This window comes from Adiantum capillus-veneris, chromosome 2 (genome assembly GCF_014529385.1).
Source record: "Adiantum capillus-veneris isolate H3 chromosome 2, ASM1452938v2, whole genome shotgun sequence".
Classification (NCBI taxonomy): domain Eukaryota; kingdom Viridiplantae; phylum Streptophyta; class Polypodiopsida; order Polypodiales; family Pteridaceae; genus Adiantum; species Adiantum capillus-veneris.
In genome coordinates this window covers 133,552,682-133,696,860 of record NC_140932.1, presented here as the reverse complement: position 1 = coordinate 133,696,860, position 144,179 = coordinate 133,552,682, and the positions used below count along the sequence as shown (strand labels likewise).

Below are 144,179 nucleotides of genomic sequence, written 5' to 3'. Positions count from 1 at the left end.
GTCAAAGAGGCAATCGCCAAACTCAATGACATTCTTCAACCTGTCAACATCGAGCCTGAAACCATTTCCTGGATCAATGACACACACAAGCATGTGCCACCCAAGCATTATATTCTCACCTTCAAGGACAAAGAAGAACGAAAAAGCTACTACGCCAATCTCGTCTCCTCAAGGGATTAACGTTTTGGATCACCAAAGAATTAACCACAAACCAACTCAAAGCCAAAGCAAGTGAGCTCAAGAAGGTACATGAAGCCCACAAACAAGGTAAATGGGCAGTTTACCAAGGTGGTAAAGCCATCATCCAAGAATTTCAAACCCTAAATTAGCTCTCTCCACAGCTGACCCTCCCTAGTCCCCCCTCCCCCCCATTTCCCTTTCTTTTTACCCTCCCAATGGACCCTCAGTCCTTAACTGATATGTATCATCATCGTCATCTTCTGCTTAATCAAAATTGTTGTAATGTTTATTTTTGGTCCCATGGGTCATATCTGACCTCTGTGGACAATAATACAATCTCTCTCTCTCTCTCTCTCTCTCTCTCTCTCTCTCTCTCTCTCTCTCTCTCTCTCTCTCTCTCTCTCTCTCTCTCTCTCTAGCAAGGCCCTTCATAACCTCTCCATTTTTTTCTCCTTGTCTCTCACTCTTCAACTCATTTTTCATCAACCTGCAAGCCGTAGTTATGGTACGTTGGTGTCTTTTTGAATGTCTCTAAAACTCCCCCGTGCACCGTAGGGACAATGGAATATGATGCAATTAGTCTCCTCTCTCTCTCTCTCTCTCTCTCTCTCTCTCTCTCTCTCTCTCTCTCTCTCTCTCTCTCTCTCTCTCTACATATATTTCTCTCTCTCACTTTCCCTCTTTCTTTAGTAGGACCCTAGATATACAAAGATCTAGCATGTACAATAAACATATATATATTTTACTGTGAATGACTAAATAGATATATCTTCTTAAAATAGATGTTGTGGTCCTTGTTTCTTGAATTTTTTATGAAGTCTCATGTGCTATTTTAACCTATGTATGTAAGAAACACTCTCTCCTAAAGTACATGGTTGGAAAATGGCACATAGTGCACATGGACACTAGAACCTAGGTGACAATACTTATTCCATAGATATCTAGTTTATCTAGATATCCTTGGATGGGGGGATGCCACACAACCATTATAAATCTATTTAGGTTGGTTTAAGGATGGATTCCCTTCCAAATTTACTTAACCTTATAATTGATGGCTTTAGATGGACTTGGTATCTGTTGGGACTTGACCTCTCAACCCAACCCCTCTCACCTGCCTCCCTTCTTGTGATTAAAATGATCTCTAAAATTGAGGCAATGCTACTTTTGAATGATAGCTCAAAAGTCATGGAGAATTCCTCACATGACTCTATCACACACTTACTCTCTTTTAATGATTGGGTCTTGGTGCTGGACAACCTTGATGCAAATGAGAAGGAAGGTCTCAAATACCTACAAAGCAGAATTGACAACCTGGCAGCCACGGGACAAGGGCACAAAGATGACTTGGTACAACTCTCTTCATTAGGGACTAAGGTTTCCAACTACCTCAAGAAGCTATGCGGGCTTACTACAGTGTTTGCCCCCTCTCAAACCCCCGTATCAGATAAAACCCCCAAAGGATTGTTCTTTTGCAATTGAGCAAAAGCTGTAGAAGTAGTCAAAGGCTTTCAAGATGGACTTTGCTCTATAAGCAAAGAATCTCTGATGGATTTTCCCCTTTTTGCCCTCAATACAAATTGAAATAGAAGGCAGGGCACATCAAAACCAATTGTGGGAACATTATAGAAACTTGGATTTACCTTGCAGGACTCCCAGCATCCACCAGTGAAAATTACAAGCTAGGTACTATCAAAGGAGAGCAATACTTAGATAAAGGTGAATTGATCAAAGCTCCTTTTAGTATGAATTTTTTGAACTCTAAAAGATGTGCAGTTTTGGTGGGCATTTATGCTCATACAAAAGTAGCTATCAAAGCATCCACCAGTGAAAATTACAAGCTAGGTACTATCAAAGGAGAGCAATACTTAGATAAAGGTGAATTGATCAAAGATCCTTTTAGTATGAATTTTTTGAACTCTAAAAGATGTGCAGTTTTGGTGTGCATTTATGCTCATACAAAAGGTACCATGACCTTTGACAAACAAAACACTGATTTGTACTCTAGAGCAATTTGGAACATTTACAGGCCATAAATCAGGTGCACTTGCAAGGCACTGGATCCCAAGGCAAACCATGAAAGCAACATTCTCTGGTTTGATCACTCACTATGGTACGTCTTGAACAACCTCCCTGCCCTCTTTCTAACACAGGCAGAAGAATACTTCCTCCCCTTGATCTGGTCTTGGCTGGGTGGACAAGCCTGGGAGATTGTAAAGTCACCGATAGCATATTTACACTTTAGAACTTGTATGTATAACTCCTTAAATGAGCTAAAAAATGATGATCATGGGCTCTTCCTCTCAAATCTCAGCACAACTAAAGGGATAAAACATATTCTTTCACTTATCAATAAACACTCTTTAGACCAAGAAGACTCCCCATCTCTGAAGAAACCACTATTGTCTATTGTAGGGTCTCAATTTGCCACTTCCTTTTTTACTCCCTCTTCTCTTCCTAACTTCTTAGAGGGAAAAGGGAAATCTATAAGCTTTGTAAGAGGGAGAGGAAAAAGCCTCCCACTTCGCCAAATGTTTAACTTCTTATCCTTGGAAATTTTCAGATGATAGCCACACCTACCGGAAAGCGAGTTTTGATAAAAGAGGACAAGAATGTAGCAAGGCTTGTTCACTGCCTTTTTGTTAACAAAATTTTGGATTTCTTTCCTCCCAAATCAATCTTGACACATGTGTTTGAATCTATCTTTGGAAATGATATTTTGTTGCAGAACATCACGATTGGATGGAAATATGATCCACCACTGAAGAAATTTGTCTACTCTACAGAATTCCTCACTTTTGAGCTTACCCCCAAGTGTAAGTGCTTTGAATACAAGCACTTTTCTAAAAACTGAGTGCTTGTATAAGCTCAGTCTGAGTCTGAGTCTGATGTAGACATGACTTCTAGGCTTAACAGCTCTACCTTGCTGTAGTAATACCTCTTTCAGTGTGTTCAAGTGTTTTGATCAGGGAAAATCCTAAACTATGTCCAAAACCGTGAGCGTTTTCTCACAATTCTCTCAAATTGTCGGTTTTAGGCACCCCTGACTTCCGGATGCATTTTGTGGCCTTAAACAACTTTTTTTTCAAAACTGACCAAAATGTATGCTATGGCAACCATTTTGGTCAATTTACTCTAAGATTTGTAGTGCTGCTCTCAAGCTACGTTTTGATAAAAAAAAGTTTTGGAATCGGAGTCCGTATGTGAAAGTTATGACCAAAACAGTGAGATGTAATTTGGAAAGTTGCTCTATCTGATGTTTTTCCAAGTGGTCAATTTGAGCCCAAAATTGGTGTGTGCACTCCTTAGGCAATGATAAACCCAGTGGTATACTTAGTTTCAAAAAATTTCTCAAAATTTTTTCCTCAGTTGTCTATCGCGATAGACTCACCAAGTACCCCTTGCAGATGTCCAAATGTACTCAAACTTTGTGTACAGGGGGTATAATGGGCCTTCTGAACCCAAATATGAAGTCAGATTTGAATTTTGATTTTTCTACAGTGATTTTCTGAGTCTATCGCGATAGACTCACCAGAGTGTTACTGGGATACAGTTTTTCAACTGTTTTCACAGATTTGAGTTCCCCCTTCTCTTGAGATACTACTCACCAAGTTTCAACCAATTTGGAATACTTTTCCTTTGTAACTTGCATCAAACAACAGTCTCTTTTCTGATCTTATGAAGTAATCCTCTTAGATGCACTTACAATACTCCAAATTTACTCAAATTTTAACCATAGGCTCACAACAACATGTAGAACAAGGCCCTAAGGTCAATTTTCAAAAATTTCAATTTTTGTGAAAAAACCCTAGTCTATCGTGATAGACTCAGCAGATTCACAGTTTTGAAAATTTTCCAGATTTCTCTTCACCACTGTGTTCCCTATGCTCTGTACACCTTGCTCACCGATTTTCACTTGTTTTGGATTTTTTCTTAGGTCTCTAACTCCAACTCTAGAATTCTGAGTCTATCTGATCACTAGAAAATAGACTTAGAATGACTTCCCAATGTCCAAAATCCACCAAATTCTGTGTGTAACCTCCTGAGAGACTAAACAAGCTATACTCCAGAGGGTTTTGAAAAATTCAGTTTCTTTGGCCCTGCTTTGAGTCTATCGCGACAGACTCAGCAAGTACCCTTTTTATAGGTCAAACTTGAACTTTGACTATACCACTGTGTTCCAACACCTCTCCTTAGTTCTCCTACCAATTTTCAAGTGGTTTGGACTTTTACTTTGTCAGTTAGACCAGATCTGGTGTTTTCTACAAGCTGAATCCTCTCAAATGTTCTTAGACCCACTTTCTGATGTCCAAATGACTTCAAAATTTTTATGTGTCCTTGATAGCACCTTTCCAAGCTATGGCACACAGTTTTTTTGAAAAATTCAGTTTCTATCACTGGGTTCTTAGTCTATCGCGATAGACTCACCAAGTATGCTAAAATGACTTTTTTTTTCAAATTTTCTCTTCACAGATGTGTTCCTTTCCCTCTGTAGATCATGTATACCAAGTTTCATAAGGTTTGGAAATTTGGTCAAGTCCCTTTACCCAATTTGTCTCTGAACTTAGACTCAAAACACCAGACCTGAGGTTTAGTGGTCAAGCAGGTGTCCAAGTACACTCAATTTTTGGCCAGCAGCCTTATATTGAGGTGTTTTACCTGTGGTATGAGGGATTTTGCCTGATTGTGAGTCTATCTACAATCCACCAGTCTATCGCGATAGACTGAGCAAAGAGCCCCTGGGAAGTGATTTTTTTTTCTGTTTTTGGACAGTTTGGTTCCCAATGCCCTTAGAAGCCTATCCTCAAAGTTTCATTCAATTTGGACTTCTTTTCCTTTGGATTCAAGCATTTCACAGTTCACTTCCTTACACTCATAAAAAGCAAATTCCCACTTAGATGCACAAGCACTGATGCAAATGCTTTGAAATTTCACATACAAGCTTTTTTGAAAATTGCAGATTTGGTTTCAGATTTTTGTTTTTTGGATTTTTAGGGTTTTTTTTTTTTTGGATTGGACCAAATCTGTGTTTTCCCCCTACCTTAAGGTCTCCAATGCTTTTTTACAAGCACTCAAATCAGCTTTCAAACGACCATTTTAGAGCACTTTTACCATAATCAATACAATTCCGCCTTTTGTGTTTTCAAGCACATTTTCATGTCAAAATTGCTCTAGATCAACATCAGATGTCCTACACTACCTAAAGTCCTACTTTCGATGGTTGAATGGTTGTTTTTGCTTTCTGGCAAGCAAACAGCCTCCTGCTTACCTTTTGCGTTTTTCTTTGCGTTTTTTTTTTTTCTTTCAAATTCTTCACAACCAAACACACAAACCATAAAACCTAATCTAAACACACAAAAAAATAATATAACCATACCTCAACCTCATGGTGGACCACCTCGGTGAGATGTAGGCTCCCTGGCTATCCCTCAGTCAAGAGATCAGGTCTCTGACTTCCCACTAAGGAGGCAAATGGTGACAACACTCTAGAAAACTCTAGAAAAACGCTATACTGTCAAAAACGAGAGATGCGGTCTACGCTAGTTTAAGCGCTTCGTCCCCGGTAGTGGCGCCAATGTTAGCGTGTACGCCGCCACGGACGATGGAGCACAGCGAGAACACATACCAACAAACTGTCAATCCGAGGACGTAGCTGACCCGACTAGGGCATGGAGGCAATCTTTGGGTTATCAACCCTGAGCTAGACACGAACAACACTCTACAGTCACTAATCCTACCACAACACTACCATAAAGCAAAGAAACAGACATCGAATCCTACGAAACACTACAAGCTCGAAACAATCTCAAATCATATCGGTATGACTCGAAATCGGAGGGCAAGACTCACAAGGGCATATCCTATATGGCCAAACACCTAAACCCTGAAAACTATAACTATAAGACCTCTAATCGCTATCGCGATAGACTCAAAACAGTAATTTCCAAAGTGTCCGAAACTGATCTACAAAGACATCAACACGAAGAGCTTCTCGCCCTGATTCTAACGACTACCTGATCATTCAGAACGGATGTCGTTTGAGGTACTTACGACCAAATATAGCTTGTAGCAGGCGGGCTCGCGATGTGGTCCTCGGCTTGCATTGCTTGTGTCGACGCGGAGAGCTCCTCGATGCTAACATGCTCCTACTCTCATATCTGCAATGTGATTAGTGTGCGTGATGGTGTGTGTGCGTGAAGCTCACTACTGTGTGCTGCAGAACCCACGACTGTATATTATTTGAGATAACGTAATGTGTTTTTTACAAAGCCTTAGGTTTTAGCTTATATACCAAGCCTTCAAACCTAATGTCCGGCCAAATGACCTAAATTGTCCCTAGGCTTCTACAGAGATTAATTACAAGAAACTGAGTTGGCTTTATTCATTATACAAGAATCTGCGGCCAAAATACAAGTGCCAATTTAAAATATGAGGTTCCCGTAAACATTACAAAAGTGGCCGTAATGGCTCAAAATAATAATAACGGGATATTCGATGACGTCCATGAACTCGTATCTTCATGTTGCAGCATCCATCTTCATATTCATTACTTCATCACCATCTTCATGTGGAATCTTTACAGAATCTTTCAGGAATCTTTATGGAAACGTTGTTGAAAGGGCGTCCTTTCAACACTTGAACTTCCCCTCACTAAACAACTGACTTACTACTAGAGAGAGTTGTTTCTTACCTTAGGACGAACAATCCGGACCATGTTGATGCTATGGGGATGACTGGGACTAAAGATAAAGTTTACAAGGGAGTTGAGAGACCTCTGTTGGAGAATGACCCAAGGGAAATATTTGTGTCTATGAAAGAGCTAGAGTGAACACCGGTAGATGATCCTTGAGTGCGGTTATACAAGTGACCAAAGAAGGGGATAGCTATTACCTGAGGGAGGATGTGAGCCCGTCAGAACTCACTGACATCAAGAAGATGTACATGTATGTCTACCAGCTTGACATAGGGAAATGGCTTATTTTGGTAGAGAGTAAGGGACATGAGTATATGTATGCATAAATGGCAGACATGGAAAAGCTTTCCTGTTGTGGGGAGCCATTTTTTGTTATATATTTGAATCAAACTGCCCGTAATAAATCAATTGAGAAAGAGGTGAGTTTCATGAATCAACTCAACAAAATCCCCCCCCCCCATGTGAAGAGTGTTCATAGGATAGGAACAAAAATTCCAGGTCTATGGATGAGAGGAGGTCGCTTGTCAGAAGTAGAGCACGTTAGAGGTGGTCATATGACCATGACAGGGTCATCCAAACCACACCACACTAAAAGGCCAAGACCAGATTTTCATTTGAGGGAGGAACATAGAGCCACACCTAGAATGACAACCTCCCCTTATGAGGAAGCTTTTGCAAGATCCTCGATAATGATGAGGTATGTTACCGACCCAAGACCCATGCGTCCATCCCAAGTTGAAAAATGCATGGCTTTGAAGTACAATGGATCAGGGGATCCCCATGCTCACTCAACATGTTGAGAGCAAAATACATCACAAATTTCCACATTCAATTTGAAAGTTTCAGATTGACCTTTGAACGCATTGCCCTCACTTGGTTCCAACCCTTCAATCAGGTGTTGAGAGCGAAATACATCACAAATTTCCACATTCAATTTGAAAGTTTCAGATTGACCTTTGAACGCACTGCCGTCACTTGGTTCCAACCCTTGAAAAAGGAAGACTATGGAAATATAGACACGTTGCTTCAGGATTTTGACGAAGAGTTTTCTATGAGAGGAGTCAAGCACAATACTGCATCATAGATTCATTCCTTTAGAAAAAAGAGGGAGAGGGTTCGAGAAGCCAGCTTACAATTCAAGAAATACATTGAGAGGTATCCACCACCTGAGAAACCGCGGGAGGATCATTAACCAGTATTGTTTATAGAAGGGCTCAAGAACAAACACCTCAAGAAGGATTTACATTTGAAAAACTGTATGACTCTATGTGAGGTTACAAAGGAAGCTGTCTACTTAGTGGACAACTGCCAAATATACGGAGAAGCCTTAAGGGATGCAGATGTAGGATCAATGGATTCTAGGGTGGCCGCAGTAAACCAAGCTCAACAAAAACAGCATCGCAACCACAAACACAAACACAAACACAAATGAGCACCGAAGAGCTTGTGGAAGAACTTGCGAGAAGAATGGGGCAAAAGATGGGAATTCCAAACCAGAGAGTCCTGTTCTTGAGGCAATGTTTAACTTGTGGAGGAGATCATCCAACATCATAATGCCCTATGTTGCTTCAACCATATCCTCAGACAAAGTGGCGTGCAATTAAAAATAAGTGAACGAATCATACAACTGAGGGATTCTATTATAATTGGGGGAAATTTAGGGAAAGGCCTCATCAACTTAACCCCCATATTATGAAAATATGCCAGCAAACCCTCGGTATCAACACAATAGGCCAGCACCACTACCACCAAGATATGCCTCAGGACTAGTAAATCCACAATCGAGAGTAGAAAGACCAAGACCATTGTTTAGGCCATCAACCACCACCATCGGGAGATAATCCAGCTGCAGTGAGGTATGTCTATCCAAAACACTGTCTAGAAGAAGACTATTTAGTACCAGTACATATGTTTCATGAGGAGGATCCCTAGGGACATTATCATCATAATGACCCCTACCTATCAATGGCCATGGAAACCTATGACAAGGAAAGTCTCGTCTCATCTTCTACCACCTTAGAGCTGATGAAAAACAATCTAAGTCAAGGCAAAGAATTTACCCTCAGTCAGGGGACTTTGATGTTCATAGCTAACCAAGGTGAAGCTTGATCAAAGCCATACCCTCAAAGATAGTATGCACAACAACCTAAACAATAGAGACCTCTAGGACCTTGTTTAAATGCGACGGTGATCATTGGGCTAAGGATTGTCCAAGGGATCAACCAAATGTTGTAGCCAATTCTCCTCATGGTAAGAAGAGTGAAGGGGGTTATTGTGGAGGATTCAAAATTGAACACTTATATCCAAATTGCCCTCAAAACCCAAAGAAAAAAGGAAAGGTGACAATGAACATTGTGGAAATGTTTCCATCCTTGAGTGGATTGGATTAAAAATGAAAATACCATTGAAGGTAATGATAAGAACGCAGGCAAAATGGAAAATGATAGATGAGAAGGAGGGTAGGGATTCTCACAAATCCATTAGTGCAAAGTCAGTTAGAAAAACCACGCAAGATAGAGTGAGAGCCCAGTGTCATAAGAAGTTAAAGGCTATTACAGCTGAGCTGTCCCAAGCTTGAGAGCAAACACAACAAATCAGTGTTTGAAAATTGAACCTAGTGTTATACTAGAGAAAACACATGAAATGAAACTGAACCCAAAGGAAACCAAACCAAAAGGAATGAGTTCAAGAGGTTTTGTGCTAGTCAACAAATAGTTTGAGCCATTAGAAGCAATTCTAAAAGCTTATGAAGTAAGATTGGACAATATGTAGACTCAGGAACATACATGGATGACATATCCTGATGCAGAGTGGGAGAAGCTATGATTGGCGATGTGCAAAAAGATAATTGAAATGGCTCAAACTCTTATGGAGCCCCCACCAGCAATGCTCATCCAAGAGAGGGTCATTCTCCAACCATTGATAGAGTTGAAAGACCTTGAAAAAATTAGAGAGATAGGTGAGCGAAGAAAAGTCCTCAAAATTTCGATTAAAAAGAAAGACAAAAGGGAAACATTGATGAACGAGTCAAGGAAACAGATCCAAAACACCATCCAAAAGAGGAACAAGCAGACATAGACCAAAAAGGTTTAACAATTCAAGTAGTAGAGAACACTATAGATCACTCTGTCTATGACATTGCATAACATTCCAGAGGTTAGAGACGATTGGCGAGAATAACTCTGGAAGATGGTTAGAGAAGTACAAGACAAAAATCATAATGAAAGGACAACGCCCATTGTAGAAGTTGACCTTGACAACCACGAGGGAGAAGAAGAAAATAATGTGTGTGTGTGTGTGTGTGTGTGTGTGTGTGTGTGTGTGTGTGTGTGTGTGTGTGTGTGTGTGTGTGTGTGTGTGTGTGTGTGTGTGTGTGTGTGTGTGTGTGTGTGTGTGTGTGTGTGTGTGATGACTCACTCTTAGAAAAAAAAATTGTACAATATAATAAGAACGAGACATCATTCCCCAATGATCCTATACAAAAAATGATAGATTTGTGGAGGTCATCCAAGTCGAATCAACAGGAATCTTCAAAGTCAAACAGCAGCAATGCTAAACCTTTTTAAGCCAAGATAGAATTCTCACATGCAACCATATAGTCAAGACAATAGATTTTGTTAGACTTGGCTACATATGGCTATCCATGTCAAACTTGAAAATTATTAGACTAGCTAATGTCCTTAATAGTACTTAAAACAAAAATATTAGCAAATCTCAAGTGATTCCCACTTTTTTCTAAATTAAAGTAACCCTACCAAAATTGCATTCTCAGAGTAGTAACCATATGCTAAATAATTACTTATTAAGCTTTGTTTTGTATATTGTATGGACCAGATTTGAGCCCTTCAAATAGTGGGACAAAAACTACTTAATTGGAGAGAGTATTCCCAAAGTCAACAACTTAGGAGAGCTAATAGAGGAACTATGTCAAACAACTATAACTAAGGAAATCCAAAGCACTCAAAAAGCCACAATACTTCAAACTAAAGTGCTAAAACATAGGTAGACCATATCAGAGTCTTAGAACAAAAAAATCCAAACAAACCTAGTCAAAGGTAGAAAGATGCCATATTACAGAGAAACAATTGACTACAAGTTCCCAGAAGTAAAGTTTCTCAACACATAAAGCTCTTTAAGAGTTAGTGCTATCAAAGAATCACCATAACAAAAGATTTTGAGACCAAAATTAAGTAGATCTGCAAGCTAGTCAAGTACCAAAAATCAGCCAATACAAGCAGATCCAAGCCAGCAAAAGAGAAATACTAAGCCACGAAAATGAGAATGTGCATGCCAAATTAAATTTTTTGTAATTAGAAGGTAGTATTCTATCCTAACATCAAATTGAAGAGACCAAAAATAGTTCAAGGTCAGCCCATGCATATCCAGCCAGTGATCAGCAAGCTCATCAATTGGTTGTTAGATACCCAACAAAAAAAACTATCAAAGCCTAGATGATCTCCATATCCATCAAATTTGGGATGTAAAAGAAACATCCACATTGATTTTAGGATTAGCAAAACCAGCAATAGGCTAGTTCCATTCATGGCAACTCAATCCTCAAGGATCAAAAGAACCAACAATATGCTAGTACCAACTTGTCAAACAATAAGAGGACATGAATCCAAGATGGTAGGGAAGCAGACATCCCCATCTTCTACTGTGCCCAAGATTGCCTACCCCATGAAACATCATATCAAAAAGGCAGCAAAGATCCAAGAATTCAGTAAAACATCACATCAAAAAGGTAGCAAAGATCCAGGAATTGAGCAAAACATAAGATCAAACCCCTTAGAGAGGAAATAGTCAAAAAATAGTTAACAAGGATCACAAAAGCATCAGATTAGTACTCCTTTTGTAAACACTGGTTAGTGAAAGCTCCAAGACAAATCATATTGATCCTCAAATGAACTTATAAGCAATATTATCCTCAGAATGATCAATTATATGCACTTAGTTCAAGCAAAACAGAAGGATCAATCACATGCACACAGTTCCTTGCAAACAAGAAGGATCGGTTAAGGGCACTCAATCCCCCCCCAGAGGGATTAGTCATATGAACTCAATTCCCAGCATAATTGAAGCCATCATAGCCAAGAATAATGAGAGAGAGAGAGAGAGAGAGAGAAAGAGAGAGAATAAAAACAAGTGAGAGGCACAAACCAGAACTAAGCACAGTATAGCAAAATAATCACGATGAAAAATTTCGTGTATCAAAGTAGAGATTACTACCAAAAAAGCAATAAGGAACAAGATCAAGGTGCCAATATTTTTCCAAAAGCAGCATAAAGACTCAGTAAGACACCAATAGAACCAATTAGGAACCAAATATTTATCAAGCTTGAACACCACATAATCCGTGTAGAGAATAGAGTTGTAAAGTTGAATGTCTTCAACACCATTAGAATAAAATATCCATATTTTGAAATTATTCATCTCTCTCTCTCTCTCTCTCTCTCTCTCTCTCTCTCTCTCTCTCTCTCTCTCTCTCTCTCTCTCTCTCTCTCTCTCTCTCTCTCTCTACTGCACCCGTTTTTTGACCTAGTAGACAATAGTTCACTCTTTTCATCATTACTTCTTCATCCAAACTTTGATTTGGGTGATCTATAGCCTCAATCAAAGAGCACGATGCCCTCTATGCATTGATGTAAAGACATAAATTTCAATAGTTATGGAATGCATTTTTGTAGCAGTATTTTTGAAATGAACATGTTTAGGAAAATTGACTCTCATCTCTTATTTTACATACAATGTCTTTCGACACTCGTAAGGGTTATTCTACTTCAACAAGGTCCACAACATTGTAGAAAATGATCCAAAATTGCCTAAGTGTGAGATAGCAACACAACCACTCAACCAACGACATCAGAAACCATGATCATAGAATACTTGGTATCATTGCAATTGACCGTAAACAAACAAGGTGAAGACTTACGGGCACTTGAAATGGAGAATGACATGCTAAGGGTTCTTGTGGTTGAGAATGAGAATCTCAAGACGACACTTGAGATGCAAACAACACGTTTGATGCAACTTGAAGAGGAAGTCAAGGAATGTAAACGCTCTCTTGTGCACTTGAATACTTTGAAGGAACGCATGAGCAAAGTAGAGCATGAACATGTATTGGAAGAGGAGAAATTTGACACCATGAACCGGGGTGTATGCGATATAAAAAATATATGACAAACAAGTCTTGGGTTGATGTATTTGGTAGCAATGTGGTTCCTAATTCCTCCCTCATACAAGCTATGGCTCAAACAAAGAGTGTTGAGCATGTGGATGTGGAGGAGTTGAAGGAACGGGAGAGACGTTCCAAGAACATTGTTATTTGTGGAATTCCTAAAGAGTAGTTAGAGGCGCCTCCTTCTCTTGCCATTGTTATCAAGGATTTCTTCAAAACTCTCTTTGGCATGTCCGAAGTTATGGCATAGAGTGGGTAAGCAAGGAGCTCCTCACTCGGGAGAACGGCCAATTGTATGCACCATGCCGGATGAGACCAAACAAAAGATTATCATTAATAATAGTTGGATCTATTTGAGGGATACAAAATGTTTTGTATGTGAAGATTGTACTATTTAGCAACAAAATATGTATCGGCATATGAGAAAAGGAATAAGAAAAACAAGGAGATCTCTCACGAAGAAAATGTGCCCAAGGAGGAGGCAAGTCCCTTGAGCAAATAGGAATGTCCGACTTATGAGGAAGAGTTATAATTGAAAATATGCTTTCGAATTGCAATGGAACCCATGGAATGCGGGGGTTGGCATTGATGAACTAACAAGCAAATCCAATGTTGTACTTCTTGTTGAAACTTGGGAGCATGATACACAAAGGATTAACATGTTGGAGGATTTCAATGTACATTCATTGATGTGGTCAAAGAATCTTAAGCAATGAAGAGGGCAAGGATGGATAGCATGTATGGTTAAGAAAGGATTCGAAGATTTTGTATCACTTGTGAAAGATGACAAGTACAAATGCTATGTATGGATGAAAATTATGACACCAAAAAGAGCACCCATTTTTGTAGCCGATTGCTACATTCCTCATCATGATTCCCCCTTTTATGGCTGCATGGATAGAGATCAGCCATTTTTTGATTTAGAAGAGGACATTTCTTATTTCAAAGGCGAAGGTGATGTTATTATCTTTGGGGATATGAATGCTCACACAAAAACATTGCAACATGATACTCAACAATTTGATATGCCCATACATTTCAAGGGAGTTTGAGGAAGTTCACTTGTATGATTGTACTTCAATGGATTAGAAATAGTGGATCGCTATGGAAAGTTACTTTTACACATGTGTAATAGCATGGGTATGCTCATTGCCAATGGTGTATCTTTGTGGAGTTGAACCAATGGATTTACATGTGGAAAACATAATGGGGATAGTGTGATTGACTATATGCTACTCTCCAAAGCCATAATGTATTGCATAAAGAGTTTTATGTTTGACCAATGGACCCCGGAATCAAACCACCGGACCTTATGTATTGACCTTGCATGTGGAGAATCAACTAAGCATGATAATCTCATCCAAAGGGAAGAGATGTTATCACTATGTATGGATTTCAAACTGGCACCAATGTACATTGAAATGGTTGAGTAAAAGTTATGGATGACAAAGCTTCAATATGACACATCATTGGAACTAAATGGGAAGCTTTCAAGAAAGTTATTTGTTCTTGTGCCAAAGAATGCTTTGCCATAAAGCATGTCCATGGATCAACAAAGATATACCACGCAAAAGGTGGTTTGATAAAGAACGTCAAGATGCTCAAAAGTCCTTGATAAAGCTTGATACAACAATGGACAAAGACAAATATCAAGGCATTGATTCAAAACAAGAGAAGAAGATGGAAAGTAAAGCAACAAAATTTTCAAGTCCAAGAAAAGACACGCGCATGTGGAAGATTTTGGACAAACTTGAGGGGCAAGCAGGTTGAGAATTTTTTGTAACTTGAGTCTTGTTGATATGTATACACATTGTAGGCAGCTATATATGCAACCAAATGCTAGAAAAATGCCATTTTATGGTTCACTCCCATGTATGCCCTCTTTTTTTACTATTGAGGATGTATGCAGTAAGCTTAAAAAGTTTACTGGATTCACCCTGTTTGGATTCTTTGGTTGCTCCATTCTTACCCATCAGAAGACAACTACATCAACCTCATTGCTTATCCCAACAGTTTTATAAACCTCAACATCACTCACACCCTTCTTCTTGCACACTAATGCCCAATATTGAATGAGGACCTTCCTAACATCTTCTTGCACACTAATGCCCAATATTGAATGAGGACCTTCCTAATGTTAGTTGATTTAGGATAAACATCAATGTCAGATTGGACAACACCTAGCCATATTTGGTAAACTACCTCCAAGATTGTACCCATATGAAGGACCCTTTCTTGACATAAGCCAATGGTGCAAATAAGTTCTTTGGCCTCTAGTTTTGTGGACCATGATAGTGGTCATTGTACTCCTCATGGCCTCACACTCAGAATCCTCTTCCATCTCCAAAGGCTCTATATAATGAGTTCCTTTGGATAGGGGTCAAATTTTTTCATACACGTGTGTATTTAGCATAGGGTTTTTTTATTTCAAAGACAATCTACTTCCAATACTTGATCATGTAATTCATATGTTTTTCATCACTCGACTCAAAACCCTTGATGCCCACCCATTTCTCCCAATACCTTATGTGATCATTTATCCCTTGGAGCACTTGGGTATTTTCTTTGAAAAAATTAGCTAGTTGTAAGAATGTTGGTAACGCTTGTGGAAGCATGACCTTGCCTATATCATCCCTCTTCCATAGCTCTATCTCTCCCTCTTGTTGGCATCCAATCAAACATCTTTGAGTGCAACTTGTATTGCTGACAGATACATCATCTTGCATGAAAAATCTAAATTACAAGGGTTTTGAGTGCCCCACAATAGCATCTGGACCATCACATAGGTATCCTTTGACAAAGCCTTGAAGGCCAACACTTATCTTAGCAAAAATGGAGATGGGGATGACTTCTCACACTGATGGAAACTATCCATAAAATAAGCCAACATGAAGGCACTGTTATTTCTTAAGCTTTCAAAGAACTTTTTTGAAAATGGCATCTATGTCTTAATGTGTGTCCCTCCATTAAGAAACCCAATTGTATAGTCTTGAAGACACCATGACCTACAAGTAAAGAAAGATGCAAACGTATATATATATATTCTTGCTTAAAGATACACAATTATCTAACAATAGCAAGTTCTCAGGTAGTGTTTGAGTACTTGTGCCACCCATCATACAAGTTTTTGTAACATTATAATGATCTTGTCGTGCACTTCTTGGGACTTTGTAAACACCCAATTTTCTTGGGGGGTTTCTATATGTAAAACCTATATTTCATGTGCATTCAAGGACTATTTATAATTCCCTCAGTTGTGTAATTTTCACCAACAAAAGGGACCCTTTTTCTATTCAATTTGTAAAATTATTTTCAAGATCATTTTCTCAACACCCTTCTGTATGTGAAATGTTTGTGCAAATGATTTGGCAAAAGAATCAAGAGTCTTCATAACACAAAGAGGTTTCAACCCTATGAGAAAAAATCTAGATGCTATAACTATGCCACTCCCCATACAAATCATGGAAGATCCATTGAACAATGCCCTAGAAATCCATATATTAGAGCCTATGCTATTGTCACCCCTAAACCTTGCAAGGATGTTAGATACTTTGATTGTGTTTGGACTTGCTCAAGATTTATGGGCTCAAGAAGTGCATACTTTGGCACTATGGTCAACTATATCCTTGCCTCTTCTGGCAATTTGAGCAGTTGCAAGATTATAAGAAGCACAATTACTTGAAGTAGAGGGGCGCAATGAAAAGCCTGATGTTGGATCAAGCAGCCAAAACTGATCCTTGTATTATTCCCCATCTGTTTCATTTCTTCTCTCTACTGGAAATCCATTGTAAAAACCTTTCACTTGCTAATGATCTAATGTATGCATCCTGCCTTTTTTGTATACTCCTCTGTATAGCTGTAGTGAGATCAGAATTGTCTAATAAATATTTAGTCTCTTGTTATCTTATTATGTGTCACACTCGTCTGTAAAACCACTGGAATACTTCAAGCAAGCTATTAGCTTTTTGAGCTCCTCCACCAAGTCTAGTGTGTTTGAAAAACTTGGTTCTTGCCTAATAGTGGGACTTCTCCATACCTTGAGTAGACCAAATTGACAAGCCTCCATATTTCTTTACTAACCAAGGAATGTGATTGAGATAATGTGTTGCACACAGAAAAAAACAAAAACTATTTAGCAACTTATGAAAGTATTGAAGCAAATTAGTAAAGTCAAAATTCATAATTATTACCATTAAGTGTGTGAAGTGCTCTGAGCTCCAAGCACTTGTCATAGCTTTCTTGAATTTGTTCAATTCTTTCTTAAAGTTGGAGAGGTGATTCTTTCCCCAATGACTTTTATCACAGTAAGAAAAGACTGCATCCAGGGATTCCCACACTTTTGCCTTCTCATTTCTTGCTTTGCCATCAACTCCATGGTCCTTCACAGCATTATGCATATCCTTTCATTAGTTGTATTGGACTTCACATTAACCCCTACCCAACTTTACATAAGATCCCAAGAATGTTATGGCCTTCATCCCAACAATAGAAGCCTTCCTAGGGAAATTATTTCCACCAGATGACCTTTTGGGGTCTGACTCAATCACAACATTCCCCCCATGAAGTCCAAAATCAGACAATACCCTCTCAATACTTTTTATTGCAGTTTCTCTGGCTGATAAAGATTTTAGTTTCTATGCAAACCCTATGTAGAGGTGCACAATCTTCCAATGATCTACAAAGTGCATGCAGTGTGCAGAGGTGGACATTTGAAAGGGGAATATCTAAAACAGATTGAAAGTTTGGATCTTTAGAGTGTCTATCTAGGGCTTTGTTCTAGTTAGCAGCATCCAGCTCCTTTGTTGCACCCATGCAGTATATATAGGGGCTTTTGGCATTGGCACCCCTTGACACGTTGTACATAAATTTTAGTGTCTTTAGGTCTCTCCCCACCCCCCATGTGTCATTCCACCTTGTACCTACCAAAGCCCTCAACATCTAGCTTCTCCCCATCCTGTTGAGCTTTGATTATAGCAGGGATACTATTGTGGTGGAAAACCCAATTCAACACGTTGAAATCTTCACTATCAACCTCAAAAGCACCCAACCACCCAAATGTTCTTCTCTAACTGCACACTAAAATTTTTAGGGTTTTTTTTTCCTATGTGGTAAAAAGAGATCTATTCATGAGGGTAATTGATACTCTCACAAGCTTTCTACCCTTCACAATTTTACTCTCATCTAATTTGATGACAAAAATGGATTACCCATTCGCCTTAGTATGTTGAAGATCATAGAGTTTTATCATGGCCCTCGCCAAAGTTCTCAAGTCAAAGAACAGATTGTTGAAAGAGTTAAACTTGATGTCTTTCTTCTTCCCAGGAAATATGTCATTGATGGTAAAAGTCTCTCCAAGTATCTCCATGACCTTGGAATCTATTTTGAGCCTGATATGTTGAACAACTAATGGCTTTGGAAGCAAGGACCCCTTCACTCTTGACTTCTTCAGGTTTCTGTTGATGAGCTTGCATAGCTTTTGGTAACTTTCCCTACTAATTCCAACTTTGTCCAAAGTGCCTTGAACTTTATCTTTGTCCAAAGTAGAAATTTGCAAAAATCCATTGATGCATTTCTGCCTAGCAACCCTAAATCTTCTTTCATTCACTAGGTTGCCAGCAAGAACATGTGGAATCACTTCACAAAATGATTGTGATGCACCTCTCATGTTTCCTTGTGAGCAGTCTGGTTGAACTAAAGACCTGGGTAAACACAAGGAAAGATTATAGCACCCAAAGATACCAACTTTCAAAATAGATATCAATTTGGAAAAAAAAAACAATTTTACCTCACTGCTTTGATACTTCTGTTGTAGCCTCCACCTCCTTGCTTGAGACTCTCAATATTCTTCAACTTCCTTTGTCTTTGTCTAAGTCCAAGCTCTACCCTGTTTCTTCTGACTATGTTCAGCAATGATTGGAGGTTCTTTACCTTCTCCTTGCTTTCTTGAAGCTGATGATTAAGAGAAGCCTTGAACTATAGTAGCACATGGTTGTCTAGCTTAAGAATGTCCCCCTCTGATGCAAGGTTTTGTGTATAGCCCATTCATACCATCTCCTACAAATCTCATCAATGAAGAATAGTTGAAGAATGGTGGGGTGCATTCATAGATCAATGTGCTTCTTTTGTCCTAATCTCAATGATTTTATGGCAGAAGGAGGAGTTTCACAAAGCATGTTTCTTTTTTGGAGAGGGGAATATTCATCTTCCAACTCGACATGGAGATGATAGATACCTCTTTTAGAAGGACTCATGGAGATTATGTGGACAATATGATGATTTGGATATGGTGCAGAGAAAGGTGTAGCGGAAGGACAGAATGGGCAAAGGGAAACTTGAAATTTGGACGAAAAGAGAAAACTAGTGCATTGGGAGGGAGAATTTTGGGGAAAGGGACACATTCCCAAGATATTTGAAAATGACACTACATATGGGGCCCGAAAAAGTAACATCCCGTGCACCAAGTAAAAATATAAAGGTTTCCTCCCAATTTTAAGTTTTAAAATTCCTTGTTCATTTTTTTCAAAAATGAAAAGCATTTTCTCTCTCTCTACCATTTCTTACAGGGAGAATTCGAGACCTCAAACTTCCCCTAATGACATCAACATCTTCAAAGCAAAGCAAGAACAAAAAGAAAAACAATGAAAAATCCGCCCAATAGCTTGTACCAGATTCTTCCAGACCGACCTTGGGAGAGTATAGCAATGGATTTCCATTTTTATCTTTGATAGTCATCGATAGATTCAGCAAGTAGACCTACTTCATACCGAGAAAGGAGATAGTTAAAGCCGACCGCTTGGCCAAATTGTTCATCTCGCAAATTTTCACACTATATGGCATGCCTACATCTATGGTGTCAGATAGAGACCTCAAATACACGAGCTTGTTTTGGAGAGCAATGTGGGAGAATATATGCACTTAGCTTAAATTCTGATTGTTGTTTCATCCACACATAGATGGGCAATCTTTAAATTACTCAAATAAACATTAAATCATGCACCAAGAAATCTTTTTGATTATGCAAAAATAACTTACAAGAATCAACCTTTTATCATTTGAGTATGCTTAATACGTGAGCAAAGTGCACCTATCTCTAATCACTTTGAGGTCCACTTCTTAGGGAAATTGTAGGAGAGAGAACAACCGATTCCAAAACCTTAGAGGATGTTAGGTTTTTAATAGTGGAGAATATCCATGCATAAAACCAAAATGCATGTATATCACCTACGTCATTCCTGCATCTCTTGACCTTCAATGATTGGGTCATTATTCATGTCCTCTTAGCAAAGCATTTCCTCTTCAGAAGGTTTTGACTAAACTAACTTGTAGAAAAACCTTTATGGGCTTAACCTAGTTTTTGCCACTTTCCAATCCACTCCTATTGTCCCTCCCACGGGAGGTATTTTTTGAAAAGAAGTAGCTGTGTTGGAAGCTATTAAATGTTTTCAAAACATTTAAGTGTTTGAAAAGAAGTAGCTGTGTTGGAAGCTATTAAATGTTTTCAAAACAAATTATGTTCTATAAGTACTTCATCACTTGTAGAACTCATTCCCAAGGTTTTTAAAGGTTTTCCTCTATTTTCCAATCAATAGATTGAAGTCAAAGAAGGAAGAGTGAATTTTCAACTATGGAAACTACAAAGCAAAGCTATCTTGGCCCCTACTTTTAAGGAGTTGTGTGTGTATCTAGAAAATTTGACAACTTCTACACAAGAAGACCACCATCTACAGGATTACTCAATTGCAAAAGGGGCTTGTGATTCTAACTAACCAACAGAAATCAAAACATTCCTAAGGCGTCCTTAGGATCACGCACCCAATGCCATCTATTTTAAACCTATCAATATTTGCAATCGATTGGAGCAAGTATTAAGAAGAGAACATATATTAGCATTAATTTATTTAGGTATTCTATCCCCATTAATGGCACCATTGTAGAGGCATCATAGCATAGCGATTGCTACATATATTTTCAATCTAGAAAAGCAAATCCAATTAACACATGGAAGCAAGCCCAGATGGGAGAACGCTCTCTAATCACTCAAGTGATGACCCTTAATCAACCCCTACTCCTCTCTCAATGTTGCCAACATGCGATTTCTACTTCTCTACTCAATCCATCACATCCAATACGTCAAAGTAGAGGCTAGAAATTTGCACCCAATGCTCTTTACACTTAAGCACACAAAGTGTCACTTGCACAACCTAGCATGCAATCATCCCACAAGCTTCAACTACCTGACACTTCAAGCACAAGCATAGCAAGCACTAATTATGAATTGGAATACCGAATCCACACATGATCACAAAAACTAGAAAGTTAATGCTAATTACAAAAAAATTGACTATCCATTATCATTGCAAGCAGAATTAGCATAGCATTATCTTATTATATGAATAGATTAGAGAGTAGATTGTTGCATAGTATGCATACAATGTGTGTAGGCAGAATTAGCATAGCGTTACTCATTATATGAATAGATTAGATAGTATATTGTTGCATAGTATGCATACAAGATAGAGAGCAACAATGGAGATGGAGATGAAGAATTTGAGGGAGAGAGATCTGGAGTGCTTGTATGCAAGCTCTCCCTACAGGCCTCCCAATCAAATGAACAAAAGATAACCCTGATTATTCTCACAAGTCTCCTTATAGAAATTTTTCAAACGTATCCAAAAACCCTACACACCCTAGCTATGCAAATTAGAACTCACGTGATACCATTAAGACTACAAGATTAGTAAATCATGAAGCCCGTTGGTTGCATGACACATACGGCCAACCAACGAGTTTCATACTTGTAGTCTTTTGTGGGCCCGTGTGCGTTCCAATTTGTATAGTTAGGACGTTAGGGTTTTTGGTCACGTTTGGACCAAAGGGTCGCATCATGCAATCAAAGAGCTTCATGATATACTAATCTTCTAAACTTAATGTGGGCTCACACGGGTTCCAATTTGTATAGCTAGGACATGCAGGATTCTTTGCTACATTTGGACTAAAGGGTGTAGTGTGGAAGGATCCATAAATTCTCTATAAAAGAGTCTTGTGAGAAGAATTAGGATTACCTTTTGGACATTTGATTGGGAGGTTCTTAGAGCAAGCTTGCACACAAACTCTCTCTCTCTCTCTCTCTCTCTCTCTCTCTCTCAAGCTCTCCGTCGTTATCTTCGTTCTTGCTCTCCATCTCATATGCATCCTATGCAACAGTCTACCGTCAAATCTATCAATTTCATGAGATAGCGTTATGCTAATTTTCCTTGCGTTTACATTCTTGCCAACAATGATGAAATGGTTTTAATTTTTGTGATTAATGTTAATTTGCTGATTTCTGTGATCATGTGTGGATGCTTGATTCTAATTTGTCTAAGCAAAGATTGCAAGTAAGAATGTTTGTGCTTGAAGTGGCGTGTAGTCAAAGCTTGTGCAATGACTTTTACATGTTAGGTTCGTTGTGCAAGTGGTACTTTGTGCATTGCGTGTGAAGAGCAATTTGATGCATTCATTTATTGAGTATCATGGATTTGGTAAAGAAAGACACCGCATACTACGAGTGGTACTTTGTGCATTTGTGTGTAAACAGAAAATTTGTAGCCTCTTCTTTGATGTATTATCATGTATTCCATAAAGAAATAGACATAGACATCGTGTGCTACAACGCTGAGAGAGGAATATGCACTGATTAAGTTACAGGATTAGTGAGTATTCTCCCACCTGGGATTGCCTCTATGCGCTTATTAAGTTTGCTTTTGCCACAATCCGTGATGGTTGTGAAGCACCCACTATGTTAGGATGCCTCCAAGGTAGGAAATAGCATAGAGCAATGCATACCTGTGTGTGTTGAGAGCTGTAATCTAATCAACATGTATCAAGCCTCATGTTTTTGTTCTACCACCTATACATGCTCATCTAGTCTGTGTTTGAAAAGGATAAGTATCCTACCAAGGCCTTCAGACGTACTTCACCTCAAGGTTCTACATTGTTGAATCCCACTACTACCTCTCCCACTGCTACCTCTCTACTCTAGGGAAGTCTCTCTTTGTGCACTGATGTGACTCTAAGTAAAGCACTGACATGAACCTCCATAACCTCCTCTTGGCATGATATGTATTTCCAACGCGACTCAAAAAGTCCATGGTTACACTTGTGCATATGGTATTGTCTCTAGGATGAATGTTGTGCAGCACAGCTTTGGTGATTGTGGGCATTTGCAAGCTCTGAAATGCAAGCTCTGAACGTCGCTCGCCAATATTCCTCTAGGTGCCCTAGGATGACATGTTAAAGGTTTGGTCATCTTGAAGCCGCAATTTACTGCAATTTATAGATTTGGTGTTGATAGCCGACTAAGCTGAGGCTTTCATTTGTAGCACACATAGCTACTTATTTTCTACCGCTCTTTGCTTAAATACCTGCACCACTTGGGTTTTCCCGTGGGTGTGTTTTACATAATTTTTCTCATCCCACTGTTCACTTACTGGGCCAATTTAATTTACATACTTGTACTTCTGTACATGGGCATGTATGTATGTATGCATGCATGGATGGATATACAAGTACATGTACCTCTAGTGGACATGCATACACGTTTTGTGTGAGTGTGTGAGTGTGTGTTAAGTACAGCCGAGGAAGAATATTTACATCCAGACATAAATATATGTACATCAGCTGCAAGCACATCATTACATACTTTTCGGGTGCACCATGTTATAATGTACACAATCAAAGTCGCACATGTGCATCATTTATACGGTACAATGCATCATATAAAATCAGTGCTTATTGGTCGGAGACAAGGCTAGCAAGACTAGCAGCATCTAGCCCCCCGTCTTTATCTCCATTAATGATCTCAAATGTCGAATTTGCAGCACATTTGCCCTCAATACAAGCCATTACAACAGTTGCCACATCTTCTCTTGTGATAAAACCACTGCCTTTGTCACCTGTAGAAAATGGTACATGCAACGTAAACAAAATGCTCTGACGTGTCCAACATGGGTTGAGAATCAAGATAGAAAAAATAAGATGCCCATGTTTTTAATTACCAAAATACTCCTGAAATTTGCAGAAATCCCCTCAAAACTGTGAAATTTCCTTATTTTAATTTCAGATGGATTGCACCAATTCTTGCATAAGATATTCCATTTGGAGTATTGATCCAGTGAAAATAAGGGCCTTTTTGAACAATTTCAAATTTTGAGAGGGAATTTCTGTAAATTTCAGGGGTATTTTGGTAAAATGACCCCCTTTTTAAAATAGAAAAAAAAAATAGAATCCCTTACCCTGCTCAAATAGTATTTGTTTCTTGCCACCCGTTTTGTTTGTCAAGCCGCCAGGTCGCACTATATTGTAACTCATATTCGGCTGTTGCTTGTATGATTCTCGTAAGCATTTCTCACTCTGCGGACACACGGTAAGAAATGTTGAGAGCTCTCAATGACGTTCGGCTTCTGACAGATCCCACATAAGCATGCCCTTAAGGAGCAGAACTAGGTGTGCATGGGAAGGTGAGAAAGAGGGGTTTTTGGGGGGGGGGGAGGACATGTTAAAAAAGAAGTGAAAAACCTAGAGCCAATAGACTGCTGCCATGTGAATACCACATGGATAGGTTAGATGCACAGCATTTTGAAAACGCTCTGATGCTTCCCATGTAATTAAAAAAGGTTTTATGAGTAGAGAACAGCATTCTGCAAAACGTTTTCCAATGCTATGCGCCACAAAAACGTTGAATTAAAGCAAATATACCTTCATAAGTTCACAATAGTCTGAACTCACGAATTATAAGAGGGGATAAAACACTCACAAAACTACAAAAGCAAGGGACATAAGAAAACAAGAAAAAAAGAAAAACTAAACCCTGTATTTGCTACTAAACAAAACTAGACAAAACAAACCATTATTCACTTAAAAATGTTTTTAGAAAAGGCATAAGCAAAATAAGTTGAAGCAACTTACTTAACTAAAACTTGAAACAAGTACTCAACTTTAAACTAACGAGGATAAGACATCTCAAAGACTTAATCCTAGAAATCAAACTCCACACAACATCTTCTAAAGGAAAATTTTATTAAGTCCTGATGTAAGCTAAATACTAGAAATGAATACTACTACAAACCTACAAAGAAGAGGCTGAAAATAACCAAAGACGTACAAAGATCCAAACTTGACAACACGTAACCTCAACTTCGCTGCTTGTCCAAACAGGAAGAATAAGATTATCACCTTTATCATGCATAGCTTGGACAACAGAAGCAGCCAACTATGACATCCCTACTCACGTCGTCGGCGCTTAAGAGTAGGTGCACGTTTGTATAGAGGTCATTCATGCTTTGGACGTACTCTATAAAACCAACGAACTGAGTTTCTATCACCCTCCGGTGGTGATGGGCATACTCAACCATGATAAAGGCTAATATTTGTCAAGCACGAGTAAAAATACTAGAGGCACTGCAGACCTAAACATTTGTTACAAAGTTAAACAATAAATGGGCTTTTAAGCTCCCCACTTGTATTGAATTTACTACTCATTAACTTGAACATTCCAAAGGAAGAAACATTGAAAATAAACCTACTACGATGCAAAAATGAGCGTACATTTTTCATGATTCTTGTCATTTGATGCACGATAGATTCTTTGCACAGAAATTTTGGCCTTTACACCTTCATATCGCCGGAAAGACAGCTTGAGGTACAAATTTTGAATATCAATGATTTTTTTGTTTTGTTTTGTTTTCGGAGTCGGGTAGGGCACGCCCGGCTGCTCCCCTCATACACCAAAAAAGTATACAAGAAGAACGACCGGGACTATGCTCCCAGAAACTGAAGGCACACGCTTTTGTCACTAGTTTCCTCTAGACTACGAGAATCCAGAATTATCTACACTCTTAGGGCCATGACTAATCCATTGAAAGACCCATTTCGCCAACTTGATTTGGGCGTGACAGCGACCAAGTACCTCTGTTCAGAGGCCCAAGTACTACGGGACTTGCTTCGGTCTTCCCTTTGGAGTTGCCTCCTCCAGGTAACTTATCGCTCACCTCACTAAACTGCCTTTGAAACCCGACGGTTTTCCCCTAGGAAATGCCATACCTGCTTGGAAGGGCGTCGGCTCACAGGTGGTGTCCACTGAGGTTGGTGGTGTGGACCCGTTTGCACCTCCCAACCCCTTTTAGGTGGAGTTGACCCCCCGAGGGGGGAATGGCACTTCGGCACTCTTGTAGCTCATCTGGCTTCACTTGGGGAGAATTACGAATATCAATGACTGTTAGCTCAAGAAAGCCCGGGACATTATTTTCAAGATCACACCAAGCCAAGGTAGAACCATACATAGTGTATCATTCGTAATGGGACCCCCACACGGAAAGGGAGTAACTTGTTTTAAGTTACCCCCTCCTCCCTCCACTAATTGCACCTCAGAGCGGTGCAATTGGGGGGAATGTCACAAAGTGATGACGTGGCATGCCCAACTGGGAAGAACTAGCCAAGAGGACAAGAAGACCTAAACTAAACTCAAAAAGTGGGCCTAAAACATAAAGGGGTTAGAATTTTTCATAAAAACCTAACCCTACCAATTTGAAAGAACTTACAAGCATCAACCGTGGGGCCTAAACCCAAAAATATCAAAAGCTTTAACTCTAGGCTGATTTTCGTAAATTGCGCTGACAATGATGATGTGACAGGCTGTACGGATTTTCGCATTTTGCATAGGCATATTTTAGCAGAGTTTGTGTGAGCTTTTGGTACGAGATGCTTTTGGGTGTGACTGCTTTTTGATCTGATACTTTTGGGCTCTACTTTGAGGCATCCTATGTAAGTTTAAAAGTGCCCGGAGGGCCACTTCTCGGAGACCATCTAGACGCAGAGTCTTGGAAAGAGTTGGGCCCTTGGGAGTTACACCTTGGCCAAGTAATAATTAAGAAATACCGAAAGGGACGCCAGTCTTTGGGGCCAGTTCGTTTGGGGACGGAACTTTGCCATGCCGTCTCTCTCTCTCTCTCTCTCTCTCTCTCTCTCTCTCTCTCTCTCTCTCTCTCTCTCTCTCTCTCAAGTTCAATTATTTGCATATTTTGCTCGTGTGTTGCTAGTGATTTCTCACTGGAGTGTCCAAGCCTGTAACGCTGGTATCAGAGCCCAGAAGATTCTTCTTCTATGGAGGATCAAACCCTTTTTGCAGCACACATGGGTTCTCGCGGAGAATCTAACATAGACAACACCCCTTCGACCTTTGGTCTCCGGGGAGATCAAGAAAAGTTGAATCCCAGCATGGAAACAAAGGGAACCAACGGAGACTTTGGAAAATTTTCCGAGCAGTCAGGAGATTTGGCAAATTTCCGGCACGGAATCTCGACAGAGCGAAGTACAGACGTCAGTTGCAAGTTGACACGTGTGTGAAACGGTTGATCAAGAATTCCAAAGATCCGGAATACGTGAATCACCTGAAGAATTATCCGCTTGATGAGACTGGCGACAGGTAGTGGATTCTCCTCTCAAGACAAATGTCGACTACAAGTTAGACACGTGTGTGAAACGATTGGTCAAGTACTCCAAAGATCCAAAATATGTGAATCACTTGAAGAATTACCTGCTTGATGAGATTCACTCAAGATGGCGAGAGGTCGTCGATTCTCCTCTCAAGACGGTAATGAATCAAAAAGTAAAGCCAACTGCAAAAAAGCAGAAACTGTACTCGCAGAAAGAGCTTGACAAAGCTCTTGAAAAGAAGATGAACCAGCTAATGAAAAGCTTAAAGCACTCTCGCAAGAAGAGGAAATCAACAGATTTCCTCGGTCATTTGGGTCGAAGGTCGGCTTTTGAGGTGGTAAGCAGATCCAAGAAGCATGTTCGTAGAGTCATTTTTCTTTGTCTTCATAGAGTTCTGACAATTCGTCGTCCTCTAGTCCCAGACAGAATGAGAAAAAGCGAAAAGTATAAAAAGCAAGAGAAGCAGATTTTTGAAAAAGTCTAGAAGGCATAGGCAGCCATCTAGCAGTTCAACGGAGGAGACTTCATCCTCTGCTAGGAGTTTAGAGTGTGAACTAATGGACAAGAGGACCGAGGAGTTCAAGGATGGTGGTCAAGCACTCAAGTTTGACATGTTTTCAGGCTATCAAGACACCCATCAAGCCCTTGAGTTCATATCGCATTTCCGGGAGGTCCTTTCTCAAAACGCTCCAAGGTGCGAAGGGCGGTATCATCTTTAAAGGAAATACATAGACATGGTAGTCTACTCTGTTGTTACGCAAAGAAGCACCTGGGAAGTGGGTAAAATTCATGAGAATTTTCACTTCTGCTTGGATAACGGAAGAATATATCATCACGGCTTGGCATCATCTGAGAATGACTAAGAAAGACACTTTGGATGACTACTACCAGAGGTTTTGGGATACCTATCTGCCAGTGTCCTCATTTCGGAGGGTCACTTTGAAGGACCAGATTGAGCGGTTTTGCTATGGATTACCAAAGATGGTATTGTCTGCAACAAAAGTCTCACTCTATTCAAAGAATTATGGGACATGCCAAGCAAGGTTTTGGTATGCATGTCGGTGTTAGGTGTCAACTATGGTGGGTGCCATCGAGGGCAAGCCATGGCTTAGGAGAGCCTACAGCAGAAGGGATTGAACGAGAGAGGAGAGAGAGATTTGACACTGTAAACAAAGCAACGCTTGTATGATTGTATTTCTTTGTAAAAAAAAAGGCTTACAATATATAAAAGAGTTTTGCCATGCAAATTGCTAAAAGTATCTGCACGCTTCAAGGGGAATATCCCATGCGCCGACACCAACAATCGAACGAGGGCTTGAACCCAACAATCCCCCCCTCAAGCCCGCGAACTAGATAGATTACTCTCATGATACCTCGAGTTTTTGGTATACTCAGCAACCGTGAGTTTTAGGTTCTCTCACAATCAAGAATTTTTGGTGTATCCATAACCTGCTGCGATGATAAAACCCCCCCTTGAACAGATAGGGTGTAGGTCAAAAAATTAGCTACCAATAAATGGAGTTTTTGGTTCACTGCCAATCCTTGGGTTTAAGGTGTACCCAGTAACCTCCCGAGAAGCAGGATAAAAATGGGCTAAGAACAAATATGTTTGGGAGGTCTTACCACTTATGTGTGGCAGTGTCTAACCCGTACAAGTTTTTATCATGGCAGCATGACTAACAACAGATAAAGTAAAAGAGACTATGACTGAAAATATATCATTGTGTTGACAACATAACAATAACAAATCTAGGACACTAAACAAGGATGAATTCGTATACCACGTTCTTGAGGCAAGTCTTCGTGCATGACAACATACTTCATGGCTCCTCTCTCGAGCACAACTCATATGTAAACCATTGAATTGCTAGAACCTTCAGCACATATATGGTATGATGTTTGTGCCAATTTTTGAAGTCCTGTCAGATATTTAGAATCCCCCAATCTTCCTTTGCATCCATGTTATAGCAAAGTTTTGAGATGCTGTGAAAATTGCCAAAAAAAAAGTTCCTTTACTGCTTGCCTTTTGATATGCTTTGACCACAAAGAAGGCATTTTTAGATGATGTGTCTTGCAGTGCCTACTGCGCTACCAACTCCCTAAGGCAGCGTTTAATTATACTTTTCAAATGATAATCGACTTCACTACTATAGCCGGGGCTCAACAGTTGCGTTTTGATATGCAGCCGAGCTCAATAGCGCTGCATGGGGACCTTCAACAGCGTTACCTTTTGAGATGAAAGGATCTCGCTGCCTTGTAGAACTACCTCCAAGAAGCACAGCGTTTTGAGATGCTTGCGAAACTGCCTCTGTGAATGCCAAGTCACCTCTTCTGCAATGCCTAGGAAGCAACGTCTTGAGATGCTAGTGAAATGCAGCCCTGCCTGCAACGCCTTGAGCGTGTTGAAATGCTGCCTTTCCCAATTCGCAATCTTTAGAGATGGAAATGTGCGTACATGTGGGGGATTAGCAATTAGCTAATCTGGTACTTGTTCACAAGGCTCTTGCCTTGGCAAACGTACATAAAACACTCAAAATTGTACATGATCATGTGAGTAGCCCAACTAGTGGGGCATTACCATATGTGCAAAGGGGAGAGAGCCATGCACGAGAGCAAATCGTCGCACTACATGAGACAAAGGAGAAGGCAAGCTTTTCATTAAAGTTGTAACTGACTTGGACACTCCAAGTCGAGATTCTACCGCAACACCACAAGAATTCACTCCAAAACAGTTCACAGTTCACAATTGATTCGACACTCGCCAGGCGGAGTTCCGTGCTTAGAGATATTGGCCCCAAAGACTAGCGCCCCTTTCGGTATTTCTTTTTGTATTAATCTGTTGCACAAAGTATACGGAGTGGCTGATCTCACTCTCAGACTCTGCGTCCAGATGCTCTGAGAAGTGGGAGCCCAAGCCACTATTATAAAGGTTTACAAGGGATGCTAAAAGCAGAGCCCCAAAAGCTGTCCCAAAAGCTCTCTTTTAATTAAAGCAATTCATCTCACTAGACTTGCTTGAAAAATAAAGCAACTCAAATAAAGCTTTTTGCGTAGAAGTTCTTTTTCAGCCAGCATGCGTAGGAAAAAGCACGTTGTATTGCTGCCTAAAAGGCGCCACAAAACACGGGATTCCGTACAGCCAAGCCACGTCAGCCCTAGCAACGTGAAAGCCGGAAATCTGCAGCCACAGCCACGTCAGCATTTCAGCCAGACAGCCACGTCAACATTTCACGGGGTGTATGTGTGGATGTGTCCTCTGCTGCCCCGCAATGTCCAGGCATGACACGTCACCAATTTGTGACATACCCCCCTCTTGAAAGCATTGTAATCGCCCTCGATTACGCCTGCAAAATAGACAGAAGCCGTAAACTGTCTTAGCAGACATTGACTGTTAGTACCGACGCACTAGGAACACACATCTAGCACATGTACCAAATCGACAGTCACATCACAAGACATCATTTGACATCACAGGACATCACATGACAAATCACATTCAACATTCATTCGGATCTCAGACCATGATTTATCGGCAAGGCAATTAGCAATCGCATATAGATCCACTCAGGACCTCAGAGATGCCCGATTGACTAATCCCTGTTGCAACCATGTCTATCGAGATCATTCAGACCAAAATGCTGCAGTCATTTCGTCTATAAGTTCCTGCACTTAAACAAGTCAAGAACATGTCAGTATCATGTTCGGGAATTCCAGTTCATAAAGTCATTACAGCAGAATAATGTCAGCTCTCACTATCCCTGAAGCTCAAAGAGACATTAGTGACTCTAGTATCAAAAATCTAGGCATCTTTGACAAAGGAGCGGAGTAACTCCCCTCTTGTGCATACCCATTGTACCAGATATCCGGCCAAGATGAGTTCGGGGTTCCATTTGGAATAGACTATGCTAAACCAAAAGCTTCAAGGTAAAAATTCACAAGCTGAGGAGCATCTGCCAGGTCCTCCTCCTCCATTCACTTTGCAGCCAATGCGGGGTAGGTCTTGAATTTAACTAAGAACCATCTTATTGCTTTACCTTTTATCTTTCTATCTTTCTGTGCCAATATCTGTTTTGAAACGAGTATCTGCTCGTTTTCCTCCAATTCGGTTTGCTCATCTGGCTCCCCATCATCGGGCACATCGCCTTCAAAAGGCTTCAAGAGACTCACATGAAAAACATTGTGAAATCTCCAAGTATCGGGCAGCTTCAATCCAAAGGAGACATCATTTATCTTTTCGGAAAAACTGGAAAGGTCCATAGTATCTCATGCTAAGCTTTTGAGAAAGCCGCTCCTTTCCCTTTTTCTTTCTTAGTGTGCCTTTCCAAAATGTAAGAGCACCCAATCGTTCTCCTTCCATCTCAAATCGCGACGATGTCGATCTGCTGCCTTTTTCTGAGATTTCTCCAAAGCCTTCCGAACCAAGTCCAAGTCCCTCATGAATTGGTCGGCTTCAAAATCTTATCTTTCGTGCTAAGAAAGGGTGGAACCTTCGTAGCAAATTCAATATTCTCAAATGGCACCTTCCCTATCAAAGAGTTAATCGTGTTTTTGTAGGCATATTCCACCAAAGGTAAAAACCCTTTTCCCATAAAGTCTAAAGACGAAGACTTCAACAAATCCAAGACCACTGAATTAGCAATCTCTGATTGCCCGTCAGTCTACGGGTGGAATGATGACGAGAACTGCAACCGCATGCCACTGTTCTCCCAAATAGCCTTCCAAAACAAGCTCGTGCATCTAGGGTCTTTGGCGGAGACACTCGTCTCAGGCATGCCATGTAATCTGAATATCTGGGCAATAAACAATCATGCCCACGTTGTGTTTTCGAGAGATCAAAAATGAAATCCATTGCAATACTTTTCCAGGGGCAGTCGGTAAGGGTAAAAGCTGTAACAATCCCTGTGCTTCGTGCCTGTCAAAGCCTGACCTTCTAGCATACCAAGCAACTGCATACAGAATCGTCCACGCCCTTCTTGAGTCTTGGCCAAACAAAAGTATCTCTCCACACCGTTCAAGGTGGTAACAATGCCGCGATGTCCCATAAAAAGTAGACAATAGCATTTGGTTAGAACCTTTTCCCTCAACGGTTGTGTAACGCACAACATCATTTTCTACATCAAGTAGCCATCCCGAATGGAATATTCCGCTACTACCTCCCCATTTTGTATTCAACTGAATACATCTGCAAAATCTGTATCTATGGCGCACTGAACGACCATATCCTCGAAGCTTCTATAATGTATCGCGGAAATAGCCAGAACCAACGGCTTCCGAGACAAAGCATCTGCCACCAAGTTCTTTTGTCCCTGCACATGGACAATCTGGAAGTGAAACTGTGACAAGATATTCGCCCACCGCATCTGCTTTTTCGATAGCTGCTTCTGTGACAAGAAGTAGCGTAAACTCTGATTGTCTGTGAAGACAGTAAAATCCACTCCGCGTAGGTAATGTCGCCACTGAGTAAAAGCATGGATAACCACCAAAAGCTCTTTCTCATAAATCTGTGCTATCAACTCCGGCCTTGAGAACAATCGGTTCTCATAGGCAATGACATGGCCTTCTTGCATTAAGACCGCACCTAGACTACGACCACAAGCATCACAATATACCAAATGACTTCTGCAAGTCCGGCAAAGTCAAAACTAGTCATGTATTCAATTTCTCTTTCAATGTTTGAAAGGCAGTCACCTCTGTGGGTCCCCACGAGAAAGAGACTCCTTTCTGTGTCAAGATATGCAAAGGGGAAGCAACCTCTATAAACTTTCTAATGAACCGCCTGTAGTACGAACACAAGCCAAAGAAGCTTATAACTTCATAGACATTCTTTAAAGCGGGCCAATCACGGATAGTCTCTATCTTGGCCGGGTCCATCTGCAGCAGGAGCACTCATGCTGCTGACACAATGTGTCCCAAAAAGTGTATCTCTGGTAGAAAAAATTCACTTTTCTTCGCATTAATCACCAACTTGTGATCTCGTAATGCCTGAAAGACCTGAAGCAAATGTTCTCTATGTTCTGCCTCATCCTTGGAGAAAACAATGATGCCATCAAAGAAAGTGTCAACAAATAGTCTGTACGCTCGAAAAATCCTGTCCATCATCCGGTTAAATGTCGCAGGAGCATTGATTAGGCCAAAAGGATCACCAAAAACTCAAATAATCCAAAAGTCGTCCGAAAAGTTGTCTTGTAGACGTCTTCCGGCGCGATTAGGATCTGATGATATCCACTTTTCAAGTCGATCCTGCTGAAGCACGAGGATCCCTGTAGTCGGTCAAGTATATCATCGGTCCTAGGAATCGGAAATTTGTTCTTGATGGTGATTTTGTTGAGAGCTCTATAATCGATGCACATTCTCCAGGATCCGTCTTTCTTCCAAACCAACAACACTGTAGAGCGGTACGGTGAAGTACTAGGCTAGACAAGACCCTTTTCCAAGAGGTCTTTCACTTGGTTCATAATTTCTTCGTTCTGGGCTCGGCTCACACGATAAGGTGGCCGGTTCGGTGGTGTGCTTCCAAGTATCAGATCCTCAGGACGAGCTGGTGGTGACTCGTTTGGCAAGCCCTCTGAAAAGCAATCGGCATGAGTGTGGAGAAAAATCATGGCGTTCTTCATTCATGTCAAAACATATTCGACCTTTAATCAGCATTCAGTTCTCTACAGAAAATCGAGTAAAGAAACTGAAGTTCATCAAGTACAATCTTTGTGCCCTTCATTTGTCAAGTCGCTTTCTCGCCCGATAGTCAACCACGCCGTTGTTCTTGTGGTACCAAGGGAATTCGAGTAGGATGTCACAACCTCCCAAGGGAATTACGTTGAAATCCTCGTGCCCTAAACACCCCTAACATTGCAAACAAAGTTTGCCAATGATCGGTGTAATGACAACATCCCGTCCGCGTGCCGACAGTGTTGGGTTAAAGGCCTAAATAACCCCTTTTTGTACATTTTTATACTTTGTCCAGGTTCAATATACATTTTTTAAAGATCACTTATAATAAAAGTGGGAAAACCCAAAACTCACTGAGTTTTCCCCAAAAACGTGAGCCCTCTCTCTTCTGCTAGCGCTTCTTGCCCTGCTGGCCTTCGCCTCCCCTCTCTGCACACACTGCACTTCCTCGCGTGCTCTTTCACTTGCACACACTGCCGTGCGCTCATCAGCTGGTATCAGAGCCCAATTAGGGTTTGCTCCCAAACCTGTAAACGCTGAATTTCAACCAAGAAGGTCAACTTTCACGCGAGATTTTGCAATTTCGTCGCCAAAGGACTCGTCCCCGGACACTAGAGAGCTCCCGGCAACCCAAATTGACCCAAAACAAGCTGAAATTAGGTCAAAAACAGGAAATTACAGGTTATGACAGCAAAATATAGGTTTTGCAAATGATGTATTAAGGTGTGGGAATACTTCTACTAAGTCCCTGCTACCCGAAAACATTGAAATTGCCAAAAAAAAAGCCCTAAAAACAGATGTTTTATGCAAATGTCAGATTTGGGCAAGTTTTTGCAAGTGTTTTTATGGTGCGATTACATTGGGGAAAGTGCAAATTGATGCAATCTACGCACATTTGACAAATTTTGTCGATGTATGACCATTTGTGGCTCAATTTCATGCAATTTTGATGCTACAAATTGGGGCTTTTGCGCTTACATGCTTCTAAAGGCTATGTATTAGCCTTATATGTCTTCTGAGGCTAAAAACAACTAAATTTGTTGTTTTCGAGCACAAATTCGCTCGCTGAAATTTCCTGCGCATAAATTTCAGAAATTGAATTTTGTGCCCAAATCGACATGTTTTGCCCCAAATTGCTCCTGTGACCATTTGGAGATGTAGTGCACATCTCTGTGAAACTATACTCCAATTTTTGCGCATTTTGCCCAAAAATTCAGCGTATTATCCCTCTTATTTCGCGCAACTATGCCTCATCTTCTTCGGATGTGAAGAATCTCTTCGAGATTAGGAGGTTCGATGGAACACGTTTTGATCTTTGGAAAGACAAGATTCAAGGAATCCTATTTCTTAAGGATTGCGAAGGGGCACTTGAACAGGTGAAGCCACAGAATATGACGGATGAAGCATGGGTTAGCATGAACAGGAAGGCCGTTACATACATTAAAATGGCCATGACAGATGAGATCGTCATTGATGTGAAAGGTCTCACGATTGCTTTTGATGTATGGGAGAAGTTAAAGGGAATGTATGAAAATACAACGCCTGTCAACCAGGTGCACTTGATGCGAAACTTGTTGGCATGCAACTAGATGAGTCCAAGAGCGCGGCAGAGCACTTGTCATTGTTCGCAGGTACTTTGTCGCAGTTACAGGATTCTGGCTTGCCCCCTTTTGGTGATAAGCTGAAAGCTATCTTCTTGCTTATGACCTTACCTGAGTCATGGGAAACTTTGGTGGTTTCGTTGTCCAATAACCCCAATTTGACCTTTAATGGTGTTAGGAGTTCTATCTTGAATGAAGAAATCACGAGGAAAGCAAGTGGAGAGGGAGGCAACTCTACCAACATGGTTAGAGGCAAGACAGAAAAGAAGAATGCTTATGCACAAAGGAGTAAGAGTAACAGTAAAGAAAGGGGAAATGCAAGCAAAGGCAAGGGTGATGTGACTTGCTATCAATGCGGCAGGAAAGGTCACAAGAAACCCGATTGCAGGTACTATAAAGCTGAGTTTGAAAGGAAAAACAATGGCGGAGACAAAAAGAAAGAGAAGAAGGAAGTCAAGGCAGATGCACAGGATAGCTCAAAGGACAAAGAGAAGGCCAATGTGGCTTCTAGTGTCGTGATTAAGGAGCTGTCACATGTAGAGGACATCTTGTGTGCCACTTTGTCAGATGATGATGCTTATGACTATGATACCTCTCTTAATGTTCATTCACAGGACATGCAGATCACCAAGAGTGATCTTATTGATGCTTTGTTGATTGTCAATGATGCATTGTCCAAGACTTGGATTGTTGATTCCGGTGCTTCATTTCATGTGACTCCTATCAAGGAGTGTTTCTCTACTTTTGATGCGGGCAAGTGTGGCCATGTATACCTTGGAAACAATCATGCATATTCCATTGAGGGTATTAGCACTGTGCATCTCTCCATAGATGGCACAAATAAGCTTGTCTTGCATGATGTTCGATATGTGCCGGGAATCAAGAAGAGTCTGCTTTCTGTTGGTCAGATGGATATACATGGTTACAGCATCTTGTTTGAGAGAGGGTCATGGAAAATGACTAAAGGCTCAAGGCTGATTGTAAAGGGCACAAAGAAAGGGACACTTTACTGCATGCATGGAAAGGCCGTGTTGGGCAAGTTTATTGCATTGGCTGAAATTAACTCTCACATGGAGTTGTGGCACAAGAGGCTTGGCCATATGAGCCAAAAGGGCCTTTCTAAGCTTTGTACTTTGAACAAGCTTGATGCTAAAGGCACAAAGCTCGACTTTTGTAATGAATGTCAATATGGCAAGCAAGTAAAGCGTTCTTATTACTCTGGTGTCTCTCGTAAATCTTGTGTGCTTGATCTTGTACATTCTGATGTATGTAGCATGCCTACTAAGTCTATGGGTGGTACATGTTATTTTGTCTCCTTTGTTGATGATCATTCTAGGAAAATTTGGGTTTATTTGCTTAAGTCTAAGGATGAAGCCGTTGCTGCGTTTAAGAAATTTCATGCATTTGTGACCACCCAAACAGGTAGAAAGCTAAAATGCTTGCGTACAGACAATGGGGGGGAGTACACAAGTGCTGAATTTAACAAGTTTTGTGAAAATTTGGGCATTAAGAGAGAGCTTATTGTCCCATACAGCCCCTCTTCTAATGGTGTGGCTGAAAGATTCAATAGGACACTTTGTGAGAGGGTGCGATGCATGCTGTCCACAGCTAATCTCTCTCATGGATTTTGGGGAGAAGCTTTGAAAACTGTAGTGCATATATGCAATCGATCCCCTCACATGTCTTTGAAAGGTGACATTCCTGAAGAGGTTTGGTCTCGCAAGCCTGCTTCATATGATCACTTACGCATTTTTGGTTGCGAAGCTTTTGTGCATGTTAGACCTGAGTTGAGGAGTAAACTAGATCCGAAGTCCATTAAAGGCCTCTTCATGGGATACGGTGAAGAAGGCGAAATGGGTTACAGGATTTGGTTACCTCAGCTCAAAAGGGTTGTACGCAGCCGGGATGTTGTTTTTAATGAGGCAAGGCTGCTTCAAAACAATTGTGCCTCAAAGCATTTCCATAAAAGGGTGAAATTTCAGCATGACCAGCCACCTGTTAGGCCTATTTTTGAACCTCAGGATGCACCACAAATGGCTGAAAATGTAGATGATCCAATGGTGTTTGAGCCAGATGATGTTGGACATCAAATTGAGGCTCTTGAAGGGCATTTGCAGCCAAGAAACAATGCTGAAAATGATGTACAGCAACCCATTGTTGATGATTTTGTAGTGCTACCTGATGTAAACCCATTGCCGGATAATGTGGATCATTGGGTGAGGCGGTCTACTCGTCAAAGACGGCCTGTGAGTCGATATGACCCCTCTTTGCATCACATTATGTTGACAGATGAGGGAGAGCCTCTTACGTATAAAGAGGCAAAGACATGAGAGCACAGCGACAAGTGGGAGCTTACTATGCAGGAAGAGATTAAAGCTTTGCATGCTAATCATACTTGGAATTTGGTTGAATTTCCCAAAGGAAGGAAGGCTATTCCTAACAAATGGGTATATAAAATCAAGACTGTTGATGCAAAACCCAAGTATAAGGCAAGGCTTATTGCAAAGGGATATGTTCAAACCAAAGGCATAGACTTTCAGGAAGTGTTCTCTCCTGTTGTGAAGATGACCACTTTACGTGTATTGTTTGCCATTGTGGCTGCTCTTGATTTGGAAATGGACCAAATGGATGTACATACCGCTTTCTTGCATGGTGATGTGGAAGAAGAGCTTTACACGAAGCAACCCGTGGGTTTTGTCATCCCAGGCAAGGAACATTTGGTATGTATGCTCAATAGAAGCTTGTATGGGCTGAAACAATCATGTAGACAGTGGTACAAGAAGTTTGATCGCTTCATGCTTAAACATGGTTACAAAAGAAGCCATGCAGACCATTGTTTGTATACCAAACGTGATGAGGATGGCAGCCCGATCATTCTTGTGCTCTATGTAGACGATATGTTGATAGCTGCAAAGAAAAGAAGCACTGTTGATGCTCTTAAAGGGCAGCTGAAATCTGCGTTTTCGATGAAAGATCTTGAGGCAGCTGAACATATACTTGGAGTGCGTGTTACACGGCAAAGAGACAAGCGCCTATTGTATTTGTCGCAAGAAAAGTACATTGAAAAGGTGCTGGACAGATTTAACATGGCTGAAGCAAAGCCTCTTGGTGTGCCATTACAGCCATATGTCAAAATCTCCAAGGATGATTGTCCCAAGTCAAAGGAAGAAGCCAATGACATGCAAAGTGTGCCTTATGCTTCAGCTTGTGGTTCACTTATGTATGCTATTGTTGCTACTAGGCCTGACATAGCCCATGCAGTGGGAGTTGTGAGCCGGTTTATGGCTAATCCAGGCAGGTTACATTGGGATGCAGTGAAGTCCATTATGAGGTACTTGAAAGGGACTAAAAACAAATGCCTCTGCTATGGTAAAGGACCAAAGGAGTTGAAGGGATTTTGTGACTCTGACATGGCAGGTGATGTGGATACATGGAAATCCACAAGTGCCTATGTATTTACTCTTGCGGGAGGTGCTATTTCATGGTGTTCTAGATTGCAAAAGATTGTTGCATTGTCTACTACAAAGGTTGAATATATTTCAGCCACTGAGGCTTCCAAAGAAGCTATTTGGTTAGCACGCCTATGCAGTGAGTTTGGCTTGCCTGCCAAGGTACCTATGCTTGGTTGTGATAGCCAGAGTGCTATATGTCTGGCAAAGAACGCCATGTTTCATGCACGCACAAAGCATATTGATGTGCGGTATCACTTCATACGAGAAGTGCTTAAGGATGGCCTTATTACATTGGTTAACGTCCATATATCACAAAATCCAACCGATGCTCTCACTAAGTGCTTACCCAAAGCACAACATCATCTATGCATAGAGATGGTGGGAGTCACGTAGCTTAAAGGCGCCATTTATGCCTTTAAGTGGGAGGTTGTTGGGTTAAAGGCCTAAATAACCCCTTTTTGTACATTTTTATACTTTGGAACCTGGACACATTTTTTAAAGGTCACTTATAATAAAAGTGGGAAAACCCAAAACTCACTTATTGAGTTTTCCCCAAAAACGTGAGCCCTCTCTCTTCTGCTAGCGCTTCCTCTCCTACTGGCCTTCGCCTCCCCTCTCTGCACACACACTGCACTTCCTCGCGTGCTCTTTCACTTGCACACACCGCCGCGCGCTCATCAGACAAAACTACCTCCGCCTGTGGCCTCTGCCTGTCGGACGTAATTCCAAATCGAGCCGCCAATTCAAGTGAAAAGAAGTTGGCCTTGGCTCCTCTATCAAAGAAAAATGAGGGCTTCCTGTTCTCTCACTTTGCCCTAGGTGCGGCAAAGTTTGTACTTTCGTTCATATGATTCGGTTCGGGCCCCACGCAATGTAATACCAGTTCTAGTTTCATCTGCCTTTTCTGCCACGTTCCTCGGCTGCTTTCGAACTCTCTGGCCTTTCTTCATCATGTTCTTTCGGTGCCTTTTTAGGGCACTTCGCGGAGATATGCCCAGTTTCTCCGCATTCAAAGCACTTCCCCTCTCTGATGTAGTTAACTCTCTCTCGAAGAGTGAGCTTAGGTCGTGCATCCTTTTCTTTCTTTTCTGGGTTGCCCTCTTTCTACTTTCATTGTTCGAAGTCTATTCGGTCCTTTGCGTCATGATTTCATTTGTGGGGTAGGTCAAACTGCCTAAATGAATGGCAAAACCCCGTTTCGCATGACTCATCAGTTCCTGAATGGAATCTGACTTTGCTCTAAGCAGTGATCGCGGATCTCTGTAGGAAGTCCCAAGGTAAACCACTCAATCTGCTCTTTGAACGAGATCTTCTTAAATGATAAGGCGGTAGAAAAGAGCTTCAGAATCTCTTGCAATATGCGTCCAATGTATCCTTCTTGGTCATCCGAAGATAGTTCCAAGCAATTCGTATGTCGCGTTCGTACTCTCGAGTCAGCCAAGAAGAAATAAAAATCCTTTTAAATTTCAGCCATTTAACTGGCACCGTCTTGTTCAATAGGAGTGTGGACCACCAAGTTCGAGCATTTCCCTTGAAGTAAGAGGTAGCCCTCCGAAGCTTGGAGTGCTTTGAGTAACGCCCTCTAGAGAAAGCTATGTTAAATTGCTATATGAAAGCCAAAGCCTTCGAAGCATCTCTATAACCAGAAACGTGTCAAATTTAATCGACTGTCCACCTTCTTTGAACTCTCGGACTTTCTTGCTTTTATCTTCCAGAAAGTCATATTGGTTGGCTTTATAAAAATTCTTCTTCTTTGCATAAAAGCTGCTGTCATCAGAGTCTAAACTATCCGAAGACGAGTCCTCTATAGAACTGTCAACCACTGGGCGAGATTTAAACTTCTTTATCTTTTTCTTGCCCATTTCAAAGCTTTGCTTTTTGCTTCGCTTTTTCCCTTTTCTATCTTCTTCGCTCGAGTCAGAGGAGCAAGAAGAACTCTCAGAAGAAGATGAAGAAGAAGAAGAATTGGGTACTCCTTCAAATCGAACACGCTACTAATGCTTTCTTGCCGATGCAAATGTAAACTGACGACCCAAATGACCCGGGAAGTAAGTTCCTTTCTTCTGCTTTTTGTCGTGCTTTTCTAGTTTGCTTTGCGCGTCAAAAAGCTGAGAAATCCGTGCATCAACCACCTCTTCTAATTCTTGCTCTATGTACATCCTTGGAGTAGGAGGTTTCTTGAGTGCCGGTTTGACGGGTGGTTCTGTGGTTTGACGCCACTGTGAATGCACCTCGTCAAAGGAGGTCTGGCTCATAAATTTTGCAAATTTCGGGTTCTTCGCAAAATTTAGAATCATCTTTGTTGCATAGTCGATCAATCGTCGACGCTCCATCTCTTCAAGCTCCGCCTGAGTAGGCTGAGGTGGGCCATACTCCTCGCGTGAATCCTCTTCCGGATGCAAAGGAAGTCGACTGATCTCTATCTGAAGCCATAAGTGCCGCGTAAAAAGGATCGGATTTCCCGGTAGAAGAGAAATCAGCGCGCTCTGATACCATTGTAACTGACTTGGCCACTCCAAGTCGAGATTCTACCGCGACACCACAAGAATTCACTTCAAAACAGTTCACAGTTTACAATTGATTCCGACGGAGTTCCGTGCCTAGAGATATTGGCCCCAAAGACTGGCGCCCCTTTTGGTATTTCTTTTTGTATTTATCTGTTGCACAAAGTACACGGAGTGGCTGGGTCTCACTCTCAGACTCTGCGTCGAGATGCTTTGAGAAGTGGGAGCCCAGGCCACTATTATAAAGGTTTACAAGGGATGCTAAAAGCAGAGCCCCAAAAGCTGTCCCAAAAGAGCAGTTCATCTCACTAGACTTGCTTGAAAAATAAAGCAACTCAAATAAAGCTTTTTGCGTAGAAGTTCTAGCATGCGTAGGAAAAAGCAGGCCATACTGCTGCCTAAAAAGGCGCCACAAAACGCCGGATTCCGTACAGCCAAGCCACGTCAGTCCTAGCAACGTGAAAGCCGGAAATCTGCAGCCACAGCTACGTCAACATTTCACGGGGTGTGTGTGTGGATGTGTCCTCTGCTGCCCCGCAATGTCCAGGCATGACACGTCACCAATTTGTGACAAAAGTTGTGAACCTTCAACCACTACTCACATACACGCTGTAGGTCACAATGAGTAAATTTCAGCCTCCACTTCAATTTTGGGTGGCCCCTCTTGGGATGAGAGCCTTTGGAAGTGTGTGTTTGACTTGCAGGTTGATGCTCTCCTACTGTCATGTGTCCAGATTGCCTCTCTTGAGTTAATTCCCTACTTCTCACCAACTTGTAAAGTTGTAAGTGACTTGCCAAGTGGCCCAAATCCCATTTGGCGCATACAGGCATCCATACGCATCAGAATTTAGTGCTAACTGAGTTGACCAGTCCCAGACTGACCGGCCTAGACTCCCGATGTGAGAAACCCGTTCGAACGCAACCGTTTCACACTCGCCATGCAATGTCCACTTGCACCTTTTCAAGGGTTTCGGGAAAAACAAGTAAAAATAAAATAAATAAAAATATGTACTACATATTTAAAGAAGGCAATAGGAAAAATACACATCCCGATGACATATCCCACCCTTGAAATACTGCAAGCGACCTCGCTTGCATGCCAACAATACATGATCATATCTCCTGATATCACATATACTCTATGATGGGAATCAAGGATATACATGCTTTCGAAAATCTAGCGTTGGACAATTAGACAATCCCACCAACCTGGCTACCACAATATATCAAGCATAGAAGTCTTTTGGAGTACTCTCAAGCACAAACTTCTCTAGCCAAATTCTGGATGGAAAGAGTAGATACAATTGCTAAACTACTCCTTTGAGCATCATGAACCATGCTCTCACCTTGCTCCAAAGAACTACATCAAGTCACTGTGGGTTCCAGTTGAACGGCTTCAAGATACAATTGCAGCAATTGAGGTGAATCAAACAATTCAAACTCTTCCATCCATTTAGCATCCAAACATGGATATTTCTTGATCTTCACCAAATAGCGTCTTGCAACCTTTCCTCTAACCTTCCTTTCCTTATGTGCCAATATCTGTTCAGGAACAAGAATCTCATCTAATTCTTCCACTTCACGTTGTTCCTCATCAAGCATATTCTTTGGCACATCACCAACAAAGGGCCTTAGAAGGCTTATATGAAAAGCATTATGTATTTTCCAGCCTTCTCGTGGCTTCAACCTGTAAGCTACATCGCTAATCTTTTCCAAAATCTGAAAAGGACCATAATATCGCATACTGAGCTTTGGAAACAAACGTTCCTTGCCTTTTCTTTTTCTTAACTCGCCTTTTCAAAGCGCAAAAGTACCCAATCACCAAGTAAAAATACAAGTTCACGACCGTGACGATTAGTAGCTTTCTTTGCTTAGCCTAAGTCTTCTCGAGAGAAATCTTTATCTTCTTGTATGTTTCATCCATATCTTGCACATATTTGTCTGCCTCAAATATCTTATCCTTAGTTTGCTAAATGGATGGGACTTTTTTGAATTTTCCCTCCTTCCACTATCTCAAATGGTGCCTTGCCTGTTGACGTATGCACAATGTTATTGTAAGCCTATTCAACCAATAGGAGATGGTGTTCCCAAGTTTCCTTGTGCTCTGACACATAACATTTGAGCAGATCTAGGATTGTAGAATTTGCCTCTTCTGACTGTCTATCAGTTTGTGGATGTAACGAAGATGAGAACTTTAGCGTACTGCCCATGTTCTCAAACAATGCCTTCCTGAAAAGGCTCGTCATACGTGGATCTTTGTTATTGACAATTGACTGAGGCATCCCGTGATACTTAAAGATATTGCTCATGAATATATTGACCATGTGTTCTGGCTTTATCTTCTTATGAAATGGGTTTGCTTACTGAACATACAAATGATAGTCCAAATCCATCATTGCATGTTTGCGTTCTTGGAAGATCAAAGATAAAAGTTTATCGCTATGATAGTCCAAATCCCATCATTGCCTATTTGCGTTCTTGGAAGATCAAAGATAAACTCCATCACTATGCTTTCCCATGGCATATCAGGGATCGACAATGGCTGCAACAATCCCTATTGCTTTTGCCTGTCAAATTTGACTTTTTGACATACTAGGCATGATCTTACAAATGACATCTTGACGAAAAGTTGGCAAAATAGAAGAATGCCTCAACCAGTGGAGCATGACTTTCCATCAAAACCTTTGGCCATAACTGTTTAGTAATGCATAACTTTCTATGCATCATGAAAAAGTCATTCTTAAGCATATAGTGCTCATGATGTTGCCCATCAACAAGCTGATCATAAATCCTTGCAAAATCTGAATCTTGAGCATATTGTGTCTTCATTTCGTCTAGTTCACAATGGTACGGAATTGACATTGCCCAGATTTGGGGCTTTCGTGACAACGCATCAGCCACCACATTCTTTTTCCCTTCCACATGCACAAACGGAAAATGGAACATTGACAAGATTTTGCCAATCGCATGTGTTTCTCAGACAACTTCGTTTGTGTGAGAAAGTATCGCAAGGTTTGGTGATCTGTTTGGACAACAAAATCAGCCCCTAGCAGATAGTGAGAGCGTAAATTACTGCCAGCAATTCTTTCTCATAAACTTGCAAGTTGCTTTCGGTCTTCAAAAGAATTATGCTCTCATATGCAACTACTTGGCGATTCTGCATTAGAATTACACCAAGATTGTGGTCACATGCATCACATTGAACCACAAAAGGTTTCAAAAGATCTGGCAATATATAACCAGCTTGTACACAGTAGAGGGCGGTACTAATTCAATTACCTGCTAACTTTACACAAAGCAGTGAGAAGAAAAGAGAGCACAGATGCGTCCAGCGACTAGAATGTCACCGCGCACACACAGACCGACACCCTGTAGGCCCCAAAGACTGGCGCCCCTTTCAGTATTTCTTTATTCAACTGAAAGTAGACGATCCGAACACATTGATCAAATCCCCCCCAAGCTGTCCAAACCTGTCAAGGGCTAAAAACGCAGGTTTCCCACCTGATTTCGGTAGCATAACGGCGTCAAAACCCTTGTTGGTCAAAAGCACACCTCTAGGGTGAATTCCTGTGCATTTTGGAAGCTTTTTGGTGAGCTGTAACAGAATTTCAGTGTGCTGTAATTCCCTGTTTTGCCATTGTCGGGTGCCCAAAACCCTATACACGCATCCCAATGCTCCGCTGGTAGTATAGGTGTGAAACCCTAAACCTGCAGAAAAACACAGCAGGCTGTAATTCTCTGTTTTGGATCGTTTTTAGCGGAAAGAACATGTCTACGTGTGTCCCAAGGGCTCGCGCTCGCAATGGGACAGTCCCCCTGTGATTTGGACGAGTTTTCACACGAGAAAACTCTCCAAATTCGCAATCATTTGTGATGGAACTGTGCGTACATGTGGGGGATTAGCAATTAGAAAATCTGGTACTTGTTCAGAAGGCTCTTGCCTTGGCAAACGTGCATAAAACCCTCAAAATTGTACATGATCATGTGGTAGCCCAACTAGTGGGGCATTACCATATTTGCCTCTTTTGAGTTTCCCTAGTTCCCACCAACTTATAAAGTTGTGAGTGACTTGCCGAGTGGCCCAAATCCCATTTGGTGCGCACAGGCCTCCATACTCATCAGAATTCAATGCTAACTCGATCGACCAGTCCCATACTAACCGACCTAGAATCCTGATGTAAGAAACCCGTTCGGCCGCAGCCGACAACATTAACTCATATCGGCTGCAGCCGAACGGGTTTCTCACATCGGGAGTCTAGGTCAGACAATTTGGGGTTGTTCGACCCAAATAGCACTGAATTCTGCTGAGTATGAAAGACTGTGTGCGCCAAATGGGATTTGGGCCACTCGGCAAGTCGCAACTTTATAAGTTGGTCGGAACTAGGGAATAAACTCAAAAGAGGCAAACTGGACACATGGCAGTAGGAGAGCAACCTGCAAGTCAAACACACGCTTCCAGAGGCTCTCCTCCCAAGGGCGCCCAAAATTGAAGTGGAAGCTGAAATTTACTCATTGTGACCTACAATGTGTGTGTGTGTGTGTGTGTGTGTGTGTGTGTGTGTGTGTGTGTGTGAGTAGTGGGTGCAGGTTCACACCTTTAATGGAAAGCTTGCCTTCTCCTTTGTCTCATGTAGCGCGATGATTTTCTCTCGTGCACTAGTTGGGCTACTCGCATGATCATGTACAGTTCTGAGGGTTTTATGCTGTTTGCCAAGGCAAGAGCCTTCTGAACAGGTACCAGATTAGCTAATTGCTAATCCCCCACAAGTTCACACAGTTCCATCGCGAAAGATTGCAAATGTGGAGAGTTCTCTCGCGTGAAAACTCGTACAAATCACAGGGGGATTGTCCCATTGCATGTGGGAGCCCTTCGGACACGCGTAGGCGTGTTCGCTCCACTAAAAACGATCCAAAACAGAGAATTACAGTCTGCTAAAATTAAGCTTGCTGTGTTTTTCTGCAGGTTTAGGGTTTCACACCTAAATTGCAAACTAGCACCAAGGGAGCCTTGGGATGCATGTACAGGGTTTTGGGCACCCGACAATGGCAAAAAAAGGGAATTACAGCACGCTGAAATTTTGTTGCAGCTCATCGAAAATCTTCTAAAATGCAAGGGAATTCGCCCTAGAGGTGTGCTTTTGACCTACACGGGTTTTGACGCCGTTATGCTGCCAAAATCAGGTCGGAAACCTGCATTTTCAGCCCTTGACAGGTTTGGACAGCTTGTTGGGATTTTGATCAAACTGTTCAAATCATCTATTTTCAATTGAATAAAGAAATACTAAAAGGGGCCCTAGACTTTGGGGCCTACAGGGTGTCGGTCTCCGTGTGAGCAATGACGTTCTAGTCGTTGGACGCATCTGTGCTCTCTTTTCTTCTCACTGCTTTGTGTAAAGTTAGCAGGTAATTGGTTTAGTACCGCCCTCAACCTAGTACAGGACCGGTTATATGGTTCCATTGCCGGGATGAGAGCCTCTCGACACGTGTGTTGACTTGCAGGTTGCTCTCCTATTACCATGTGTCCAGTTTGCCTCTTTTGAGTTAATTCCCTAGTTCACAACAACTTATAAAGTTGTAAGTGACTTGCCGAGTGGCCCAAATCCCATTTGGCGCACACATGCTTCCATACTCATCAGAATTCAGTGCTAATTGGGTCGACCAGTCCCAGACTCACCGACCTAGACTCTCAATGTGAGAAACCCGTTCGGTCACAGCCGTTTCACGTTGGCCATGCAATGTCCACTTGCACCTTTTCAAGGGTTTCGGGAAAACAAGTAAAATTAAAATAAATAAAAATATGTAGTACATATTTCAAGAAGGCAACTGAAAAATACATCTCCTGGTGATAGTGTCACCTGCACATGGGTTCGATGTGCCATGTGGACAAGCTATTGATTGTCCAGAGCCAAGCCAGTGCCAAGTCAAGTGTCTAGACCCTAGGGAATAGTGTGGGCTTGTTCGTAGGATGTACATGTCCGGACAAATCCGTTAGAATAGGTAACCCTCTTGCATAAATGGTTCGTACATGATGTTCGGCATGTGTTTTGGCGACACCGGCATGTAGAGCTAGAACAAGATGGGAAAGACCTGAGATCAAAGTTTCAGGTTGTAACAAACTTGGACACCCCAAGTCAGGAATTTGTCGCGACACGAACGAGAGATTCACTTTAAACACTTCACAATTTATATCACAATTCAATAGAGTCGACACGGCCTGGAGAGATTGGCCTCAAAGCCTGGCACCCCTTTCGGTATTCCTTTTTGTATTAATAATTAAGCAAAGTACAGTTGCCATTGGGTCGCCTCTACTCACCGGCTCGTCAACACACCAGAGTGAGCCCAAGGGGCTTATTTAAAGACACTTGGCCTGGTGAAAAGCAGTACAAGAAACGTTTTCAACTCAAAAGCACTTGGCCATGGAAAAGCAGCCAGCGATTCTTGTGGAAATCCGTACGGCATACCACGTCAGCATAGCAACGCGTTTTACGAAATTCCGTACGACTAGCCATGCCAACACTGCAATAGGTTTTCCGGCAATCCGTACATCCTGTCATCACGATTTGCAGTGGTCCATAGAGCCTTCCCACCAGTTCTTTATTTCTTAGTGTCCCTTGGGGCCCTATCAGCAAGTTGCCATAAGTTCGAACAACTTTATAGGTGGTCTTTTATCCGTTAGGCATGCCACGTGTAACAATTTGGGACACACGTCGATCTGAAAAGCGACGTGCGAGTTAGAGCGTCAGAAAGGCATTAAATTAATGTCTAAGGTCAATTTTAAATAGTTCACCGTTAGTGTCATGAGATTGTGACAACCACTATATATATTTGTTGGTTTCTTTCCCTTGATTTTTATTTAATTTTTGGGACCCTCTTGTTAAAATCACAAATGCCCGGACATTGCATGGCCAGTGTGAAATGACCGTTGGCCAAGAGTTTCACCCGTAGGAGTCAAGGCCAAGCAGCCACGAGATGGTTGGGTCGATCGGCACTGGAATCCGATTAGTAAAGAAGTTGCTAGGCTCAATTAAAGTCATTTAGGCCCCTCGGCAAGACTTTATAAGTTGGTGGATACTAGGAACTAAACCAAAAGGAGCAAACTAGACACATGGCAGTAGGAGAGCAACTTGCAGGTCAACTCTTTCTCCAGAAGCTCATCCCAAGAGGGGGTGGAGCGCCCAAATTTGAGGCTGTGGGCTGATTTTTATCAATGTGCTCTAGTGGGTGGAGGTAATCACAGCTTTAACAGAAAGCTTTCCTTCTCCCTTGTCTCATGCAGCGCGATGATTTGCTCTTGCGCATCTCTCTCTCCCCTTTGCACATATCGTAATGTTCCTCTAGTTGGGCTTCTTAGATGACCATGTACAATTATGGGGGTTTTATACGCGTTTGTCAAGGCAAGAGCCTCCTGTACAGAAATCGGATTAGCTAGATTAGCTAATTGCTAATCCCCTTTAGGTACGCACAGTTCCATCGGGAAGGAATGCAAAAACGGAGAGTTTTCTCGTGTGAAAACACATCTGATTTACAAGGGAGCTGTCCCATTGCGTGCGGGAGCTTCTGAGACACGCGTAGACGTGTTTGCTCCGCTCAAAATGATGCGAAACAGGGAATTACAGCCTGCTGTGTTTTTTTTGTAGGTTTAGGGGTTCGCACCTAAACTGCAAGGTAATGCTAGGGGAGCCTCGGGAAAGCCAATCTAGAGAGATTTTCCGCGAGGAATCTCGTTTAATTCAAAAGGCAAGTGACCCTATAGGTGCGGCAGCTCGAGGGCTACCCATAGGAGTGATCGGCGCACAAACCGGAGAGCAAGATAGAGAATTACAGCTTGCTGTAATTTTTCGCAGGTTTAGGGTTTTGGCCAATTTTGATGCCTACAGGTCCAGGAGCTTTGAGGAAGCTAGAGAATCACCGAGAACAAGTGTTTTAGTGCAAATTGGACGCTAAAAACAGAGATTTCAGCATGCTGTAATTTCTCGCCAGGTTTTGTAAATTGCTCTAGAGTGCGCGGAAAATCATCGTTTTGTTGGGATTTTGTCCGTGGAGACTTCTACTTTGGTTATGCTACCAAAATCAGGTTAGAGTAGGGGAATTTCAGCCCCATAAAAGTGGGACAGCTTATAGAAGTTTACAGGTTTTTCTCAAGTGCAATAAGAAACAAGTGATGAATCACGAGGCCTGCCCTGCAAAGATACAAATTAAACATAGGATAGCTCTTTTTGCATACCAGAAAGGAATAATTTCACCACAAACATTACACTCTACCTGGACAACCACCACTACCAGATCTACCACAGCCTGTCTGGCTACGAGCACCTTCTTTACCACTGAGATGGTAAAGGAGGCCATTGACAGGATGAAGACCAGACGGGCACAGGATCATGAGGGTCTGGTAGCAGAGCACATTATACATGCGGGGGACTTGTTGGCAGAGATGCTTGCACGGTTATTCAACCGTGTCATGTGTGAGGGGTTTCCCGAGTCTTGGAGATTATCTACTATTGTACCTATCTCAAGACGGGAGATCCCACAGAGCCGGGGAATTACCGTACTATCATGGTTGGACACACATTGGCACGGTTGTATGCATCCATCCTTGAGTATAGGCTGAGCAGTTGGGCAGAGATTATGGCCATACGGACACCTGGACAGGCTCGTTTCAGGAGGGGTTTCTCCACACTGGATCATGTCTTTACACTGAGAGCTATCATTGAGGAGGGTCGAGCACGTGGTAGACGGATATATTGGAGCTTTGTGGACTTCCGCAAAGCTTTTGACACAGTACCGAGGGCCAGATTGATGCGCCGACTTATGGAATTGGGGGTACCCACAGAGCTGATATGGGGGATTATGGCATTGTACAGTTCAGTGATGGGTCATGTACGCACATCAAAGGGGATACCTGACATAGTTCACTCCACTATTGGAGTGAAACAGGGATGCCCATTGTCCTCTACTTTATTTAATATGTATGTTGATGAGGTCTTTGATTATATTGACAGAGGAGGAGATAGAGGTGCTCAGCTCTTGCAGGGACATGGATCCCTCTTTTATTGTATGCTGACGACATCGTGTTGATATCAGTTTCACCAGAGGGTATGCAGAGACATTTGGACGCATTGCATAGTTTTGCAGGGGATAGTGGATTGTCTGTCAACCTTGGTAAAACCAAGGTTATGGTATATACTTTCATAAGTTCAGAATAGTCTGAACTCACGAATTATAAGAGGGAATAAAGCACTCATAAAACTATAAAAGCAAGGGACACACGAAAAGAAAAGAAAAACAAAAACAAACAAACTAACTAACTAAATCACTTTGATTGCTTCGAAACAAAACTAGATAAAACAAAACATTATTAACTTAAAAATGTTTTCAAAAAAGGTATGTGTAAAATAAGTTGACGCAACTTACTTGGCTTAAAACAAGTACTCAACTTTAAGCAAAAAAAAAAAAAGGATAAGACATCTTAAAAACTTAATCCTAGAAATCAAACTTCACACAACAACCTATAACGAAACACATTCTTAAGTCCTCAGGTAAGCTAAATATGAAATCGAAAAATGAATACTACTACAAACCTACGAAGAGCAAAGAACCAAACTTGACAATATGTGATCTCAACTTCACTGCTTGTCCAAACAGGAAGAATAAGATTATCACCTTTATCATGCATAGCTTGGACAACAGCTATGACATCCCTACTCACGTCGTCAGTGCCCAAGAGTAGGTGCAGGTTTACATAGAGGTCATTCATGCTTTGAACGTACTCTACAAAACCAACGAGCTGAGTTTCTATCACCCTCTTATGGTATTTAATACCACGCCACAGTGGGTTCTGAGATCAACACCTACATTCACATGTGGTCAGGACAGTATGGAGTACACTGATGCATACACATATCTTGGGGTGGTCTTTAGTGGACCGAGGTTCGCACTGAAAGTGGCAGCAGACACTAGATTGACTCGTGCCTATGCAGCCCTAGGCGGTCTAGAGAGGATTTGTTCGCAGGTTCAGTTCCAGGAACCTCGAACAAAGCTCTGGCTCTTCGACACTTTGATCGCTTCAGTTATGCACTACGGGGTTCAGGTTTGGGGACCGTCTGTTGACAGTGCTGGATGGAGTAATATGGAGAGGCCCTTGGTATCTATGATTTCTAGGCTGATTAGAGCCAAGGCCTCAGTTCCACATGACATTATACGAGCGGAGCTAGTTGCACCACCTATGGAGGTTGAGGCACTTACCATATCAGTATCATTTTTACACAGCTTATGGGACACCACTAGGGACAGATATGCTAGGCTTGCTTTTGAGTCATCCAGACAGCTGGCATTACAGGGAGATACATCATGTTGGTATGCAGAGATGAGCTCATGGTTTCAAAGGCATGGTTTCAGCATGGACAGGCTGCCCGCTTTCCAGTATTCTCTTGATGCACCATCTTTGGCTCTTACACATATGGAGATTACTAGACTCATTCGACAGGATCTTATCCAGCTTGATACCAAGAGGACATGGATAGAGCCATCATGGGAGTTGGGTAAGAAGAGGGCTTTCTATAGAGAGCATCTTCTCCATCTCTCAACAGACGGTTTTGTCACACGGTCCAGCTACATGGACACACATCTATCTCATGGGTTACGATGTGCCATAGGCCAGATTCGCACATCTTCACACCAGCTTGGGATTGAGCCAAGTAGATTCAGAGGCATACCAGCAGACAGTAGGATATGTCAGTTATGCCATGCAGAGCCAGAGACAGAGTTTCACTACATATGTCATTGCACAGTCTACTATGAGATATGGGGACGCTTTCATTGTTTATTCAGAGATAGTTTTGACTCGTTAGATAGAGTCATGAGATATTAGGATTAGAGATGTCTCGGATTATTTCTACTTGAGATACAGAGACATAGAGACTCTCTATTGCGAGGGCATAGCCAGAGACAGTCCCAAAGACGCATCTCAGATTTCTTCAATACGAGTACCACAGAGGCAGAGGGGACACCACCATCACAGAGCTCATTTCCCACCCATACACACGCAGCACCGGGGGAGCGGCAGAGGATCCACAGGATTCTAGCACGACACCCAGAGTGTCGATCAGGATAGGCTTCATGCTACTGCTATATTGTATCATGGTGACACTTATCCCCACTTTGTACCTTTGTGGCATGATACCATTGCTCAGCTTACCAGCCACCCATAGGATTCGACAGCACTCCTATCTCAGTCTTTAGTTTGTAGTTTTCTTTGTTTTTCTTTGTTTGTACCCAGAGTTGGTACTAGACTCATCATTTTAATCAGTTTGGTCTCTGAGACAGAGCTGCACTACACATGCCACAGCCCCGTCTACAACGAGATACGAGACCGTTTCCATTGCTTGTTCAGAGAGGGCTTTGGACCATTCTCTAGAGTCATGCGGTACGAGGATCAAAGATGCCTGGGTTTGGTTTTGCTCGAGCTACGCAGACACAGAGAGAGCCTGATGAGAGGAGAGACTACCCAGTCTCAGAGACAGATCACAGACTTCTTTATAGCTGCGGCTGGACACCCAGAGGAGTTACTACCACTGTAGAGCTCGTCACCTTACACCAGAGGCACACTGATCGACCGAGCGGCTGAGCTGGGGAGATCCAGACGCCCACGACTGCGGAGGACTACACAACATCGACGGAGGCTGCACCAGAGGATTCGGGTCACTTTGGCTTGACATGCACAACACCTGGTCAGACTACTGACCATGGAGGAGATTGATGAGATCCGCCAGCGACCGATGTTGGATCTCCTGTGATCTAGCTATCCCAGCTAGCTGCTTAGTTCACACCTAGCAGATTAGGATTCCATAGTATTCTATTTTGTCATTTTGTCATTCTGTCATTTTGTCATCTTGTTACTCTTGTTTCTCTGACTTTGTATCAGATCCACCACATTGTAACTTTCTGGTCTCATAGGTCACTTTGGCCTTTTGAAGACGTCAATATAACATTTCATTTCATTTCTCTCTCCCATGCAGCCCACTCAGCCCCACGCAGCCCCACCCCGCGCGCTCTCCCTGCCCACGCTGCTGCAGTTCTTGCAGTTCGTAAAAAGAAACATTAAAGCAGTAAAGTTTACGCAAATTACACCAATATGTGGACTGGCGTAGCAACAAATGGCAGGGAGCGGAGCCTACACTAAAGCACCGGGGACAGCAAGGATAGGGTCGTAGCACTCAAACAGCAGCAGTAGGATTTTGGGACAACGTGGACACAATTGCCAAAAGCCAGCACGGAAAAACAGGACATGGCGCCTCTCGATAAGAGAGAAGTGGAAGAGATGATTGCAAGGGCGGTCACACAAGCCAAGAAGGAGGCCGACAAGGCATTGAATGCCGAGGTACGCAAGATGGTAGAGAAGATAAAGCAAATGGAGGAAGAGCGGAAGCAATTAGAGGAGCAAATCACGGGACTCAAAGAGGAGGTCAACGTCTTGAAGGGAGAAGTGGCGGCATCAAAAGACCTCAAGGAAGAAGGGGAGATACATGAGGCCGATAAGGAAGCCATCAAGGAGGAAATCACCAAGGAGCTCACCAAAGCCATAGAGGTCAAGATGGAGGCCACCAAGGAAGGATTAGACTATTGTCCACACTTTGAGAAAAAATGCAACATAGGGTGTGGGTGTGTGTGCATGTGTGTAAATGCTACCAATCACCCCTAGCTTAACCACATCCAATGATTTGACCATCCGATGAGCAAAGAGAGATCTACTCACCATTGTGTTGACAAGCATAGATTTGTTCTAATAGCACTCATGCTTAAACACTATATAAGACACACTCCTATCATTCAGCACTATACAGAAGACACTAGAAAACAACAATTCTTCCTATATAAGGTAATGTTAGGACAATCATTATTAGATGCAAAGAAAAATTTCCATATACATAAGCAAGAGCCGCGTGTCGTAGCAATCACCCCTCGGTCATACTAATAATCAACGTAGGTCCTCCGAGTTGTTCGAAGTGAGAGGCTTGCAAGCTTGACAAATGCTGCCATTGGCAATTGCTTTCCCATGACATTAGCAATGCAATGGCCCCATCCACTACATTTGTGCAAGTGAGACCTTTGAGCTATAGCTCTCCAACCTTTGAAAGCTATGGTAATAGAGATCTGCCACGCTCCTGCCATGCAACCTTTGAAAGCTGTGGTAATAGAGATCTTCCACGCTCCTACCATGCAACCTTTGAAAGCCATGATAATAGAGATATGATAGGTCATCCTCTGGTAGAAGTTTCTTGCTTGAGGCATTCCTTCATGTCACTCATGGATTAGAACTTTTGATGGCATACAATATTTGATTTATTCAACAAAAAATGGAGATGCATCTGACTCGCTATCACTCCATGGCTTTTGTTCAGTAGCAACATAGGAACGAACCATGGAGTTGCTTACGTTCCGCTCTCTTAATAGCATGCATACATGCAAGGATTCATCTTTAAAGACAATTCTGGATACTACATTCAATGCCAAAGGTCATAGTTGGATTGCAATACGCACCTTGGTACCGTCCTTCATTGTAACAAAGGTAATCATCTATAAATTTCCAAATCCCTACAGTGGTGGTAGTTTCAAGCTGGTGACATCGGCAGATGCAAGATGGAGCAGCTCAAAGATAAGAGTTGGAGCAAGTCCCATGTGAGAAATTGCAAACTGACTTGGCTACCATTGCCAGCTAGCTTGGAGTCTCTCCTACCCTATTGCAACTACCACACAAACAATAACATTAGTGCACAATGAAGACTTATTTCACTTGAAGATGATGTTATGGGATGCTAATGTAGTCTTTATGCTACTAGAAAGAAAGAAAGAGAGAAAATAAAATTGTTATTTTGCATTATTCTTTAGAGAAGAGATCCTGTGAGATTTGGCAAAAATAGGCTCGCACGAACGCGACTGTGGGGACGTCCATCTATATGGGAGTGGAGTGGAGCAGCAGGAAACGAGGGGCAACTCAACAAGGAGCACCTGACAAATGCCATTGTGAGGAACTGTCTCTATGGGAGCAAAGTAGTATGAAATGAGGGGCAACGCAGCAAGGAGCAGCTGACAATAGTGGGCGAGGGTAAGGGTGGAGAGAGAGAGAGAGAGAGAGAGAGAGAGAGAGAGAGAGAGACTACAAGAGCCTATTAATGCACGGGGCATTGTAGTCTACAGCAACTCTATGGGGCAGCACAAGGGCACCAAAGTGGCGCACATGGCAAGGAGTAGCACGCACGTGCAGAAACATGAACGGATAAAGAAGACCGGGCTGAAAGAGTAATTGGAAGCACATAGGGGTGTTCGACATCAGCAACATAGGAACGTTTCGGCAGCGGGTGTTGACAAGTCGAGTAGTTGTGAACCAACTGTAGGGTACAATGGTGCAAAGCTCAGGAATGTTAGCACCAAGGCGAGGTGTGCAGGCAGAACAAAGCAACAAGTAAGCTTTGGCAAAATCGGTTGTCACGTGACACATCCCAACCCTATGTGTCCATGGACAAGCTACACCACAGCAAGGTTCAGTAAGTCCGATCAAGTTAGATTAGCAATGATCTGGCACTTTTGTGAGTCTATTCGTAGATCGTGCATGCCCAATCACTTAGCATAGATGCATATCCTCTGGTTGCACACAGCATGATCATCGGAATTCCCATCAGAATCCATTAGGATCAGTTAGGGGAATTTTCCAGTGCATTTAGTCTATTTTCCTATTTATTGGGATTTTCACTTATTATTTTTAAGTGACTTTCCTACAAAAAGTAGGTAGGGCAATTTTGCTAAGTTTCTATATAAGCAAACCCAAGTTAGCACTAAATGGTAGAAGAGGCAGCAGGAGCACCTTGCTCAACAGGCAACTTCTTAGCAAGACCAACCCCTGCGACTACTCTGGCGTTTTCTCCACAGAAGACATAGCATTTTTGCATCAGATCACCCTTGGCGATTTGTGCACAGCAGATCAGCCCCGGCGTCATCACGACACAGCAGATCAGCCTAGCGTTTTTGCATTTGCAGAACCCCGGCGACACAAGGACCAATTTCAGCCCCTGGCGTTTTTGGATTTCAGCAGCAAATTAAGACCGGCATTATTCATCTAAAGTGTAGCAGATTCAGGCCGTAAAGACCATCAGTTTTCAGCCCTAAGAAACCTCATTTTTCAGCCAAGAAAACGCAGCCAAAACAGTCATTTTCAGCCACCGAAACAGTCCCGAAATTCAGTGATTAGAAGATCTCAGATTCCAGCCATCGTCGTCGTCGTCGTCATCGTCACCGTCGTCGTCATCGGCATAGACCAAGTTGCATAGTCCATTGCATACGCATTGTACACCTTTGTGCAATCAAAGAATAGACCACTCTCGCCGACGAGAGTGGGGCCTTCGGAGGAGGGTTTTACAACCTCTCGGGTGTCGTATCTCTTCTCTCTCCTTCTCTCAGTCTCATTCACTTGCGCGCACAATATCCACTCACTTTGTTCGTGATCATAGCACTCTCCATAAGACGGAAAGCTCTCTCTTTCCCTAAGAACTTAAAGGAACCTTGAGCAATAAAGATCACTAATCTTGAGAAAATACAACATTCATTCCGCTACACCTAACATTGGTATCAGAGCTTTGGAAGTGTTCTGCATTACTCAAGGGAAGAACCACAAGAATTTTTTTGCTTGTTGCGATCGCACGAACCCAAGTTTACTTGGGTGTGGCGATTCCTAATCGTGTTTTGTTGAAGAGTGACAAGAATCCCAAGAAAGAAGGGCTTGTCCAGCCTCCCCTTGTGTCTCTTTTCACTCATTGAGAGCGGACCGTGCACTTAGCGGCCGGCCAATCGACGTGAGGTGGGAAAAAGCAACCTTGGTGTGAGCGCAAGGCCGCTAAGGGGTGCGCCCGCAGAAAGGAGTAGAACTCGGGTGAAGAGAAGATCCTTCTCCAACGCAATTTGCAAGCGAAAGAAAACCTCAAGAACCCAAGATTCTCACGAATCAAGGACCTCAAGACCCTCAAGAACCCAAGAACCCAAGCACACAAGAACCCACGATTGCAGAATGATCATCACTCAAAGCGGATTGGATACTTCGCTTGGAAGTGATGAGCATGAGAGGCGAAGAAGAATTTTCCCCACCAAGAGGTTTTTCTGACCAATCCCCATCTACGACAAAGATTGCACTAACTCCTATGGAGGAGTTGGACCAAGAAAGAGAAGCAAAAAGAAAAGCCTACGAAGAAGATATGGCAGCCATCGAGCGTAAGTACCAAGAACGAAGGGCAGCCATAGAAGCAGAATTTTATCACGAGAACAAAGCACAAATACAAGAGTTATTGCGACTCTTTTCTCAAGCTCAGGCACAGATGCAACAGAATCGGAAAAAGGAGACTCTCTCAGTCTCTTCTTCTCCACAGCATGACACACAGGAATTGCGTGATGAGAAGCATGATGAATTGAATGATAATGATTTGCATGATGATTTGAAGCACAATGATAAGCATGATGATTTGGATGCCAATGATTTGCATAATGATTTGGATGACAATGACAAGCATGATGATTTGCATGATCAAGATGTGATTTCTCACGAGCATGATAAATTGCATGAAGATGATGTGATTGTTCACAAGAATGATGTGTTAGTGGATGCTTTTCCTAGCAAAGCTAACCTCGTTGTAGAGTCGATCAATCACGCAGAACGGATCTTGGCTTTCGAGTCGAGGTCCAAAGAACCCCCACAAGAAGATTCGATAGAGCCCAAAGAAGCGATCTTGGCTCTCGAGCCTTGGTCCAAAGAACCATCACAAGAAGTATTATGTGTTCGCATGATTGATACGCACGCATTGTTCGAGTGTTTCATTCGTGACGGTTTCCTGTATTTTAGTCAGCATCGTTATGTGATCCCTTTTCCTAGGCATGACATATTGCATGTTGAGCATGTTTCTCTCATGGATGAGCACGAATGTATGCGGATTGTTCATGAAAAGTTGAAAAGTCTGTATGTCAAGAAGTCACATTCCATGTTTCCTCACTGGCATGACACAGTTTCCGAAAGATCACATGATTGTATGAGCACCAAGCATGGACATTTCCATTGTGAATTGCCACAGCTGATTGATTTCGATCAAACAGAAAAGATTCGACCTCATTGTTTGCATGTGTTTGATGAACGGTTTGTCACTCCGTCTCTATGTTCATCTACATTGCATACATAGTCTTTAGAGAAGACAAGATTTTTTTCCTTCACTTTACATGGAATGGGTATGTTCATGGTTTTGTGTTGGAGATGGTTTCAGGAATTTTCAGCCATGGAGATTCTTGAAGACGAAAGAAGCCGGATTCTAGACGAAGTTGAAGCATCGAAGGAGCCACAGAAGACTTTGTGTCGCTTTCGGCGCGGCCCAAAGAAGCAAGCGTTGCAGACCTTTATGAAGTTCAAGTACCGCACGACCCACACCACAGGGTGGGCCGGCGAAGAGTCCCTTCCAAGATTCCGGATGCTGTTGGCGATCTCCCTCGACGCCATACAGTTCGGTACCATACCTCACTTTGAAAAGGAGGGGATGTCACGTGACACATCCCAACCCTATGTGTCCGTGGACAAGCTACACCACAGCAGGGTTCAGTAAGTCCGATCAAGTTAGATTAGCATTGATCTGGCACTTTTGTGAGTCTATTCGTAGACCGTGCATGCCCAGTCACTTAGCATAGATGCATATCCTCTGGTTGCACACAGCATGATCATCGGAATTCCCATCAGAATCCATTAGCATCAGTTAGGGGAATTTTCCAGTGCATTTAGCCTATTTTCCTATTTATTGGGTTCACTTATTATTTTTAAGTGACTTTCCTACAAAAGTAGGTAGGGCAATTTTGCTAAGTTTCTATATAAGCAAACCCAAGTTAGCACTAAATGGCAGAAGAGGCAGCAGGAGCACCTTGCTCAACAGGCAACTTCTCAGCAAGACCAACCCCCGCGACTACTCCGACACAGCAGATCAGCCTAGCATTTTTGCATTTGCAAAACCCCGGCGACAGAAGGACCAATTTCAGCCCCTGGCGTTTTTGGATTTCAGCAGCAAATTAAGACCGGCATTATTCACCTAAAGTGTAGTAAATTCAGGCCATAAAGACCATCAGTTTTCAGCCCTAAAAAACCTCATTTTTCAGCCAAGAAAACGCAGCCAAAACAGTCATTTTCAGCCACCGAAACAGTCCCGAAATTCAGTGATTAGAAGATCTCAGATTCCAGCCATCGTCGTCGTCATCGTCGTCGTCGTCATCGGCATAGACCAAGTTGCATAGTCCATTGCATACGCATTGTACACCTTTGTGCAATCAAAGTTTAGACCACTCTCGCCGACAAGAGTGGGGCCTTCGGAGGAGGGTTCTGCAGCCTCTCGGGTGTCGTATCTCTTCTCTCTCCTTCTCTCAGTCTCATTCACTTGCACGCACAATATCCACTCACTTTGTTCGTGATCATAGCACTCTCCATAAGACGGAAAGCTCTCTCTTTCCCTAAGAACTAAAAGGAACCTTGAGCAATAAAGATCACTAATCTTGAGAAAATACAACATTCATTCCGCTGCACCTAACATCGGTAGATTAGATAGAAACCAGGCAAGCTTTGGCGCAAACGGAAAATCAAGCCAGAGTGTCTAGGCAAGGTCATTGGTAATATTGGAGACGGCGAGCGAAAGCTCTTAGATCTATGGCATTCGTACATGCACAGAGAGAGAGAGAGAGAGAGAGAGAGAGAGAGAGAGAGAGAGAAATCTATGGCATTCATACGTGCAGAGAGAGAGAGAGAGAGAGAGAGAGAGAGAGAGATGTGCGGGGAGAGAGTGGAAAATAGAAAGCAAGTGAAACATGGGGAGAGAGAGCAAGATCTAAAGCTTTAACTGAGAATCACTATCGCTTCTCCATATCTCTCGACTCTCGAGCTTATCTCTTGCTTCATCATTTTTTTAAGAGCTTTGTTGTCCGACGTACAAGCACTCATGAGCTGCCTTCTATTTTGCCACGAACATAACAACTTTTTTTTTTTTTTCAAAAAACAAAACCACTTCCTTTTTCATTAGCAAAAAGGAAACCATCACTAAGGCCTCCCCCCTTTGGGGAAGGCCAAAAAGAAATGCCGAAAGGGGCGCCAGTCTTTGGGGCCAACGCGGTGTCACTCCTGCTTGGAAGCACTCTAGCTCCCAGGTCGTGTTTTGTTTGAAGTGTAATTTCCAATCACATGCTTATTCGTGAAGTTCCTTTGTGTCGTAAAGTTTAACTATTTAAAGATCGGGTGAAAGCTAAAGTTTACCGCCCTACAGGCCAGTTTCATGGTTCCGTTGCCGGGACAAAATCACTTTTTTCTCAAGAAGTGAGCCTTGGTTGGTTTCGGCGAAGACACAAAGCATAGGAACTCAGAATTACACTATGGCTAACCGGACAAATGACGCCACAGAAGAGGGTTCCTCTTCGCAATACAGACAGGTTGTACCTCGAGTGTTCGAGGTTGGCGAGAGTTCACGGCCACCACTGTCTGTGCCTTTTGTTGATGTGAATGCTCCACAAGTTCAAGGGTTTATGACTGGGCAACTAGACGAGGATGCATTCAGGATACAGTTGCTTGTTGCTGTGAATGTGTTTCCTCGGTTGGTGCAGAATCCTAGGTTTATGGAATTTTTGCAAGCGCCACCAGTGTCACAGCAGACAAGGCAACTTTTTCATGCAGGACAGCCTGTTGAGGCTCAAGCCCAAGTCCCTTATGTGTCCCAGTAGGGCATGGAGCACTCGCATGTTGCAGAGTCAGTTGGGGCTCCAAGGCACATTCCTTCATACCACGAACAGGTGAGTAGGTGCCAATTCCACAAGCTATACCAGTTCATCCAGCCACCTTTCGGAGTCCAAATGTTGATTGAATGGGCAAGGAACCAGTTTCTAGGCTATGCAACAGGTTTTTCCACCACCCACGATACATCCTGGGTATTTCGGGGAGGATCTATGTTTCAAACCATGGCTGGTTATGGGCCTGGAAACGAGCAATTAATGCTAGAAACAGTCTTTGGGGGTATGCACAGCATGATGCCAAACCCCATGTATAGTAAGATTGGCATGCAGCAAGGGTTTTAGTGCCATCAGGGCCAGTTTGGGGTGCCACGGAGAAATTTTGGCATGGCTGGTTTTTCTTACCAGCAAGCAAATATGGCACCAGTGACTCAGAATGTCCATAGCTAAGGGGTGCCGATGATCCCTATTATAGTGCCCATGTTGTAGACACTTTCCCATGATAATTTGGGAGTGCTGGAAAATCCAAAACCATACAAAGAAGGTGGTGCAACTGTGAAGTTTGATACCTTCAATGGATTTCAGGACAAGACAAAGGCTCTTACTTTCCTCAAGCAGTTTGATACAGCTTATGCATGGGGGATCTCCCCCCTTTGCACATATAATAATGCCCCTCTAGTTGAGCTTCTCAGATGACCATGTATAGTTTTGGGGGTTTTCTACGCGTTTGCCAAGGCGAGAGCAATCTGTACAAGAATCAGATTAGCTAATTGCTAATTCCCTTCAGGTACGCACAGTTCCATCGCGAAGGAATGCGAAAACGGAGAGTTTTCTCGCGTGAAAACACGTCCGATTTACAGGGGAATTGTCCCTTTGCGTGGGGAGCTTCTGAGACACGCACAGACGTGTTTGCTCCGCTCAAAATGATGCGAAACATGGAATTACAGCCTGCTGTGTTTTTTTTGTAGGTTTAGGGTTTCGTACCTAAACTGCAAGCTAATGTTGGGGGGGGGGGGGGGGGGGGGGGGGGGGGGGGCTCGGGAAAGCCTTGGGTGCTTGTACAAGACAATTTAGAGAGATTTTCCGCGAGGAATCTCATCTAATTCAAAAGGCAAGTGACCCACACGTGCAGGAGCTCGAGGGATACCCATAGGAGTGATCGGCGCGCAAATCGGAGCGCAAAATAGAGAATTACAGCTTGCTGTAATTTTTTTGCAAGTTTAGGGTTTTGGTCAGTTTTGATGCCTACAGGTCCCAAGTGCTTCAAGGAAGCTAGGGAATCACCAAAGAGGTGTTTTGGTGCAAATTGGACGCTAAAAACAAAGATTTCACGTGCTGTAGTTTCTCGCCAGGTTTTGTAAGGTGCTCTAAAGTGTGTGGAAAATCACTCTTGTGTTGGGATTTTGTCCGTGGAGACTTCTACTGTGCTTATGCTACCAAAATCGGGTTGGAGTAGGGGAATTTCAGCCCAATAAAAGTGGGACAGCTTGTAGAAGTTTACACGTTTTTCTCAACTGCAATAAGAATAAAGAAATACCGAAAGGGGCGCCAGTCTTTGGGGCCAACGCGGTGTCACTGTTTGCTTGGAAGCACTCTAGCTCCCAAGCCGTGTGTTGTTTGAAGTGTAATTTCCAATCACACGCTTATTCGTGAAGTTCCTTTGTGTTGTAAAGTTAATTGTTTAAAGATCGGGTGAAAGCCAAAGTTTACCACCCTACGGGCTGGTTTCAATTAGAAGAATAAATGTTTAAGCGAGTCGGTCAAGTGATTAATGTCATACAAATGTTAGAAACAACGATTAGGTAAAATCTCTTGAAGATGCCCTCTTTGATCAATTAGTGAGAGCAAGCAAAGGTGACGAGGCGACGAGCAGAGAGAGGAGTATGGTGGGTGACGAGGTGAGGAGCAGGTGGTTGGTAGTGCGTGTGGGAGGCAACCATCCAGGGCGGAACGCTAAGGCAACGATAGTGCCGCATACAATTGGAGACTTTTCTTTTAAAAGTTGAGTTGCACCTTGCGAGCACGAAATGCTCGGGTGCAAGAGTTCAGAACCTGCTAACGCCTTGTAGCTTTACTCCTCCTTACATAGCAAGGCAAGGAATGTAGGGAATCTACAGAAATTCCTGGGTACCAGTATGAGTATGAGAAAAGAGAGAGAAGCTTGAATACGTGAATGCACATGCACTTCTACCGAAAACGAGGCAGCATTGGCGTGTGTTGTGTAAACGTGCGGAGGAGAGCAAAGGAGGCGTGGACGCTAGCACATTGGTGCACAAGTGAGCGTGGACTCTTCCTCTCTCGTTCCGGTGTCTCTCTCAAGCGTCCCTCTTCTGCAAGAGGAAAGAGTCTTCCTTAGCGACCACATGTAAGCTCGGAGCATGGAACGTCTTGGGAGCATCATCCATAAGCCCCCCGTGACCATTCGGGAAGCCACATGTCACTACCGCATCGCCCCATCTTAAGGCAGCTTCGGGAGCGTTTCCAAGGGCCAATTCCGGTCGTCATCATCTACATTGTGGGCTGGGGCTGCGTTTTAGAGGTCAGTTCTTAGTCTTTCCCTAGCCAAGTAGCTCTCAAGTTAAGAGAGTGTCAAATCTGCCTTGGATCCGTCTATTTGGGATCTAATCGGAGGCACACCACGAGGGTCAGTCTGTGGGGCGTTTGTCAAAGTTCTTAGGAGTCTTACATGAGGTACTTTTTGGGTGTACATTCCATTTAGGTAGTTGAAAGCAAAAAACCACATCATCAATGGTGTAGGGGCCCTTGAAAGGGTTGGTTGGGACCCCATCAATGTGCGGACTCCATCTCTATCCGTACTCTCTCTATCTGCTATTTTCAAGTAATCCGTTAAAGCAAGTAAAAAAGGGATCATGAAAATTGATTGCTAGATCTTTCTCAACATTCTTCTGCTGCACCTGACAATAAGGGTCCATGTATGACGAATCTTTTCATCACTTTTCTTTGAATGTACTAGTTTGCATAGCCAAACTTCAACGGATCTTGCAAACTCTAGCCATCGCCTTTGGGGCCTTTTCTATCTCTTTTGTCTCCAAGAAAAGGGGAAAAATTGCAATATGATTCAATATTCCTCAGTTGCAGAGCTTCCCCCAAGTGTAGATCCCCAGAATACTTCTTTTAACTCCCTGAAAGCTGACTCCCACTTTTAGCTTAATCAAATCATAATCGCAATCCAACTCGCTCACTTGTATGCTCAGTACTAGTTTTGGCTACATGGTCTTCCAATGCACAATGTCAATAGAAGATCTTCGAATTTCACTATTTGGTCTTTAAGAAACTAGGGACCGCTCTAGGTTAGAGTTCCTTGGATCATCCTCAATATCAAGGCCAAATGCAAAGGGAGAATTAGATCTTTAAGAATCTACTTCATGCATTACATGTGCAAAATTAATATGTAGCCTTACATGTTGACACATGGCAACACACTCCTATTGCCTCGACAAGTAGACTACATTCACACTTTGTAGTTGCTAGTGATTCTCTCGAGTTGGCAAACCACTGCATGATGCATCTCATATAGGTTGCATGTCCAAACCCTTGTGGTGATTTTGGCAGCTTATTTTTAGCCAGCTAATAGGGCTTCCCACCTTTACCCAATTTAGGCATAGTTATAGGGAATAGCCATTTTCAAGCCCCCGTTCCCATCCCAATTTCCCATTCCGGATCCCCGTTCCGTGTTTCAAACGTGAGTATCCAAAACAAGGAATGGCATTTCATGCATGTAGCCCTTCCCCGTTCCCTGTTCCAATTTCCCGGTCCGGGTAACTATGAATTTAGGGCTTTCATGTTTTGTTTTTAAAAGATCAAGACGTCCTCTATAACTGAGTATAGAAATCCTTATGTGTCATAATCGGCCTATTCATGGAGGATACAATCCGCAAGGCTATAAATGTGTAGCCTAGCTAAGTGTCCTATGTCAGGTGGAGCATGTGAGGAATGCATAATAAACTATCTCGGAGGAGAGTACTCCCATCTGATATGCCCTCCTAGTACCTAGATGTCTGAGAAGGAGTGTACTCCGCGCCTATTGTCTAAGGAAAGGATGATGTCTTTCTTTTCTGAAAGATTTTTCTTTCCTTGCAAATTGGAAACTTCTTACCAATTTTCATGATGAATTGTGCCACTCAAAAATGTTGGTTGTGAGCTCAGCAGTTACGGTTTTGAACTATTGAGCTCACAACCTTGTACTGTGCTTTATTTCCTTACAGTCCATCCATCTGCAAAGCTATATATAGAATGATTGTAGATTATTATATAGTTCACATTTGGCCACCATGCTTTTTTGGCGTTCAATCGCCTACATGGAAACACCAATTTTTGAAATATCAGCTTTTACTCATCAACCATTCAATTTTCCATGAGCACCCAACTGTCAATCGATTATTCGGTGGAATACTCGGTCATTCTTTTGTAGGTTAATTACCAGCCCCCCTGACGAGGGTCCTCATTTTCAACAATTATCTTCTCTACTTCACACTCAAGTTGCATTCGCAAGCAACAAAGGTTCATTTCTAAATTTCAAATTGGTGGGAAAACGGAAGAGGTCTGATATCTATGCAAACTTCTGCAATTTGGATGACGTTCTAACCTCTGAGGTACCCACCGTGCAACCTTAAATGCAAGTCAGTAAACCTCTAAACAATGCTCATGTAAAACCCACCTTAGAACCATTCTATAGCCACACACTTTCCATCACATTTACAACCATTCAACGATTAACAGCAAAGAGTAAAGAAGTAAACTTTTTTAAGAAGTTGTAAATTTGGAACTTTTCAATTGTTGCGAAATGGACTATTTTCTGATTTTCTTAATTTCTATTTACCGAAATTAGAATATTTAAATGTGTACACTTGTATTGTTAAAGTTAGGAACTGTAAATCTACTAGAACTGATAAAAGCCATGGACTCTAATGAGTCATATGATGGATGACATTAAGCATCGTGAAGGAGTTGTTCCGTAAGTTCGCTGGGAGAGACCAAGAAATGAGTATTCTCGATGCATCACGGGATGGGTGACGGGAGCATCGGATAAAGAATATTTCATTGGTCTCGGAGGAAATCCAAAATGGGTAAAGGGTTATGCGTAAAGACACAAGCACAAGAATAAAGATGGGTTTTGAGAAGCTTTTGATAAAAAACACGTGTTTCTGAGTGCTTTCCAAGAAAGGAGATGCTTTCCCGCGAGGAAATCTATGTCTGCATTGCATATGTGCATGAGGTTGCATTTGTAACAAACTGCTGACGTGTCGACCTACTGAAGAACGGAGCTACCGGTCGAGGGGCCTAAACCCTAAGAAGAACAAGTAACAGAACAAGTAACAGAAGAAGTGTCACCTGCAAACCCTAATTCTGCTGCCAAAAAACCTAACCCTAAACCTAAGGACAGATTTCCGCGTTTTGCACTGGCTGATGACGTGGCAAGCTGTACGGATTTCCGTGATTTATGCTCATAGCTTTTGGCTTTGCTTTTGGACCAGAAGCTTTTGAGTTTTAAAAGCTTTTTACTGTAACTGCTTTTTAGGCCAAGGGCCTTTAAATATGAGGCTAGGGCTCATTCTCTGGCATGCTTCCTGGAGAAGTGCAGAGTCTGGAGTACCGGCTTGTACTTTGACGATGCAATATAAAGAAATACCGAAAGGGGCGCCAAGGTTTGGGGCCAATACTCTCTGGGGTGGAATTCCACCACTCCGTGTCGCGTGTCGTCTCTCTTTCAGTTCAGTTGTTATTGAAGTGCTAAAAGTTTGTTCAGTCTGTTTTTTTCTATTGGCACGTGGTGCCCACCTTGTGATAGTGGTATCAGAGCATCAATCGTGTGTGTTTTTGAAAGCATACCGGTCCTACAAAAGAGCAGACAGAGCTGTTGGAATTTTAATCGAGGTATCTTCGCCCTCTAACCTGGACTTATTAGCCACTCCCACCCTTCATCGCGCATCGGGCGCGCTCCCGTCTTTACCGCAGTGTCTTACAAGGCATAAGCCAATTAAGATCACTTGCAAGAGAAGGATCCAGATTTATTTCAAGTCACTGTTTTTTTTCTCAGAGGCAGTGCCATGCAGATGTTGATGTCTACAGCTACCAAGCAACATACTTGTAACTAAGTCAGACTTTGTAAATAATTAATTTATTTACGAAAAAAAAGAATTATCTAATTAGTTGTGTGCACACCAGAATAGACCTAGCAGTTCTAAGGCCTCAGGTGAGCCTAAATGCGGGCTAGAACACCTCAGAGGGACCTTAGCAAAAATTACCCTGAAGCCCTAGTGATTGGGAAATCGGGTCTTCAGAAAGGGGTAAGCAGTAGCCTCAGATTTTAGGCTCAGAAAAATACGCGCGTCAGTACAAGCACATGAATGAGATGGGGTCCTTAGAACAGTGACCCTAAGGATAATAAAGCTAATAAAGCCTTAGGGTAAGTTTCGTGAAATTAAATTTAGCCGGCAGACCTTTGGTGTTCTCATAAAAGAATCATTGGTAGCAGTTGTTAGTTAGTTGCCCATTTTTTTAATTAATGAGCTAGAAGTTTTTAAAGTCAAAAGTTGAATGGTTTTTAAGTTTTTAAAGTAAGTGTGCCAAGTGGCACACTTACCAATGCAAACTAACTCTCTCTCACTCTCACTCTCACCCTCTCTCTTCCTAGCGGCCCCTCTCCCTGATGGCTATTTAGGAGCCCCCCCTCCCCCATTTTCAGGGCTGGCAGTGCACCTACCCCCCCTAATGTGAGCGTGCTCTACGCGGTGGAGCCCTCCATTGAAGCTTGAGAGCAGCCCCTTGCGACATATGTGGTAGCCTTGTGCTCCCATTGTCGAGAACAAGGGATCTCACAGTCATAGACACCTTCAGGTGAAGTTTCATCGCGAGAAGCTGCCGTAGACGCTCTCTTAGCAGAGTGCGGCTGCTGTAATTCTCTGTTTTCAGCCCCTAATCACCTCCATTAGGGCTGTTTTCAGCAGATCAGCCATAGAAATTCTCTTCTCTCTCCTTATTCTAAGTCTACATCAAGTTTGGCGCGATTCCATCGCGAAGAAGACCTCTGTTTCGGCGTAGGGGTGTGCACAGGTAAGAATTTCAGGTTATGTGCAGAAAATTACAGCAAGCATGTGCGTGTGCATTTTGCTTGTTTCTCTTTTGTGTTCGATGCATGAATGAATGAGCATGAAGGCAACACATAACGGAAGATGGACTCTCCTCTGTGAGAGCTTCCGATGAGCTGTTTCGGAAGATAGACTCTCTTTTCGAGAGCTTCCAACCAGTCTCGCAAAAGAGGGGAAATCCCCTAAGCAGTAAGAAAGTGGAAACACTTTCTCAATCAGTAGTCAGAACAGAACAGAAGAAAGAATAGAGGACGGGCGTATGCCCCGTTCCTGTGCTTGTAAAGATTCTCCCTTAGTAATAAAGATATTCTCTTTATGGGGGGGGACCAGCCCATCTTCTGGTCCCCAATGAAGTGTCAAGTTTTCTCGCTCCCTCTAATTCTCTTGAGTATTTGAAGTGCAATTAAACGTCAGTTTACGCTTCCGTATTTTTGTGACAATACTCCAAGTACTTGGCAAGCTTTCAAGAAAATTTTTGCCCGAAGTTACATGGTTTCTGACATCTTCCTTCAGAGTGCGACTTCTGGCAGAGTGGGGTATCCTAAAATGCTCGCCATGGAAACCCTAGCAAATTATAACTTGAAATTTCTTGACATCTTTCAGTAGATGTCTCTTCACGAGCAGATGACCTTGGAGGTTCGGTGTAATTGCTATCTCTTGGGACTACCATCGCCGCCAAAGAAACATTGTCTGTCCAAGAGCTGATGGACTATGCTGTGCTCGGCTATGACCTCATGGAAGGAACCTAACCCTAATTTTTGGTGCAGGTTTCAGGATGGAAAGTCAATCGACTTTTCGAGCTCGGCTAATGTCAAGATTTCTTTTTAAGTTTGAGTTCTGTTTGATCTTGTTTGGTGATCCTGTTTGGAATTTGTTTAAAATGGATGCTATCTGTTTTAAACCTGTCTTAGTGCCAATTTGAATTGTTTGACTCTGGTTTTAATACTGGTTTCAATGATTGGTGATTTTACTCCCGGGTGGAGTAGTGAGAAATAATGTTTGAGAATGCGTGTTCATACTCATGGCCCCGACCCTTGTGGTTATTTGCGGGGAGAGTATTGAATGATTGAAAAGTGTTGTTTTACTCATGGCCCGGACCCTTGTGGTTATTTGCAAGGCGAGTATTGAATGATTTAAAAGTGTTGTTTTACTCATGGCCCGGACCCTTGTGGTTATTTACGGGGGGAGTATTGTTGTTGTTACTCATGGCCCGAACCTGCATGGTTATTTACGGGGGGAGTATTAAGAAGTCTCAGTAGTGGTTACTCTCAGCACCTCCAAACGACGCAGGTTGCGGTCTAGGGGGCGTTTGGTTGTAAAAGGCCTCTTTATCTCATGGCCTGGACCTTTTTAGGTTATTTGCGGGAGGAGTGATGAGGGAGTCGTTGAACAGCTCATGGCCCGGACCTAGATGGTTATTTGCTGGGGGAGTGTTCATCGGCGGCTTTATGTTTCTATGTCTTGTAACATGCATATATGAGCATTTGTGTTGCATTGTGATGTGCCAACTACTGAATATTCCTAATTGGATGAGATTGCCTGGGTATGTAATTTTAGTGCATCAAGACACTCATGGAAGATCAGTACGGTCTGGGTGTGATGGCTAATTTTACTACGCCGGAATATCAAGAGTTCCAATATGGACGAAAGGAGAAGCTAACTCCTTGATCAAAACAGCCGAAAGGAGAAGCTAACTCCTTGATCAAAAGAGCAAAAAGGAGAAGCTAACTCCTTAATTAAAAGAGCAAACTGATTGTCCCTCCGAATGTCCCTCGGAAATTTTTGAGCTAACTTGAGTTGTTTTGCAGATATGCTGTAATCGAGGACGATTACCCTCTTTCAAGAAGGGGAGATGTAACAAATTGCTGACGTGTCGACCTACTGAAGAACGGAGCTACCCGCTGAGGGGCCTAAACCCTAAGAAGAACAAGTAACAGAAGAAGTGTCACAAAGTGATGACGTGGTTGCCCGAGAGCAAAAACCCTAGCCCTAATTTCTGCCATAAACCCTAACTGCTGAAACCCTAATTCTGGAAACCCTAACCCTAAACCTGCAAACCCTAATTTCTGCCAGAACCCCTAACTGCTGAAACCCTGATTCTGGAAAACCTAACCCTAAAACCTGCAAACCCTAATTCTGCTGCCAAAAACCCTAAAACTACAAAAACCCTAACCCTAACCCTAACCCTAAGGGCAGATTTCCATGTTTTGCGCTGGCTGATGACATGGCAAGCTGTATGGATTTCCGTGATTTACGCTCGCAGCTTTTGGCTTTGCTTTTGGACCAGAAGCTTTTGAGTTTTAAAAGCTTTTTACTATAACTGCTTTTTAGGCCAAGGGCCATTAAATATGAGGCTAGGGCTCATTCAGTGGTATGCTTCCTGGAGAAGGTGCATAGTCTCGAGTACCGGTTTGTACTTTGATGATGCAATATAAAGAAATACCGAAAGGGGCGCCAAGGTTTGGGGCCAATACTCTCTGAGGTGGAATTCCGCCACTCCGTGTCGCGTGTCGTCTCTCTTCCAGTTCAATTGTTATTGAAGTGCTAAAAGTTTGTTCAGTCTGTTCTTTTCTATTGGCACGTGGTGCCCGCCTTGTGACAGCATCCATGGACGCCTGGGAAGTGTTGTGTAGCATCAGTTTTCAGCTCATAGTCTTTACTGAGCTTTTGAGTAGGTTCACATTATTTTTAAAAGGTGACGGTTGCCCACTTAATAAGTGGGCACTCAATCATTAAAAAAAAGCAGGACAATTAGAAGGCGCCCCCAAATCTCCTAAAATCAGCCCAAAGGCTGCAATCTCTCTCTTTTCTCTCTAAAAAGCTGATGCCACCTCTCTCTCTCTCTCTCTCTCTCTCTCTCTCTTGTTCCAGCGCTTCCACCTCCTATTGCTAGAGGATCCTCACCGGCTATTCCTGCCACCCACAAGATGTAACAAACTTGGACACCCCAAGTCTAGAATCTGTCGCGACACAAGAGAGAGAGAGATTTACTTAAGACACTTCACAAAATTCAATCACAGTTTAATTGAGTCGACATGGCCCAGTGTAGTTCCGTGCCCAGAGAGATTGGCCCCAAAGATTGGCACTGGCGCCCCTTTCGGTATTTCTTTTTATATTAACAATTGAGAAAGTACAATTGCCCTGGCTCTCCTCTGCTCACCGGCTCATCAACTCTGATGGAGCCACAAAGAGAGCCTAGGGTCTTATTTAAAGGCCCTTAGCCTTGGAAAAGCAGTTTACATGAAAAGCTTCAATTCAAAAAGCATATGGTGCCAAAAGCTAGCGCCCAAAGCAGCCAACGCGATTTGCGGAAATCCGTACAGGTGCCACGTCAACAACGTAATTCGCAGGCAACCTACCACGTCATCATCTCCACGCGAATTTGGGCAAGTTTTTAATCCTTGTCTCCCTTTGGCCCCGTCGGCAAGTGTCCATAAGTTGGAACAACTTATAATCTTTTAAAATCTTAGTTTAGGCCCGTCGGAAAGGTTCTGTAAGTTGGAAAAACTTTCACAAGAATGAAGCAGAGCACCGACACCATCTGCTACAGGTCTTTCAGGCATTGCGTGATCACATAATGGTTATTAATGCCAAAAAGAGCGAGTTTTTCTTGTCAGAGATACATTTCTAGTACAGATGGACCCAACCAAAATTGAGACTATCCGCGATTAGCCTGATTTGAAGAATATTCCTAAAGCTAGAAGCTTTTTGGGCTTGTGTTCTTACTACCGACGGTTCATTCGGAAGTTTGCAGAGATAGCTTCTCCTTTGCACTTATTGACTCGGAAAGGAGTCCCTTTCTCGTGGGGACCAAAAGAGGTGACTTCTTTTCAGACACTTGAGGAAAAATTGACTACTTGACTAGTGTTTGCTTTGTCGGACTTGCAAAAGCCATTCAAAGTTTATTGTGATGCTTGTGGTCGTAGTCTGGGAGCGGTCTTGATGCAAGAAAGCCATGTGATTGCTTATGAAAGCGGAATGTCCCTAGGGTTCTCTCTGCTCCAAAGGCCATGCCACGTCATAAGTTTGTGTGACACAAGAGCCTATAAAAGCATCAATAGTGGTCCTACTCTTCACAGATTGGCCAGCGCTAGCACAAGGAAACTCTGCCGCTACAAAACTGCAAGGATCACGAGAAGTGGGAATACGGAGGTAGCTTTTCATTACAAAAAGCGACAAGTGAAGTTTGTGAATACGCTCTACAAGTTGTTGCTTTTGTGTTTGTGCTTTTTGCACGTACTCCATCGCGGAGAAGGAGCAAAGAGGCTTTGGCCTATGCTTGGGGATTCTTGAATCGGAATCCTAAACGGTCTAGGGAGCTTTACGCTCTGAGTACAAATGGGAAAGAAAATGGAGTTGAGAGCTCGTCTCTCTGATTTCCGTGACATGAAGGAAACGGCCATCAAGTCTTAAGATCTAGAAGAGGTGCTCTCCAGTTCTTGTGCTTATAAAAAAAGATTCTCCTTGAATAGAGATTTTCTTTAAGGAAGGGACCAACCCATCTTCTCGTCCCCAATACTGTGTCAATCTTCTCCCCCGTCTCTTGTGGACAATATTCTATTTAATTTCAGCTTATTGATTATTCGTGTGCGCTCCCGTTGAGACAGTGGTATCAGAGCCCGGCCGCCTCTCTTTTTCTCCAAAGGAGGACTTATCGGGGAAGGAACGGGAAGAACCATGACGGGTCAAGGGAGAACCGCTAAAAACGAACTTCACCAAGTACAAGTTCAACTTGCAGAATTGCAGTAGCTTCTCACGTTGCCGGCTGTCCAGAAGGTTTTGGATGGAATCAAGAAGCCGCAAGGAACAAATACCGATGGGCGTCATGAAAGTCCCGCCGGTGGTAACAATCCACAAGAGGAAAATGCGGAAAGAGGTGTCGTGGTGCACAGTGCACACAAGGGATGTCTGGATCGGAAGAAATGCCCTACATGTTGGAATTAGGGTTGCAGAGAAACACACACAGCTTGGAGAAGACGAAGGAAGCTCAAGGCACACAATAGAGAGTGTGTTACTTAGTGTGCAATGGAAAGATGGATAGCCCTAGAGTGATGGGCGTATATACAATGCACGAGGGAAAAAACCTCCTAAAGAGGGAAAAAATGCCCCGGCGGTCCTAGTGTGTTCACACACATCACTACCACATGTATATGGTAACAAATCCCCCCTGGAGTGATGCGGTGAACGAGAGCTGGCACATGAGTAAAGGGAAGTGCCATGCCCTGAGGACAGGATCAGTCCACAAAGGGGAGTAAGCCCAAAGCTTTGTGGAAAGCTTCAAGCTTCTCACGAGACAATGCCTTTGTGAAAAGATCTGCAAGGTTGTCCTGTGTTGGCACATAAGCCAAGCTGATCTCTCCTGCTGAGAGCCTCTCCCTGACATAGTGGTAATGCACCTCAATGTGCTTTGTGCGAGCATGAAAAACTGGGTTCCTCGCAACTGCCAATGCGCTCTGACTGTCAGTGTAGATAGTGTTGGCAGTGTCCTGTCCAACACCCAAGTCAGCCATAAGGCGTCTGAGCCATACACACTCAACCGTAGCTGTGAAGACTGCCCTGTACTCAGCCTCACAACTCGAAGTGGCCACAGTAGGTTGCTTCTTGCTCAACCATGATATACATGAACTGCCAAGCATGAAACAAAAACCACTTGTGGACACTCGCGTGTCAAAACAACCAACCCAATCTGAGTCCGAAAAAGCATGTAAGTCTGGCGGCAATGATCCCCCCTTGGGATAAAACAAGCCAAGATGTAAAGTGCCACTAAGGTAGCGGAAAATCCTCTTGACAGCCTGCCAATGCTTAGACCCTGGGCTATGCATAAATCTGCTGACCTGCGAGACTGCAAACTGAATATCTGGCCTCGTGTTGCATACATAAATGAGGCAGCCAACAACAGTTTGGTAAAGAGTGACATCAGCAGGATCGCCAGCATCATGTAGACTCAACTTCAAACCTGTTTCCATGGGAGTGGCAATAGGTTTGCAATCCTCAAGTCCAAACTTACATAGCAATGTCTCTATGTAACTTTACTGACACAAGGCAATACCACCATCACACTGCTTAAACTGTATACCCAAGTAATGATGCAACAGCCCCAAATCTTTCATCTTGAAAGTAGCATTCAAATCAGCCTTAAATTCAGCAATATGTCTCTCATTTGGTCCAGTGATCAGCAAATCATCAACATAAAGAACCACAATGAGAAATACATCATCCTCACGCTTTACATACAATGTGCTTTCTGTTGGACTGTTACGAAAGCCTCGTTTAACCAAATGAGTGTCAGCTTTCTCATACCAAGCACGAGGAGATTGCTTCAACCCATACAAAGCCTTCTTACATTTGCACACTTTGTCCTCTTGTCCTTTTATGACAAAACCGCGAGGCTGCGTTACATAAACTTCCTCAAATATGTCACCATTCAAGAAAGCAGTAACAATGTCTGATTGATGTACATCCCAACCAAAATGAGCTGCCAATGCACATAGAAAACGCACAGTAGTCATACGACAAGTGGGAGCAAAAGTCTCTTCATAATCTATGCCTTTTTGTTGTGCATAACCCTTTGCAACAAGTTGAGCCTTATAGCGATCGATCTCACCATCCGGCTTGCGTTTCAACTTGTAAACCCACTTCGTACCAATGGCCTTTTTGCCAGGAGGCAAATCACATAAAGTCCATGTGTCATTCTCTATAAGTGCATCATATTCTGATTTCATGGCAACAATCCAATTTTCTGAATTCTATGCTTCATCAAAAGACAAAGGCTCCTCAACATCATGTAAACTAGACACAACCAAAGCATAACAATCTGATGCATAAGATGCATGGCGAGAGCCTGAACGAGTACGACTAGATAAAGGTGCATCCAATTTACTGTCACGCAAAGTGTGCACCAGCCATTTTGGCATACCTCTAGCCTGCTCATTTTCAGCCCTTTCCTCATCAAGTACATCATGTACATCTGCATCAGTAATAGGCTGTTCTAAAACATTTTCAGAAACCCCCATAGGCTGTACATTTGCCTCATTGGAACTTACATTCGTATTTCCACCACTGAAAAGAGGCAACAAAGTGTCATAAATGTCCTGTGAGCTTACATTACTGTCTCTAGTACATGACAACAAGGGCTGAACAGAATCTTCCACAAACACTACATCCCGTGAAACCAGAATACGTTTTGTTTGCGCATGATACAACCTGTAACCTTTGCTTTCAGCACTATAACCAACAAAAATACATTTGACAGCCTTATCATCCAATTTTCTGCGCTACACTTGTGGCACCAAAGCATATGCCAAAAAGCCAAAAACACGCATGTGCTCAATAGAAGGCTTTCTATCATGCCATGCTTCATATGGAGTAATAGACTGCAAAGCTTTCGTAGGACACCTGTTAAGTACATAAGTGGCACACATGATGGCCTCAAGCCAAAAAGAATGTGGCAAAGCTTGACTTTTGACCATACATCGTGCCATTTCTGTTAGTGACCTGTTTTTCCTCTCAGCAACACCATTTTGCTGAGGTGTATAAGGCACTGTACATTGGTGTTTTATCCCACGACTAGCCAGAAATGCATTAAATTCATGAGACATATACTCCCCCCCTCGATCGGAACGGAGGGTGCCCATAGTACATTTTGAGACATTTTCAGCCATAGCCAAAAATTGTTTGAAGCACATAAAAACTTCGGACTTCGCTTTAAGCGGAAATACCCATGCATGCCTGGAGTAATCATCAATGAAAGTCACGAAGTACAGGTAATTGCCCAAGGACGGAGTTTGCATGGGCCCACAAACATCACTATGCACAAGCTGCAACCTGCATGTGGCCCTAACTGAACCATCCTTTGGAAACTTAGAACGCTGCATTTTACCCAGAATACAGCCTTCACAAACATGTTTGATAGGTGCTTCAAGAGGCGGCAAAGAAGCAACCATATCAGATTTCTGCAAACGCAGCAGCTGGCAAAATTCAGATGACCAAAACGTGCATGCCAAAGTTTTGCATCTGAAATAGCCCTTGAATCTGCAACAGCATTTGCAAAATTTTGTCCACACTTGTCATACAAAGTGAGCTTATACAGCCCACGGCACAAAAGCCCAGATGCAACAATTTCATCACCAAAACTGAGATCATGAACTGTACATCTGTCATCCACAAATTTGACTACAAGTCCAAGTCTAGCAAGTGCGGATACAGACAAGAGATTCTTCTTGATCCCAGGTACATAAAGTGCATCAACAAGTGTGAAGGAACTGCCATTAGCAACAGTGAGCACAATCTTTCCAACTCCCTGAACTGGATAAGAGGCGTTGTTGGCACAAGTGACTGAATTCCCATGAGGGACAGACTCGAGAGAGGTAAACAATTCACGATGTGAGGTAATGTGCTTTGTAGCACCACTGTCGAAATACCACACATGTGAATCTGCAGCAACTGACAAGTATGCATCATGGACAGCAGGATTGTAAGTGCACTCTGCGCTAAAAGCCCATTCTGCATCAACATCAGCATCACAATCTCCTTTCACAGAAGACTCAACAATGGCTGCATTTGTAGTGGAACCAGCATTTGCAGTGGAACCACCCTCTTTCTTCTTAGCCTCTTTGGCCTTCAACTTAGGACACGACTTGATCAAGTGATCATTGGCTTTACAATAATGGCAACGCATCTTCTTTTTGCCCTTATCACCAGAATTGCCAGACGAAGTGCTGCCAGCAGAAGCATTAGGAACAGAATTTTTGCCACTCGCAGCAGAACCATAAGAAGTGGCTACATTACTGTTACCACCCTTTCTTTGAGAAGCAATACAAGCCTGTTCAACTGCACGCTGCCTAGTCCTGTTTTTTCTAGAAAGTGACTCTTGCAACAGCAATGTGCATAATGCATCAAAGTTGACAACTTCAGGATTTCCTTGGGTCATCAGTCTCCAAGTACTAGCAAAAGTCTGGTAGGAATCTGGTAAGGCATCAAGAACAGTCTGCACAAGGGAACTGTCCGAAATGACTTCACCTGCAGAAATGAGTTGCTCATTGATATCCTTGACACTAGCAAGGAAAGTGTCCATATCATCTTCCTCATGCATAATCTTCGACTCTAGCTCTTTACGCAGCAAAGCAATTTTAGCCTCATTGCGGCTTGCATAAAGACCTGCTAGAATATCCCAAGCCTGTTTTGCAAATTTTGCTGAACGGATGTGAGGAATAATGGTGCGCTTCACAGACAACGCAATCAATGCATGAGCCTGCGTATCCTTAACATCCCAACGAGCTTGTTCTGTCGTAGGCAAAACAACTCTAACAACTGCAATCCTTGCAGCAAGACCTGCAACATCCTCAATATCGCCTACATCTTCAGAACCAGGACGTACATCAATGCCCTGCACAATGTTCCAGACACCTTTTGACACAAGAACATGTTGCATCATATAAGCCCACATAGGGTAGTTGTCCCCATCCAACCTGTCCTCAGCAGCAAACATCTTGAACACATCTGTGTTGTTGTTGTCAGCCATGGTAAATGCTGCACCTGATGTGAAAACTGCCCGAAAATAGGAGAAATGGAGCGGGAACAACTTGTGCTATATAGCACAAACCGTAGAAGACTATAAGGCACCTGTTATGCAGAAAACGGCACTGACAGAAAATCTGCACAAAATGACGAAATAGCTTGTGCAGTACTGCCCGTAGTGGAAACGGAGGCCGAAATGAGCCCAAATCAAAATTCTGAGCAGACCAAGCTCTTCGAGCCGTCCCTAAATATTTGTCGACTTGCGAACGCTCGCCAAAGCTCACTGAAATCGGAGAAAGTGAGCAGGCGTGTATTGGAGCAGCTGGCGACTAAGCCCAGGAGGACGTGACCTGCTCTGATACCAATTGTTGGAATTAGGGTTGCAGAGAAACACACACAGCTTGGAGAAGACGAAGGAAGCTCAAGGCACACAATAGAGAGTGTGTTACTTAGTGTGCAATGGAAAGATGGATAGCCCTAGAGTGATGTGCGTATATACAATGCACGGGGGAAAAAACCTCCTAAAGAGGGAAAAAATGCCCCGGCGGTCCTAGTGTGTTCACACACATCACTACCACATGTATATGGTAACACTACATAGAGCAAGGGCCAAGGAAAAAGAACTCTACTGAATGAAAGCAAGGATGTCTCTATCTCTTCTCCATCATACTCCTGACTATACTACCTCCACTTCTACAGTATGTAGGCCTTCTTTTAAGAAGAGAACCCTACTACTTCCCTACATAATACTAAGGAGAAGCCCAAATTCAAGAAGTATAACTGCAAGCGTCACCACAAGATGCGGGTTTCCAAACCTGGAGACAAGGACATTAAGTTTGACAGATATACAGGAGAACGGAGAGATCTCTCCAAGGCACTATCTTTTATCAAATAGTTTGAAGCTGCTTTTGCCACCGGAAGCTTTACTGAAAAATCCAAGTTGTGTTATGTTGGGATGTATCTCAAGGAGACGGCAAGCAAATAGTGGTTGGCCAAGATTCTCGAAGGTACTCAAGGTAGAACATGGACTCAATTCAAAGCTGAATTTTACGAACAATTCCTTCCGCTCAACTTCAAGAAGGACATCTAGAAGGAATGGGACTAGCTCGTCCAAAAAGAACATGAGAAAGTCACTGCTTATGTCAACAAGTATTGGTTGGTTCTTCTGAAAATTACTCCTTTCATGAAGATTTCCGACAAGGAAAAGATGCAAAAGTTCGAAGCAAGCCTTCAACCACGGCTTCGAGAGAGTATGAAGGTGTATCCTCAAGGCACCCTTCATTGGATGATGGCGTCGGCAATCATTGCTGAGAATCTACATTTCACTAGTACCCCCCGAAGGATGGAACAAAGCATGTACCGTGCGAGACAAAGAGCTGACTATGATGACCATGGCGACCAAGGCAAAAAGCGTTCCTCTAAGGACCACGATCAACCTAAGAAGCCAGAGGGTACCGGAAAGCGGCTTAAGTATCTTACGCCCATCCAAATACAAACTTTCAAAGAGCAAGCAAGATGTTTCTATTGTGGTGAGAAAGGACACATGAAGCCTTGTATTTTCTGACTATTTTCTTATTTTTTGAGTAATTTCTATTTACGAAAATTAGGATATTTAAATGTGTACACTTGAATTGTTAAAGTTAGAAACTGCAAATCCACTGGAACTGATAAAAGCCATCACAAACGGACAACTCTGATGTGTCATATGATGGGTGATATTATGCATATAGCCCATTACAACTCTCCCTACTTATTTAATTTTTTGGGTTTTATTATTACAACTCTTGGCAAGTAACTGTGATCCCTCACCATTTCTACTTTCACAAATAAAGTCCTTTCACTAGTCATAAAAGTGCCGTGAGGGCATATACACAATGGAAGGCTCCTCACAAAAAAGAGCATACAAGGGTTACAAAGTATCATAGGTGGGGGAAGAGTCACACAGGTGGCCTATGCTGCCATGGAATGACCTCCTCCAATGACAAAAGGGCCCCTCTAACAGAGGTGGATGAAAGCATGTCTCCTGCAGTTCACCTGATATGCACTCACGTCAATGCAATCATACTGGGCTCTAGAGGTGTGTATCAGCTCCCGCCAGAATGGTCCAACCGTCTCTACTGCAGCTCTCGTCACCCCTCAAATTTGTCAAAGAAACAAGCTCCCATCGTAGACCACACTCCTGCATCCATGTCGATGCCAAGAAGTCTGGTAAGTCTGCACACACTCGTCTCCTCCTGACATGAATGTCTATCCTTTTTCATGCCAATTGTTTGAAAAGACTTTTGTATACTTGCAAATGCGTAAGTCACTCCTTGCGATTTTGCTGCAAGGGCCCGACAAGATTCTAGAATTTATCATTCCCCTCAACATCCCCCCTAGAAATAAGAGTATCTAGGAATACGAAGTTAAATGGCTGGATCGGATCAAGGAGGATTTAACATGGAAGTCAGTACTGACTCTAGAGAGATACTTTCTTAATTTTCCTCGACACTCCGGAAAGAGCTCTTCAAAGAGGGGGCATGTGTCATGTGTATGCCAGAGACACAGGATGCACATGTACAGTAGGGTGTACAAGGACCAAGTCCAATCAGGCAACAGGAGCCTAAAACATGGCAGCGCACACATTGGGAGGCTGAGCTTCAGTTGACGTGATTGGCAGGTTTTGAGCGCATGAGTTAGTATAAATACAAAGTTAACATCAGTTGATCTTTTTGTGCACTCCTCCCCGAAGCAAAACAAAGAGGATCGATCATGGAGCCTCCATCTCGGATGGAAGTGCACGTGTGTGTGTGTGTGTGCGTGCGCGCGCGTGTGTGTGCGTGCACCATAGTGAAACTCCTGGCTGTATGGGATGCTGAGAGAGAATAGGAACATTGAATGTGCATACAAGGAGTGCAGCTGGTGACTTGGGAGACGATGAATCGATGAATTACCATCATGCTTTGCATGCTTCCATCTTGTGGTTGGGTGGTGAGTCAGGCCTGCACCCCATACAAATGTGCGAGTGTTTTGATCATGTTTGCCCGTGTTTGAGAGCGGAGTTGGGCTAGGAGAGCAGGTTCATACATGTTGCTTACACTACTGCGACCACCTAAAAATCATACAAGGAGTTGGCCTCAATCTAGATCTTAACCAAAAAACTATACTGCTTTGCCACCAGAACATGGCCCTGTTTCCAATCATGGGATAAGTTGGCAGAGCTGTGGGAATGCAAACTATTTCTGCATCTGGACCAATGGCCTTAAAGTAGTGTTGTTTGAGCGTGGTGGATGACCATTTCAACAAAAAAAGAAAAAGAGAAAAAAACCGAGCGGCAAGACTAGTCAATGTGTACATATATTCGAGGCACATGGACCACTCAAGCTCCAAGATTTGTACCTTAAGCTTCCATCGTAGTACATCTCCAAAACCTGTGTTCAAAACCAGGGCATATGGGTGCCAAGGCCGAGTTACCAGCATTGATGATACGAGGACGAACCTGGGAACCTGTGGAAAGATATGAAAACGCGGTGTTTCTATCTGCATCTGGAGGAGAACATGGTTCAAATGCAACAAGGCTAACTGTCTGGTAGGGCTAGAAAATCCCTCACCCTCGCGTGCTATGGGAAAAGAGAGCTGTGGGCTATGAGATTATGGTTTGGTAGCTGAGTGGCATGAGCTCAAGCATCTACAAAGACCATTTTGTGCATGTGAGTGTGCAGTCGACATGTGTAGACGCGTATGAGTGCACACCTTAAAAAGATCATTGTGTGGATGTAAAGATATGTGCAGGCATGCAAAAGACCACTGTGTGAACTGCTAGTGCATGCACCTTATTTAAGTACATAGGTGTCTGTTAGCTTCTGCGAGCGTGCATGAGCGTTCACATGTGTGCTGCGAGCATGTATGTGTGGCATGCAAAGTATGTACCTTTGCACGAGCTGCAGCTTCACTGAGGTTCTTCACTCCTAGGTAATCCACATTCTTTGGTGTGTTTGCATTAGAACCCGGTAAACGCCAACCTACAGTTGCTCCAACTGAGCAAACTACCACATCCATACCTTGACATGCTGGCTCCAGAGTCTCAACTTTTGTAATGTCCCCATTTATGAACTTTACTTTTCCTGCGTCTTCACCTTAAACACAGGAAAGCAACAAACAAAAAAAATCATTTATCTCGCAACATGATACCTTTAAACGGAAAGCTATTTCCATTGTGCAAAATAATATCACTATAAGGTGATAACCCATGCAGTCAAATAAAGAAGACTTTAAAGCCATTCTGTGATTACCGATTGCCCGAGCTGCCTTCTCTTGATTTCTGACAAGACACACAGTCTCAAATTCCTCATTTTTGTCCAAAAGCTTTTTTGTAGCCTAGAGCACACATCATGTGTAAACTTATCAGTACCTGTCTCTCTCTCTTATGCAAAAACTTTCTTCTATTAAATAAACGTCTTGAAGGCACAGGCCCCAAAATAAGTTCCATCACCCAGTTCTTTCTTATTTTTCAACCTCTCAGAGGAGAGTCATCCTCGTCATCACCACTAGATAAAACACAATCACGGCAATGGGCACAAATAACGGGGCAGACCCTTTCATGACTACTAATGACAATATCACAACCAGCAGTCATATCACAAGATACAACCAAAGTACAAAAACTCACAAGATATTCAATGTCTACAAAGTCGAGGGGAAAACTCCAGTCTAATCACGGACAAGAGACTCCAAAAGCTTTGAAGAATCAATAGCAGTGGTTGGGAGAGAATCGTGGTTTCAAGACTTGAAGCACACGGCTACGTAATTTTCTACAAAACCTTTACTCCACAATGCGAATTCCCCTTGAGTGGTACCCTTTTCCAAAACCAAGGCATCATCTTACCGCCTGACTCCGAAGAGAAACTTGAATAAGACGGAACAAACTCAGAGCAGGATCTTCATGGAGGAATCCCCCAAACCTACTCATTACCTCGTCGTACTCGCAAGGCAGATCGCTGCAATCTTCAATGATAAGGTTTTGGGATGGGGCAAAAAACTGTAGCCTAGGTCAGTGCCCCCCTCTCCTTTTGTAAGCAGTCAATACAAAAGATAGTCGCTCCACCTCCTTCAACATTGTAAATTTCGCTAAAAGCCTAACGCAATGAAATCCATACTTCAAACAAGGGAACCCATAAAATGAGATGTCATTGATAGACAGAGAAGGTGTATTTGTGAATATATCTCAATACCCCGAAGTCCAAAACTGGCCATTTGCCTCCCTCAAGCAAGGTACAACTAGAACCATAGATGCCGGCACCAAATGCTTGTAAGATTCATTACCTAGGAACAACCCATGCTTAATGAGCTTGGATGAAAAATCACAATGCTGCTGCTCTAGGTCGATAATCCCAAGGCCAGGGAAAATCATGATGGCCCAATCCACACTCCAGAAGAAATTCTTGACCAGGCGCGTCAGATGTGACATAGCCCCAAAATGTAGCATCCACCATAAAGCAATGGACCAACAGAAGCCAAGCTCACTTGATTGAACACGCGAGGATTGCCAACAAGTGATAACTCACCAGTGGCACAACTTGGGTGGCAAAGAAGAATCCTTGTGCATTGATGAAGTATCTTGCTCAGGAAGGAAAGAAAAAAAATAATCCATGCCCAATGCTTCCCGCATATCTACCGTGCACGACCGTGCCTCCACACTGTAAAGGTCAAATACGAATGAGAGGGTTTGTCCGACTCTCTTTTCTTAGAAACTTATCTCCAAGCTTGCAGAGTAACATTCCGGTAATTCTGGCTGTGGCGAGGAGCTACAGGCCATCAAATTCGGAGGCTTGCAAATCTCAGAAGCTTACCCAGCAAAGTGAGTGTGTGTGTGTGTGTGTGTGTGTGTGTGTGTGTGTGTGTGTGTGTGTGTGTGTGTTGAGAGAGAGAGAGAGAGAGAGAGAGGGAGGGAGGGAGGGAAACCTGCAAGCCGACTCCGCTGCTACAGCCCACGACCAAAACTTTGGGGCGACTCGCCATTGAAATGAGAATAACTTGGGTACGATGGTGTTACCAGATGGACGCCGGTGTGGCTTGGAGAGTAGGCTTGTTGGGTTTATGGGAAGGGGTCTCTTTCCATTTGATTGACTCTGGTTTGATTAACACGGGCACTAGGGGAGGGAACCTAAGACCATGGTGAAGAAAGTGAAGAGGGGCCATGGTGTGCAATTTGTCCCCTCTTTCAACATAGTAAGAGTAGATTCGCACAGACGAGGGCACTCATCAGCAAAAATGTCGCTTGTTGTTAACCGCAGCACGTGTGAAACACGTGGGGGTGGAGAACTCCGTTTGCCAACTTTGCCTATTTCAGCAGAGTTGAGACTAGTGAGCAAGGTTTGCTTACACAAACAAGCGGAGGTTCAACTCTGCCCGTGCGGATGCGCCCTAATCCCCCTCCTTTTGGTCATGCCCACATTGTCTGATATCCCTTATGCCTCCTCCTTGGGAATGTTAATTTATAATTCTACTCTTTAAATATTTCAAGCACTCTCTTGACTTTTTGGCAAGAAAAGCATGGGCTCTTTGACCAAATTGATTGACGCTTTGTCTTTGCAATTTAGTGTGTAAGGACTATCGTGCATTCAGCTACCTCTTTTGTCTCACTTTGCCACCCATGTCTAGCCTCAAAAGGTCGAAGGTGAGTGTGAGTTTGCAAGCACTTACAGTTAAGGCAGGTTTCGAACACAGCTTGGCAGCGTTGAAATGACAGCAGCAATGTTGTCGTCTTCTTTGCGTGGAGTGCAGAGGAAGCTACATTCACACTATCCAGTGAGCGACAGTAGAGAGAGCACTTCCCTAACTCTGCCAAAATCGATCCGTGTGAAGGCACGCTAAGGCTAGCCAATTGTGGCTACCAAATAAATTGATGCCCCTTTTCTTTTGTTGGGCTCCGCTTAATGTAAATGGGTCCTAAGGGTGCTTAACAATGGCTGCCCAAGCTCAAACAACCTCTATAAATCCCTAAACTTTTGATGTTACCAACCCAAGGACTCGATGGCTCTCGAATCAAAATACACACACCCATAGACTAGTCGTAGACGCTCACATCTACACATAGGATTGAACCAAATGTATCCCAGTTTAAGAGCTAGGAAAAACCACTCAAGTCCATGAAAAATACTAACGATAAACTCAAAAATTTAAGCTTACGAAAGGGGGAAACCTTTGCACTTTTTCATAAACGAAACTACGATTCCTTTACACAAGCCCTAGACTTGACTAGGCACTATAGAGAGGATGAAACACACCCAAGTGAACAAAACCAAGCCCACCCATGAAGAGAGGCTAGTTTGCAGAGGTCCATAGCCTTGTCCAATGACTCACCAAGGAGGGACACGCCCTCAACTCCACTCTATGGGCACGACACACAGCAACTATGCACCTCCACGTACCACAGCCTCCTCCCTTCATAACAAATAGGGCTTCGAATCCTCTCATCATTCACCCTAGCAAACTCATAATTTTTTTTGGTGAAAACCTGAACTAAGCAAACACCCCCCCCCCCCCCCCCCCCCCCCCCCAAAACTTGCTTATGACTCGAACATGGCATGTGCAAAGTCCTTACTCGAACATTACACCCACACACCTATCATGCATGCACACTAACACCTAGCAACCATTGGGTATGTACATCTTGCATGTGCCTTATTTATGTACACATGGTACATGATACCCTTAAAGAATCCCACAAACCTACATAACACACTTTCGGTCACTTAGCATCGTCACCAAATAAAAAGTGTCACACAGCCCCCCAACTTGTTTGAAACACTTGAAAGTATTTCAACCACATTTCTAGATTCTCCTAAGACTATTTTGTTTTATCGAGGCATCCATGACCCATAAGAGAGCTAAAAATAAAGTACATTATCCAATCAACCAAATACATATTGCATCCATTAGCCACGCTCATAAATAACAAAGAGCTTCTTTCTTTGATGGAAAATTCCATGCCCCCATGGCATCAAATCCGTACCAGATATGTACCTTTTACCTCTATCATCTATACTATATATAAAGGGGGAAGGGATCCACTCTCTCTCTCTCTCTCTCTCTCTCTCTCTCTCTCTCTCTCTCTCTCTCTCTCTCTCTCACTCACACACACACACACACACACGCACACACACACACACACACGCATGTGTAGACTAGGAAACGTAGAATTGTAACCCTTTTACTTCAATAAGACATACTCACGGGACAAACCATGCTAGAGCATCAAGACTTGCCATGCTTTTTTTTGGGTAGATGTGACTCTCTGGGAGGCTCCAAGTATTTTAACTACATCAGCTTCTGTGGGTATACTTTCTTATAATTCAAAAGCGGTTTCCACATTCATCCATTGAAAAGCGCGTGTATCCTTGATGTACCACACCATGTGATGGCCTTTGAGACTCCCACTGGACCCTTCAACGGTGTCTCCATTTTGGCCTTTCACTGTTTACATTCTTCTCAGAATCTGGCCAATGATGCACCTGTTTTGGAGGAGGAGAATGTTCTTAAAGATGATGACAACGGTCCAAATGAGTTGTCCCATACCAACCATGGATTTTAATTGGATCATCTTCTCAAAGAAGTGGAAGTTGCAAAAGAGCTTGGGTGATGTCCTCGCTGGGTTATCCAGACTTTGAAGGACTCAAGCATCACATATTTTGCATCATCCTCGACTTTGGGTCCTCAAACTTGGTCTTGAAAGTGGCAACGATCCAAGTCTGCGACTGCATCGTTGTTGCAAAAAAATTATTCCTTGTTGTCATCCATTATGCAAGCAAATTATGCCTTGATGTCATCCATTATGGAGCCAAAGGAACTGGTTACAATTAATGAGGCCCTTTCAAAGCCAGAGTAGAAGGTGGCCATGGATGCAAAAATGGAAACAATTAAGCACACACAACTGACATGCTGCACATGTGATATATAAGTGGCAAGAACACCATCTATCAACTTTGTTAATGATACCACCTATATGACACATTGTGTATAGGCTCTCTTCACTATTGCTCATGCCCCATCGTGCTCTCTCTTTCCGTCATTAGATCCACTATGACATTTTCCATCTCATAGAAGTAGTATATCTATTTTTAGATGAGACAATCTAAAAATCGGGAGAGAGAGAGAGAGAGAGAGAGAGAGAGAGAGAGCTTAAAGGAAATAGTATAGAAAATGGAATGGTCGTCTTCTTGCTTTGAATTGAGGCTACTCCCATGAGGCAGGCTCTCCAGATCTTGCAGTATTTATGACATACCCGTGATCTTGGATTGTGGTATTCATTAGGAGGATCAAAGTCCCCAATCACACTACATAAGTGGTGTGATTTCAACTGGGGAGGTGATCAAGATAGCAGGCTCATAACATGCTATCTACTATCGGTTATGCATTTTCCCTTTAAAGTTAGGTGTTATCTCGTGGGTAAGAAGTATCATATAGTTGCACTCTCTTTTGTTAAAGCGTATATTAAAGTGCAGTGTTGTGCTACTTGTTCTACTACCTGAAAAGTTATTCAGGTGTGGCATCTTTTGGAGGAGTTGGCTAACCCCAACAGAAGACTATCCTCTCCACCAACAACCAAAGTTGCATGGAAATTGCTTGAAATTTGGTGTTTCATGCCTGGACCAAGCATATTCAGATCCGATACCACCTTGTGTGGGAGAAGGTGTTGGTCAATACATTGGAGCTATAGTAACGAGTCAAATCCATCAATTTGTTGACAAAGCCTCCTCCTTGGATGCTTTTGTCAACTCACTTCAGCTCACTCGGATTGTTTATTGATCCTGGAGCTCAGAGAGGGTGTTAGCAGCTTGTAGTTCATCTCTCGTTTCTCTCGTGAGGATTGGGAGTGAGTCGAGTATCTCCCTCGTGGACACAACTGGGAGTATGTTTGAGAAGGAGAGTGTTGTTTTGTGGCTGTACCATCCAGTTTGTTAGTCGCTGCTCGACTGGGGGGCTAGTATCATCATGCTTTGTACCCTTTGAGTAGTGTGGTCTTGTACGTGTGAAGCCACTGGTATCAACCTTAATTGATTAAATCAACTAAGTGGTGCTTGGGAGAAGTGGGTTGTGAAAATTCTCAAGTAGAGTACTAGAACATAATAACATTTTAGTGTAGAGTGATCCACAACAACAGAGAAGCGTGTAACTCAAAGTGAGAAGAAAGAAGAAGCATAGAGAGTGGCCCTCCACTCCCATTTCGGCCTCAAAGTGTCTCTTTATCTCTCCCTTTTCTCAACACAAAGATTCTTTCTCTTTCTCTCTTGATCTGGTGTACACACACATAGACACACTCTCTCTCTCTTTGCGGCTGTATTTCAATTTTTCTCTCCTCAAGTTTGTATTTTATCTCTCTAGCCCTCCTACGAGAGGCCTTGGTAGAGCAGACACACTTCAACATAGCCAGAGTGGTTGTCGCCATTAGTTTTTATCTCCAATTTAGCATTTTTTTCTCTTTCTACACTCTCAGGAAGTCTTTGGCTGCCCACACACACTCTTATGTGGTATTGGCATCCTATTTCATCTTCATAGATACAGTTGGAGAGGTTTCGACATTGTTTTTTCCTCTTCCTAATTGCCGTTCTTGTCAATGTTCCGGCATCTTTTGCTGCCACCTTTGATAGACAAAGGCTTGGTGCCTTTCTAGTCATATCCTTTATTTTTTGACATATTTGCAAAACCCAACATGAAACCAATCGCGGTGAGGGTTTAAGGACTTTGACAAAAAGCTTGAAAAATAAAAAGGATGATTACGAACAAAAAAGGATTACGCTTTGATATCCATACAACCCGAACACTCCAAGTATTGCCATATTTAAGCAATAATAATGATCTGTAAAAAGGAGGGGATAGCCATTCTTCACGCAATTGTGGGGAAAAAAATATTTTTGATGGTAAAGATATCTTAAAGTACCTGTGGTAAGTAAGAAAATGGAAGTAAATAAGTCTTCTACCATGATATGGCGTTAAGTTTTGATTTGGCTAAGGTTCTCAATTCCAAGCACATGTAGGAGGGATGAGGACACAACACAAAGAAGATTGGAATGCATTCCATAAATATTTATTGTGAGAGTACTTTTGGAGGATTTAGATTTTGTAACAGAAAAGAAATTTTTGGAATGACTTGTGCGGCCAAAAGATACACTAACCCTAGCAGATTTTGTAACAGAAAAGAAATTTTTGGAATGACTTGTGCGGCCAAATGATACACTAACCCTAGTAAATAATGTTACTCCTACCTCAAGCTCATGCGAGGCTACAACTAAGTGGGGATGGGAATCGAGAGAGCTTTTTGAGGGAGCTTTTTTCCTGATTTTTACTTGCAGTAGCAAAAATAAATAAAAAACTCCCTCGTGGAGAGAGCTTTAGGAGGGAGCTTTCTCCCTTATCTCTCTCTCTCTCATATATATATATATATATATATATATATATGCGTATACATATAACGCTCACCTGAACATGAGCAAGAGACAAAGAGAGAGGGAGAGAGGGGGGGATAGAGAGAGGACATGCGCAAGAGCGAGGGGAAGAGAGAGAGGGGGGGGTAGAAAGAGGAATATATAAAAAGGTGAATAAGTAAATAAATATAGATATCCACACACACACACACACAAATATATATATATATAGAGAGAGAGAGAGAAAGATAGAGGGGAGGAAGGGATAGAGAGAGAGAAAGATATAGATAGAGAGATGGAGGGGAAAAAGGGACAAAGAGAGAGAGAGAGAGAGCGGGGGGGGGGAGCGAGAGAGAGAAGGGAGAAAGCTTCCTCCTAAAGCTCTCTCCACGAGGGAGCTTTTTGTGGGAGGTTTTTTTATTTTTGCTATAGCAAGTAAAAATCATGAAAAAAGCTCCCTAAAGAGGCTCTCTCCATACCTCTACTTGTAACATTTAATGGCCTAGTAGCTTGTGTGTAGCAGAAAATAGCACGAACATAGTGAGCATGTCATTAGAATAGGTTCCAATGAGCATAACAAGAGTGCTTGGGTGGAGAGAGCAACAAAAAGCATAACACCTAGCTAGATAGCAATAACAATGCCTCAAAAGAGAGAGAAATTAAGCTACTGACAACAGTTGAGGACCGAATTTTCATGGAGCCGTCCCCCCTCCAAAAGGCTTTGTATTATGGTTTTTGTAGCGCGGATAGTGTGTTGTGCTCTCTACAATGGGTGCTCTTTAGTGCAATGTGCGTGACAATCTCACTCAAAACACATTGAAAACAAAGGAAAAAATAGACAACAAATGAGCTCACAGAGACACAACAGCAGACCACAACATATGACTAGCAGACCACAACATATGACTCGACTATCTCAAAGAACTAATACAGACTCTGGCGTGGCAGCACACTCAGCTCCAGCCCAGGACTCATAGGTACAATGGGGTGTCGAGGCTCAGATGTGCAGGGATGGTGAAGCAGTGTTGTGTGTATAGACTCGCTACCCCTAACGACAATGTTGGACCATAGAGCTAGAAGATGATCCACCAACGGCTCATAAATGTCAACCACCGAAACCAATCTCCAAACTGAGTGGTGGTGATGACCTGGCCACGATGTCCACTAAACCACCACCGTGCGTATGCTGTCACATGTCACTGCCTAGCCCAGAGAGTTTGTCCAGTGTGAACCAGACGAGACCAACTGTACTAATTGTGTGTCCTGTGAAAGTGACACTGTAGCCTGCTACAGGTTGCCCGCCACAAGACCGCTCACCGTCTCGGTGAGAGGGATACTGAAAAACTGTGAAAGAAAACCACGTCTCGGTGAGAGGGATACTGAAAAACTGTGGTAGAAAACCACTAGGCACCACATCCGTACATCTTTTGTGAAGCAGGTGTGAGGCCCAACCATGACCTTACATGCCTCAAAAGTGGTGTTAAAAACATTGCACTGCTTGCAAATGCCTTAAGCCTTTGAATAGGCGGGAACCCAGTATGATTGCATAGTCCAAGAATCCCAATTGGCACAACAAAATGAGGCTCCACAACAAAGAGATATGCTCACTAGGTAGGGGTGAGGTAGGGGGGGAGGGGAGACTAGGTAGGGGCGAGAGGGGAAAGGGGTGGTTAGGGTGGCTAGATAGGGGCGAGGGCAGAGAGGGGGTGGGTAGGGGCGAGGGGGAGTAGGGGTAGGGGAGAGGGGTAAGTGGGTAGGGTCGAGTGGCTGTGAGGGGGAGGGTAGGGGCGAGGGCAAGGGAGGGGTTCGGTAGGGACGAGGGGTGAGTAGGGGGTAGGGGCGAGGCCTAGGTAGGTAGGGGGTGGGTAGGGGCAAGGGCTAGGTAGGGTGTGGGTAGGGGCGAGGCCTAGGTAGGTAGGGAGTGGGTAGGGGCGAGGGCGAGTGGGCAGAGGGCGAGTGAGTGTGAGGGGGAGGGTAGGGTCGAGGGGATAGGAGACAACAAACATTCACCTTCAATGCAAGGTATGGCTGGAAGAGAGGGGATAGGAGACAACAAACATTCATCTTCAATGCAAGGTATAGCCGGAAGAGTTCGTGTTCCACTGAAAGAGGAGATGCTACAAAGCTCAACAGCTGATGGAGAGCATGAGGAGGTATCATGAGCGAAACAACTATCATGAGCACGGAATCCATAAAACTTGAAAGCAACATCCTTTTGGTTGTATCCTGTCTTGAGGAAGCTAGACATAGAGGAGAGCTTTGTTCTGGTCGGAGAAGCAGGCACAGGGGTTGATGGGGCTGATGGTGAAGGGGGGTGAACTCCTATGGAGGGGATTTCTTTCCGCTTCTATGATTCTTTATAGGCTCGCCAAATTCAAAGGCTTCCACCAAGGGCGCATCAGGAGTATTCTTTGTGACCTGCAGCCTTTGAGCTGGCTCAGGTGGCTCATTAGGTTTAGTTACTGTGGAAACATTGGAAGAGGGTGTAACTTCAGGCAAAGAGTGAATAGAGACTCCATAACAAGGCATAGATTTGGTAGCATTCAACCACTCCAACAGATCCTCATTTGACAAAGAAACTTGCTGCACCACGGGATCCATACCTCCTTTTAAGAGAATGGGTTGCATCGGGGAGCCAGAAGTATGTATCCACATTGCATCGTTTCCCCAATCATGAAGTGCTTTAGTGTGTCGCAGCCATGGTCTTCCAATGAGCAAGGGAAATCCGCCCTCAACCTGGGGAAGACAAACCACAACAAAATCCAAGTTAAAAGTAAAGTCTTGTACCTACAGAGGCACATTGTCCACTATGCCCACTGGGTAGACTGTCCGTTGGTCGGCCAATGTAACTGTGAATGGAGCAGGGCGAGTAGGCTGTAGACCTAGAGCTAACATAGTGAACTCGGGCATCAGGTTGATGCCAGATCCACCATCCACTATCACTCCCGAGAATTGCCGACCCAAAACGGACACTGTCAGGCGAGGGCTTCTATAATCAGTGAGTGGAGCAGCAGGATTGGATATCATATAGGACACTGACGATCGCACTGGGAGGTTCCCGCCACTAGGACCTGCTCTAGGGTAAAGTGACTGAATAACTGCAAGGGTGTCACTTCTGAAACTCACATCTAGCCGCAACATGTCATAGAGGGACACTTGTTGGAAAGTGTTCTTCAAGACTGTCTCTGTTGTAAGCTTTTCTTGTTCTATTTCTCTGGTACCTTGATCTTCTGTAGATCTGAAACTGCTTCCAAGAAAGCTTCATCAATATTGGAGAGCAAAGATTTGGATTCCTTCATGGCACTAGGGGATGTCTTGTTAACAGCTGAAGGTAGGGTATCCACTGGTGTGAGAATCTGTGGGGAGTTGAACTTGTTGGAATGTTAAGACCGAGAGCGGCTCTCTTGGCCGAGTGAGGACGCCCGATGGCTCCTCTACCAACTTCGGTGGCTTATTTTGAGGGGTAACCACGTGGGTAGAAGGGGGCAGCTGAGAAACGGTGCTAACTGCTATCAAATTGAGCTTGGGAAAGGCAAACTCATTCTGGCTTTGACTTGGGTTCGAAGCCTGGATGCACAAATTTTAGGGAAATCCTTACTGTAGTGATCCTTCGTTATGGGGGCAATGGCGGCAGGGAGGGGACCCTTCGGGCAGAGGGAATTTTATTTGGTAATGACCATATTCCCCGCATCTGTAGCATAAAATGGGCCAATTCAATGGGTGAGTCGAAGGGCAAGGTGGTCCTTGCTCGTGGTGCATGGAGTTGGAGGTGGAGGCATAGAAGTTTTGAGGTGATGATGGAGCATGGGTATGATAAAAGCTTTGAGACGGAAAGGTACTTTGCATACCTTGCATAGGAGGGGCTATCAATGAAGGTGGCATATGGTGTGGATGGCCACAGGGAGAAACCATGTTGGATGCAAGTGCTGACCCTTGTTGAAGACTAGGACCAAGACTTTGCTGTATTTGTCGCAATCCCTTGAGGTACTAGCAGTCCTTGTCCTCATGTCTAGACTTCTCAGAAAAGTGGCAGTAAACCCGAAGGGGGCATTCATGTGGAGGGTGCCCTGGAGAGCGGCATGAGTTACACCAAACGATAGCCTTAGTCTCCTGCTAAGACCAGCTCACGCTTGATCTGTTCCAATGCCTCATGATGTGGAGGCTTCTTGTGTCTAAGAGAGAAGGACCTCTCCTCTTGAAGAGCTCGCTGTAACTTTAGGACTTCCAATTCCCTACGTAAAGAAGTTAAAGGATCAGAAGGACTTTCCAAAGACACTGAGGGGGTCTCTACCTAAGGAGAGTTGTGAATAGCTTCCTAGCCCCCTCATCCTAGTAGCAGCTGCGATGAACTCCTCTAGAGTGGCGTTGGGTCGGAGACTCTCTCAAAGTTTTTGCTGAGAAGTTTTGGGAAGCGCCTTCTCCACCCACTTCTTAACCATAAATTCACCGGGTTGTTGGGGAAGCTTGGCAACCAGAGACTTGGTTTTAGTCATAAGTTCTGCAAAAGTCTCGGAGCACCATGTTGGCCAACTCATCCCAAAACCTTCTCCTGGTAGTCACCTGGCCTGAATGCTGCACAGAACTGTTGTCTTAAGGCTGCCCAAGTTGCAAAATGGTTCTCTGCAAACTGGTTGTACCATTTGTCTGCTAAGCCATCTAAGCTTGATGGAAACCGTACCAAATAAGCATCTTCCTTGTTAAGACCACGACCCCTACATATAGATATAAACCTCCTTGCATGGTCGTCAGCATCTTTTGAAGAGAGTCCTTTGAAGGTAGGAAACTTGATGTTTACCTTGGCCAAAACACAACGCCTCCATGGCCCCTTACTAAGGAGCTCGTTGCTCAATAGCCTGCTGTAAGAGAATAGGAGAAAGCTTTACTAGGAAAGGCGATCGGGAAGATGTGGAACCGGATGGAGGAATGGGTGATGTCGTATGTGGAGGTATGGGTGATAAGGTTGATGGACTTCTACTAGGTACCAAGGGTCGTCTTCTATTGTAGTACTTCAGAGGACTCAGTAGTGCACTTTGATGCTCGACTAACCGCCTTGTATGTGTCATGCAGTGACCACCAATCCAACCAAGCTTTGGGCGGCAAGAAAACCTTTAACTAGCTGGAGACAGGTCTAGACTCTACTAGACCAGGCAAGTGACTAGAACCAGGCTGGACCAGGGACGAGGAGGACTAGACTAGGGTCGAGGAGGACTAGACCAGGGTCGAGGAAGGACTAGTCCAGGGACGAGGGCTCGTTGGACCAGGGCAAGAGAGGACTAGACTAGTTGGACCAGGGCGAGAGGAAACCAGACCAGCAGACCACGCAATATAAGGCAAGGTAGGTGAAGCTAGGTAAAAACCACTAGCTTCACTGTTTGTATTCTCAATAGAGAGTGAGACTTCAGTTGAGATCCCATCGTGGTCGCCAAAATGAGAGCACCTATAGCGTGGATAGTGTGTCGTGCTCTCTACAGTGGGGCTCCTTAGTGCAATGTGTGTGACAATCTCACTCAAAACACACTGAAAACAAAGGAAAAAATAGACAACAAATGAGCTCATAGAGACACAACAGCAGACCAGAACATATGACTAGCAGACCACAACATATGACTCGACTATCTCAAAGAATTGATACAGACTTTGGCGTGGAAGCACACTCAGCTCTAGCCTAGGACTCACGGGTACAATGGGGTGTCGAGGCTCAGATGTGCAGGGATGGTGAAGCAGTGGTGTGTATAGACTCGCTACCCCTAACGGCGACGCTGGACCATAGAGCTAGAAGATGATCCACCAACGGCTCATAAATGTCAGCCACCTAAACCAATCTCCAAACTGAGTGGTGGTGGTGACCTGGCCACGATGTCCACTAAACCACCACCGTCTATATCCTGCCACGTGTCACTGCCCAGCCCAGAGAGTCTGTCCAGTGTGAACTAGACGAGACCAACTGTACTAACTGTGAGTCCTATGAAAGTGACACTATAGCCTGCTACAGTTTCTCCCATCAAGAGAGACATTTTACAATACAATTCTTTGTGTTCCTTCAATACTAGTTAGTGCAATGAAGATGGAAGCTTCAAGCACTAAGCAAAACACTTATAAAACACAACATCAATTCCCTCACGGTCTCAGACCCAAGACCTCACACACCTTCGAAGATGGTGAGAGCTAGCGGGGTATGAGAGTAGATTGAGAGGAAGAAGGAATAGTCTTACGAGAAAGATGTACATCTCCTCACATAATCACTCATATTAGCATAGCTTAGCTTAGTAATTAGCATGGTAGAGGAGATGAGCATGCATTGAAGCTTGGCTCTTGGTTGGATTTACATCACAAAGCCAAGAGTTGTTGGTGTAGGCCTCCCTTGTCACAAGCTTGGAGTAGGTGATAAGCTTTCCATTAAAGCTTGAGAAGGAGAGAGAGAGTCTTCTTCTTCACACATGAGTTAGTGTGAGTGTGTATGCAATAATGCCTTTGAAAATTCAGCCCCCTCTCTCTCTTGGTCGACCCCTCTTGCTATTTGCTCTTGCTAGCACCTCATTGGACCTCTCCCAACTTAGCCAATGAAAGGTAAGTAGCATAAGTGATAGCCTTCTGACATATGTCCCTCTTTCCCCTTTTGTGAGAGATTTAGGTAATTTATTTATGCAACTAAACTCTCATTGGACCCCTTTGTCTCCTGGCCAATAGGAATCAGGCAAGCCATTGGGTTGTTGAATGCTCATTGGACCCCTTGGGAGACTGTCCAATAGTCTTCCAGAGAGCTTAATTCTTATTGGTTCATTTATTAAGTGTTTTTAAATTAATTAAACTAGATTTACTCTAGCCTAATTCTCATTGGTCCACCTCCATGGCCATCCAATAGGATTTGAGTATACCTTGCGGGCATCTGGGCTAGGGAGTTGACATGTGTCCCTCATTCCCTTTGTCTAAAGGAGGCTTGTGTGTGTGTGTGTGTGTGTGTTTCTCTCTCATCCCCTACTTGCAATGCTCGCCCCCTCCTATGTAGGAAGCATGAAGACTTTTTGTACACACACACAAAGCATCCAATTTTTATAAGCTTTGAACATTGGACACAACCTTTGATTTTAGGAACCTTAGCATTTTGGAAGTCTTAATGGGCTGAACCTTAGGGTCTTTAAAGCCCATTGTTGCACATTGCTCTTTTGTAGATGCCCCCCCCTTTGGATCCCTATTTTCACTCCTTTGGACCCCTACTGTGGCCGATCTGCCAACTTAACCAATATTCTAGCTTTTTCTCCTCTAGCACTTCCCCATATTAAATGATCAGTTTAACATTAGAAAATCATTTAGGAGAATTAGATATTAGTTATTATGACATTACCTCTCTCTTGAAATCATAGTCGTCCTCGACTATGGGGTAGAGATTATAAAGCTTATTCATTAGTCCTTTTTCTAGCGGGTAGAGGATCCCTATGTTACCCTACGACATCGTTCCAGAATGGATGACTAGTCCATTTGGTGCTTGAGAGCTTAAGGTGCCGCAAGCATGTGTGCACATTAGTCCTATCAATCTTCCATAGTAGAGTGACAAGCTCTACTTGGTGTTTGGGAGACGTCGTCTTCGCAAAGTTGATCTAAGCATGCATACTACTTCATTTTTGTGCACAATAAAGAAAAGAGAGTCTTATAAGACAAAAACTTTGTTCATTTTAAACATTTATATATTTGCTTATTCTATGGAAGCGTTGTAAGCATTGACAAAGGTTTAGGTTATCCTTTAGTTGTATGCTTTGCATCCATCTAGCATCTTCAAAAGGATAATTCTTAAACTTAATAAGATATCGGCAGATAGTCTTACCGCCTCTTAGTACCTTGTCTTCATGTCGGAGAATGGACTCGAGCTGCAGCACCTCTTCTTGGTCCTCGATCTCTGGTGGGTCTTCAATAGTTGGTTCTTGAGGTGGATATCCTTTGTAAGGCTTTAGTAGGCTCACATGGAAAGCATTGTGTATGAGCCAATGGCTGGGCAACTTGAGTTGATAGGCCATCTCATTGATTGGCCTAAGAATTTGGAAGGGACCATAGTACCTTTTTTCTAACTTAGCATGGTACTTTTGGTGTCCCGTAGGATTCTTGCCTGTCGTGTGCCTTAATCGAGCCTTGGGAAATTTAAGTAAGACCCAATCATTTTCTTTAAAGGCTTGGGCTCTTCTATGCTTGTTAGCAGCAGCCTTTTGCCTTTGCTATGAGATAGAGATAACATCCTTAATCTTTTGGAAAGATTCTTGTAGGTCTCGGCTATACTCATCTACAACGAAGATCTTACCATGTAGCTTAAGTAGCAGGGGACTTTTTGATCTTCCCTCAATTACCTCAAAAGGTGCTTTTCCCGTGGAAGTATGTACAGTGTTATTGTAGGCATACTCCACTAAGGGTAAGTACTTCTTCCATTGGGATCTTTGATCTACTTCTATTACATAGGCTTTAAGTAGATTGAGGATTGTTAGGTTAGCCAATTCACTTTTGCCATCCGTTTGCGGGTGATAGGCCGAGATAAATTTAGCCTTGCTCCTAAATTCTCAAAGAGACCCTTCCAAAAATTACTGGTCATTCTAGGATCTCTATCCAACACTATGGACATTGGCAAGCCATGGTACTTGAAGGTTTGTGAAATGAAGAGGGTTGCCATTTGATGGTCTTTGATAGTCTTTTTGACAGGTATAAAATGAGCTTGTTTATTGAACCTGTCTACTATTGTCCATATTCCCGTATTCCCATGGATAGACTTAGGCAATCCAAAGATAAAATTCATGGATATGCTTTCCCATGGTGAATTAGCGATTGGCAAAGGTTGAAGCAATCCAGGTTGCTTCCCTCTATCAAACATCGTCTTTTGGCATATCACACATTTAGAAACATACTCTTGTGTGTTTGCTTTCATGGTAGGCCAATAGAAATATGTTTTAATCCCTTTTAGGGTAGACTGAATCCCTCTATGCCCTGCATAAGGAGGAGCATGAGATTCAAACATTACTTTCTCACGTAGTGAGCTAGTAATGCATAGTCTATTGCCATAGAGAAGATAACCATCTTGTAAAGTAAATCGTTCCTCTTTCTTCCCTAGTGCAAGGGCTGAAATCACATCTCTAAAATTGGGATCAATAGCATACTCATCTATCATAGAAGATAGATCATTGTGAGTTGCTATGGAAATCGCATTCACTCTCGGCCTTCTTGAGAGTGCATTGGCTACTTGATTATGCTTGCTAGCAATGTGCGCAATATAAAAATGAAATTGCGAAAGGAAATTTGCCCACCTCATTTGTTTGTCGGAGAGCTTGGTCTGCGTCATGAAGTACTTAAGACTTTGGTGATCCGTTCGCAGAATGAAAGGAGTCCGCCCAATAAATAGTGCTTCCATGGGTCTAAGGCATGTAGAACTGCGAGGAGTTCCTTTTCATATATGGCTTGAGCTTGCTCAACAGGGTCGAGCCTTCAACTTTCATAGGCTATGGCGTGCCCTTCTTGGAGCAAAATAGCTCCAAGGCAATCACCACAAGCGTCACATTGGACCTCAAATGGCTTTCAGAGATCCGGTAATGTAAGCACAAGTTGAGAGATAAGCTTTCTTTAAAGCTTTTCGAAAGCACTATTCTCCTTGGCACACCATGTATACCCAACGTTTTTCTTTGTTAGGTCATGTAATGGTCCTGCAATTTGTGAGAACTTTTCTATGAAGCGTCTATAGTATGTACACATACCTATAAAGCTTCTTAGTTCATGAAGATTCCTTGGTTTAGGCCATCCTTTTATTACCTCTAACTTTGATGGATCCATTTGGATGCCATCTTGAGAGATAATGTGACCTAAATACTGAATCTCTTGCAAGAAAAATTCACTTTTCTTTCGATTAACATAAAGTTTATTCTCTCTTAGAACTTGAAATATTACCTGGAGGTGTTGCTTGTGTTCGTCTAGTGAATTAGAGTAGATGATAATATCATCAAAGAACACTCCAGTAAAGGTTCAGTGATGCCTAAATAGCTTCTCCATCAAGCGGTTGAATGTGGTTGGTGCATGGGTCAAGCCAAAAGGCATGACAATATATTCATAAAGACCAAACGTAGTGCGAAATGCGATCTTTACAATGTCTTGATCAACTATCCTTATTTGATGATAGCCACTTTTTAGGTCAATCCTACTGAAGTAGGTGGACCCTTGTAGCTTATTAAATAGGTCTTCTACCCGTGGAACGGGAAACCTATTCTTGATAATGATCCTATTTAGTGCTCTATAGTCGACACACATATAATATGTGCCGTCTTTCTTTTGCACTCATAGCACAAGTGAGCAAAATGGAGATGAGCTAGGCCTAACCATGCCCTTCTCAACTAACTCATGCACTTGCCGCATAATCTCCTCTTGTTGAGCTTGAGAAACTCTATAAGGAGGTTTATTAGGTGGTGAACTTCTTGGAAGAAGTTCAATTGCATGGTCATCATTGCCTCGTTTAGGAGGTAGTTCACAAGGATGTCGTCAATAAAGACATCTTGAAACCCCTTGAGAAAATTGGATAGCTCTAATTCCTTGTGAGTGTGTATATTTTCTTTTGCTAAAACATTAGGTTCATTTTGAGAATCATTAGGTTCCTTGTGAGTGTGTATATTTTCTTTTGCTAAAACATTAGGTTCATTTTGAGAATCTTTAACAAAATCATGTACACAGAAATAGAGCTCTTTATTGACTTATTGAAAGCTTGCGTATGTACAATGGGTATGGTGTTACCCATTTCCTTAGCATCTATGTACATATCTTTTTCCCTGAACCTAAAGTAGATTTTCCTTTCAAGGAATTTAACATTGGCAGCCATGCAATCAAACCATGGTGCCCCTAGGATTACATCCTCATGCTTGAAAGGAGAGATAAAGAAGTACTCTTTGTCCACATAGCTTTGGACATGGAGCCTCAATTTCCCAATTAAGGGAGTGACTGAAGCTTCTTGCCCCTTGAAAGCACCGTCTGCGGGTAGGACATCTCCCATCTCGTAAGCTTGTATGCCTAGCTTGGTGGCCAACTCTGTGGATATGAAATTGTGAGTAGAACCAAGGTCAAATAGCATCATGTTCTATTACCTTTCCCCAATCATGGCATAGAGGAGATCCTTTGTGGTGAGTTTCCTCCTCTTGGATTTCAACCAAGGTAGCTCTAGGAGGCTCATGGTGGGTGTTCTTTTGGGGACAAACACGATACGCATGCCCTTGCTCGCCGCACTTGAAACAACGATTATCCTTGCGATAACGCTCAAGCTCTTCAGGAGAGAGTTTGTTTTGCCTTTGTAAACTCCCTTCTCCTTAGCTTTGTTGGAATTTCCCTTAGGAGACTTTTGGACATTGTCCTTCCCCTTAGGCTCATTGGAACCCTTGTTTTTCGTGGGCTTAGAATTTCTTTTAGCCCCTATTTGAAAATTGATTCGTGAAGCCACCGTAGTATGGTGTATAACCGCCGATATGGTGCATGGTCTTTGGGAGTTAACATACTCCGCCATTTCTTTAGTTGCCACACAAAATTGTTGTTTTTGCTCTCCAAAATCCATCTTTTTGAAGACAGTGGCTTTGAGATGTAAATCCCAAAACTTGTCTACATATTTATAAATGGATTCGTAGGGAGAGAGCTTCAAGCTTCGCCATTCGGTGAGTACTTTGTCTTTGGCATCGGTGGCCAAAAACTACTTCATAATGGAAGCTCTTAAAGCTTCATATGTTCGTGGAGCTGGCCCGTAGGCTAGACCACCATTGCCTGGCGGACTTTTGAAAGTGCATAGCTACATGGCATAGCTTAGAGGACTCCATGAAGCCCTCATTTCCAAACGCCGCATCGAATTGTTAGATAAAGGCCAAGACTTTGTCCGTAGCACCAAAGGTGCCATCGTAGGTAAGGAAAGAGACGCTCTTTCCTCCCTCTTTGAACTTCTTGAGCTTGGATGAACTCTTCCACGCGGCATAGGATTTCCTATGGCCTCTTCTTTTTGATGGTTCAAAAGTTGCACCATCACTTTCTTCAGAAGATGAAGAATTTGAGGAAGATGGAGAAGAGGGTGACCTCTTTCTCGCCTTTTTCTTGCCTTGATCTTCTTTGTCTGCACCATCACTTTCATAAGAGGAAGAGGATGAAGAAGATGGAGAAGAGGGTGTCCTCTTTCTTGCATTTTTCTTCTCTTGCCTTTTGTCATCCCTCTCTGAATTATGGTGTGGAGAAGTGTGTGACGGTCTTCTCCGTTTAGGAGGTGATGGAGAGCGTTTAGCCCGCTGTCTTCGTGGAGCCATTTCCATCGAGGTGGCAGGAGACTCACTTCTTTCTCATTCCTCGGTGGGGGCTCTTGAGTTCTCCTTTGAGAAGGAGATGCATCATTAAGGAGCAAATTTTTGAGCCCTTCGTATGGATCCTCTTCTTCTTCCGGAATCGGAGAGAGGCCTCTTTTGGGAGTCTCACAAGGAGGCTTCCTAGGTACTCTCTCGTCATGGTGGGGAGTTTGGAGAATCCAATGAGCAAAAAGTAGCCGTTGCACTTCACTTTGGAGGGATGGATTTCCCATGGCTTGTTGAAGCCTAGAAACAAGATAGTTAACAAGCATAGGGGCATCATTAATAGCCTGCTCATTTGCAAAATCAAAGTTATCAACATTAATTTTACTCTCTTTACTATTGTCAGCCATTCTAACATCTTTTAGGTGTACTTTGGCACTTCAAGCCCTAGTTGCTACTCCTCTTTACCCCTTTAGAAAAAGCACTCAAGCTACTGTACCCGTGGCTCGAATACCATTAATTGCAAGGAATAGAAGAGAGGGTCGTTTAACACCAAAACAGCACCGGCTCCTGTCAAGCTTCTAATAGCTCAATAGTGGTTAAGCCGTAGGCAAGCCCCGTAGGACTCCAGTACTAAGACCATAGCTCTTGACACTGAATCCCCATTATCTGCACGAAGGCAGGCACACTGCAAGGCTAAAAAATCCCTATTCTACTTATTCAAATACAATTAATAGTACCAACCATTTATAGCTAGCTTGAGGACCTCCCTTCTTGAGCAAGAAAAGAGAAACCTTGAAGCTCTGATACCAATGTAACATTTAATGGCCTAGTAACTTGTGTGTAGGGGAAAATAGCGTGAACATAGTGAGCATTTCATTAGAATAGGTTCCTAATGAGCATAACAAGAGTGCTTGGGTGAGAGAGGAAAAAAAAGCATAACACCTAGTTAGATAGCATAAACAATACTTCAAAAGAGAGAGATATTAAGCTATTGACAACATCTGAGGATTGGATTTTCATGGAGCCGGTCCCCCCTCCAAAAGGCTTTGTATTATGGTTTCTCCCATGAAGAGAGACATTTTACAATACAATTCTTTGTGTTCCTTCAATACTAGTTAGTGCAATGAAGATGGAAGCTTCAAGCAGTAAGCAAAACACTTATAAAACACAACATCAATTCCCTCATGGTCTCAGACCCAAGACCTCACACACCTTTGAAGATGGTGAGAGCTAGCGGGGTATGAGAGTAGATTGAGAGGAAGAAGGAGTAGTCTTACGAGAAAGATGTACATCTCCTCACATAATCACTCATGTTAGCATAGCTTAGCTTAGTAATTGGCATGGTAGAGGAGATGAGCATGCATTAAAGTTTGGCTCTTGGTTGGATTTACATCACAAAGCCAAGAGTTGTTGGTGTAGGCCCCTCTTCTCACAAAGCCAAGAGTTGTTGGTGTAGGCCTCCCTTCTCACAAGCTTGGAGTAGGTGATAAGCTTTCCATTAAAGCTTGAGAAGGAGAGAGAGAGTCTTCTTCTTCACACATAAGTTAGTGTGAGTGTGTACGCAATAATGCCTTAGAAAATTCAGCCCCCTCTCTCTCTTGGTCGACCCCTCTTGCTATTCGCTCTTGCTAGCACCTCATTGGACCTCTTCTAGCTTAGCCAATGAAAGTTAAGTAGCATAAGTGATAGCCTTCTGATATTCCTTAGAAAATTCAGCCCCCTCTCTCTCTTGGTCGACCCCTCTTGCTATTCGCTCTTGCTAGCACCTCATTGGACCTCTTCCAACTTAGCTAATGAAAGTAAAGTAGCATAAGTGATAGCCCCCTTTCCCCTTTTGTGAGACCTTTAGGTAACTAATTAATGCAACTAAACTCTCATTGGACCCTTGTCTCCTGGCCAATAGGAATCAGGCAAGCCATTAGCTTGCTGAATGCTCATTGGACCCTTGGGAGACTGTCCAATAGTCTTCCAGAGAGCTTAATTATTATTGGTTCTTTTATTAAGTGTTTTTAAATTAATTAAAGTAGATTTACTCTAGCCTAATTCTCATTGGTCCACCTCCATGGCCATCCAATAGGATTTGAGTTATCTTGTGGGCATCTGGGCTAGGGAGCTGACATGCGTCCCTCATTCCCTTTGCGTAAAGGAGGCTTGTGAGTGTGTGTGTGTGTGTTTATCTCTTATCCCCTACTTGCAAGGCTCGCCCCCTCCTATGTAGGAAGCATGAAGACTTTTTGTACACACACACACAAAGCATCCAATTTTTATAAGCTTTGACCATGGGACACAACCTTTGATTTTTAAAACCTTAGCATTTTGGAAGTTTTAATGGGTTGAACCTTAGGGTCTTAATGCCCATTGTTGCACATTGCTCTTTTGCAGATGGCCCCTCCTTTGGATCCCTATTTTCCCTCTTTTGGATCCCTATTGTGGCCGGTTTGCCAGCTTAACCAATATTCTAGCTTTTTCTCCCCTGGCACTTCCCCATATTAAATGATCAGTTTAACATGAGAAAATCATTTAGGAGAGTTAGATATTAGTTATTATGACACTACTCCAACTAAGCTATCAATTGTGATCCAAAAGAGTGATGATACAATGATGACCTTTTTAAATGGATACATCTTGAATGTTAAAATAGCAAGGTTGGAAGAGAAGGGGCAACCATCGAGGCAAATATTACAACACTCATTGGAGCATTTGATAGGGAAACAATCTAGTCAATAGTGATGTTACGGTGTGATAACTTGGATCATGTCGAAAGGGTTTGTGATAGCTTCTTTGATGCTTTGAAGAGGGGCATTTTCTTCTTCAAAGATTGCAAAAATCATTTAAGGAAAATGACATGCCTTTGGGAACCAATTTTGGCAAAGCAAAAAATGAAAAAGTTCAACGAAGTGCTATCTTTGCATCGAAGAGGCTACTTATGGGGCAAAGATAGAGTACATTCAAAAGGAAGGATTTTAATAGATGCTTTTGAGGAGATTGGTGAGTTATGATTGTGCATAGTGGAGTTCGCTAAAAAAGGTAATCTGGCTCAAAAATTGCTACATCAAGTTGGTTTATCAAGTGCGATGATTTTGTGGATTCCTTGTCAGTGTGTGTCATATTGCTAAATGTTAAAATACTGAAGCAAATGTGAAAAAGAATTGTAGATGTCAAAATGGGGATGAGGCACCTTCAAAGAGGGTTATCAAAAGCGGGGAAAAGAAGATTCAATGCCACCACAAGCACATACTACACTTAAAGTGCCTATAGAGGAAGCATCAAAAGGGAATTGCAACAAGCAAGAAAAGGTGAGTGATGGGCTCAGCTTATAAGCTATATGTTGGGGTAAAGGCGCTTTGTCTTTTGCCCACTCGGACGTCTAGTGTCCGACCGCCCATCAACGTGTGTACATATCTTTATTCTTCATTACATATGAGAATAAGGAGCTCCTCGTCTTAAGTCTTGTGAGGCTGCTCCACCCACACCGGCTTGTGCTCTTCCCTCTTTCACGCACACACGCACGCATCTGCGCACATCCGCACTCATCACTATATTGTAAAGGATGGGAAAACTTCTTTATGCAAAAAATATCAACTTATACTCTTATCCTTTGGGCAACCATTTCATTACAATCGTACAAGTGTGCAAACCAAAACAAATGCCAATGGCCATGAAAAATCTTAAAAGGCGTTTTGAGGATAAAGGGTGAGCTTGAGGGATTTACCTATCAAGTATGTATGTCTGAAGGATTTTGGGAACATTTCTTTAGCTGAAATTTGGTTAGATGCTTTCCTTGCAAAGGAAATGAAAAGTAGATGAGATGTGTTTAGATCCCAAGGTGGAAAAAATGGGTTGATTAAAGATTAAAGATTCCTATTTCATTGGACCTTAATTTTCAAGGCCAAAACTGGAACATTGTCATTATAATCTCAAGAAACAGCTTTTTTTCTCGTGTCTCAAAAAAGGCCAAAACGAAGGGTTGTATCTTACACACTAGCCTCCATTGAAGGTCTTATCTCACATTGTGTATCAATAAAAGAGACTCACACAAACCCAAAAAAAAAAACCTAAAATGAGTTCTTTATCTTCTAAAAAAGACATTTCGCTTCAATCCTTTTTTTCACATCATGTACATATTGTTTCTCACTTGAATACTTTTCCTCAAACTACATAAAGCATATAATCTATGCTTTGATAAACCTTATAAAGCACAAAAACACTTGTGCAACACCTTAATGGCTTCTCTAGTGAAAGAGCCCCATATGAAGAGCATACTTGCCATCCTAACTCTTTATCCTTGCATAAGTTGAACCTACATGCAAGAATTCATGCTCTAGAGCGTATAGTGGGTGTTGACGTGGTTTCTTTTTCAAAGGTCATTGTTGTGTTCTTCTGCCACAACAACCCATGCAAAGACTACAACCGTGCCATCTTTCATCGCTTTTGGATAAATTGCATACGATCTTGCAAAGGACACATTCACTCCATATTTGTTGGCCACTTTTGATAAACCTTGTTGGAGAATAGCAAAGGGTCCCTAACTTACTCTAGAAGATGGACAACCAATTTGACTCAAGGACATCACATTCCTTCAGCAGCCTTGGGTCTTTGCCATCTATGTCAAAGCCATACTACTTTTAGAAATCCTCCTTGGTATGGTAGAAGATTGTTTGAAGGGAGTAAGTGACCTTGCTCTCCATCTAGCTACATTAAAAAAAAAAAGCAAACCATAAGCATACTTTGTGGATGTAGAGATAGAAACAAGGATAGAGCGATACTCAACACACTCTTCTCTCACTTCTGCATTCTCCCTAAGTTGGTATCACTGTCAACATCCACGTGAGTCACATACAACTACCTCTGCTTGTAGCCATGCATGGGATGGTCGAATGGGAAGGTCCCTCTTTGTTCAATGGGCTTCTATGTTAACGAGGAGAGGTGTAGAGATGCAAGCATGAGGGGCATAATTGCATTTGAGGCAAGCTCACCTTGCTTGTGGGGTGCAATCTTTTGCATTTCTTCCTCGTTCCTCCTCGTTGTTGCAGAGCATGTGGTTCCCACAATGGTGGTGAGATGTTTCTTCAAAGTGGTAATGTAATGAGGCACACCATGCGTACTCTAGTCCACCTCCATCATTTGACTTACTGGGGTATAAGGAGGCACAAAAATCTATGTTGAATAAAAATTCCAAAAAACCCTTTGTATGTGACATAAAATCCCTTGTAGGATGCTATAAAAAGCAACCCTTTTTCATATGTAACATACTATGTTAACATCCTTCCACCTTTAGATAGAATCCCTTGGGACTCTAAGAGTGGCATCCCTTGGGACTCTAAGAGTGGTATCCCTTGGCAGAGATGTACATCTTTTGTTGCACTTCTTACAAAGTAAGTAAGAAGAAGCGAAGAGCCGTGTGCTACAAAAATGTATTCCACCCTTGCTAGGAGCCTTCTTGGGATATAAGCTCTTTAAAGGGGAGGCATATTTCGAGAAAGTGAAAACAAAAGCTGAAGCCCTCCTAGAGTACTCCATCTTCCAAGTTTGGATTCAAAGCTAAAGATGTCTCTAGCTCCCTTCCTAAAAAAAATTGTTCTGAAAAAATCAATGCAGCCTTTGATAGAGACTGTTTTGTCGGGGCCATAGATTTTTGTAGAATTTGTATATAATCTGGTTGTTTAAAGAAAATTTGGAGTCTCTTAATCTATCTACATCTTTTAATTTGTAAGTTTTCTGAGATAGATGCTAGATTGAGAGCTGCATGTTTTGGGAAGTGCCTTTTTGCGAAGGGGTAAAATTTTTGTCGTATTTTTGAAGTGATGGACATCCTTTTTTTTCTTTTGAACTTTAATCATTCTAAAATAGTTTGGTAGAGAATCCCTTAAACAAAGCTTGTATTCTCTCTTACATAATAGAAGATGAAAAATATGCATAAATACCAATGCAACTATTGTTGGGGGATTGTTTTGTCAAGGCCATAGCTTGTTTTAGAGTTTGCATATTACCTCGCTGTTAAAAACAAATTGGAGTCTTTTAATATGTCTATATCCTTGCAATTAATTTTTTTTGAGATAGATGCTAGATTGAGAGCCGCATGTACTAAGCAGCACCCTTATGCAAAGGGGCTAAAAAAAATGATTTTGTAGAATAGCTTAAGATTTCAAGAGTGTAGAATAGCTTAAGATACTACTTCTTTCACCATATTTGGCAAGCAAGGAACCGCCGCGTGTTTGAGGGGGATCTGGCTGTGGCAAGCTTTTGTGAAATCATACAAGAGAGCAAAGTGACGATCCACATGATCGGAGGCAAACAAGCCTTAGAGGATTGGTATAGAACCATACATGTCATGATGACAAGTTGTAATAAGTGAAACTTTGGAGTAGTTGTGGTCTCTCCATCAAGCAAAAAACTTGTAATCTTTTGACCCTCAAGGCTCGGTCTGAGCTTGACGTTGGTGTATTTTTCTGATGTTATTAATACTATCCACTCACAATTGTGAGTTTTGCAAAAAAAAAAAAAAGATTTCAAGAGTGTTATCTTTTGAAGGATGAGCTATATAATTTTTTTGGAGGAAAGTATTTTCAACTTTGTACTAGTTAACATGTTTGGATATTCAAATGCAACTTTGGAAGTCAATTGAACAAACGATTAATAAGCACTCTTGGTCTAGAGTGTTCGATACTATATCAAACTCATCGCCAAAAGATTAATAAGGTCTAAGTATTTTTGGTAAAGCTAACTTCTGACTCAACCGTATGCAAAGTCTAGTAAGATAATGCACAAGTGGTGAACGCCTCATCTTTATGTTTTTGTTTTTAAGTAAAGTTACAAATGCAAACATGCTCGCTCTATTGGGCTTGCTATGTGGCCATCCTCGATATAAAAAATATTGGTGGTCTACATGAAAAGTCACCCGATTGCCCAATAGGTAATGTTGGAACTTTTTGATATCCCAAGTGCTTCTCTGTTTGTTATAGTGTAATTCTTCTCTATTGAATTAAGCATCTTACTGGAGTACTAAATAGGAAAAATATTCCTTGGTGGACTTCGTGCGTCAAGGATGCTCCAACAACAGCATCCAAAGCATCCACAAAAACATGGAATGGATATTCCTAGATCTACTATAAGAATTTTCTTAAAATTTTGTAGGCTTTCTGCTGCACCTTTCCCCAAAAATAATCTACATCCTTTTTAGTTAAGTGTCTTAGAGGTGCAAAAGTATCAGCCACAAAAACCTCAAAAATTGATTATGCCACTTCACTTGTCCCAAGAGCATCAATTTCCTCACATTCCTCGGCTTTAGGATCCTTTGAATCAACTCAATCTTAATGGCACAAATCAAGATTCCATCTCTATTAATCACGTGCTCTAGCAACTTTCAACTTCTTATTGCAATAGCAGATTTGAATGGAGTCAAGGACATGTGGAGCATCCTGCATCTTTTAAGACATTGTTGTAGATGCCTCGAGTGCTCCTCCTTTCTCCCATACGCACAAAAGTCATTCATCAGTACTATCATGAACTTCCCCAAAAAGTTTTGTAAGTTGCTTTTGCATTCTTTTGTGGCCCATTTTTTTAGGTCAAAGCACATTTTCTCCTGAGCAAAGGCCCCATGATCTGTTATAAAAGCAATTTTTGGCACATCCACTAGTGCCATTGAAACCAAATATACCCAAAGAATCTATCCAAAAAGAATAAATCTTGTAACCAACTACTTCATCTAAAAGGGTATCAATGAATGGCAACAGAAATGGATCCACAATGGTTACTCCATTGGGCTTCTTGTAATCCACAGATTCTTGCTTACCATGTTTTCTTTAGAACTACAACTATTGATGACAACCATTCCGCTTCGTACACCAGTTTTATCAACCCTGCATGATGCAATCATTATCCAACTCCTCCTTAAATTGGCAAGCATAGCTTGGATTCATCCAATATCTCTTTTGGATAACCGGTACCGCATCTTTCCTCACGTTGATCTTGTGTTGCACAATCCTTGGGTCCATACCCGGCACATTGATATAATCCCATGTAAAAACATCAATAACTTTGACCACTACCTTCCAAACTTTTTTTCTAAAAATCCTTATCCAAATGAATACTAATCTTCACAATTTGCGAATATTGTTCTATCCCCAAGTTGAGATCATGTAAATCATCCTCCTTTACTCGAGTGATTTTCTCTTCACATACAACCCTATAGGGCTTCCTACATGATTGAGACTTTGAACTAGATCTCACAAACCTTATTGTAACCAAAGTACCTATCTCTTCATTATTAAATGTTAGTAGAAATGTCAGTGCATAGTAAAATGAAGTGCCAAAAGAAATAAATCACTAGTACTAGATCATGGTGTAGTAGGCCCATTTATTACTATCTACACTAGTGCAAGTATGGGGAGCGTGGGGTGCTTGGGAAAGCTTTCTGTGGTAGATAGCTATTGTCTCCTTGCTGAGCTTCCCAATCTAATGGCCCAAACTCTGATCCCTCTTCAGATCCAAAGGCTTGGAGCCCTTCCCTCTCCCTAGAAACTTGCTAGGATCTACAATATCAACCTTTGCAAAAAAACCCTCAAATCAATTAATACGAATGATGTTTCAATGAAATTTTAATGGCCTAAATAATGTGGTTGCAAAAATTATATATAGTTTTACCATTTTACCTTAGGGTTTTCATCATCTTAAAAAATTTCCTCTTTCCATAGGTCAATGGAAAAACTTTGTTTATTCTCTTTGCTCTCTCTTGGGACTTGTGTGCCCATGTGTTCAATCTTCACTCTTTTCTAAATTTGTAGGAACTCCTCACCTGTGGGAAGCCCTTGCTCTTTATAGCTTTGAACAACACTTAGCACATGCTCTCCAACAGGGGACTAATCAATGAACTTCTCAAATTTTGTATCAAGTAATGATAATGGGCATGGTGTACTGTAGTCCACAAAGCCTTTATCATGCTATGCCCACTTTGCCAAAATAGCAAGGCATATTCCTCTCTTAGATTAAAGAGGTTTTGTATATCCTGCAGCATTTATCTTATAGGTGGGCATTGTTGCTGTGCACAACAAGGGATCAAGCTCTTCCTCTGGAATATGGATTGGCTCCTCCACTTTGGTGACATTCCTTGCCTTAAACTCTGCAACATCCAAGATCTCTTGCTTTCAAGCCTCTCCATTTACTCTCTAAAATTTTCAAATGTTTCCTCCGCATCTTGGACATTCACAGATCTTGTATTTTGTAGAGATTTGGGCTCTCCTTCCTCTACTGGAATAAGAGTCAAAAAGAGCAAAAATGCTATATGTTCAATCAAAAGCTTCAACCATGACTTCCATGCCACTGATAGGGGTTACGGACCTTCTTCCAATCATCTTGGAGTAATTCCAACTTCTTGGAGCCTATGCTAGGTGTTGAATTGCCTGTTTAAGAATATCATTAAAGTGTACAAAGTTGTCAAGCTTGTGCTCCCAGGCAAGGTCAACAAAAACCTTCTGATAGTCACTCATTGTTGAATCCTTCCAAAAAACTCTCCATATTAAAAGGAACATTAAATATTTCTTTCACATAGGCAAACTTAGACAATTTCTTGACTTGGTATAGTAGCTCCATTAACCTGTCATCACATGTCTGCTCAACCTCTTCAATATCAAGACCCTCCAAACTCTTTCTAGTAGCCTTTTTTGCACAAGAAACAAAAAGAAGACTTTAAAAATGTCATACAGTTGATAAAATTATTGGTCATACTCATCCTTAAACAATCATAGTCATATGTCATCCCTATGCAAAAATTGAGCACATGAAAGGCTATCCGGGTGTTCTATTTTTGCATACGGACAATACCACATCTTAAGAAATATATACTTATTATTTGTAACATTGTGTCTTTGCTATGCAAAAATAGAGCACTCGGACGGCTGTCCGGGTGCTTTATTTTTTCATATGGGCGACAACATGACTTTGTCTCTTTGCTATGCAAAAATAGAGCACTCGAACAATCGCCCGGGTGCTCTATTTTTGCATACGGGCGACAACACATTCTTTTAAAAAATATACTTCTTATTTCTAACATTGTGTCTTCAGTATGCAAAAATAGAGCACTCGGACGGCCGTTCGGGTGCTCTATTTTTGCATACAGGTGACAACATGACTTTGTGTCTTTGCTATACGAAAATAAAGCACTCGGACGGCCATCTGGGTGCTCTTTTTTTGCGTATGGGCAACAACATGACTTTGTGTCTTTGCTATGCAAAAATAGAGCACTCGGACGACTGTCCGACTGTTTTATTTTTGCATAGAGATGACATAAACACTCGGACAGTTGTTTGGGTGTTCTATTTTCGCATAGAGATGACATATACACTCGGGCGACTGTCCGGGCGCTCTAGTTTTGCACATGAGCGACAACATGAATTTATGTCTTTGCTATGCAAAAATAAAGCATTCGGACGACTGTGCGGGTGTTCTATTTTCGCATAGAGACGACATAAACACAAAGAAAAAAACATTGCCAAAAAAATCCTAATTAAAATGGCTACCTTTATGTTTCCTTAGGAGCATTTTGAGCTCTTTCGCTTTGAAATGTGTACAAAAACCTTTCACAAAATACGACAGAATGATCTTAAAATGTTATATATAGGCCCTTGTAGAGCTATAAATAAAATGTCATCATGCCAATCATGCATCTTGGGACACGTTCCCAACGGTCAAATCCATGCATCGTAGATTGTGTCAATTCAAGTTTTACCTTGGTAATTGTGCACTCCCACATATAACGACGCTCGCACTTGAACAAGATTTTTGTAAATATTTTTCTATTCGCTCCATTGCAGATTCCGATTTGATCCACAAAGTCGATTCAAGATGGACTTACATCGGGCCTTCTTCTCTCGCTTCACATATTTGATTTCAACCGAACCTTCACGTTCTACGCATAGGGAAGACACAAGTGTTTTTTTTAAAACATTTTTTGGTAGTGTTCTCTCTATGCAAAAATAGAGTAACCAGACCAATGTTCGACTACATTAATATCACATAGAGACGACATGAGTTTTTTTTGAACATTTTATGGCAATGTCCTCTTTATGCGAAAATAGAGTAGTCGGCCGGCTATACTATTTTTGCATAGAGGGGACACAATTTTCATCTTTTAGTCTTTGGAATTTTGAACTTAATAAGGAGGTCACATAGTGTGTCAAGGAAAGTCAATGTAGCCGGATGTATGTTTTGCCACACTATTTTCGCACAGAGAAGACACAAGTCTTATTTTTGGTGCAATATAAATAGAATGTTTTCCTTTGAAGTTAATGAAGAGGTCTAAGATAGTTTGTTGAAAAAAAACTATAGTGACTCTATGTCAGTAACCTTTTAGGTCTAATCTATAGATATGACAAGGACCAAAAAAACTGCAAGGAAGGCTCCTAGAGAAAATGTCAAACCAGGAGATGTTAAGGGAACACCAGCTGATTTCAAACCAACAGACAAAGGTGAGAGCTCAGAAGGAGATAAGGGAGCTGCATCCTTCAAGAAACATGCCAAAACCGGAATTGGTATGAAACCTCCTTGTAAAGAAAAGGAGATTCTCTCAGAAGGTGAGATGCTTGAGGGAGATAAGGAGAGCACACTCTGATAATTGCAATTCCAAGGCTTCAGATGTCTTGTTTGATGTGAATGTCATCAATATTGTATGCCTTCACAACACTATAAACAGACCAACCCGGTTTAAGTTTGTCACCCTTTATCCTCTTCCTCTTTCTGCGAGCAATATCAGGTCAAGAGATATGGGTAAGGATTCTGGCTCCTCTTCCTCGTTCTCTGTGAGCAAGAAAATGAGAAGAGAAAAGCTCATGATAAGGAAGAAATGGAAGAGAAGTAAGTGAATGAAGACAAGGAAGATGTGGAAGAGAAGGAAGTGAAGGACCCTGGCTAGTTTTCACTATCTCCACTTTTTTGAAAGAACTCCTACCATGGTTGGCAGATTTCCTAGGCCCTTTGGGGTGGGATTGGAGGATGGCATGGATTATGGATTGGGACTTGACATGTTGCTGTCAACACAGTTGGACTATGAAAAACATGCAGAGACAAATGCAAGGGTTGCCACAATTGCAACAAAAATTGAAAGAATTTATTGGGAGCTACACCAGAAATGGAGTGAGTGAAAGTTGTAAAATTTACTCAAGGAGTGAATTTGTAATGTTGGTCTTTACAAAATGCTCTCAAGTAGTGAGTATGTAATGTTTTCTCTTTACAAAATGTTCTCAAGTAGATAGTATGTCAAGGAGAATATGTACTGCTTTGTTATTTACAAAATTCTGCTTCACAAAACACTTTTAGGGGTTATGGGAGTCCTAGGACTCTTTCTTGTGTTAGCTTCCTCTATTTTCCTTGGGCTCTTCCTTCGTGTTTTGGGATCTTCTTTTGTCTACTTGCCCTCCTTAGGCTCTATCTCCTTAGGCTTATTTTGCTCCTCCTTGGGCTTCTCTGCTCCTCCTTAGGCTCTTCCTCCTTGGGCTTCTTCTGCTCCTCTTTGGCATGTGTTTGTGCCTTTCTGGGGATCTTTCTGGGGGAAACAAGCTTCTTTGCCTCCTTGGGCTTGTCTTCCTTCTTTGGATTCTCTGCCTTTGCTCTTTTGAGTGGATCCTCCTTGACCTCTGTGGTGCCTGACCTCTTCCTTTGGCTTCTTTGGCCCTTTGAGGGCTTGGGTATTGTGGGTAGTGCTATTTGGGCACTAACCATATATCTAATCAATTTTGCCCTTACCCACCAAACATGGTTGTGGATTTAGCAATTACTATTGATCTAGCAAAGAAAGATTAGTGTGTTAGCTTACCCTAATGGCAATATATTTCGCTATAAATATTGTCAAATGCTTATCCTAATAGTCTTTTTTGGGTTGTAGTAGGTGTACTCAACCACTAGCTCTGCATTTGTTATCACTCTCCATCCACATGAAAAAGCCGCCTCCTGCAATGGTGGCTACACAAATAGAAGAGGCAAAATAAATACACAATGTTAATCTCAAACTACTTACAATCTAGCAGTACCATACCTTCACATTTAAGAGTTGCATGTCATCCATGAGCTTTGTGATAGGAGGAAATTGCTCAATTGTCTCTATCAGCCTTGAGGCAGCCCTATTTAGAAAGATCCAAAGCATTGTTACAAAATAATTGAAAGTGCTCCTCAAAATAATTGAAAGTGGGAGAACTGGGTAAAGTATTGGACATTTACACTTACAGCCTAGCCATTCCATGGTGTCCCTCAAGAGAGTTCAATATAAAACATGTTTTATCAGTGATATCAATTGCTATAAGACTCCAGTGAGAGCAAAGGAACAAAATAAAAAATGGGAGTTCACTTCCAATCCAAGAGACACCACACAAGCCCAAAGGGACACAATAAGTGTGGAGGGTGGTCATAATGGCACAAAAACCAAACTTTGGAGAATAAACGAGAAGACCACAATAAAAGCACCTCCATCCCAAACACCAAGTCAATTAGCACTATCACCACCACTACCATCAAGGAAAAGGCAACATTTCTTCACAAGTAATACTTCACCAAGTCTAGGTAAGTGCCACATTAGCAAGTGTTGTCACTAGATGCCTTGGGGGCTGATTACCCAAGACACATCTCACTTGCACAACATGTTTTGTGCATTTGAAGCATAAAAGTAGGGTCCATTACGTGTCCTTGCATAGGCACATATTTGTTACACCCATGCATCACCCCACAACAAGATTTTGGTAGGGGGAAGAACAAGTGCACGATGTTAGTGTTCAAGAACTTTTTGTGAGAAGAGAGGACAAGTAGAAAATAAATAAGAGGAGTATTTGTGAATAAGTTTTTCACTTTTAACTCCTCTAGAGATAAGATACATTGCATGCATAATTATCAACCCAATAGTGTAATCAGGTTTCAAAGCGTAAGAACATGCACATTGTAGAGGTTAAATGTGCATTGATAAGTGAGAAGAATATCCCCCCATGTTATTGGGTTGAGGCTACCTCTATTGTTGTTTACGCTATGAACAAGACACCCACCGCAACCGTGCATGATATGACTCCAGAGGAGAAGTTTACATGGAGGAAACTAGATGTATCACACATTGAAATGTTTGGATGTATTGCTTAAGTGCATGTTCTAGATGAGTTCACAACAAAGTTTGTCCCAAAAGCTGAAAAATATGTGTTTATTGGCTATTTGTTTGAGACAAAAGGTTACAAATATTTTGATTCTATCATGCATCAAGTGAGGGCGAGTAGAGATGTAGTTTTTGATGAGATGGCAAGTTAGTATAATAATGTAAAAGATGATTTAGGGGCTGATGTAAGCAAGAGTGTGGCTACAAATAACTCAAATGTGCAATCTCACAAGTGTGGAATTGACCACACTTGGAATGGACCACCAGGGTCACCGTCAAGTAGACATGTTGCAAACCCATGGAGTGGAAGATTGTGTGAAAAAGTGATCCCTACAAGTTCCACAAATATATCTAGGAAAGAAAAAGAGAAGGTTGATGAAGGCACTAGGATGCCTAATGTTACTGCAGGCCATGATGATGCACATAGAAACTCATGTGGTTCCAAACATAGTCTTGATGAGGATCTTGGTACTCTATTTCCAGGAGTAAGAAGGTTACATGCTGATAATAGGGTGCCTATTAGTAATTCAAGACCATGTAGATTTGAAAGAAACAGGTATCCTATTGAGAATTGACGTATAATGGTTATGTGTGGAAAAACATTTTGCATTAATGGCAAAAGTTGCTCAGGATGTAGAGCCTACATGTTTTGAGGAGGTGGCTAAAAATGTAAAGTGGAAAGAGGCCATAAATGAGGAGATGGATACCTTGCATGGCGATGAGGCATGAAATTTAGTGCCATTGCCCCAAAGACAATAAGCCTATTGGATGTAGATGGGTGTAAAAAATCAAACACAATAGTGATGGGAGTGTAAGCAAGTACAAGGCTAACTTGTAGCCAAACGGCATGCACAGACGCATGGGCTTGATTATGAGGAAATATTTGTTGGTATGTGCATCCAATGGATGTTAAGAATTCCTTCTTGCATGGTGATTTGCAAGAGGTGGTGTATATGGAGTAGCCAATAGGTTTTGAGGATAAAAGTCACCTAAATTATGTATGGAAGCTTTGAAAAGCTTTGTATGGCCTGAAGCAAGCCCCTTGTGCATGGCATGATAAAATAATGTAGTATCTTATTGCTATTGGGCTCCATAAGGTAGATGTAGATCATTCATTGTATGTGTAAAAGATAGATGCAGGGATTGTGATCATTACAATATATGTAGATGATCTTATCATTGGGGGTGAAACTTTGGATGATGTAGAGCATGTCAAAGCTCTTTTACCAACAAAAAGTGACATGAAGGATTGGGAGAGTTGCACTACTTTTGGGGATTGAGGTGATATGAAATGAGCATGGAAAATGGTTTTCACAAGAAAAGTATAGATTAGATATGCTCAAAAAGTATGGCATGGGTGATTGTAAGCCCATTTGTACACCCTTGGATCAGAATTTGTAGTTGTGAGTTGATGAAGGGGAAGTGTTGGAAGACACTATGATGTATCGCATGATTGTGGGTAGCTTACATCAACACATAGGATCAGGTAGCCGATCTTTTCACCAAGGCCCTAGGCGCAGAGAAGCTACAATAATTTTAAGGGATGCTGGGAGTATGAGATATGGCATTGATCTTGAGGGGGCGTGTTGAGATTTCAAGCTTTATGTCCACTTAAGAGTTGGTACACCTTACTTATCATTGGCACGTGTGAGTGGTTATACGAGGATCTTTGCCAATAATACAATAGCTAGACTTCATCGACAGGGTCTACCTATCGAGAGAGACCTCATAATTATATGCCATTCATCTACTAGCAGCTACCCACTATGAACCCTTGTACATAGTCTATTTTATGCTCCATCACTTATGATTTTGTAGGCCTTATCTTTGTTCTTAGTAAAGAAGCTTGACAATCTCCATGTCTGTGCTCTAGAGTCTCTTTTCGTGTGTGTGATTGCAAGACCTTGGGCTCTCTCCCCTCTTGCTTTTCTTCATCTCTCTCTCTCTCTCTCTCTCTCTCTCTCTCTTTCTCTCTCTCTCTCTCTCTCTCTCTCTCTCTCTCTCTCTCTCACACACACACACACACACACACACACACACACACACACACACACACACACACACACACACACACACACACACACACACACACGGTGCAGCCTCTCGATGCCTAATGAAAGACATTACACTCTCAAGGGGTTCAATCAAAGTTATTTATGATAGCACGTGAGTTCAACAAAAGGGGGATAATCTCAATATTGAGATACAAAATATACATACCTTTTGAAGAAAGTGATGGTGCAACCTTTGAACCATCAAAAAGAAGAGGCCATAGGAAATCCTATGCCGCATGGAAGAGGTCATCCAAGCTGAAGAAGTTCAAAGAGGGAGGGAAGAGCATCACTTTACTTACCTATGATGGCACCTTTGGTGCCACGGACAAAGTCTTGGCCTTTATCCAATAGTTTGATGCGGCATTTGGAGATGAGGGCTTCACGGAGTCCTCTAAGCTACGCCATGTAGCTATGCACTTTCAAAAGTCTGTCAGGCAATGGTGGTCTAGCCTATGAGCCAATGGTGAAGCTCCACGAACATGGAAAGCTTTAAGAGCTTCCATTATGAAGCAGTTTTTGGCCACCGATGCCAAAGACAAAGTACTCACCGAATGGCGAAGCTTAGCTCTCTCCCTATGAATCCATCCACAAATATGTAGACAAGTTTTGGGACCTACAACTCAAACCCACTGTCTTCAAAAATGGATTTTGGAGAGCAAAAGCAACAATTTTGTGCGGGCTTAACCAAAGAAATGGTGGAGTATGTCAACTCCCAAAGGCCACGTACCATATCGGCGGTAATACACCATACTATGGTGGCCTCTCGAATCATTTTCCAAACGGGGGCTAAAAGAAATAATAAGCCCACGAAAAACAAGGGTTCCAACGAGCCTAAGGGGAAGGACAATGTCCAAAAGTCTCCTAAGGGCAACTCCAACAAAGCTAAAGAGAAGGGAGTTTACAAAGGTAAAAACAAACTCTCTCCTAAAGAGCTTGAGCGTTATCCCAAGGATAACCGGTGTTTCAAGTGCCGCAAAAAAGGGCATGTGTACTGCGCTTGTCCCCAAAAGAACAACCGCCAAGATCCTCCTAGAGCTTCCTTGGTTGAAATCCAAGAGGAGGAGACTCATCAAACTCACCACAAAGGATCTCCTCTATGCCATGCTTGGGGAAAGGTAAGAGAACATGATGCTTTTAGTCTCTTTGACCCTGGTTCTACTCACAATTTTATATCTATAGAGTTGGCCACCAAGCTAGGCATACAAGCTTACAAGATGGGAGATGTCCTACCCGCAGACAGTGCCTTCAAGGGGCAAGAAGCTTCAGTCACTCCCTTAATCGGGAAATTGAGGCTTCATGTCCAAGGCTATGTGGACAAAGAGGACTTCTTTATCTATCCTCTCAAGCATGAGGATGTAATCCTGGGGGCACCATGGTTTGACCGCCTGGCTGCCAATGTTAAATTCCCTAAAAGGAGAATCTCCTTCAAGTTTAGGGAAAAAGACATGTATATAGATGCTAAGGAAATGGGTAACACTATCCCCATTGTACATACACCAGCTTTCAACAAGTCAATAAAGAGCTCTATTTCTGTGTACATGATTTTTGTTAAAGATTCTCGTATATATCGTATGTGTGTTGACTATAGAGCACTAAATAGGATCACTATCAAAAATAGGTTTCCCGTTCCACGGGTAGAAGACCTATTTGATAAGCTACAAGGATTGACCTGCTTCAGTAGGATTGACCTAGAAAGTGGCTATCATCAAATAAGGATAGTTGATCAAGGTATTGTAAAGACCGTATTTTGCACCACATTTGGTCTTTACGAATACATTGTCATGCCTTTTGGCTTGACCAATGCACCAGCCACATTCAACCTCTTGATGGAGAAGCTGTTTAGGCGTCATCGAACCTTCACTGGAGTGTTCTTTGATGATATTATCATCTACTCTAATTCATTAGACGAACACAAGAAACACCTCCAGGTAATATTTCAAGTTTTAGGAGAGAATAAAATTTATGTTAATCGAAAGAAAAGTGAATTTTTCTTGCAAGAGATTCAGTATTTAGGTCACATTATCTCTCAAGATGGCATCCAAATGGATCCATCCAAGTTAGAGGTAATAAAAGGATGGCCTAAACCAAGGAATCTTCATGAACTAAGAAGCTTTATAGGTATGTGTGCATACTATAGACGCTTCATAGAGAAGTTCTCACAAATTGTGGGAGCATTACATGACCTAACAAAGAAAAGCGTTAGGTATACATGGTCTGCTAAGGAGAACAATGCTTTCGAAAAGCTTATCTCTCAACCTATGCTTACACTACCGGATCTCTCAAAACCATTTGAGGTCCAATGTGATGGTTGTGGTGATTGCCTTGGAGCTGTTTTGCTCCAAGAAGGGCACGCCATAGGCTATGAGAGTCGAAGCCTCGACCCTGTTGAGCAAGCTCTAGGCATATATGAAAAGGAACTCCTTGCAGTTCTACATGCCTTAGAATCATGGAATCACTATTTATTGGGGACTCCTTTCATTCTGCGAACGGATCACCAAAGTCTTAAGTACTTCATGATGCAGACCATATGATGCAGACCAAGCTCTCCGACAAACAAATGAGGTGGGAAAATTTTCTTTCGCCATTTCATTTTCATATTGCTCACATTGCTGGCAAGCATAATCAAGTAGCTGATGCACTCTCAAGACGGCCGAGAGTGAATGCGGTTTCCATAGCCACTCACAATGATTTATCTTCAATGATAGATGAGTACGCTATTGATCCCGATTTTAGAGATGTGATTTCAGCCCTTGCACTAGGGAAGAAAGAAGAACCATTTACTTTACAAGATGGTTATCTTCTCTATGGCAATAGACTATGCGTTACTAACTTACTACGTGAGAAAGTAATGTATGAATCTCACGCTCCACCTTATGTGGGGCATAGAGGGATTCAGTCTACCTTAAAGGGAATTGAAACATATTTCTATTGGCCTACCATGAAAGTGAACATACAAGAGTATGTTTCTAAATGTGTGGTATGCCAAAAGGCAAAATTTGATAGAGGGAAGCAACTTGGATTGCTTTCACCTTTGCCAATCCCTAATTCACCATGGGAGAGCATATCCATGGATTTTATCTTTGGATTGCCTATGTCTATCCATGGGAATATGGGGATATGGACAATAGTAGTCAGGTTCAGTAAACAAGCTCATTTTATACCTGTTAAAAAGACTATCAAAGCCCATCAAATGGCAACCCTCTTCATTTCACAAATTTTCAAGTACCATGGCTTGCCAATGCCATAGTGTCGGATAGAGATCCTAGAATGACCAGTAATTTCTGGAAGGGTCTCTTTGAGAATTTAGGGACAAGGCTAAACTTCTCTTCGGTCTATCATCCACAAACGGATGGCCAAAGTGAAATAGCTAACCTAACCATTCTCGATCTACTAAAAGCCTATGTAACGGAGGTAGATCAAAGATCCCAATGGGAGAAGTACTTACCCTTAGTGGAGTATGCTTACAATAACACTGTACATATTTCCACGGGAAAAGCACCTTTCGAGGTAATTGAGGGGAGATCAAAAAGTCCCTTGCTACTTAAGGTACATGGGAAGATCTTCGCTGCAGATGAGTATAGCCGAGACCTACAAGAACCTTTTCAAAAGATTAAGGATGCTATCTCTATCTCACAGCAAAGGCAAAAGGCTGCTACTGACAAGCATAGAACAAGCATATAAGAGCCCAAGCCTTTAAAGAAAATGATTGGGTCTTATTAAAGTTTCCCAAGGCTCGATTAAGGCACACAACGCGCAAGAATCCTACGGGACACCAAAAGTAGTATGCTAAACTAGCAAAAAGGTACTATGGTCCCTTCCAAATTCTTAGGCCAATCAATGAGATGGCCCATCAACTCAAGTTGACCAATCATTGGCTCATACACAATGCTTTCCATGTGAGCCTATTAAAGCCTTACAAAGGAGAGCCACCTCAAGAACCAACTATTGAAGACTCACCAAAGATCGAGGACCAAGAGGAGGTGCTGCAGCCCGAGTCCATTCTCCGACATGAAGACAAGGTACTAAGAGGCGGTAAGACTATCCGACGATATCTTATTAAGTTTAAGAATTATCCTTTTGAAGATGCTAGATGTATGCAAGGCATACAATTAAAGGATAACCTAAACCTTGTCAATGCTTACAATGCTTCCCAAGAGTAAGCAAATGTACAAAATGTTAAAAATGAACAAAGTCTTTTGTCTTATAAGACTCTCTTTTTCTTTATTGTGCACAAAAATGAAGTAGTATGCATGCTTAGATCAAGTTTGCGGAGACGACGTCTCCCAAACACCAAGTAGAGCTTGTCATTCTACTATGGAAGATTGATAGGACTAATGTGCAGACATGCTTGCGGCAGCCTCAGGCTCTCAAGCACCAAATGGACTAGTCATCCATTGTGGAATGATGTCGTAGGGTAACATAGGGATCCTCTACCCGCTAAGAAAAGGACTCATGAATATGCTTTATCTTCTCTACACCATAGTCGAGGACGACTATGATTTCAAGAGAGAGGTAATGTCATAATAATCAATATCTAATTCTCCTAAATGATTTTCTCATATTAAACTGATCATTTAATGTGGGGAAGTGCCAAGGGAGAAAAAGCTAGAATATTGGTTAAGCTAGCAGACCGGCCACAGTAGGGATCCAAAGAAGGGAAAATAGGGATCCAAAGGGGGGGGCATCTGCAAAAGAGCCATGTGCAACAATGGGCTAAAAAGACCCTAAGGTTCAGCCCATTAAAACTTCCAAAATGCTAAGGTTCCAAAATTCAAAGGTTGTGTCCAAAGGTCAACCCTAGGGGAATTGGATGCTTTGTGTGTGTACAAAAAAGTCTTTTGCAATCCCTACTTAGGAGGGGGCGAGCCTTTCTTGTAGGGGATGAGAGAGAAAGCCACACACACACACACACAAGCTCCCTAGCCCAGATGCTCACAAGGTGTACCCAATTCCTATTGGATGGCCTTGGAGGTGGACCAATGAGAATTAGGCTAGAGTAAATCTAGTTTAATTAATTTAAAAACACTTAATAAAAGAACCAATGAGAATTAAGTCCTCTAGAAGACTATTGGACAGTCTCCCAAGTGGTCCAATGAGCATTCAATAGCCCAATGGCTTGTCTGATTCCTATTGGCCAGGAGGCAAAGGGGTCCAATGAGAGTTTAGTTAAATTATTAAATTACCTTAAGCTCTCACAAAAGGGGAAAGGGGGACACATGTCATAAGGCTATCACTTATGCTGCTTAATAGTCCCCTTTTAAAAAAAAAAGGGGGGTATGTATATAGCTAATACATTTTAGGTCTAGCCTGTAGCTAAGGCTAGTGACCACATGGGATGTGAATGGAACCTTGGGTTTTTTGAAAGCTTGTGTTTGTTTTGGTGATGAAATTCTGTCTGACACCGACAAGGATACGTCTGGATTTTCTGTTTTATGAAATATGGCAACTCTTGGACTTCTGCATAATACCTTCCCTCATGATTTCATATGGGGAGAAGGTGTTAAGGATATCTTAACCCATCTGGCACCCATGATGGTGGAAACTTGAAAATATCTTGGAGAAAAACAGGGTTGAACACTGCCGAACTGTATTGAATACTAAGGACTTAATGAAAAACTTGAAGTTTTGAAGGTAAGTATATGGAGATTACTCTTAGCTTTGGAGTAAAAAAAATGGCCCTTGGCTCATGAAATAAAGTTCCACTTGATACCCTATTTCTGATTGGTAAGTATATGGTTGCTACTGTTAAAGTAAGCATAGCTACCAAGCTATGGAGAAATCTTGGGAGTTTGAAGGTAAGTATATGGCTGGTACCCTCAAACTTGGCATAAATATCGGGATATGGCTCGAGAAATGAGGTTCCACTTGGAAAAAATGGAGTCTTTTTTTTATTATACTCTAATTAGTAAGTATATGGTTGCTACTCTGGACTCAAGCATAAGCTATGGCTTAACAAGTAAACCGCACTATTCTTTTTTATTTATTTATTCTTGATGGACTTCACCACACAGATTAGAAGATAGATTGTACCACTGATTTTAGAAGGAATATGTAAAGATTGCTAAAAAATCTAATACCCTAAGCTTGGCTAAAGTAATTAAAATCTGTAAGATGGACATGGATAACAATTGATATGGTCCATTGATACCTGTAAAACACATCCAAGGCTAACTGAATTGTTGTCTTGTTTGGATGGATGCAGGTAAGGACTCTATCTTATCTTGGAGGGTTTTCTTTTCTTTGGCAAGCAGCATTACTTTGATGAAATACCCACTGAGGAATGGGGAAGTTTTTTTACTACCAACCTTACTGAAAGAGGATCTCTTTCCTACAATCATTGTACCTAAATAATTCTGATATTGAGTTATTTCTAAATAATAGTTCATTATTCCTTGTCCAACTGTCTTTTGAATGTAAAAATTCAATTATGTCTTATTAGTTAAGATTTAAACAGCTACACACACATCCTATACATAAGGTTTCTTCTCTTCGGGGAAACCGGGATGCTGGCCTAGGAAATTATCATAGGAATGGAGCTCTAAATTGGACCCATAGTCGGTAAATCCTTCATTGGTAGATTGGTGTTAGGTGGCCCCTTTTAGACTCTTTTCAGGTTCCCTGCTCATGGCTACCATAGTCTCAGACTTTGCCGGTTGAAGGTTTGCAGGAACAAAAATACTTTACAATATAGACACTTTGCTAATTTTTATGTCACCTCTGTTTCAGGACTGCTCACGTTATAGAATGACAGCTCGCATGAGTACTAATCACAACCCTGAGAATCATGCAAAGATTCTTGATCAGATTAAGCTCTACGTTAAAGACCATACACCAAAGGATGCCCTAGCTGCTAGAACTAGACCTTTCCTTGCTAGGAAAGCCAAATTATGTATCACATACTATGGCAAGAAAAAGTAAACCTGATCTCACTGTTCTTGCAACCTCTTGCTTTATCTCAAGGATTGGAACTTACCGCGGAGCCCCTCTTTGTGGCCTCCTCTTTGGTTCTTAGATGTATTAGCAGTTTGGATGCTTCACAGCTTATTTATGATTCAGCTCTTGTTTCGGACAAAAAACTTTCAGTCTTGCGTATGTTATCTTTTAATGACTTGGTAAAAATTCTGGCTACATTGGACAAAGACCCCCTAGAAGGTGTTAATCTGCTATCCCAATATATTTCCCAACTTCCTGTCCTTGCTTCACAATACCAGCAAGAGCTTGCCCTGTTCTCCTCATCTGGAGCTGAGCTGTCAAATTTCCTTAGCAAACTTTGTGGGCTTAACCCCTCATTTGTCTGCACCCCAAATACCCCCTCCATCCCTCCAGCTGGTGGCATTTTCTGTCGAGATAGTGCAGCACTAGAAGCAGTAAAAGAGTTTCAAAATAATCTTTGCTCTCTCAATGATGTTAACCTCCTTGAGATGGTACCTAAAATCTCAAAAGTCTTTCCTGTCTTACCAATAAGACAAATAGAAATTGAATCTCTCGGAGTTGACCATCAACTGTGGGTTCTTCCAAACAAAGCCTTTCTGGCTCCTATTCTTAGTGAAACCTGGGTATACTTGGTCAACCTTCCCGCCTCAACAGTGGAAGACTATAAACTCAAGATTCTTAAAGGTGGGCAATTCTTGGACAAGGGAGAACTGATTAAAGCCCCCTTTAACCTTCATCTTATCGACCACTCCAAATGCCCCTCAAATGCTGGATTGTACATACGTAGTAAGTGTAGCGTGGAATTTGCGAAAAGTAACCCAAATTTCTACACAGAGTCTATCTGGAATATCTTCCGCCCCTATGTGAAATGTGCCTGCAGATTTCTTGACCCCAAAGCTACCTGTGAATCAAGCATCATGTGGTTTGATCATGCAATATGGTATACCCTCAACCATTTGGATCTGCTATTCCCAGAGAAACCAATCGATTTTCATCTATCCCTCATCTGCTCATGGCTAGGTGGACAGGCTAAGCAGATTGTGATTTCACAAATTGCCTTTAATATCTTCCGAGGTCTTATGCATGATATTCTGAAAGAACTTAAAGCTAATGAGCCCGGTCTATACCTCACCACTTATGCTAACTACAAAGGAGTCAAATTCATCACTAATCTGCTTAAACCTTGTATTGAAGATGATGATTCTCCCGCTCTAAAAAGAGCTAACTCTTTGGCGTCTCCTAACTCTTTCACCTCGTTTTTTACACTTAGCTCCTCATTTAAATGAGGAAAGTCTCGTAGCTTTACAAGAGGGAGAGGCAGATTCCCTGCAATCAGAAACTTCCTTGAAATCTAACCCCTGAATATATTGCAGGTCTCTACAAACCCATGTGGAAGAAAAGTTCTCAGCAAAGATGATTCGACTTGTGGTGTTATCTACATACACTGTCTGTTTCACAACATACTTCTCGATTGGATCTTACCAAAAAGTCTTTTTTGTGAGTGCTTTGACTTATTTTTTGGGAATCATAAACTGCTTGACAATATTCTCATTGGATGGAAATACCATCATCCTATAAAAGGATTAGTTTTAAATAATGACTTTTTTAGACAAGAAACAATCCCTTACTATACATGCATTCAATTTACCTCATTCTGCAGGGATTTTGAAGGATTTGGAAACCATGTGTGTACTCAGGACCTCAACATTATCGATAATGTCACAATACGTAAGTTACTGGCCAAAGGACTCAATCACATACCCAACTATCCAAAACACCCTTACCTTGCCCTATCAGCTTTACTTAGCTGCCTCACTGACCTTGTCAGTGCTCTCCGACTGGAGATGACAGTCCTACCGGACTTAAAGGAATTAGTAAAGGAATGCTTCTTTCACAAAATTTCTCTACTTCCTAGAAAGTGGCTTTCTTCTGATAGTTCTTGGCTTACAGCTCAGCTAGCTTTTGACTTTCAACTAATCTCAGATAAATGGTTGGTGTTCGGGCTTGACAAAAGCTCTAACTATCCTACTATTATGTGCAAATACCTTGCTTGGAAAGCAGCTCGGGATCGAGTATCAGGAAAAGAATTCTGTGTAGGTCATGAGGGCAACAACTTCCCGGGAGGTCACCCATCCCAGTACTGTTCCCGCGCATATGCGCTTAACTGTGACGTTCCACAAATTGGTCTAGCCATCCAGACCCCAAAACCTTAAGGTGTTAGGGACCTCCGTTCTAACCAATTTATGCAAGCCTCATAGATAGACACCACTTTGTCACCACAAGTTGGGCTTACCCCAACAATCGCCCCCTTAAGCCAAACTTGGGACTTTCCCATCCCCTTGAGTACCAACGTGTTCCGCCTTTTTCTAGACTCAGAGGTTGAGAGCTTCAACGTGGCCGGGAGCTAGCTCAGAGGTTGAAGTCAACATCAACATGTCCTGTTCCACGGACTCAGAGGTTGGACTTTGAACCATGGCTCTGATACCAGTTGTAGGTCATGGGGGGCAACAACTTCCCGGGAGGTCACCCATCCCAATACTGTTTCCGCGCATATGCGCTTAACTGTGACGTTCCACAAATTGGTCTAGCCATCCAGACCCCAAAACCTTAAGGTGTTAGGGACCTCCGTTCTAACCAATTTATGCAAGCCTCATAGATAGACACCACTTTGTCACCACAAGTTGGGCTTACCCCAACATTCTGTTATACCAACAAAATGCAGTAAGATATCTCTAACAAGATCTCTAAACATTTAGGACAGCTTGGTTACTCTCTTAGTAACACCAAGTTACCAGTACTATTTCCTACATATAAATTCCATAAACATAAATTTAGATGGATATCTGATGCCTCTAACTGTATCTTCACAGATATCACCAAAGATATTACTCTTTGCCTTGATATTATTCTCATAGAATTAGAACTCATTTGTGTAGAGAAGTAGAAAATCTGCAAGGATTTCCTAAATATCCAATACAATCCCTTCTGGCTCACAAAAAATGCTACACAAGTCACACTCAGCCTTCCTCAACATATTTTCCACATCTTTACAGCTGATATTACACAATGCTACGAAAACATCCCACTTAGTGGGGATCTTGGCCTTAAGACGGTTTTAGCCAAGGTTATTAACTTAGCCTTTACCAATGCTAAAAAAAGAAAGCATCATTTTATCTCCCTAGCCAAGAAACCTAGATGGATTCAAGCATCTCACTCCGTACACCCTCTACACTTCAATGAAACAAAACTTTGCTCCTATATTTTTTGGATGTTGAACAATTGTACTATTATTGCAAGTGGTTGCTGCTTTAATCAATGCCTTGGCATACCTATGGGATTCTCTTGCTCACCACTTATGTGTAACATTTACCTGGCTTTTTTTTGAGTACAAATGGTGTCTTAAGAACATGGAAACTAACCATAAAAAACTTCCACTATTCAATCACACTTTTAGATATATGGATGACCTGCTTAGTATCAACAAAAGATTGTTCTCTACGAAGATTGATTAAATATACCCCCACTGCCTAAGAATTGAGCTTACTTCCATCCCAGAAAATTCAACTCTTGGGAACTTTTGCAAATCAGCCCAATTTCTTAACCTTTCAATATCCCTTCACTCCCCATCTACATGTGGATATGACCTTAGATTTATATGGAGAAAGGATCTTCTTAAGCTGCCTCACATAGAATTCATCAAGAGAAATAGCAATAGGCCATACAAAGCCTCTATCTGCTCCTGTATTGGCCTTCTTTACTTAATCTGCTACTCTTCATCTACACCCTCCATGGCCTGGGAAGAAATTTCTGTACTAATTAAAAAATACTGCCTTAATGGATTTAATCGCAATCAGATCCGTAACACCATCATTGCAAGACAAACCTAGATCTACTACATAGTAATCTATCAATGGTTATAGATGCCTGTGTAATGTTGATTGCAGCCAGTACTTTCTGTGTTCTTTATGGTGCCATGTCAAAAAATCTTATTTGCATTTCACTAGGAAGGGCACTATAACTAGGACTATAATGGCTCATTCAAACTACACACACACACACACACACACACACACACACACACACACACACACACACACACACACACACACACACACACACACACACACACACACACACACACACACACACACACACTCTCTTTTTTTCCCCGGTAAATCTGATTTGATTAATTTACAAGTGGGAAACCTCAAAACGAGGAAAATCCACCAAAAAGGTCAGATACAAAGAGAATAACACAACTGTGTTCTGCAATGTAAAATCGCTAGAAGCAAACATAGAAGAGTTGCAAGATTTCCAGGGATATGTACCCAGTGTCAAAGGCAAAATGTAACGATTGCCTCAACGAAATCTTGAATGAAGAAAAAGGATGCACCTCATGTCGGTGAAACATACGGAGATTGCGATGGTGCCATAGGGACCACATCGACCAAAATCTGACCCAAGCGAAGAAGATGGCAAAATGTTGGAGGGAAGTTGAAAGAATGCCATAAAGCCAAAAACGTTTGTCGAAAACCGCCGAGGGAAATAAAAGATGCATAAAAGCAAAAATACATCTAAGGAATGTCCTGTTGCAGCGACAATCCCAAAGCAGATGTCTGACATTCTCATCAGCAGAGCAGAGCAACTGACACAACGAGAGGAGCTAATGCGACACACCGCAAGGAGAGTTCCTATCGGAAGAACTCCCAACAAAAAATGCCAAAGAAACAGACGCTCCTTAAGAGGCAAGCGACACTTCCAAATCGCAGTGAGAGCCTGTCTCCACCATCTTTCAGATTTTTGCAAGGCCCAGAGTGCATTACAATGATCAACCAACCAAAAGTCTTTCACAAGGGAAGCATAGATATGCCGGGCAGAAATGGCATTCACAGGAGTGTCCCATAGAGTCCAATCCTGCATACGACAACCACTTGTCAGTGGTGGAACATGGAGGAAAGATGCCAGCATATGCTGAAGCAGACTCCAAATTTGACGATAATGCATGTCCAACTCAAAGCGTGCTGCTGCCTGAGAAAAAGTAAGTAAATTCCCAGATGAATCCACCACATCATCCACTGTGCATATGCCACGACCAGAGAGGAAGTAGGTTTGACGAGGCGATTGATCAACCAGGGTAAGAGAGAACACCTTACTCCAGTGAATGCTTTCCAAACACAACGAATTCCCATTTGTTTGCTGCCTGCCATGCCAGTAGAGATGGTCCGTAACCACTTTCCTAGCAGAGAGCAAGCTAGAGGTGAATAAGCAGCCAGGAACATAGCCATCCATCTTGCCAAACACAATCTCCCAAAGGGAAGTCTACCAACGACCAAAAGCGGGAGTGGTAACGTGCCGACATAGATGAGCAACCATAACTGTCCACGGCTGAGATTGCCGCACAAGAGTAGGCAATAACATTTCCTTCCTCGCCAATGCATGTTGTTGAAGGTCCAAAATATTCAGTCCCCTCAAGATGCTTTGGAAAGAAAAGCTTCTCCATTGCTAACAAACGGAGGCCCTTCTTATGAGAACTAGTACACCACAGGTGAGATACAATATTAGACATAAGCAATGAGAGACGGGAGCGAGGCCAGTGCAACAATGATAAGTAAAATTGAACATATACCATCATGATACTTTGCAGACAATTTCCAATAGTGCAATTTGACATTCAAGCATTGCACGACACAATCAATTTGCTGTGTATTAGTTACTTGCCAACGAATAGGGTATCCTAATTGCCTGACCACCACATGCGGATTAAGAATCTCGCCAGGCCTCAGAAGACGATTCCAGTCACAAACATCCAGAGGCAAGAGTTTGGATTTGTGAAAGTTAACCTTAAGGCCTGCAGCCAAGCCAAATGTATCCAGTGCCTGCATTATTTCACGCACATCATCCTGGGTATTTGCGGGGCATGACCAACGAATCATCAGCATAGGCGTGCCCTGCGAAGTCTTCCCCATTAGGTAATTTCAGCCATGAAGACGACCGAGCGAAGTCAAATGATCCAAATACAATAACAAGGGGTGAGTGGCAATGGCATACAACAAGGTGCTAAGCGGGCAACCCTATCTCACAAAGCATCCAAGAGGCCAAGGTTCTGTCAGCTCCCCATCAAGGGGGCCTAAAGATATACTGCGAGCATACAAGAAATATACCACATTGAACATATTAGGACCAAATCCAAGGGCCCACACTGTGGCAGCAATGAAATCCCATTGTACCGTCTCAATGTCTACCTGCATCACAAGAACATCCTATTGGGTATACTTTGCATATTCCATTCCAATCAATACATTAGCCAGATTATCCAAAATTTGGCGACGAGGAATAAAGCCATACTGTGTGGAATGGATACCAGCCATAAGAGGTTCCTTGATACGGTTCACAATGATTTTAACCAGGATTTTATATATAATCGACATAAGAGTTATCAACCGCCAATGCGAGAATTGCTCACAAAGCACTTGTTTGGGCAATAACTTCAGCAAACCCTCTTTCCAAGACATTGGCAAACACTATTTTGCCCATGCAATGTTCATCATGTAAAGCAAAGGTTCTTTCAAAGGCTCCTAGAAGAAAGATAAGAATTGTTGATGTGCAACAGGTGTTTCTTAGAAAGAGGCTGATCTGAGTGTAGTTGCCCATAGCGCATCAGCATCACAACGAGAGTATGATCAGATAAAAGCTAAGAATGGTCTATGCGCATTTCGCATACAAACTCATCAAATTGTTGCATGCCGAGGACATACCACAGATCTAATCCTGCACGATATGTAGAAAAAGCATTATGTTGAAATGTGTACCCTGAAACCTTGGGATGCAATAGGGTCCACAAGTCCATCATCTGTGTGCATGCAACAAGATCTGACCAACCCTGCAATTCTATGTTCAACATGTGGGAGTGTCCTGTGGTGTTATCCGATAAAGCAGGTGCATTGTTAAAATCACCACAAAGCAGGGCATTGGAAAGCCATGGATAAGAAGATATCTCACGCCACAAAGCAGCTCGTTGTCTTGAGTCCATATACACATAGACACCACCAAATTCATAAATCTGGCCATTAATCATGCATTGGATCACCATCCAACAACCCTTTGGATCATTATACGCAAGAACTGGTTGCAACTCATGCCTAACCATAATCAAAACACCCAACAAACCCAACAAACCCAACAAACCAACGTATGCTATCTAATATCTTGCAAAATACGAGCATTGCCCAGCATATTCATGCTGATTATGCTCTTGCAAAACCACAATTTATGCCTTACATGTATGTACATAGTGCCAGGTTAATCTCCATTTGTCAGGGTTACATAACCCACGCATATTATATGAAATGCATTTAACACAACTATGCATTCAAGAGGTATGTACAGGAGCAATTTAAGGAAGGGACTAGGTTGACGTGCCCATAAGCACATCAACATTAGCAGCCCACGACTCAATCACATTATTCTGCATGCCTGTCTCATAGGCAACAAGGCCTGCAACAAGCGATTGAGAAGTCCTATGAACCACGGCATCTCTGTAAGAGTGCACCACCTTGTTTCATGCATCCGCAAGAGTACGATTATCATTGCAGGGAAGGGGTTTTTGCCCCACAGATTTTACTTCAGGAGGTACATAATTACATGAGGAGAGCTGCGAGTGCATCTTAACAGTTTTCTTGGGAGTCACCCAAGGAGATCCTTCCACCGAGTCCACCTTTTCTCCCTTGTTTTTGGTTTCAGGAGTAGACACACGCTTTCCTTTACCCTGAGGATTGGGGAAACAACAGATTTGGCCTTGCCTTTATCCCCACTGATAAAGCATCAGGCAATGCAGAAGCCACAACAACGGCAAATCTGGGATTAGGGACATCTCTCCCAGTAGAAACCACAAGCTGCGGGACAACTGAAGACGGGGGTTGCAAAATAGGCTTAGAGCATTAAGATTACATATGTCCAAATTTCCCACAACGAAAACATGAATTCATAAATTTTCCCCATCTAAGCTTAAAAAGGCAATTCCCAATGAGTGGGTCTCCCGAATTGATAGTAATACCTTTAGGAGTGGGAACATTCATATCCCAAAGCACACATAAGTGATTTGTATTGGCATCAAGCTTGGGAGGACAAATGACTTTTCCCAAACGTGAGGCGAGCATAGGAAGAAAGTGGCTCCAAGTGCATGGGAAATCGAGGATTTCCACCCATACCGGACACTTATGACGGATTAAACTTTGATAGTCCTTGGTAAGGGCCCATGGTAGTACAGTGTCATCTGAGTACCAAAGAACAAAGGAGACAACTCAAGCAACATATTACGGGCATCAGTGTCTGCTAACAGAACTTCATAAAATCTTATGGCACCAAAGTAAACATCTACCTTGAACCACCTGGCGTTTAAGAAGGAAGTCTACCCACTGACCCACATCCTATGCAGTCAGCGTCTTGCCCGGGAAGAACATAATAACAACATTCAAAGCATATTGTGCCACTGGGTCCATCAAAGCTTGAACAGGAATGAGCACTTTAGTATCGGGTTCCTGACCCTCTCAAGCATTCCGAGCACCTTCAAAATCTTCTAACAAACAAGCTCGGATTTCACCCATTTCCAAAGACTCAGGTGCCATCTGTTTTTAGGTTTGTATGAGCTGATAAAGGACACACCGAAATCTTACATACACTGAGAGCGTAGCGTTTATGTACTGATGACTACTGGAAGCAAAAAAAAAACACCAAATTTTGTACACTGCCATAGTACTGTACCAAAAAAAGTGTTTGTACACAAGCCTATTTATTGAAACTGAACTGCGGCTAAATAGGAGAGCTAATCAGACACTATCTGTGTTGCACACGAGCACCAAACTTGAGGAGAGGACCAAATGAGCTGAATGCAAATTCGCAGGTCACTGGTGGTATAAGGGATATGCCGAATACTGCACGAGAAGTCCAGAGGACACATGCGCTGGCCCCCTAACACACAAACACACACACTCGTGAGAAGCAGTCCTCAACAAACACACACACACACACACACACACACACACACACACACACACACACACACACACACACACACACACACACACACACACACACACACACACACACACACACACACACACACACACACACACACACATATCCACACACCCCAAGCGAAGGTTGAAAACCCACGAATTGTACAAGACCTGCAGGGTGTTGCGTGCAGGAGCACGGAGTAGGGAGCGCGTGAAAGTTCAGGTGCGCACATGTCTTTCTCGTTCTCGACACACACACACACACACACACACACACATTGCTACTGTTTTTTTTCTTTTTTTTCTTCTAACCCGACTCTGAAGGTCTCTTTTTGGATGCCTACACAAAATTCTTTTTGGTTGACCCCTGCTTACCTTGCCTACTCATATGGAAAGAAAGTCTTACTGAGGCTAGAACTTGTGCTTGGCAGGCGTATATGCTTCAGGTATACAATATGTATGGAAAATTTTCACTTCTCTTGTACTACGACGAGACTATTTGCAGACGTGCTACTTATCGAACCCTTCTGTATATCAAATATGGTATTTAAAAATCGGTAATTGCAAGTATTCTTCCAACAAATAATATTATTACATAGCAAAAAATTGCTTGTAATTGAAGACATTAGGTTCTAGTGCTTATCTACCACTCATTGAGGATGATCAACACCTATGAATGTGGGCCCGTGTGGATGTGTCAATATCCACGCTTGGCGTATTAACTACCGGCCCTCCTATGTGCTCAATAGCCACCCGAATTGCTGGCATGGGAGATGGCGTCTTGCTGTGTGCTATGAGGCTTGACTTTTGCACGCTCCCTACCCTGTCACAAATATGCCTCTCTTACTTGGGCTTCCACACTCTTCTACTTCTAGCGAAGATCTGCTATGTTATCATCAGGTAGCGAGTTGGCATAGCCTTGTATAGCTCTCGCATATGTGTCTATTTCAACACACACACACACACACACACACACACACACACACACACACACACACACACACACACACACACACACACACAACACACACACTTACACTGGTTTGTTGCCCCCTCTCTCTCGCCTTCTTTATACACATGAACTTGGGGCTGCAGAGTGGTATAGATCCACTTACGAGCACAAGTGGTACATATCCACTTACGAGCACAAGCTTGGCAACAAAACTACGATGGAAAGGGGGAAACCATCTCGTGGCTATCAAACATGAAAATAATTCGCCTTCTCTGCAACCCGAGCATGGAACTTGATGGTCACTCTTGAAGCTTGCACCCTCACGCAATGGATGAGTGTGACTTCAACGTACTACAACCCCCTTTGTCTCCTGGGAATAATTTAGCAGGTGTGGTTTTTTCCTTCTCAAGTTAATTGATAACACACATATACACACACACATTCACACATACATGCCGTATCATTGGTTAGATCTATCTCTTAGATGAATGGAAAGGAGATGTAACTGTTTGATTAAGCTTTAATTTGCTTTAACATATTGCATAGAGTAAGCACTGCTCTTCTGTAGCTTTGATGAAGACCTTGTACGCTCAAAGTGGTACAAAATTTGCCTACTATATTCATGAAGACCTTTGAGTCCTTGCAGACCACACAAATTGGTGTGATATTGGTTGAGAAGCTTACTAACCCAATTCATAACCGGTTGCTTCTCACTTTACATTTTTTCTAAATGGTTACAGAAGGGGGGTGATAACCTCCATACTCAGATAGCCTTAGAACTCGTGGTTGCGAATGATTTTTTACAGGTGACGAACTTGGATCAGCTGTGCTTTAATATTGAACAAAAATCCTCACGTGGTGAGGCTCTTTTGAGAAGAGGAGATTTTATTTTTGAAATATTACTCTATGTACAAACAAGACTCTGTCAAAATTTTTCCAGCAATGTTCTCATAAGAAAGTTGAGTTTGATTGCTCTTTACAACGATAAGGAGGTCTTTCTCTACATGATCTAGAAAGATGGGCACTATCTGTACTGACAACTTAAGCATGCAAGAGATTGGATGCCAATTGATGGTATCTAACTATATTTGCACCAAGATGAGGTGTTTTGAAGGAGATTTTTCATTTAAAAGGAAGGTCTGGTATAAGTTTTAAGACACAGGTATAACTTTGTGTACTTACATGCGTATCTTTATCTCATGACACTAATTTATATGCTGCATTACTAGGGCTTGTTGAACCTCCTTTGTGTCCTTATGGGTAGATGGTTTCTGCAGGTTCTTCTAGGGCGACATTATAACAACTGGTTCCACTTATGACACCTGCAAGATGCATTAGCACAACTTGGTTCTCATTATGTGCTTTGGTATGGATGTAGTTAACAGTTGGACCCTTCTCTTGGCGGATTTTCAGAGGATATTTACATGGAAGCAAGATATACCTCTATTAGTTTGCGAAATACTTTTGTAATAGATCTTCTCCTTATGTACAATTCGTAACTTTGTTTATTATAAATTGGTTGACTTCGTAGTATGTCAACTTTGACATTGTCCTGTAAATAGAATTTTTTCAAAAAGTAATGTCAATATGGTGTACTATTATTCAATATACTTGTTTAGACAATTGTACTTGTATGGCTCATATTCATGAGGGGATATTCATTCCTAAACACACACACCTTTCTCTCCCTACTAGTCCTTAGTTGGACTAGTACCATACAAGTCTATTGTTCTTTAACAATATATTAAATACTAGCATACTAAATCTAGTTTAACCTGACCCTAATCAAGCAATTTTTGTCAGGTTATGGGTCTTTGACCCTAACAATTGGAATATGGTCTTATATCTACTTATAAATTGATATATATATTTATAAGTATATATACACACATGCACATGCATGGTTTTAGACATATGGTATATGCTTTGTATCACGTAATTTACATTACAGGTCCCTCTTTAACTCTAAGTGTAATTTAGTCCACTATGAGCTACGGATCCTATAAACTAAGGATTGACAATGTTGCACTTACAATGTAGATGACACTATACAAACAAGTCATGTTTTGTTTTTTATCAAGGAATATACTAATCTTTGACAGTCTTTGAAAAGACCTTTTGCTCCTAGTTTTGGCAGTTTGAGAGTGGCTCAACTGCTCAAGATTAGATGGACCATCATCCACCCATTTCATCATAAAGATTTCAAGAGCACCAGTTATAGCCTCTTTGGGCACGTCTTACCCTAACTATGAGAAATTATGAACAATTTCCTAATGTATATATGAAGCATCCACTTCCTTGAAGTGGGTGAGAGGTGGGGATCCACTTGGTGGGCCCTACCTCCCACCAAGTGGATCCTTCCTTGAGATAGGGGAGGGCCACACATGCACATGCACACGCACACACACAGAACCAGCTGAAGAAGCCACATTGCCTCTTTAAACAGAAATTGAGAACATATCGGTGAGAACTTTCGGAAGTAGATCATGGAAAGCCAAACGAGACAAAATGAAAGCAAAGAGGCTGAAGGAGAAAATAGCTCTGGAAATGGAACTGCACCAAACCAAAGAACAACTTAAACATGAGCAAGAAAGCAAGAAAAATGCAAAGGGACCTAAAGAGTCAAAGACTAAGTCGGGAGGTTCAATCTTGGTCGACAAAGTCTTTGAACCTTTGGATGCAATCTTGAAAGCTTATGATGCTAGGTTAAGACCAACCAAACCTAGGAGGATAGATGGCTAACGTACCCTCACCCGGGGTATGAAAAGGAGAGGTTGCAAATGTGCAAGGAGCTCATCCAAAAGGCCCAAGCTCTTATGGAACCACATGTTCCAGATGCTCCAAAAATGGAGGTGCTAATCCGTGATAAAGTCTAGGAATCGGAAAGTCGTGGTATTGTAAACAAAGAGGAAGATCCAGGAGTTGAGGCTCCTTTAGATACAAGGGAAGTAGCCAATACCACAGATGGGGTGGGCTCACAAGTGGTGATGCCTATTCCGGAGGTAGAAGAACCGTGGCCACAATCCTTGTGGAAATTATTCAAAAACCAAAAAGATGGTAGTGCTACTTTACAGTCAGCACCTATCCCTGAGATAAACATGGATCACAAATTTTTCCCAAGAGATATACGATCTCTATACGGGGATGTCAGGTCTGTTACATCTGAAGACAGTAAACCATGCTCTTTAAAGACTTTTCCATCTTTCATAGGAGAGCTCGAAACAAAATTGGAGATTAAAATGGTACTTTCTTAGTGGAAATCCACACAAAAAATGATGGATACCAAGAGCTTGCATGAATTGATGTCTTCTCCTATACAATGCACACTTTATGTCTCAGAACTACTAAAAATTAGACCGCATCTATGAGGCCAAATGGGCAAAAACTTGGAAAACATGGGGTTGAAAATCCCTTCACATGACTAGCTTGTGGACAAAAACATGGATGACACCTTGCCTAAAAAGCCACAGACAAGGCCAGTACCAGTAAATAAGGTGGGTGACTACTGTGAAGGAGAAGAAGGAAACACCACCTTACCACTTGAGTACAAAGGAGTAAATACGGTTGCTATATTAGATAGTGGGGCAGGAATTCCCATTGCAAGCAAAGAAATATGGAAAAAATGGGGAAAGCTCGCTCTTACAAAAACTCTTACAAAACTGCAATTAGCGGATGGATACGTGGAGAAACCGATAGGAATATTAGAACAAAGCATTGTATCCTCTGTGGCATCGAGTATGAGGGCACCTTTTCGATAATGAATTTTGACAAGAGCAACAACTTTGATGTCATATTGGACAGACCATTCATGCGTCAGCTCAAAATGGTACAAGACTGAGGCTACGACTATATCTACTTGAGACACAAAGAGGTCACAACAAAAATCAATGTCAAAGATCATAGTTATAGAGATGTAGAATGAACCCCGGGGGAAGACTTAAACTCCACAACCAATTTGAAAAGCAAAGCACATATTTGGATGTACGGAGCTCCTGAGAGTGGAAGTCTTAGAAAGGAAGATTGCATCCTAGAGTGTTTAGTAGAAGATGATGCATACGCACCAGAGCCATTTCCAGAGGAGTTATTTGAATGCTTTGCGTGGGATCAAATACTGGCCACTCTTGATGTTTGCGTGAATGAAGTGACCCTGAATAAATTTTGCGATGAAGATGGGTATGATATAACTGACTTATTTACGATAAAGGTGTTGAAGGAAGCTAATGAAGTTTGTAAGTGTGAAAGCAGAAAAGGTGAGACGGATAGCTACGTCCTGGAGCATGGTTCCAAGGTGCAAAAAAAGTAAGCAGAGCAACCGCGAGAATATTTCATCATTGACATACCTCAGGAATCAACAAAGGTTGTTTCAAAAAAGCCGACTCCAAAAAAAGTGCAAATGAAAGTAATGAAGGAGAAAATTTTCCAAGTTCAACGGCAAATGTTCAACAAACGCAAGATCAAAAGATAAAAATGCACAAGGAAGAAGGTCGATTGTCTCCTACGACAATCAAATTCAGCATATGTGGAGAAACAGGACTTAAAATTACATGTTCAGCTGTGATAGATCGAAAAGAAACAAAGAATCTAATGACTCAGTGGAACGTGGATCATGATGGGAAAGCCACCAATCAAAGAGCTAGAGGACATCGTGTACACAAGTTCAAAAATGCCGAATCCTAGCATCAGAGTGGCAGAAGTTGTACTCAAGTTGAGTACCGAGGAGTATAAGGATACTTTCCACATAATTGACTCCCATCATATCAAAGAGAGTCTGAGCTTGACAGAAAGCTGGAGGAACATCTTCTTCCAACCACAGGGAACATCTTCAACAACAACACCAGCAAAGCCTCCCAAAAGCACCTCAAGTCAATGCAAAAAAGGAGCAACCAAGCATAGTAGAAAAAGGTAAAGCTAAGGTAAAATTTGAAGTAAATCAACCTCGCAAGATGACTTTACCTTCAACGAGCCTACATCAAACTTCCAACGAGGCCTCTACATCAAGATCCAAACCATCAACAATGCAATGGAAACCAAAACAAAAAGTATATCAATCAAAGTTTCCATCACAAAAAAGCATCAAGAAGAAGCCAAAGGGAATAAATCAAGTGTTAGTATCCAAAGAACACATCCAAGTCAAAGATCCAATTTGGATACATGAAATACAAGTTCAACATCAACAACATAAGGTGACAGGGTGGGTATCATCAAACGAGTCAATCACTGCTCAGGGCTACTTCCAAGGAAACGGTAATGTTTGGGCTAAAAAGCCTAAAGTAATAGCCTGGACCTACCCACCTCAACCAACATGTCCTACAAAGAACAAGCCGATCTATCAACGAAAGACAAAAAACTCAACCAGGAGAAAGAAAAATAGCAAAAGACAAAAGAAAAGACCTTCAGAGCAAGCAATGTGACAAGTATGGGTGTCAAATTCAGACTTCAATGAAGCTACCCGATACAAACAGGTACAACATCGGATGATTCCAGTCAAGCTACTTGAAGCACAAGGATTTTATGCAGTTAACACTCAAATATGGTTACCAAAAATTGTAGCTCAATCTGGGTCAACCAAGAGAAATCAGGCAACACAAGCTTCTACCCCAAAGCAAGCAAAGACAACCAACATCCAACAGAAGAAAATTGCAACCAAGAGTACTGCAGTTTCTAGATGGATACCTCGTCATCAACTCAAAAATCAAGGCTTCTACAATAGAAACAATCAGTTATGGCTACCGAAGCATAGTGTCAATCAAGCCAAAGAACCAGAGAAAGTTCCAAAGACGGTCACACACGGATCAAAGACAAGGTGGATTTCAAAATCGCTAGTAGAAACTCAATCACAAAGAGCCCACACCTCTCGACAATCGCTTCTCATGGAAAATAGAAGCAAAGGCTACATCAGTCTCTACAGCAGTTGAAGAGACTGTTTCACAAAGCAATGTGAATATACGACAAGAAAGTCAAGAGGAGCCAACATATGCATGAGTGCTTACAATCAGACGTCATTTTTTGTATTTTAATATAAAATTTGATTGTCAATTATACACACATAATCACAAATGGCTTATATGTTATGAAGAGACCACTTAAAAAACAAGTTGAAAGGCTCACACTGGCATTCTAAGGGAGGTTACACATTGCCATATAAAAAAAAAACCTAGGTTGCCCAACACATAGCGTCAATGTGGGCGTTGTGGACACTAATTTAGCCACAAGATGGACGTATGGAGCATGTCAAAAGCAAGTTCTCTGATTGGTGGAATACCTGTCCACCATATTCGGGCAACTCTTGGGTGTTGTCCAAATCCCTAGCAGATTTGGATGTGTGTTGACATATAGCTAGGATATGGCATCACCTTCACAGTAGTCACCCACCTTATTTACTGGTACTGGCTTTGTTTGTGGCTTTTTAGGCAAGGTGTCATCCATGTTTTTGTCCGAAAGCTGGTCATGTGACGGGATTTTCAACCCCATGTTTTCCAAGTTTTTGCCCATTTGGCCTCATAGATGCGGTCTAATTTTTAGTAGTTCTGAGACATAAAGTGTGCATTGTATAGGAGAAGACATCAATTCATGCAAGCTCTTGGTATCCATCATCTTTTGTGTGGATTTCCACTAAGAAAGTACCATTTTAATCTCCAATTTTTTTTCGAGCTCTCCTATGAAAGATGGAAAAGTCTTTAGAGAGCATGGTTTACTCTCTTCAGATGTAACAGACCCGACATCCCCATATAGAGATCGTATATCTCCTGGGAAAAATTTGTGATCCATGTTTATCTCAGGGATAGGTGCTGACTGTAAAGTAACACTACCATCTTTTTGGTTTTTGATTGATTCCTACAAGGATTGTGGCCACGGTTCTTCTACCTATGGAATAAGCATCACTACTTGTGAGCCCACCCCATCTGTGGTATTGGCTACTTCCCTTGTATCTAAAGGAGCCTTAACTCCTGGCTCTTCCTCTTTGTTTACAATACCACGAATTTCCAATTCCTAGACTTTATCGCGGATTGGCACCTCCATTTTTGGAGTATCTGGAACATGTGGTTCCATAAGAGCTTGGGCCTTTTGGATGAGCTCCTTGCACATTTGCAACCTCTCTTTTTTATACCCGGGGTGAGGGTACATTAGCCATCTATGCTCCTAGGTTTGGTTGGTCTTAACCTAGCATCATAAGCTTTCAAGATCGCATCCAAAGGTTCAAAGACTTTGTCGACCAAGACTGAACCTCCCGAGTTAGTCTTTGACTCTTTAGGTCCCTTTGCATTTTTCTTGTTTTCTTGCTCATGTTTAAGTTGTTCTTTGGTTTGGTGCAGTTCAGTTTCCAGAGCTGTTTTCTCCTTCAGCCTCTTTGCTTTCATTTTGTCTCGTTTGGCTTTCCATGTCTTCTTCTGAAAGTTCTCACCGATATGTTCTCAATTTCTGTTTGAACATGCAATGTGGCTTCTTCAGCTGGTTTGCCAATCAATGCACAGTGACATTACCAATCATTGCCATACCCTTTGATCAAAGTAGAGCTATTACAGGTAAAAGAAATCCTATACAAGGATATGCAGGCAGAAGGCACAGAGGATGTCCACCCCAAGTAGAGAAAGAGCTGGTTGAACAAGAATCTAAGATATCTGATTTTGTTCACAAGATCACCTACCACACTAGAGAAGACCCAGCATTCTGTCATGTACCAAGGGTAAGGACATGGAAAGCATTTGAAGCACTGAAAAAGAAGTGGCCTACATGGCTGAACTATCCACAATTGCCAGCTCCATATCAGGGAACACCAACAGAGGAATACATGGTGAAAACCGTAACGGGCACCATGAATTTCTTCAGAAGCCTTCCTGACCTCTCATGTGCCATGCTATATAAAATTTGTAGAATGCTGCTCACATGTATTTAGGCTTTTCATAAGCGAGAGCAAGCAGGAGCGCCTTGGATATCTTTCCTCGAAGGTAATAAGGGCCTCTGTTATGACTTAAGTGGCCAGCCTTCCGAAGAAGTCCTTTACGGATTCTACATCCGATGCATGTTTTTTCCCTCTAGCAATATGTTGGCGTTTGAAGAAGCGTTCTATATAGGTTTCTTCACTTGACGAACGAAGATGTTTGGGCTAGTGATTAGTAACCTCACATCCAGATTTGCTGGCTATTCAGCCATTGAGCTTAAAAACAACGTCACCATGTAGTTCTTGCAGGTTCTTGACAAAGAGAGAAGAATCAGATATGAGAAATCATTAAATGTGATTAAGGACCACCTTGCCATCCGTCAAAACGAAGACTACTTCAGCCCATGAAGTTGTGTCAAGGGACGACACAGTTGAGGAGGGGGATAATGTTAGTAGCAAGTTAACTTGGATAACTTGAATATCATTTTTCGGAGCTTTCATTGTAAAAACACTTATTATTTTGATGAATCAAAATATTGTAACTCCTACTTTCCAGATAAACAGTGCAATTGATGAGCCGAGGCTACAAGCTTCCAGATTGTATCAACCTATCTTTAGTTAGAGCTCCCAAATTATTAGTTTTTGAAGTCGCGGAGCGGAGCGTGGATGGACTCACACACACACACACACACACACACACACACACACACACACACACACACACACACACACACACACACACACACACACACACACACACACACACACACACACACACAGAGATACACAGAGAGCTTACACAGTACGCGGAGAATCGTTTGAAGGGTTATCTCCCAAAACCTTATTATCCACAAAAGTATAAGTGTATATACAAAGAGTTAGTGATAAGTGAGTTAGGCGGGCGGTCGGCCATATCCGTATAAGAGGCCACTTGGGCTTTAATCCCAACAACCTCCCACTTAAAATCCAATGTGGCACTTTAAGTAACTGTAAATCTATGAACATAAACGTACAAAGATTTACATGGCTGCCATCTATCCAATGCCCAATAACTCACGACAATGCACAAAGCCCTCTCCTGGAAGTCCCTTTGTGAGTAGATCAGCAGGATTGTCCTTGGTGTGGATCTTCAACAGTTGTATCTGCTTGTCTTCAAGTACTTCCCTAATGAAGTGACATTTCACATCAATATGCTTAGTCTTCAAATGGAACACCGGATTCTTTGCCAATTGTATAGCACTTTGACTATCACAATATAACTCTGGCATATCTACTTTGATTCCCAAGTCTGCTACCAATCTACCAAGCCAAATAGCTTCTTTGCAAGCCTCATTTGCTGCAACATACTCAGCTTTTGTAGTAGACTGTGTAATACAATCTTGTAATCGAGATCGCCATGATATGGCACCTCTAGCCAA

At 42.2% G+C, this 144,179-nt stretch overlaps 1 protein-coding gene across 2 annotated transcripts; it reads right to left on the bottom strand.

Moving 5' to 3' along the window:
- Window positions 1-23,662: 23,662 nt before the first annotated feature.
- LOC147463672 (uncharacterized protein At5g02240-like) lies at window positions 23,663-84,238 on the bottom strand. 2 transcript variants are annotated; one of them, XM_086490109.1, is made up of 6 exons: window positions 84,083-84,237; window positions 82,414-82,498; window positions 82,052-82,257; window positions 81,521-81,628; window positions 24,323-24,440; window positions 23,663-23,983 (listed from the first exon to the last, which is right to left on the bottom strand). In XM_086490109.1, exons 1-6 carry the CDS (start codon window positions 84,137-84,139, stop codon window positions 23,820-23,822), a joined length of 738 nt encoding a protein of 245 aa, XP_086346235.1. In that variant the 5' UTR covers window positions 84,140-84,237; the 3' UTR covers window positions 23,663-23,819. The 2 variants fall into 2 exon arrangements, with proteins under 2 accessions (XP_086346235.1, XP_086346242.1); XM_086490116.1 differs by lacking the exon at window positions 81,521-81,628 and having other exon boundaries at window positions 84,083-84,238.
- Window positions 84,239-144,179: the final 59,941 nt, after the last annotated feature.

What these genes read in the sequence shown, in the direction of transcription:
- LOC147463672 (XM_086490109.1), bottom strand. Translation starts at nt 84,139, where the DNA reads ATGGCGAGTCGCCCCAAAGTTTTGGTCGTGGGCTGTAGCAGCGGAGTC. An exon ending in AAGCTGCAGCTCGTGCAAAG is followed by an intron (nt 81,629 to 82,051) that starts GTACATACTTTG and finishes ATCTTTCCACAG; the next exon opens with GTTCCCAGGTTCGTCCTCGT. An exon ending in TACTACGATGGAAGCTTAAG is followed by an intron (nt 24,441 to 81,520) that starts GTACAAATCTTG and finishes GTGTGTCCGCAG; the next exon opens with AGTGAGAAATGCTTACGAGA.